This window comes from Pezoporus occidentalis, unplaced genomic scaffold, assembly GCF_034315485.1.
Source record: "Pezoporus occidentalis ecotype Australia unplaced genomic scaffold, CSIRO_AGI_Poc_V1 ctg224, whole genome shotgun sequence".
Lineage (NCBI taxonomy): Eukaryota > Metazoa > Chordata > Aves > Psittaciformes > Psittacidae > Pezoporus > Pezoporus occidentalis.
The window spans coordinates 71,024-192,919 of record NW_026914117.1 but is presented as its reverse complement, the minus strand read 5'-3'; the positions used below and the strand labels follow the sequence as shown (position 1 = coordinate 192,919).

At 42.0% G+C, this 121,896-nt stretch overlaps 5 protein-coding genes and 3 long non-coding RNA genes across 13 annotated transcripts; 3 read left to right on the top strand and 5 right to left on the bottom strand.

Moving 5' to 3' along the window:
* Positions 1–2,131: 2,131 nt before the first annotated feature.
* Positions 2,132–30,415, bottom strand: LARP7 (La ribonucleoprotein 7, transcriptional regulator). 6 transcript variants are annotated; one of them, XM_062620848.1, is made up of 15 exons: positions 30,232–30,412; positions 27,978–28,068; positions 27,325–27,449; positions 23,836–24,051; positions 22,314–22,414; positions 22,134–22,217; positions 19,213–19,377; positions 18,447–18,555; positions 16,665–17,036; positions 15,757–15,886; positions 13,046–13,203; positions 12,088–12,206; positions 9,650–9,809; positions 7,253–7,344; positions 2,132–2,595 (listed from the first exon to the last, which is right to left on the bottom strand). In XM_062620848.1, exons 4-15 carry the CDS (start codon positions 24,041–24,043, stop codon positions 2,515–2,517), a joined length of 1,779 nt encoding a protein of 592 aa, XP_062476832.1. In that variant the 5' UTR covers positions 24,044–24,051; positions 27,325–27,449; positions 27,978–28,068; positions 30,232–30,412; the 3' UTR covers positions 2,132–2,514. The 6 variants fall into 6 exon arrangements, 5 of the variants coding, with proteins under 5 accessions (XP_062476832.1, XP_062476830.1, XP_062476833.1 ...); XM_062620846.1 differs by lacking the exon at positions 27,325–27,449; XM_062620849.1 differs by lacking the exon at positions 27,325–27,449 and having other exon boundaries at positions 27,978–28,063; positions 30,232–30,382.
* A 133-nt stretch (positions 30,416–30,548) lies between these two features.
* ZGRF1 (zinc finger GRF-type containing 1) lies at positions 30,549–54,280 on the top strand. The gene is made up of 29 exons (XM_062620851.1): positions 30,549–30,810; positions 31,951–32,031; positions 32,157–32,237; positions 32,361–32,417; positions 32,868–33,053; positions 33,417–35,607; positions 35,889–35,965; positions 36,631–36,726; positions 37,158–37,331; positions 38,039–38,141; positions 38,221–38,327; positions 39,139–39,289; positions 40,336–40,994; positions 42,567–42,705; positions 42,988–43,172; positions 43,613–43,800; positions 44,476–44,615; positions 45,264–45,410; positions 46,050–46,164; positions 46,947–47,203; positions 48,417–48,576; positions 49,220–49,297; positions 50,138–50,285; positions 51,002–51,129; positions 51,427–51,550; positions 51,967–52,143; positions 52,265–52,399; positions 52,696–52,957; positions 53,982–54,280. The coding sequence occupies exons 2-29, from the start codon at positions 32,011–32,013 to the stop codon at positions 54,092–54,094; spliced, it is 6,399 nt and encodes a 2,132-aa protein (XP_062476835.1). The 5' UTR covers positions 30,549–30,810; positions 31,951–32,010; the 3' UTR covers positions 54,095–54,280.
* On the bottom strand, positions 42,458–45,271 carry LOC134164755 (uncharacterized). Its single transcript, XR_009965235.1, has 2 exons — positions 43,610–45,271; positions 42,458–42,722 (listed from the first exon to the last, which is right to left on the bottom strand). It is a non-coding gene; the product is annotated as an uncharacterized LOC134164755 (long non-coding RNA).
* LOC134164757 (uncharacterized) lies at positions 47,198–52,798 on the bottom strand. The gene is made up of 3 exons (XR_009965237.1): positions 52,725–52,798; positions 50,744–50,849; positions 47,198–47,655 (listed from the first exon to the last, which is right to left on the bottom strand). It is a non-coding gene; the product is annotated as an uncharacterized LOC134164757 (long non-coding RNA).
* Positions 54,281–55,954: 1,674 nt separating the features above from the next.
* LOC134164756 (uncharacterized) lies at positions 55,955–58,265 on the bottom strand. Its single transcript, XR_009965236.1, has 2 exons — positions 56,731–58,265; positions 55,955–56,246 (listed from the first exon to the last, which is right to left on the bottom strand). It is a non-coding gene; the product is annotated as an uncharacterized LOC134164756 (long non-coding RNA).
* A 590-nt stretch (positions 58,266–58,855) lies between these two features.
* On the top strand, positions 58,856–60,532 carry NEUROG2 (neurogenin 2). Its single transcript, XM_062620850.1, has one exon. The coding sequence runs from the start codon at positions 59,145–59,147 to the stop codon at positions 59,808–59,810; it is 666 nt and encodes a 221-aa protein (XP_062476834.1). The 5' UTR covers positions 58,856–59,144; the 3' UTR covers positions 59,811–60,532.
* Positions 60,533–69,370: 8,838 nt separating this feature from the next.
* Positions 69,371–98,160, bottom strand: ALPK1 (alpha kinase 1). Its single transcript, XM_062620844.1, is given in 17 exon segments — positions 69,371–69,981; positions 69,983–70,037; positions 70,491–70,677; positions 71,498–71,660; positions 72,716–72,869; positions 73,648–73,722; positions 73,725–73,787; positions 73,790–74,759; positions 75,154–75,258; positions 75,363–75,458; positions 77,125–77,201; positions 77,624–77,710; positions 79,368–79,427; positions 81,156–81,202; positions 81,204–81,352; positions 92,628–92,782; positions 97,380–98,160. Coding segments are annotated over 17 exon segments (2,703 nt in total). The 5' UTR covers positions 97,501–98,160; the 3' UTR covers positions 69,371–69,842.
* A 16,805-nt stretch (positions 98,161–114,965) lies between these two features.
* On the top strand, positions 114,966–119,994 carry TIFA (TRAF interacting protein with forkhead associated domain). The gene is given in 4 exon segments (XM_062620843.1): positions 114,966–116,680; positions 117,670–117,843; positions 118,929–119,185; positions 119,188–119,994. Coding segments are annotated over 4 exon segments (633 nt in total). The 5' UTR covers positions 114,966–116,618; the 3' UTR covers positions 119,328–119,994.
* The last annotated feature ends 1,902 nt before the right edge of the window (positions 119,995–121,896 follow it).

The following is a 121,896-nucleotide window of genomic DNA, read 5'->3' as shown; positions in this document are numbered from 1 at the left end:
CATTCTGGCATACTTAAGAATCGAAGCTTACTTTGTAAGAGGACACAAACCATGCCCTCCATATATGACCTCTGAATTAAGTGGCAAAAATACTATTATTAACTTCTTCAGAAAGTACTAAACACCACCCTTTCGTCCTGAAGCCAATTTCTGCACTGGTTTGGAAATGGAGAGGAAAAAAAAAAAGTGATGTTTAATTGTAAAGACTTAACCTATATAAATATGGAAAGGAACAGAAGGGTGACTTCTCCTGCTGTGTGTTCAAGTCAGGAATTCTTAACAGAAGAGCAAAACTCTACAACTTACGCTTTTGCAATTCTGCTCCACTCTCCACAAAATATACAGACTGAATCATTCATGATCTGAATTATTTCCAACATTGATGTAATTTGACTTAAATGAACTTCAGCTGAGAAATCCAAAGCATTTTATCCCGAATAGGCTGTTTGTTTTTTTTTTTCTTCTATCCATCACAGAAGTGGCAAATAGAATAACCTCCTGTCTTTCAGGCAGGAGGCCCAAGAGACTTTCACTGACCAAATCTTTTTCCTAGCTAGATATATCAGTACTCCCCAATGGTTCATCAATTATCTTACCCACATAGTGTAAGAGAAAAAGTGAATATTAAACAGTAATAATGAAAATCCTGCAATTGGACTAAGCATCTGAATGCTGCTTAAGTGCATTCAGGACACAGGAGCTCCTGGCACAGGGGTCAGTACCCAGCCTTCCTTCCATAGCCCCCTGGGGGAACTGTCCATATGCAGTTTCCAAGAACCATTAGCAAGCTCTTCCCCTCCACCCTGAAACTTCGTCTCTTATCTTGCACTTTTCCCCTCCATATTTCTGCTATCTTTATCCTGATCACCACTATACCCTCCCCATTGACTCCTGCTAATCCTCTCCATTCCTCCATCAGCACCCCAGGAGAGGGAAGCAGTCTGTTGTCTGCTGGTGGCTTGGATCCTGATCCCAGTCTTGTGGGCGACTTGGTGCTACCTGAGCTTATGGACCATCCAAAGAATCAGTCCCCAGCACTTGCTAAATCACAAGTACCAGCACATAAATGGTGCTCCGTGAATACTCCTCCATTCTCACTGTGCTGCTTCTCCCCATTATTTATAGCTCGGATAGTTTCATTACAATTCATATGCTTTGGTATCATCTCTTGAAATATAGTTTTTCCCATTTTTTTAACTCCTTTGCTTCCTGTTATCCCCAACTTTAAAACCACTGTACCTATTACATCCACACTGCTTTCAAGAATTCAGGAGAAACAGCGCAGATTCTTAGCAAAAACACCAGGGTCACCAAACTTTATTATAACACACATCATTAAAATACCTCCACTGCTGCAGTAATTTGATAGCAAAGAATTAAAAAATGTCAGCCTACCTTACTAGCAAAAGCTACAGCTGCAAAACCACCTACAGTGTCATGTGAGTTTCCTTCAAGAGCTTCTGATGGAAACCTAGAAGTACATTCCTAAGATACCAAGTAACTTGCTCATCTTTCTATTTATAAGGAAGTTTCACACTTTCATAAACCAACGTGTTAGCATCTCATTTGCCCTGAATTAAGGACAATCTCACAAATATACATGTGAACTTATCCTTACATTAATGGAGAGATCGCTAACAGCACACATATACATTAGGTTTTAACCTTTGCTATTAATCTATCTTTAGGTTTTTTTTTTTATTTGGCTTTTTGTTTTTTAAATACTGCCAATCTAAAATGAAATACTTCAAGGCACATTGAGGTCACCAGCTTAACTTGTACACTGCACAACTTCCACACTTATCTGTAAGTCAGAATTACTTCTGGATCTACAGTTACCAGATGTAACAAACAAAAGTTTTCTTATTTCCTCCCCTGAAGAGTCTTCTAAAAAGAAAAGTTTAGTGCACACTTCACACAAGTACTTTCTTCCAGACCTCTCAATGACAGATTTTCTGATAGTCCTAGCCACTGAAAAATACATGGAAGGTTACATAATCATTCCACTGTAATTCTCAACAGCGCGATGGACTAAACAGAGACCCGAGGGGGAGGTTTATATTTGGCATTAACCACGTTTGTTACTTATAGTGTCATAAAGCAGAGCACAGAATTAAGAGATACACAACTCAAAATTTCTCAAGCATTTTATTTCATAACCTAGTGCATAAAACTTCAACATACAACAAAAAAAGCAAACAACAACAGGAAAAAAAGCACAAAACCCAGAAAACAAAAACCAAAACACCCCAAAACCAAAACCAGAAGTGAACTAAAGCAACATCTCATAATACATTTTTTTTCCCCCAGAAAGCTCAGAAGCAGTAAACATTCAGCCTACTTCCAAATGGGATTCAGAATAATCTTCATACTTGCAGCCTGCAGAATTATGAATCAAACAGATCAGGTTTTTATGCCTTCTTAGAAAAGGTTTAGTTGCTGTAAGCAGTGGGGCTTGTGGAATTCGGGGTCTTTAAATAAGTAGGTCACTTTGAACAGCACAGTCAGTTTTGGTCAGTTATCTTCAGTGAAGCGAATATGTTTACTTGTTTGTTGAGTCTTTTCAAGTCTCATTCTTTCAGCTTTAGCAATTAACTGCAAACAGAAAAAACATTGTAGAAAAGGTTAGAGGAAAATTATCTTACAACCATGAATATGTTATTCCTGAATTTACCCAACTTCATCAGAAAAAGCTATTCTGTGAAGAGCTGAAATAACCCATACATCTGACAAAAAAAAAAAAAGAAATAAAAAAGGTTAAAGCAGCCCTTTCAGTATTGCCTTCAGAACTATCACAAATAGTAAGGCATCTCTTCAATCTGCACAGTGCAGCATCTTTCATTCAATCCTTTCTTCCTCTTAATGTCGTTGAAGATAAAAAACTGATTTCAAGAGAATAAATTAATTTCAACTTCAAAAGTCCCAAAATGCAGTTTCACACAGTAAGTTAAAACTCTCCCCTTTTACTGCATTTATGGTGTTACTGATTTAAGAAAAACAAGGTCACACCATCAATAAGGAGCCTTAGGAATACTGTGTCATTTTCTACACTCAGCAAAGAAACAAATCCATGGAAATCCAGATGAAGACCATCCTTCAGGCTGGGAAAACAGCACAGCACATGTCACAACCCTGCTGAGAATTCATCTTGAGAAATAATGGTGCACTTTGGAAGAACACTGATGCTGGAATCCCTCACTCAAACCTGTCTGACCAGGGATGCATGTGTTTTTAGTTGTATTTTAGGGAGACTGCCGGAGTTACCAGGGTACCTGGCTAGCTGCTTTCAGTGCTGAGGTAAAAGAAGTGCTCTTGTGGGATGTAACACGCCCATTTCCAAACTCTGTGTCCTCAGGCACAAAAAAAAAAAACCCTCTGAGAACATTAAAAGCATTATTGTTTTTAAAGCATCCATACTAGAACACTTTGTTTAACCACAGTATTGCAGCAAAGTCATCCTAATAAGCTTTGTTACTGTGATGCTCCATTAAGACTCCTCAAGCATAAGCCAGAGCTCATGAAGTAACTGTTATATGAATGAGAAAAAAACCCAAAACACACCACAGGCTGCCTCATCTGAATAAATGTGAGAAAGCAGGAAACTCCTGTGAATCTAGGCACATGCATAAGGCACCAGCATAAATTCACGTTAACTTATCTGAGGGAGCCTACTAAAACATATTAGCTAGTGCTGAGGTAAAGGGGCATCTGCTTACCAGGCAGTCCAGTAAAGTCGGCTAGATCTGAAAAGTTTTCACCTATAAATCAAATTATTTACTATTTATCCATGATAAATGCTAAGTCCTGCAAACACTGCATCTTGCACACAGCACAGGAGTGCAAGGTGTGTTGCTGCACTGACCCTGGTAGTCAGGAATGACACTCTACACATACGCTGCATGGATGTGATTTGCTGTGCTGTAATACAGTTACACTCCCACAATTTTACTGGTATGTCTCCCTGGGTCCCCAGCATTTAACTTGATTTGCAATCCTTAACACGTTCTTAACGGCATCAGACAGTAAGTTCTGGTAGAGGACTTTCTCATTCTCCAGAGGCAAAGCTGATGTAAATATGTAAGTAGGAGCTACTTTTACTCTCTGGTATCTGAGAAATGGAATAAGAGTTAAACTCTAAATAGAAGTGAGGAGTAAACTGGCTCACTCATTTAACATATGCGATGCAGAATCAGAAACACTGGAAGGAAGGCTTTGGGATGTGAACTGGCCAGTTTGTATCAGTGTTTCTATACCTACACCTCAAAATTTGAAGAGGCCTTAAGGATGCCCATTTTGAGATCATCAGTTCAGTATCAGCACCTCTTTCTAAGCACACCACTGTTCAGGTATCCAGACAGGTACCCAGCCCTTCCACAGATACCAACTTCGGAGAACCAGTGATAGGGGTTTATCTGTGCCTCTCTCCTCCCTCCTCCTTCCCCCCCTTAGCACAGACTGAGAACTGGTCCATCTTGCAAGGACACAGTCCCAGAGCCCCAGGCATAATCAGAAGAGAATAGGGTGGGCTCTGCCCAGGCATTCCCACTATCCTCCTTTCCCATATATTCTGCAAATTATTCCGCCCTTCACAAACACCCAATTCTCACTTGCCCACCAAATGCCTTTCACTTCTACCACCACTCCCACCCTCTTAAATTTCCTCCTTTCCTTCTGGTAAGAGGGTATCCAAGGTGTAAACTGGGTTTAGCAGCACCTCCCTCAGCGGACAAACACCCAAGTAGAACGCTTACAGCCACTCAGGCCTTTGCTTTGTGCATAGGAGACTTCCGTCTGGAGAGTTTAAGGCTACAGGCAGATAAACTGCTTGAGCTCTGCATAAAACTGGCACTACCCTGAAGGAATTGCTCTGGCAAGAAGTTTTTTTATCCCTATCACTGAATCAATACAATTGTTTTATCCCAGGGTTGAATAACAGAGTAAAGAGAACATGCATTCGGAAGGGACAAGAGAAAGGAGCATAGAGATGATGACAAGTGACAAAGGCCTGGGAGAAAAGCCAGACACTGAACACCTTTTTAACTGCAGAGAATAGCTAGGCACTAGTCAGAAGTTCTGGGGAACCCTGGAATGTCTGATCCCTTTTGGACATTTAGTTTATCACAAGAACTATGCCAGAGAAAGTAAAATCTATACCACTTTTTATTATGGTGGTGAGGTGTAACACCAAAAACCTTCTGTTGAAATGATCAGTAACCCTGTCATGATAGCTTATGATATATCTTTTAGGCCCAAATTTAACCACACTAACTGAATTAAAGTATAAAGTGCAGCCTTTATTGTAAGTATAGATCAGACAATAGGCAAATGCTCATCTTCAAAGAGAGATCCTGTAAGGGATTTTAAAACAGAATCTTTGAAAGAAAGATCCACTAATGGCATACACAGACGTATGTGTTTACGAATCATTACTTTCTTCCTTCGTTTTACTGTGACTTTCAAAATACGTCAACTTGTGATCACTTTGTGAAGAATTTTCAAATAAAAGATTGAAATGAAATAAACGATTAAAAGATAATAAAATTAGCGAACAGAAAGAAACACTTTTTCCTATTCTCTCCCTGTATTTCCGGCATACAGATTGCCAAAAAGTAAGTAAAGCATTAAGACTATAGCAAGCCATTCTTTTCTGGATGTTTTACTTAACAGTGTTAGCATTTAAACAGTATTCACTAAGCTTTGAAGTTAACACCTCCCAGCCTTGCAAGGTGATGGGTAAGGGGGAGGAGCAGGAGTTTGAACCCTCACTACTATGGTTAAGCAGAGCTCAAACAGTTGATATTTGCAAGCCTCAATGAGGTACGTTACTGGCAAATTTACACCAGTTTGGTCAACAAATACCAAATCTTCAGAAGATGAAGAACAGAAATTTGAGAGCAGGGCACCTACAATCCAAATTGCACTTTTGTTCAAAGAAGTAAAAGTACATTAAAAAGAGAAAATAATTATAATTATAAAATAATTATAAAAAAAAAGTCACAAAAAAGCTGGCACACTCAGTAAAAGGCTCCGAAGCTGCACATTTCACATCACTTACTGCTTTTATTAAAGAATGGCTAAAGTAAATGCCATTTTTATGTCTTTAAGAAAATTAAATTAGTCACACGGGGAAAATCTTTATTTACACCTTGAAAAGAACGAGACTCATTTACCTATGAGATCTCTGAAAGAATGTTTAAACCAAAAAGGTAATACACGCAAAATATGCCTTGTGCAAGACAAGGTTTTGACCTGTACAACTGCTGCTCTTTTAGGTCAATGTAGTATTTCTTCTCAATTATATATAGAGCAACAAGGGATTTTTAATTGTTTGCATCAATGGAGCACTTCGAAAACAAAAAGCCTCCAAAGCCAGGAGCCAATAATAAGGTCAGATGATTCTGAAGTTTTGCAAGCTCCAGCATAAAGACTACGCTCAAATCCAACTCAGAAGCCTTATCTGCAAGTTGTGTGAAGTAAACCTAGCAATAAAGTGTCTGCAAAATACTCTTTGGCTCCTCTCTGTCAGCTAAGGGATCTGTCTAGCTTAATCAAGAGTCCTTCATTCCCGAAAGGTTTTTCAGGGGCAGGAGTGGAGACAGCAGCCTGCAAGTTCATTGCGACTCTCCCTCCACACTGCAGCCTGACAGACACATCAAGGTCAGGCTGGATGGAAATGTCACTAGTTATGGTCTGGAAGCTGCTCAGCTATGGACGCTCACAGCAGCATTTGGATCTGCTGGACCAGAGCAGATACAGTGGGATATAGACTCCTCGACTGCAGTAGGAAAACACTACTGTTCAGAATGGCACAGAACAGTACACTAAAATATTTGTGTAAATTGTAAGAGATTAATTCCTAAGAAAACAATTTTCTTTATCACACCTGAGAGTTAAGACTATACCACTAGATCTTATTACACTAGAGCAAATCAGGACTAATTAACTTTGTTAAAAGCACACCAGACACGATTTTAGAGGAAATCCATCTTACAAATTAACTTCATGCCTTTAGTCACAGACTGAACTTGCTCTGGTCGTCTCTATAAAGACAAGCCATGCATTTGGCGGCTGGACCAGGACAGCCACATATTCTCTACTCTGTTAAAATCCTGCAGCAAAATCAGTAGGAAGTCATTTAACTGAATTAAAGACAGCACCAAAGCTTTAAGTACCAAGAAATGCTTATCTACACAGAAACTGTCACATTTTCAACCATGGCTGTACAAGAAAAATAAACTGTCTTGCAGATTACCTTCTCAGTACCCCGCTTCTTTTCTCGAGGCTGGTTAAGTTTAGCTTGTCTGTCCACTAGAATCTTCTGCCAGTAACGTTGTTCGTGATCACCTTGAAAAACAAATTAACATTACATGACATGAACAAAAGTATTCAATACCAATGGATGCAGTATTTTCAGCTGTGATGAGAATGAATGTTTCCTAAAGTAAATAAATACATATTAAAATACCTGTTAGGGAAACTCGACAAGTATTTCCCCATCAGTCTTAAATTTCAGAATCAGAAGTCACACAGCATTGCAACATCCAACTGCCACACACCAATGTGAACAGAATCAAAATTTTGTTCAAAAGAGCCAAGTTTTCCTACACAAGTAGTTTTACAAACTGAAGAAAACCAACTCAGGGAATATGCTACCACCACTCTACATGTGGTTAGCAGAAGGAGCTCAGTTTTGTCTGAAGTCTCACCACAGCACTAAGAGGCCCTTTGATTTACTGATGTACTCAATCTCTAATGAATTCTGAACATCTATCAAACAGAAAAAAAAAATTACTGCAAGAACGCCTGAGATAATTTTGTTTCATCAAAACCACTGTTAGAAGCAAGCTCTGGGGACTTCATGGGCAATTAGAAATATTTGAACATGGGGGGGCAATAATTATGCAGCTTTTCTCAGCAGCTGTGTTGCAGTAAGAAGTGGTCTGTGACTGTTTCCTATGGTTTCTGCTGTAGGAGAATTCTGTGATGTTGTATGGTTTTGTGGGAAATCTTCAGTTGCAGGGAATTTCCCAAGTGATCTTTGAAAAGATTCACACAAAAGTGATAAAATTAACAATTCTGAGAACAAATTTAGCACACATTTTAACAGCATTATGTATCTATTCAATCACAATAACATCTACATGTCACCATAGCTGCTTCTTACTATCTTGTCAGGTGAAAAACTGATGTTTACTCAAGTCCTAAAAAGTGAAATATTACTAGGAAAGCTTTAGTCCCTGCAGCAGGGAGCATTTAAGATTCTTTCCTTACTCTCACCTCATGCCACCAAGAAAAGCTGAAATGCTTGCTGTGAGTCCTTTCCGCATTCCTCAGAAGCCTTTCCATTCTCATTTCAATGAACCATTTGAAAAAAAAAACAAAACAAAACCCCCTAAAACTATGAATGGAAGGTTCCTATAACGTAGTACTTACTCCTAATCTACTGCAATACTCTTTCACATAAGGTTACAAAACCGGAGGCAAATACACAGAGCACGCCACTGGAAAATAATGTATTTCAAGTTGTTCCTGGATCTCTGAAGCACAGAATAATGCATACAAATGTTTCTCAAAATGACATTAGCAACATTCAGTGAGTCTTCAGCTTTAATTAACTTTGATATTCTCATGAAGGTTAATGCTTCCATTAAGCTCTTCCTTCTGCAGTACTTAACTGACAATTACAGGGGTTTATATCACTGAATGGGTGGAATTTGGACCCTATGTGAGGATCTGTGCAAGAGTGGGGTAAAATATTTAAATACACAGACAAGAAAATTTCATCTGGACTGCTTTACCTGTTGGGGTTTTCTTGTTGTGTGTTTTTTTTTTTTTTAGGCTTCTTAGTGCATATCTAGAAGGCAAAAATTATCTGAATACAGTAACAAAGTTTGAAACGTCTCCCTCCTTCCTCCTTATTCTACTCCTCACTTCCAGAAAGAGATTTATCTACCCTAGGAAGACTAGTCCTACAGCAATTTCAGGAAAAAAACCCAATATGCACTCAGCTGAAGTTCCAAAGGAAGTCTGTAACCTTTTCTTTTTTTTGTAAATACAATTTAAAAAAGGCATTCCTCTGACTAAAGTTACTGAAATTCCTGAGGGGGGAAAACAAAAAAGAAAGAAAGAAGACAGATTAATTCGAAGGCAAGTGCTAAAACCACTCTAAGTGTATCCATACTCCTAAATCCTTGTCCTGTTATTTCACCTAGAAGTTCAGTATGTTCAAGAAAATCTTCATGTAAAGTTCTTCAGCAATGTCAGAATTTTATATTCATAAAGCTGAAATAGGAATTAAGTTTGATAGTACACTGCCACTAAAAGTGATGTAAATAAATCAATAGCAAAAGAACAGAATTAAGTGCTAAAGGCAAGAAAAACATTCTTATTTTGCTCTGGATGGTGGCATAAAACCCTTTTAACCAATTTCACTATAACTGCAAAATGGGAAGACTCACAGGAAAAAAATGCCCTTTGCTCTGACCGAGTTATCTCAGTATATCCACAGAACTACCACGGAATACTTTTTTATCATACTTAAGTTGCCTCCTGGAGTACCACTAAACAAAAATCCAAAACAAAAAACAAAAACAAAAAAACAACCCAAAACCAAAACCAACCAAAAATACCAAACCGAGAAAAGTCTTACCAGTGAGAACTTCAAATTTCCAGTTGTTTTTGATCTGTATTTCTTTGTATGACTTCATGATAACCTGTGCATCCGCAGGAGTTTTAAAACGGACGTGACATTCTGTGTCTCCCTCCAGCATGTCAACATAAGCAACATCAGCCAGTGCTGCCAAAGCATCCTATCCACGCACAGAAGAGAACAGGCTTCATAACACTAATCTAAAAAGAGTGACTCTTTGGGTATTCAATCTGTAGGTCAGTGACATTTTCAGAAAGATGATGAAGTAAAAGGCAGTAACTGAACTTTTCCATTTAGTCAATGAACCTCTTATCAAATAGTTTTGATTTAATGTATTTTCCTAAGAAGGTTATTACTTGTGATTTATGAGCCTAAACATCCATTTATCTCTCATCCTGCCCTTCAACAGCAACTTAAAACAGGAATTTCTGAAGATGTTTTTTGGTGTTTTTTTTTTTTGGCTTTTTTGTTTTGTTTTGATCTGATTTTTTTTTGCATGGGTAATCTTACTGAAGGAGCACCAGTAATTATCCATTTATTTCAATACTTTATCTGTATGGACTTTTTTTTTAAGAGAAAAATTATTTGTGTACCATAACATATATATATGTTATGGTACACAATATCTGCCTTCATTGTAAGCATGAACTATAAGAAAAGCAAGCTCATTCATTGCAGATGATTTGAGAATTGAATAGTAGTAAACCAGCCTTCGCTATCTTTATGAACTGACCTCTGGCTGAAAGCTGAAGGAAGAAGAATCACACATGTTTTTTCAGATAAAGTACTTCACTTGGAATACCTGCTGTTAGGAAAATTAAGCACCACTACACATACCATGTCAATTTTGTTCACAGGAGGCAGCTCAAGTAAGATGCTTCAATTCATGAATTACACACAGCTTTTAACCCTCCACTACCAACGGCAGCCTTGAAACAAAACAAAATTCAGTGCCATTTGGAGAGGCAACCAAAGACACTTCCCACTTTAAATTCTGGTATCCCAAAGTCATGCTTTAATGGAAAACTACAAAGACCCGAACAGCTTGCTGGAGTTGCCAAATGCATGAGGCAGAGACACACCTTAATAGCAAGATATGGAAGTAGTGAATTAAAAAATTAAAACATCAAAATAACACTAGAACTACTCTGCAAAGACCATTCATGTTCATGGAAGCAATGAAGCCTGTCTACCACAGTAAGAAACAGGTCAATTGAATACAGTCTGCAGCTCTTCCACTGCTGACCCAAAAAAAGAGCTGGTGGACCCTAAATATTACTTCTTCCCCCTACAGTTGTATCCTGCAATTATGTCTCTCCAAAACCCCAGTCTTATTTAGGTTGTGAAAACTGTGGGAAATATTTTGCCTATCTACTTAATATGGAAACCAAAGACATGACTAATAACAGCAAGGGCCATCCCAATCTGAATTCCCCACCCCTTGCCTTTGCTTTCATAAATAATTACTTTTCCTTGAAACACTTGCCTAATATTAAACCAAAGGAGTAATTGGAAATACCAAATCAGGTTTGTTTTCAGTTATTGTGGAGGAGTAAGCTTACCTCCTGACCACAGTATGTTAAGCTGGGACACCAACTTCACACAGTAAGGTGTATATCTTATGTCAAAGGGGCCCTCAAACCTTACAGTGACAACTACTATTCTTTCAGTGTCTCCAGCACTCAGACAGCTGCCTACAAATATACCTGGGCAGACAAGACTGATGACACTGAACCCTTGTCATCAGTTTGCTTTCATGGTAATTTCTCTCATGTTGCTTAGGTTTATGCACACACTAAACTTTACTTGCAAGCAGCCAGTGACTTCAGGTTGACTACTCAGTCATAAATACAGGTAGTTTGATAAGACACATCATGGCGGGGGGGGGGGGGAAGGAATATAGAAATGGGTGAATGAATTACTGGCTTAGATCTACTGCTGTCACTCTCACTCAATTTGTTACTAAGAAAGACAAAAGTTTTCTCACACAGAGACTATTTTCTTGCCCCCAAATTCCTGTTAATGGTAAAAACGCTGACCTATTGTTACTAATTTATTGACCTGAATTGTGCCAGAATGACTGGCACAATGACCAATATAGAACACTGGGCCCACTTTGTCTTCAGCTCCAATTTTTAAACATTGAAGAATTACTCATCCTCTAGAGCATTATGTCTTCCTAGTATTTTAATTTTAAACTTGACATTGCTTGAAGCAGGCTAATTTGCTTTGAAACATCCTCTCTACCCCTTTTTACCTTTGTAAAATCTGCCATTAACAGGTACTAGAGAAGAATCTGAACACAGCTTCTGGCCAAACAAATAGGAAACAAAAACCAAAACAGTCAGACTTGTTTAAATAGTATTCCATATTCAAGTATTTGGGGGGCACTGTAAAAGGAAAGGCTAACAGCTACCCTGAGGTTACAAAGGCATTACCTTGATCTGCTTCCTGCCTGGCAGGGGCTCAGTGCTAATGATCTTCACAATTACTCCACTCAGGAACTGAGGTCCCATTGTGCTGGCCTTGGCAGAAGGGGCAGAGTCTCCACTGGCAGCTGCTCCGTTTAAAAATGGGGGGGGAGGGGGAAAAAAAAAAAAAAGGCATTTTTTTTCATGTATTAGTTTGACAAGATGATATGAAAGCACGTAAGCAAAGTGGTAGACACAAGTTTCATAACTGCAGATTAACTGCTGGCTGTTTTTTTCTTCGTCTAGGATCAAGACTGTTCACAAGTTAAAGTCAATGCGAAAAGAGGGGGGAGAGAGAGAAGGAAAAATAGCTCCAAAAAAAGTTTTAGAGAATTTTTTTCAGCCTACAGGGTTATCTTATAAGAATATTTTACATTTTATTGATTACAGTTACTAGTTGAACGCTGAGTTCTGGAATGATTAAAAATAAGCACACTGGCATTGGAATGTTAAAGTACAGACGATCCAGAGCAAAAAAAGAACAAGTCTCACTTGCCGAAAAATGCAGAAATCTAACTACAAGAACATAATTACAAAGCTACTTTCAAACATAATGCTGATAAAACCCAACTGCAAGCCATTTTCAAATACCTTACTTAAATTGTTGTCTAAATTTCTGTATAGTCAAGCCTAAGTTACATCACCATACATAAAAAGATCCATAAGCTTAAGAAGTGCTACTGGAATATGCTGAAATTACTTGTTTAGTCTTTCTTTACACTATTCCTTAGTTCCAAATCTATGTATAAAAAAGGGGGGGGGGGGTGCTGCTGTTAATTATATCTGACATTCAGAGAAAGCACCAGTATTATAGAAAATACAATCATATTGCAGTGCTTCTAGGTGACCTATGTCTTAAATCTCTTCTGTTTGTGTACTAGAATGATGAAGAAAACAAGACAAAAAACATAGCAAACAGGATTACATTTGCCATTTTCAGACTGGGGCTTTTTCTGGGCACAAGATTCCGTTTCCATCTCTCCCACAGGCTCAGGTTTGATCTGAGACATCGTTTTCTTTAATGAGGCCATGCTGGCTTTTTGAAGGGCCAAATATTCTTGCTTCAAATCCATCCATTCTGTCCTGTAAGTGGTAATAGAGGCATAGGATGTCAGTTGTAAAAAAGAAAACATTAAAACCTCGATGATAGTCTAAGACAACAGAGTTTATACACAGCTTAAGCTAAACTTGGTGAGCAGTGCAGGTCCTTCTTACCATCAGAGGCTTCCCTGTGCTTAGGTCAAATTAAACCTCATCACTATCTGCCTTATTATTTTGCTTTAGCTTTTACTATTCCAGGCAAGATCTAACAAGATCAACCTGTCATTCAGAGACTCCCAAATTTGATTTACATATTCAGAAAGCATACACAACAGTTTGGTAAAGTGTTTTCTACTGGTACTAGGCATTCTACTGGTACTAGGCAGAGTTAATTCAGAGACGGTGAACTCTGAATTCACTGAATTAGTTCAGTGAACCCCTTACTGTGTTACTATATTAAGAATAAGTCCTTTATTTTCTATAAAAATCACTGATGGAAAACCAACAACTGTTCAAACTAAAAATAAAAAATAATAATAAAGACACCCCCCCCCCCAATAAAAAAAAAAAACAAAAAACCAAAAAAAAACCACTAAAACCTACTGAGATAAGAACATTCCTTACCATTCAAATGCATTTTGGTTAAAAAATACCACCACATGGAAGCAATTTATACATTTACATACATTTAGCATGGAGATGTTTCTGCAAACAGCTAGAGCTTTGCTCCCCAGAAACACAATGCCTGCAGTGCCACTGTGAGAACGACTCATTGTTACCTTAATCTGTGCTATCAAACAAGCTGATAGAGGATTTTTAAAGAGGAGAATATCTTGTGGTAATGGTTTTAGCTCTTAACATTGACAACTGTATACTTCAAAAAAAGCATCCAGACTCACCCAGGATCATACATTCTCAATAGAGCAAAGACATTAAAATAACAAAAGACCCACGTAAGGATTCTTGGAGATAAAAAGGCAACACCATTCCCTAGCAAGGTATGGTATAAATACAAGCTCAAGGAGGTACTTGCTGTAGACTTGAAGATAGAGAAGACCACCGGAATGTCAGGCAAGTATGAGCTATGCCTGTGCTCTTTTTAAACTTTTTTTCCTCTTTTTAACCTCTGCTATAGTTAACTAAACTGAAAACTTTCTTTGACAGTAGCTTCAGTATTTCAGTGGAAGAGGACCAGCATCGTTGATAATTATATGCTTTTTGGTTTTGGTGTGGTTTTTTTTTGTGGACCCCTTTTACTTTAACATGGAGGTGCTTTCTGTGACTTGAAAAAAAGTAAGTGCTTCCATGTTTTAGTAGAGGTGAATCCTGATCGCAATCCTGAACCACCATCGAGGATAATGTCTTCACTTAAACTGCAAGATTCTAACCAGGAAAAGGAAGAATTTTGGCCCAAGAACTAAAAGATTAAATCTAAGTGCTCCAGGGCTCTGTATGTTCCAGATTTTTTTTTTTGTTTAATTTTAAAGGACTCCCTTCGCTTTAACATGGAGGTACCTGCTGCCTAAAAAAGTAAGTGCTTCCATGTTTCAGTGGCGGTGGATCCTAATGTTCTTGAAATGAGATACAGCTTTAAGTGTACTTGCCACAATGAACATGTACGTTCTACTGCATCATAACTTTTATTTCTAAGTTGCTATTTAGTCTTTTCCCTGAAGGACCCCCACTACTTAAATGTGGATGTACTTGCTTTGCTCCTGAGTAGTAAGTGCTTCCATGTTTTAGTGATGGTGAATCCTTTGTTTTCTCAGCTGAAAACACTTCCCTCTTCCTAGAAAATGTATCTAAACAGATATTGAAACAAGCTGTATTTGCACTGTACATATGGTTGTTCTGTTAAGCACTAAGGCATAAAAAACGCAAAAAGCATGATTTTGCATCGATATATAGCACAAGATTGCAAGGACCCCCTCGACTTTAACATGGAGGTACTTGCTGGATGCCTAAAAAGTAAGTGCTTCCATGTTTTAGTTGTGGTGACTCCAAACAGCCCAAGAGTTAAAAGCATGAGGAATGGCATGACTTGATTCATGTAAACTTAATTTTTTTTTTCCATCTACAGTCTAATACTGTTGCTAATATGCAACTCTGTTGTGTAAAAATTGGAATTGCACTTTAGCAATGGTGATGGACTGTCAAGACATGCAAAGGATTTAAGTCTGAAATGTTGTGAAATCACACTGTATATTTGCCTGTTAAATTAATAAAAATTCAATAATAAAGCAGTCAATAATTTTCTGTAGTTGACAATTCATACATACAACAAACCTGCATGTTCCAGGTAAACACTTGCAATGAAAGCTCACTATTCCAAATGCCTGAGAAAGGGGGCAGTTACAAAGTGTATGTAAGCAAACACTATGACTTCCATCACATCATTTGTGAACAAACAAGATGTCCTCACGCAGCAAGGTGGGTGGTGGTGGTGTTCTTCCCCTTCAAGTCAGAAACCAGCCCACCACTAAAGCCAATTGCCATTACCAGTTAAGTTCAGTAAAACCATGGAAAACGGAACAATAAAGGCTTCCTGTCCACCATGTATTGTAAGCTAGTCACTTTGTACTGTTTGGAACCTACTTGGAGAGCACTCTGAGTGGAATGACTTCTTCACCCATTTTGTGCCTTTCTTTGTGCTTTTTCTTGTGTTTCCTTTTAGATTTTGAAAGGGATGTGTCTTTTTTATCTTTGCCATCTTCTGCAGAAACATCTATATTAAAAAGCCGAAAGAAAAATGTTTAGTACTAATATTGACTGACACTTTCATATAATCCAGCCTAAATGAATTTCATCAATAGCTTTAACACTACTTTGATTTCCGTCTCAACTACCTGAGTTTAGCCTCTAATGGACTGCAGTTTTAAATCCCATTTAGTGCCTCTTTTTTCCTCTCTTGTTTAGAATCTTGATTCACAAGTTGCCTAGGATGACTTCAATTTCAGTGGAGTTCTATTAACTTCTGACGAGATTTAGCTGCTTCAGTGTGTTCTTCCCTATTCTGTAAGCAGCTTATCTCCTTGGAATGACTCATTACCTGGTTTCAATTTAACTGCAGGGACCACCTAACCTGGCTTTGAGTAGGTCTCCACCACATCTGAGCCACCATTTTACCACAACCACTTTTTGCCAGTTAACTTTCAAGGAGAGAAATTCAGTGTCTGAATATTTCACCAACGCTTTTCCTCAATCTTTCAAGACTCCAAAAATCTAATTCATTTATATTATGCAGGTAACACGTTCCTTGTTGCTTTTCAGCTTTGTCCTCTGCATTCCCCCCCCCCCCCCCCCCTCACTTGCTGGTTACCCTCTAGCATAGAAAGAATCATGTTAATTTAAGGCCACTACAAATACAATTACAATTGCAAAGAATGTGTTTAACTGGAGCTTTTCTCCTTATCTAGACTTTTCCCCTCATGAAACCTACCATTTGTCATCTGTAAAAAGATAATTTATATGAACATACTAAAAAGAGATGCAACAAACTTTACCACTGGAGTCTTTTGGAGCTTCTGTTTCTTGCTTTACAGGAACAACTTCATCCTTTTGGACAGTTTTCTTCACTTTTGGAGTTGAGGTCTCACAACCCCCAGAACTGGTTCTTTTTCTCTTCCCTGGCCTGCTTTCCCAAGGTGCCTCGGAGCTTTCTGTTTTGTCCCATTTTCTTTTCTCTCTCTTTGAGGAATGCCTGTGAGTCTCGGTCACCTCCCCTTCTGAACATTCGGATGAAGTTCTGTGCCTTTTTGACTTTGGTACTTGCTCTGTTGCAGCATTCGTGTTCAATTCCTTTGTCTCTACAGCAGCCTGCACATTGCTCTCTTTCTTGATTTTGGATTTCTTTTTCTTCTTCTTTTTCTTCTCTTCTGTATTAAAAAACACAATATTTAAAACTGCCAATGATTAAAAACTAGATTAACTGACCTAAGCAAACAATCACAATATCGCATGTCATTCTAATCTGGGATGTTAAATGAAATGCCTGTCTCCGATATCTCTTAACTACAGGAGAGATGCAGTAACGCTGTCCCAGAGTTCTTCCTAGGCATTTTAAGCAGAAGAGAAAAAAACATACAGATAAGCGTCTCAGTTTCACAAAGCAAGAAAGGCCTTTGGGTCACAAGGATAGCAAAAAGAGTAAAGTACTCAAATTAAAAAGAAAGGAGACAGGCTTCTTTGCTTCTCCTTAACAAATGCACATTTTGTTATGTCATTCATGGCTTTAGGAAGGGATACCTTCCTCCTTCCAGCTCAAAAAACTAAAAGACTGCTGCTGATTTGTACAACCAATCTAAAAAATAAATTTATTTTCAATATTGTATGCTTGTCTCAAAGGGCAGGAAGCATGTGAAGCAGTAGAGGGCATCCTAACTGGGTTTAAAACATGTTTTAAACGTTTCTTGACACACCCGCCCCAGCAGTTACAGATGTAACAAAGAATGAGTGATGCTAGTGAGGAATGTAATGTATGATTCGTCATTGCGTGCATGGAAAAGATGGGAACATACCTAAGGCTGGGAAATTGCATTACATTAGAAACAAGGAAAAACATTTTTCCAATCAAAGTTGCAATACAAGCCTGCGATGCTGCTTTGTAAGTTTCAGTAGATAGTATTTGGAAACATGAGCAACTCTGCATTCAGGATTCTCAGCAATATCCTCTTTTTTTTTTTTTTTTCACAAGCAATTATGAATCCTGTAAAGTGGAACTGTAAATACACTGTAACAAGTTCATTCTGCTATAGACTGCTGTGCTCAAAGAGCAAGAGTTCCAAAGAAAGGCAAGAATCCACTGGTTTTGTAGTTCTCTCAGCAGAGAGACCACCACAAGCATTGCACTGCAATGTCAGATGATCACAAAATCATCTGAACAGCACTAATGTTTAATTTTACTCTTATGACTGAATCTGTCCCTTCAATACTAAATATTTTTAGAACGATCTGAGACAAACTTATGTTTTGCTCAATGTGTACATAACAATTTGTTGTACAGCCTGAAAGCTGGCTGCCAGCATAACAATGACTAATGATAGCTGGCATAGAAGAATAAAGAAATTTTAAGTTTTTTAAGCAGGAAAATAAATGGAAGAAATTTATTGAATTTTAATTTGACACTTTCACTCTTAGTCTTCATTGGCAAACAAACAGCAATATGAATTTTAACCTTGTAAAGTTTTAAGAAGCATGAGACTAGACTGCAGTCAACACAGCAGTTCAAACTCTTCAGAAGCGGAGGCACGAAACAGTTCTTGATTCAGTAACTTAGTAACACTTACCTACTACGCTGCTGTTACTTGTATTCAACGCAGGAACAGGCTTATTCTTTACTGTTTTGGGGAAAATCCCAGGTTTCCGAGGTGCTTCTTCTGGTGGGTTATTCAAAAACTTAAAAAAAAAAAAAAATCACAAACCATTCTTATTTTTTTTTTTTTTTTGTAAGACTCTATCCCAGTCACAACCAGCAACCCTAGATTCATGCAAGATAGATGCAGTCTTTCATGACTACAGCGGGAGTCACGTTCTCATGTTCTTTCAGTGGTGGGGTGCATTTTGCAGGTTGTTTTTCTTGCTCTGGTTTGCTTTTTAAGTGCAGAGCTTCCTTACATTCAACAGCATGATACCTTTATGTATGTTACCATTGTGTTATTAAAGCATAAATGTTTTTAAACTTTAAAATCACATAAGTACAGAAAATGAAGTACGACCATGCTTGCCTGATATCAATAGCCATTATACTGTTACACTGAAATCTTTATTTCACTAAAAGATGCCAAGAGTGGTCAACCAAATTATTCCAAAAAATACTTACTATGCTTCACCAAGTCTCCAGGTTATGAAGAGAATTACGCTTTTAAGAAAGAGTGGAACTGATCTGAGGTCTGGGGTTAGGAGACAGGAACTGAACTCCTGGTAAGTTTTTAAATTATGTTATTTTAGGAATTTCTCCAAAATCCAGTAGGTAGACCTGTAAAAACTACTCCATTCATAGCACAAAGTGACAACTGGGAAGAATGTGAGCAGACCAGAGGCACTACTACTCACCTCAATAGCTTTCTCCGCTTGCTCTTTAGTTTCAAATTCAACAAAAGCAAATCCCTTTGGATCGCCACTAGTTTTATACCTGGGTATACTGACATAAACTACATTACCACACTTCCCAAACACACGCTCAATCCAACTGTGATTGACATTTTTGGGAAGCAGCTCCTAAAAAACACAAAGGGAAAGAATTATCATTTTCTCACTACCATATTACCATTGCATCAGATTGTTTACATCTTCTAATTAAGAAGTTGTCACAACAAAATACATTTAAATATGAAATGACAATGTGGACAAACTTTTATTTCAGTAATTTTTTTGTTTTGAGAGATTACAGTATTCAGGTAAGTAAAACCAGTGATCTGAAAACCCATCTCTAATCATTCATACACCTATAACAATTAGATTATATGCTTAATTCAGATGTTTCTCTTTCCTGTGACAGATACTAAGACCTCACCTGCAACTGTATATCTGCACCATGCAAAAGTGAGACCTTTGAGCAAATATAATTCCATAACAGATAATTCTAGTAGGTCAGCAAAGAGCGAGCTCTCAAGCTGATAAATTCCTGGTAGTAGCTGAAATTTTAAAGTTTAGCAATTAGTACTAACAGCCTGCATGATCAGATGCAGCAGAAACTTCCAGTCAGCTTCTTGGATGATAGAACTGTCTGATTTTATTTCTATCAACTCAATACAGCAACAATTTTAGCAGCTTGCAGACATCATGTCTCAGTTCCTAAACTTTCCCTTCACCAATCAAAGAGAAATGCTGTTATACAAATTTCTAAGTAGATCCAACTGAAAACTCTGTACCTCTAATCTCAACTCTATGCCTAAACAATGGGGACTCAGCAATTCTTCATTGCAATACTTTTTTTTTTCATGGTGAGTTACTGCTCTAAAAGGTTTTCCTTGTAGGAAAACATTCTTTATCACACTCAGGTAGAAAACTATTTTTGCATGAAACTTGCCTGCCTATGAAACTTATAATGAAAAAAATAATTCATTATAATATAAAGTTGAAAACCCAGTTGCTTGAAGCTTTAACCATGAGATTATTTCAGAGAAATTTAATGAAAACTTCCCCCAATTAAATGAGACTGTAAAACCCAAAGTAATGAAGCTACTGTTCCTTAAAGAAACACATGTTTAAGTCTCAGTTCTTAATTCAGAAATGAAGCTTCGGCTTCCTGCATAAATTCAGAAAACTAACTACTGTTGAAGACAGTCCTTCACAATGGAGGCTTTAACTTTATTACAACACTCTCTGTGTTTCTGCTCCCCCCAATGTTAACATGGCTTAACATTTCTATAACTCCACTATAAAGAGCAGATTCCTCATCCTCTAGAAATTCAGTAATTTACAAAACACACCAGTTACCTATTCTGGTGTTACAGAAAAGCTTAAAATTAAAAAACTATTTAGCTATGTACTTATGCTATGCATAGACTACGCACCTCATTAAATTTAGCAATCATATTAATCATATTGCCCTGTAATCGTATTAGGGCAATACTATGAGTAGCACATAATATTTAAAGAACTAATAACCTTTTCTGGGCTTTTGTTAAAGAACATAATGATCAGAGCAATCCAGCTTCTCTTTATCTGGATGGACTGGCATTTTGGCCATGATTATGTGTTTCCATCACGGAAAGCATGATGTCTGCTTCAAAGTACTAGTTCAGCTGCTAACCGCTACAGGTATACCCATAAATTAACTTCAGTCATCAAAAGGTTTCTTTAGAGGCACAGGGATGCTTTTTCTTTTTTTTTTTAAAGCCTGCTAGTTTCAACTCTATTAAAATAAATTGCACAGATTTTAAGTCAGTGACAGTTCAACCATCAGCTCTCTTTCCATGCTGCCACTGAAATGGCTCAACAATACTATAACGGCCATTTCACTCTGACATATCTGAACTACCATGTTGAGATGTGCAGGTTTTCCAGCAACACAAACTTTTTTCATATAAATTAATATACTGTTTCAGTATCAAGGTAGCCACAGGATTAAAAAAAAAAAAACAAAAAAAAGCCTCTTAAAAATATGACTAGGTCGTTGAGGCACATTCTGAAGATGCTTGTGTTAGAAAACCAGCCGCACTTGTAGTAACAGACTTCATAAGCACATCATACTTTCTAAAGTGCCCCTGATTATCTTGAAAACTCAGCCATATCCTGTTTGATAAAATTGACAGTTTTAACTATAAAGCTTCAACTACATCAACCTCATTTGTAAATATTTCTTCTTACCAGTGTTGTTCCTCTAATGAAATGAACTGGAAAAGCCTGGTGAAAGCAGTAATGGCTAAACTGAAATGCATCTTTCCTCACTAGCATGTGAAGCAGCTCTCTGCTCAGCATTTAAAATTATTTAAGCTGGTACAACAATTGGTGTACCAAACTAACCACTTTCTCAACACAGTCACTGCCAGCACTCACTTGCCTTTGCTTAATTTATTTCCCTTCCACACACCATACAAGCCACAGCAGTCAGGTCAGACCCATGCAGACAAGAACACCAATACACAGAACATTTCTAATATAAAAATATTTACTACATTAAACTTGTACATTAACCCAACTCTGTAAGCCTTAACAAGTTCAGTACACCTATATTTCCCTTCCTCACAAATCAAATGCTACTATATTTTCTATTATATTTATATATTTATATTTTCTATCATATTTTCTATTATATTTACTTTTGGTAAAGGTTTCTTGTACTATATCCAAGATGTTCCCCCAAAAAAAACTACCTTCTAATTCTGGTAAAACTATGGCTGCTTTATGTTGTTTTTCTTTTGGCTTTTGATACAGTAAATGCTACTATGCGATTAGATTGTCACAGACAACACACAGTGGGGTTTGCAGTCTTCATGAATTAAGAGCAAGACAGTTTAGTGCAGCCTTACCACATAGACTGTACGACTATCCACATCCTTTGGTTGCTCACCCAGTGGTTGGCGTCTTCTGATCCTTGTTCCTTCTAAATCCAACTAAAAGTAACAAAAAATGAACAATTTCCATCAGACTATTGTCTTCTTTACATTACAGCAACATCAGCAGATGTTGAAGAATGAAATATGAAATACCTCTACAACAGATGAACTTTTAACTGCTCGGGCTATCAATTTTCCATCAGTCGTCAACTTTTTCATTTTGTTGAAAGAAACAAGAAGCGATATGTCGACATCTACACATAATATAAGGTACAATGATGAACTCAGGGTAATCTGACATTAAGATTCCACTACTAAAAACAATCTGCAAATACTTAGTGCAGTCTATAACCTTGCTGCTGAGGATTTGGAGAAAATTTTCACCATCAAAATTAAAGTTTCAAGTAAACCCATCATTTGATTTTCTTTTGTGCCAACCTTTATCAAAGGGATTTTGTTCTTTTATTACCTCCCCACTGATAACTATTGTCTTCAAAAAGAAAGGAAGAAAACCCCCTTTCTGATGTAGCTTTGCAATACTAAACCAATTTGCATTGAAAACATGCCTCTCCTTCAAGTACTCAATTAAGGGTTTAACCCGGGCTTCTAAAAGAAGCCCCTGCTTGCACTTCAATAGCAATGAGACATGCTGCTAAAACCTTGACAGAAAATTATGCAGTACTAGTCTTATTAATAAGGAAAAAAAAAAAAAGGTAAAGACACCCAAGCTCTAATATCTCTAGAAAATGTAGGCTAAGTTTTTTTTCTCTGAGGGCCCTTTACTTTAAAGTTGCCTTGAAGTTCAACACAATGGCAGACTACAGCAAGCAGTTTGAAGGCTACACTTCACACACAATGCAACTGGACTCATGATTCACGCTTCAAATATCCTTAAGAAAACAAAAATAAGTAAACACGTCTGGAAACTTTTGTTTGTTTGTTTGTTCTGATGGAGAAGGACTGCCTCTTTTTAGAGAGGTATCATGCTCTAGTCCATTTGGCAGAATTCAGTTAATAGAACAATCAGACTTGATAGACTGTATTTACCACACATACTGTTTTTTTAAAGCAAAAGCTGCTAGTCACTGCAGCAAAAGTGTAAATTACTTCCTTCAGAAACTGCCAGTTTCAGAACTGAACTAATTCTGAAGTCAAATTAGCCACATCAAAAATTGTCTAAAGGAAAGAAATCCCACAGTAGCCTTACATGTAAACACACAATTGCTCACATCAAAAATTTGTGCAGAAAACATGACAAGTATCTATATCTAACCAAAAATCCAAATTGCATTTTAGTTTCTAAATATATCTACCCTACAAGTCAAGTACTGCACCTCCAACGGTATTTGTTTGTTTACTCTTAGAATTGCACAAACTCACATGAGGTGGGGGAAAAAAAAAAAAAGGAATTGTGTATCCCAAACAGTCATTTTTACCTTCGCCTATGCCTGTAACTTAGGTCTGGTAGTAAAGGAACAGGAAAGACAAACACTAAATACAATTTCTAAAAACTGGTACCAAGCTTTGCCTCCCAAGCCACTAATCCTACTGCTGGTTTCCAGCATGGAACTACTGCTTTCACCAGGAGCAGATGTCAACCTCAAAATAACTTGTAACTGTCATCAGGAATACAGTTGAGAATCTGTTCACTGAAATATAGTGAATATAAACTTACAGCCATCTCTGGACTTCTCTATTTGCTCTCGGAGAAACCTGTCTTTGTGGAGATTGACATCCCCAAACCAGAAATCCACTTGTTTCGCTATATCTGCGAGCACCTGTTTAACCCTTGATCTCTTCCTTTTCTCTCTCTCCTTCTTCTGTTCAGTGCTTTCTTCCTCCACAGCTTTGTTTCTCGCTGTTTCAGTCTCCATTCCTGTCATTCTGCCAACTGGAAGTTAAATGTGACCTTTGAGAAACATCAAAATAGTCTTATTTCAAGCAGGAAACATCCTTGGTTTAGCTGGCATGAAAAACTTCACGCATCCCCTGTGAGACTATCTGCCATTCATTATTTGCACCGTACAAAAATACAAAGCATACAAGAAGATGAGGAAAATTAGGTTCACAATAAATATGAGGTGAAGAATAAGCTAGAACTCATGTCTCATGGAAGCTAGTAGTGCCCTTTAGCACAGAGATCCACTGGAGGCAAGTTGGTACCAAACTGCAGGTTTTTAATTTATGATTTGTTTCTGAACGCCTTAGGAACAGCCTGCCCTCACCATCAAATTGCCAACAGCAGGTTTTGAATGCCAGCACCAGTCATGGGATTCACAGTTCCAAATGATGTTGCAAGTTACAGACAAACAGCACTCTTAAATATTATATATATATAAGCATAACCCCTTGCTATGGCCAGGGATGCCTCGCACTAGACCCTGTCACCGAAGACTCTGTCCAACCTGGCCTTGAATATTGCCAGGGACAGAGCACTGTCATGCTCTATCAGCCCATAACTCAGAACCATGCAGCTGCTCATTCACTCCTCCCCCTTCTTCCTCCCCCCACACTCCCAGAGGAGAATCGAAAGAACATAAAGAGGTTGTGATAAGAACAGTCCAGTAACTAAGGTATAATACAAAACTACTACTGCTACTACCAATAATGATAATATAAATAAAAGGGGAGAGAATACAATTGCTCACCACATGCTAATCAATACCCAGCCCGACCTGAGCAGCGATCTGGGCCTTCCGGATGACTCCCCCCAGTTTATATACTGGGCATGACATGCTGTGGTAGTGAATAAACCTTTGGCTAGTTTGAGTCAGGTGTCCTGTCTCTGCTTCCTCCTGGCTTCCCCTCCTCCCTGGCAGAGCATGAGACTCAGAAAGTCCTTGATCGGAGTAAGCATCACTTAGGCAACTAAAATCATTTGTGTGTTATCAGCATCGTTCCAAGACTAAAGTCGAAAACACAGCACTGCACCAGCTACTAAGAAGGAGAAAAATGATTGCTACTGCTGAACCCAGGACAAGCATTCACCACTTCTTTGGGCAACCTGCACCAGTGTCTCACCACCCTCACAGGGAAGAACTTCCCCTGTTTCGGTTTGAACCCATCAACCCTTCTCCAATCACTACAGTCCCTGATGGAGAGTCCCTCTCCAGCACCCTTGTAGGCCCCCTTCACATACTGGAAGGCTGCTATGAGATCTCCACACAGCTTCTCTTCTCCAGGCTGAACAGCTCAAATTTTCTGTCTTCATACAGGAGGTGCTCCAGCCTCTGATCATCCTTGTGGCCTCCTCTGGACTTACTCCAACAGCTCCATGTCCTTCTTATCTTGAGGACACCAGAATTGCACACAGTGCTCCAAGTGGGGTCTCATGGGAGCAGAGGGGCAGGATCACCTCCTTCAACCTGCTGGTCACGCTCCTTTTGATGCAGCCCAGTATATGGTTAGCTTTCTGGCGTGCAAGCACACACAGCTGACTCATGCATATATTATGTATATATACATACACAAATAGAACCATAGAATAGTTAGGGTTGGAAAGGACCTTAAGATCATCTAGTTCCAAGCCCCCTGCCATGGGCAGGGACACCTCACACTAAACCATATCACCCAAAGCCTCGTTCAAGCTGGTCTTGAACACTGCCAGGGATGGAGCATTCACAACCTCCCTGGGCAACCTATTCCAGTGCCTCACCACCCTAACAGGAAAGAATTTCCTCCTTATATCCAATCCAAACTTACCCTGTTTAAGTTTTAACCCGTTACCCCTTGTCCTATCACTACAGTCCCGAATGAAGAGTCCCTCCCCAGCATCCCTATAGGCCCCCTTCAGATACTGGAAGGCTGCTATGAGGTCTCCACACAGCCTTCTCTTCTCCAGGCTGAACAGTCCCAACTTTCTCAGCCTATCTTCATATGGGAGGTGTTCCAGTCCCCTGATCATCCTCATGGCCCTTCTCTGGACTTGTTCCAACAGTTCCATGTCCTTTTTACGTTGAGGACACCAGAACTGCACACAATATTCCAGGTGAGGTCTCACAAGAGCAGAGTAAATGAGTTACTTCTTTAAAGTACTCATGCAGGTCACAAGGTGTGTTTGTGTTTTAATATATAACTTCCCTGTTACAAGAAAAGCAAGCTTCTTGCTAAACAGAGCTTACAAAAAGTAAATCCAAGCAGCACAACATTTCCCTCATAATAAACATGATTTTATTAGACTTGAAAAGAAGACAGAAATAATTTGTTCTCTGCTCCCTGTACAGACCATTAGAAAGAACACAAAAAGCCCCAGAGCACTACACACTTCAGAAATTTCTGTAGAAGGCGAAAAAGGAAAGAAAAATAAAAGGTGGATTATATAGAAGACTCCTGAAAAGGCTGACCCAAGGACCATGCTCAGTGCACATGTATCATAAATCCAGTGGTTACAAATAGGTTACACTGACATGCATACAGCAGCTGAACAGCTTGCTACAAAAACTGATGGTACAACCTCCAAATGAGAAACATCTATTAATCCTTCTAAATAAATACAAGATAAATTATATATAATTTACATAATGCAATATATGAACACATGGCAGGGCTGGTAATAAAAAGGTTTGGGTTTAAAAACTGTCTTTGTTATGCCAACACTGTAAACCACTCACTGCCAGCTGCCAAGGCCTAACAAAGAGCAGGAATTAAAACATCATCCAGTCCTGTCTGTGAATATGTTCTAACACATTCCTACTTGCAAGTCCCCATGGCAATCAGTATGTGCTACACTTAGACATTTCCCCTTTCTTTGGTCAGGGTTTTTTTACCAGCTAACACTGATTCTAATAGCAAAACAAGTTCTGACACAACCTCAGAATCAGGCCCCTAGAAATTAGGGATTAACTAGAGGGAAGCAACTTAAATGTAGAGATTTACCTTGAAAAATATAAGATCTTTTTAATGCATCTAATGATTTTTTTTGTTCACATTTCAGTTCGCTGTAGCTAGCCCTCTCTCCTTGAAAACTGTCAGTCATCACAAGGCACCATTTTACACCAGCAAAACAAAGCGTCACTGCCAAAAGCAGACAGCTTTTTGAAAATCAAATTAACACCAAAATTAAAGTAATTAATGTAGCAATCACCATACGAAAGCCTTCTCAGCTCTCTGCCAAACAGTCCTTCCTGTAGAAGGAAAGGTGAGTAGAGTCAGAGAGGAAGCCCACCTCTACAACAGGATGACAAAAATGGAAATAGTCTTCAAATTATTGTGCAAATGAGGCTACCTTAGCCGGCTATCAGTTTCTCCCCCTGCAGTGACCACTCCAGATAGCCAAAGGTTAACAATCACCTTGGAAAGATAAACCAAGTAAAAATCCCAACTGAAGTACAAGTTCGAGCTCCACCCAAGCCCTTGAGCAAGGCATTTCTATTAATAATCATCAGAACAATATACTACTTAGCTGAGGGGTATAGTAAGTTGCAACATTAACAGTAAAACATAATTATGAGATACTTTTAGTGTCTGAACAGTATTAAATGACTTCAGTGACACATAATGAACGTGGCCTATGTACAGCAAAACTTGATTTTAAGAAGGCATCTGAGTGTTTTGAGTCCCTCAGCCTTGGGTCTTCATTCCCAGGAGGGAGGTTCTCATTCAAGCTTAAAAACAAATTGCTGCAAGCTGCGTTCTGTGCTCCCTCCTCTCTCTCTTCCCCTCCCCCCCTCTGTTTTGTGCTAATCGCTTTAGGAATGTAGCTTAGAGAAAATCACTTTGGAGGAGTTTGGAAATAAGAGTCAGAGCAAATGTCACCCATGAACCTGTAATTAGAATCTGTACACAACCTTACATGTAGTAGTGCAAACTTCAACTCACCAGTGAAAGCTGCAATGCCAAGGCATGAGAAAGCCTGCCGTTTGGACTTGTCAGCTCTTACGCTACTGGCCTCACAGCTGCAAGCACTGTTCTGATAAATAATTATAATCAGCAGCAAGCAAAAGCAGGGTCCAAATATTTCCCTGTTAAAGCAAGCCAACTACTACCTCTTATCTTCCCTCAAATGAAATAGAATCACACTGCCTCTACATGCAAAAGCGAAACCAGGAAAAAAGAGGACAATTAATCTGGGGGGACTCTAAGAAAGGAAAGATAATGTAAATCAAAGTAATATACGGACACAGAGATCCATAGTAACTTATCTATACTCTCTAAAAGGCAAATATATATGTTGGTGCTAACCTGTACACAGCCAAGTTCCCAAGCAAACTGCTGTTGTTATAAAAATATAGAAAAACATAATCAAATTGATTGTAACCCAGGGTCTGGAATAAACAGGGGTCCAGTTATAAAATATCCTTTATTCTTTTATATTAAGCACTGATGCAAATGCTTGCTTGCTTTGGGAATTTTAAATAGCAAAATAGGGGGAAGGGGAGGAAAAAGAACCATTCAAGATGTTTTCTGTACTATGAAAGTGTTTCCATACAGGCAGTATGCTTGCTCCTCTGACCATTCACTCCAAAATAAATGCAAATGTTCAGCAAACCTAAAATTACTTGCAGACACAATCTGTAATCCATGTGGGGTATTCTTACTCTAACATACACACAGCTAGACCTGCAGCAGTTTGAAATTCCTACCCTGCCTTGTAACCTCACTCTACAGAAAGCAAGCTGAAAAAGGGAAATTCATGGAGACCAAAGCAATTTTCTCAACCTAAAAACAAAGAACCTCCTGCTCCTGTGCCAGTCCTGCTGTGCTTACTCCTTCCTCTGTCATCACAAATGGATTTTTAATAAGATGCAGGCCTGCAGCACAGAACTATGGTTACATGGATTCAGCTACATGAACAGCTCACTGACACTCAAAAAGCAGCACAGCTCTCATTCGAGTTGCTACAGAGTCCTCCCTCAGATGATCTCACCCTCTGGTACAGCCAGTTCAATGCAGAGCTGAGAAGCTGCTACTTTTTGGTCCTTCCCTGCTGGGTGAGGGGGTAAATCAACTCATAAAGGAGCTGAATAAACTGCAGAGCTGATGAAAGGAAGCAGCGGGAATAAGCACTTGGGAGCAGGACAGAGGCGGCTACAGAAGCAAGACATTGTGCTGCCCTGTTAGGAGCTGCACAGTCACGGGAAAATATCTAATCTGTCATTCAAACAAAGGGGCAACACACAATGTGAAACAGATTTTTCTAGCCTCAAACTTCATCTTTGCCAGCCTAACAACTGCCTAAATCCCGGTTCTGAGGCGGCCAGCTGCACGGATACTGACCTCTGCAGGTTTCAGCCCTGCTACTGCAACCGCTCATGGACCTAGCGTGCATAAGAGTGAAGCAAGCACACACATCACAGAATGGTTTGGGTTGGAAGGGACCTTAAAGATCATCCAGTTCCAATCCCCTGCCATGGGCAGGGACACCTTCTACTAGATCGAGCTGCTCCGAGCCCCATCCAACCTAGCCTTGAACACTGTCAGGGATAGGGCAGCCACAGCTTCTCTGGGCAACCTGTGCCAGGGCCTCACCACCCTCACAGGGAAGAACTTCTTCCTTATATCTAACCTGAACTTTCCCCGTTTCAGTTTGAACCCATCACCCCTTGTCCTACCACTACAGTCCCTGATGAAGAGTCCCACTCCAGCACCTTATCTCAAAGTCATCCATTCACCATGTGACACGGGACATGTCCCTCTCCCCAACACAAGGTACCAGGTCTTGACCCCGTGTGAATGCACCCCAGCCACCACCTTCACCTGAAGGCAAAGTCACCACAGATCCCCAGGGTGACGCTAAGGGACAGCAGCCCTTAAAACCCCGCCGGGAAGTGGCCACACACGTCGGCACCAGGACGGAAAGAGGCTCAAGGAGATGGGCACAGGGAACAGGATGTGGAGAACCGTTGCAAGAGAGGCCGAAGCAGGGCAATAAGGGGCACGAATGGCGGTTACCCGTTTGGGATGCTGCCCTGACAGGATGTGCACTCCCCTCAGCCCAACGGCTGCATGAAGCATGCGCGCAACGGCGAAGAGAGAGAGGGACAAGGGAGGGCAGCAGCGCCCCCTGCCCGCGCCGCTATCACACACCGCCGCCGCCGCGACCGGTTGCCCCCCCTCGCCGCCCACCACCTACCTGTCGCCAAGCCAGGCCGACGTCACCGCAGAGGACACCGAGCTGCCGCTGAATGCTCCGGGCCCTGCCCTGTCACCGTCAGTCCCAATACGACACACCAATACCCCGCAGCGAGGAAATGCCCCTCGGCAGCGCTCACCGTGCGTTCGACGTCACGTGGTTTCCTTCTCCCTTCTGGTCGCGTGGTGACGTTACGCGGCGGCGGCGGGAAGTTTCGAACGCGGGAAGGAGAGAGCGGTGGCTTTGGCGGGGTTCATGGGCCCGGTCCAGCGTGCTCGCCCGGCATAGGTGGGTAGGAGGGTGGCGACAGGCCCCCCCGGGGATTAGTAACGGGGCGGATGTCCCGGAGAGGCGATCTTTGATGGCTGGGCCCGCCCCTCCGTAGGACACCCCCCCCTTGGATCCAAAACCTCTGTACTGAGGGAAATGTTGATGGCTGGTGGTTTAAAAGAGGCTTATCGGTCTTGTCCGGTGTGGTGAAAGTGGTCTCAGCAGGGCTTTATGAAGGAGTGATGGCAGCTGTCCTGTTCATCCCTGTTCCCACAGTATTCCATATTGAATTACAGTAAACAATTAAAGGTTAGCAATTAAAGGTCTGCCTTTAGAAGCTAAAAGAGTTATTATATATCCTTTAAGGGTGTTAATTTCAAGGTTTTGCACCCTAGTAAACACCTGGGCACTGCTAAGAAGGTGGCAGCTATAAGAAACAGCATGAATCTGTCCCCATCTTAATATAGAATCCCAGGCTGGTTTGGGTTGGAAGGGACCTTAAAGATCATGCAGTTCCAACCCCCTGCCACAGACAGGGACACCTTCCACTACAGCAGGTTGCTCCAATCCCCGCCCAACCTGGCCTTGAACACTGCCTTACCACCCTCACAGGGAAGAACTTCCTAAGGTCTTATCTAAATCTCCCCTCTGTCAGCTTAAAGACATGTCCCTTCAAATATTATTAAAAGTCGTCCATACAGTACTTTTAATTATTTCCTCTGCTATTTCACAGTATGAGCAGCTGCCAATCTCATCCTGTCTCTTGTGATTATTTCCATTGCAGTGATGCTAACAGATTGAACTAAGGTCCCAAGCGCGGACACAAATCTCATCACTGATCAAATGTTATAAGCCAGCACATGCAACAGTAATTCACAGCCTGTGGAGATGAGTGGCTAAATAATGATTTGCTCCTGGTTTCATTGTCAGTTTGAAAATTTACTGTGATCTAAGTTTAAATATGACTTCATGGTTAACTGGTTTTGAGAGTTGGTTATCTTTGCCATGAATTAAGCATGCATGACCAAGTCCAGAGTCAATAAACTGGCAACAAAATTATTCTAATAGCTTGTATGGTTTTGGGTTTTGTTTTTTTTTCTTCATGTAAGCATGTTTAGGATGATTTGTTAATTCTGAATAACAGAAAGATCACTGGATTTTTCAAAGCTGCCAGCCACTCATTTAAACAAATAAATTTCCCTGAAAGTTAGAAAATATGTTGGCATCTATGAAAAAAAAGAAAGCAATTTTTTTTTTACCTGTAGTCATTCTGTTAGATTATTTTCTAGGTTTCTCTTTAAAATGCCTACATTATACCCCATTGTTTTGATGTTGTCTTGCATATAGCTCTTCCTTTGAGGAAAAAAAAAAATGAAATGACATCTATTTTTCTGTTAACACATTTTCTTTACAACTCTGGCAGATTCTGAACATTTCCTTGTCTCTTAGACCACGTGAAGATGTAAATATTTGTGAAATAAGCTGTTGGATAACTGTTCTGCCAAAGCCATGCCTTCTCAAGAATTTACTGTAAGTTATTTTTAACACTATGTATGATTTAGGTAGAAATAAGTTCAGAAGACCCTGTTGCTGCTGTATTATCTAAACATTTTTCTTACTTATCATTATGTCATCATTTTCTGTGTTTCAAACAGGTATTATACACTCACCAAAAAATGAAAAAATCAAAAACATGGCAAGATGGAATTCTGAAGATTAGAAATGGCAGTAATAAGGTGAGTAACTCAGATTTGATACCCCTGGGTTTAATATTGTCTGCTACTGCTGGACTGCCAGTGGCAATCCAGTTGATCTGCGAAACAAAATTAGTTATTTAAAATGCTATTTTTCCATTTCAGGCTGTCTTGTTTGACGATAAAGGACAATGTTTGGAGAGTATTTTCATAAAATCACAGGTATATTTTATTTGGGGGTGGTTTTTTTAATAATTTTTATGCTTGACTGTGATTTGTGTTTCAGGAAGCATTTAAAATTCTTGTTAACTGAGGTAGTACTTTTTCTTATAGTGGATATGAAAGTCTGACACAATGCAAGTAATGCAAAGCAAAACCAGCTTCTAATTATCGATAAGTCATACTGTTTTTCCAGAACCTGTGTAGAGGTTTTACGTTATTTTATTCCTTTTGGGTAAAAGCAGTGTATTATACTGATACATTAAATAAGCATAACTTGAAGCTAAGTGATATATATATATATAAAACTACATATTTATCAGGCAGCTGTGCTATACTAGTTGTAAATTTCTGAAATATTTACATGAAAGTATTTCGAAGTCTATAACTACTTATAAGACTGTAATTGTTTGTTACATAGCACTCATATATACTGCTGTTTCTCTCTCCTAGGTGAATGCTGGAGATGATTTAGAAAGTGAACGCTATTTGATCACAGTTGAAGCAGTAAAAGTGAATGAAAATTCTTTTGAAGACCAGCCAAGAGAAGCAGAAACTCCAGCAGTGGATAGAAATGGTGTAAAACCTGGTGTCCCACCTCCAAGGCATCTGTCTGTTGGCTTGAAAAGGATGTTTACGGTATGTCTTGGTTTCAAAAGCCATGTCTGATGTGAACATGCATTTTAAAACACAAAGGGCACATCTTTTAATGAATGGTAAATACATAAATGATGTCTTCCTGTTTGGTTTTTGAGTTGTAAGCCAGAATGTGTTACAGGTAGCTATTTTTTCCAGAGTTTACTAAATCTGGTTTAGCAGGATTGCTATTGCTAAGGCTACATTGAATATCACAAGGGCTTGAGATTACGTCCGTACACATGTGGAATTGTCATGTGTTACTTGAGCAGAATACATTTTATGGATCATGCCCTACTTTCAACAGTTGATTACAAAATATGAAGTTGATTTCTGAGCAGAATTAATTTAACATTTCTCCCCTAGAGTTTCCGAGGGCCACGTCAAGTTGAAAAGATAAGATCAACAATGGAAGAGGGAGAAAAAACAACGTTGCCTTTATCCAAGCAGAGTGAGGGAGCTTTTCCATCAAATGTTTATGGTACCTCTCCGTTATTTTGTACGATTTGCCAGAAGGATGCAGAAACAAGTGGGTCTGCAGACTTTCATGAAGATACATGTATAGGGAATAACAGCAAACACATGTCTCTCCCATCACTGCTTTCAGCTCCATTTCTTGATAGATGTGAGGAAGCAGAGAAGCAAAACCCTGATCGATCCATTATGAGGCCTGAATCTCCTGTAATTACTGGGCACACCAAATCTAGTAGTCAGAGAGGTGCGCATGAGGCAGTGTCACATAGCATCAGGAGCACAGCACAGATTCTGGCTCTTCTGAAGTCTAAACCAGCCCAAGGATGCAGACAGCAAACAACATCTCAAGGCACAGAATGTCTTTCTAGGTTTCAGGCATCGGAAAACACAGATAGCTTATACAAAAGAAAAAACACAATCCTATCTACCTTTTCAGGCAAGCCTGCCAAAAGACTCATGGAAAATATTCAGCATCTGCCTTGTACGAAGGGAACTGCATATGATAACAAGGAATGTAATGCTGACATGCTTCTAAATTTAGCTGGACAACCTTGTGATAAAGATGTCACAGGACAGAGACTTGACAAAAAGACAAATTATTTAAGTCAAGATTTACAAGATTCCTGCAGTACCAATAGTTGTTTCCTACCTGAATCCACCATAAGTAGAGTGAGTGACAGTCAGTTTGCCTCATCCCCAGGTGACATTTTGTGTTCAGCAAGTCGAATCACCTTGGGAAAAAATCTCTCCAGATACAAGGAGCATTTAGGAAGTAACAATCTTGAAGAGAATTCATCTATGAAGTTGCAAAGTGCGTTTCAGCCAAAACAAGCTTCAGAAAGAAGTTTGGAGCTCTCTGCAGACCTAATATTGACTGGAATTGGAACTGTAAAGGAGGAATTAAGTATGCACAGTGAAGGCTGTCCAGATGAACTGGTGATGGAAGCTAACTTTAATCTACTGGAGGCTTTTGATTTTAATGACACAGACAATGAAGACCTGTGTGAAAGAGCTCAGAATACACTCACTGAAGGAGACAACCTTTCACAAAGTCCTGACTGCTTAAGGGGAGGAGATGTAGCACAAAATGCTGCACTGAGACTTCATTCTTGCTGTGAAGTAGCGACACACAGTAAAAACGAAGAACTCACATGTTCAGCATTTAACAGACAGAATGATGGAAATCACTACACTGGGGGTATAACATCTCAGCTTTGTGACAGCGATGTCATAGACACAGGTAGAATTGCAGAAGACTCTGAAAACCAAACCAGAATTGCAGTGGAACTTTTGGGTGATGGACATGACATAAAAGAGATTAATGAAAGAGAATTAAGTATTGAAGCCACAATTGATAAGAAGGATCCTGATGGCTGTGCAGTGCATACCATTAATGGCACATCATGGATGAAAAGCAAGCAGCCTGATCTTTCACTCGGTGACACAAATGTTAATGAATGTCACCCTAAAACCAGTATGTTTGAAAAAGCTGAAAGTATTTCATGTGTTTCTACCAGCAGAATAATTTCTGCAATGGACAAAAATACTGAAAAAGATGTTATACAGCCTGGATGTCTGAAATGCCCAGATGTTGATCTAGAACATTTCTGTGGTACTGAGAGTGATGACGTTAAAGCAGACAGTCCTTTGCTGGCTTTGCCACAAAAAACAGATCCTAGCTGTGCCTCATTCCAATACATTGCAGAAAACCCTCAAAAGGTATTTGTCATTCCATATAAGGAAGATAGTCTCATTTCCAGAAGTTCTACCTGTCCTTTAGAAAAAAGCCATTCATCTCCAGAGGAAACGGCAATATCTGAAACTGAGTTGGAAAATGTAGAGAGCATAAATGCCTTTCATGAAGCTTGCAAAGGTGAACAGTTAGGAATGGATTGCAGGAAATGCCCAGCAATGGCTGACAATTCATCAGTTCTTCATTTGGTGAACAACATCACTCTTCTAGGAGCTCTGACTCAACATAGCACAGCATTAGAAAGCTTAGAAAAGATGGCGGAAAGTAACAGCATGTTATATGAAGTGGAGACTTCTAAAGAGATATTTGAACCCCTTGTGAAAGATGAAGGTCTGCTTTTATTTTAAAGTGAATTCTGTGTGACTGTAACTGACTTCTGTACTATTGCTGGACAGTCCATATTCAGAAATCATATTTTTGGAGTGATGTTTTATAAAGATTCCCTCATGCAATATGTGGCCTCCAAAGCCGTGTCTCTGCTTTAGTTTGGTTAAATCCTATCTGTGCAATTATTTGCATGGGTAAGGTTTGCAAGCCCTGTAAAATGCAGATGTTTTCATGTAAAAAGAATACCATAATTGTAACTTACTATGCTTTTCCATCTCTTGTAGCTATAAAACAGTTTACAGAAATGCCTTACTCAGAAAGTATAAAGGCATCTTCACACTTGGATTCTTCTGGCCTTACGGTAACCAATTTTTGACTATGCGTATCTATCTGTACAAGATATATTCATTTTCCACTTCTAGAAAATAAAATTCTTGGTTTGTGAAACTAGAAGTTGAGCTAGAAATTGCTGGGTAACATCAAGTAAGAAGCTGATAGTGGACACCAGATCTCCTCCTGCAGACCCTATTGCCAATAAATGTTCAGGAAGCCTAATGTATGACAAGAAACAATGCAAATTGTAATATTTACTTATGTTTAATGTAATGTTAGTTGTCTGGTACTTCTTCCTACCCCATTTTCTTTTACCAGCTATTTTTTCTTTTCTTTCATTATCTTTTTGGATGCATGGCCTTCCTAGAATTTTAGCTCTTGGATTGAAATATGTTTGTACATCTGTTTTTGCTTCATGCTTCATATTGATTTTTATCTAATGCTCTCAATAGTCTTTTTATTTCAATCCATCCAAAGTGAAAGAAAGATTTTAGTTTAAATTACTGTATTTTCCTGTCCCATTTGAAAAATAAACATACATTTCTTATCCTATTATGGATTGTTTTGGCTTCCACATTAAAAGGCTGTAATTTAAAATGCTCTCTTGTATAAATGTAAGAGATTTCTTAACTTTTCACATTAAATGGTTATTAAATTGTTAGACTTATGAGCTTTTGATACTTTTTTGTGCAGCCCAACCATGTGCTCAATCTATTACAGAAAAAAGCATCTATTCTACCAACATCTTCCTACCAAAGAGAACCTGAGACACCTGACTGCCAGGCAAAGGTACGACTTGAGTGGAACTGAAGTATCATGAATAGTGCCTCTTAAATTTCAATTCAGTGGTTTACTATTTGTTATATATCACAATTAGTCCTTATAAAAATGTATTCAGTCTTGTAATGGGCTTTTGTTTTTTAGTACATTTGTCTATGGGAAGTTTTCCATTGAGAGTCTTAAACTTGACTTTTTCAATACAAAAAGAAGACTTAAACACACTAGATCAAAATATCAGTTTTCTGTTGACACAGATTTGTTCAAAAACTTTATTGCTGCTTAGTTGCAGGAGTGCAAAGGAAAAAGAAATACATGGATTTTTTTTTTTCTCTTCCTTATTTTACAACATATTATTTTTGTGGTATGTCTGACAAGTACCTTTACTGACTGTAGATCCAGAACTTATTTTCATTTAATGATAACTCCAATATACCACATAGGCTGTTGTGTTTCAAGGGCACCAAGTAAGAGGATCAGCAGCTAGTGAGATAATGTCAAGAGCTTCCTGCTCACAGCTGGGAGGGCAGCACTACCCAGGTAATATGGAGTTTGCAGCTGAGAGATTTTTGTCACCCCTGTTTTCAAGCAATGATGTCCTTTCTGACTTCAGACAGGTAAAACAATTTTTTTCTGAAGTTATTCTTATTAACCTTAGGGCAAGAAAGTCTGTAAATGTAGGATAAAAGACAGTTCAACTTTACAATACTACAGTTATGTCAAGATCACCAAGAGCCAAACATAGTGCTTTGTGGTTAAAACCTTGCAGTTAGACGATTATTTGTACTCTTACTTTACTTACCTTTGTCATAGGACTATGCATTTGTACAATGTAACGTGGTGGGTTTTTTTTTCTCTGATGAGTTTCACTTTGAAAAACAGAGAGAATTCATAATGTGTGATATTAAACAAAGAAGTTTCTTCTAGAGAAAAGTGGCAGAGGGCTTTTATAATTATCGTTTCCCCCTGGTGGTAGTAAAATATTCACCCCAGCTAGATTTGAAATTTGGTGCTGAATTAAGAAAGTTCTAAAGCAAGGGTTAAAACTTTCTTTCCTGGGTAATGATTCTGTTCCTCCTGGACGCAAAGAAACATTGCATGCAACATTAAACAAAGTATGTTTTTCTAATGCAGTATATATTTCAGTATTTAAAATAATTTAAGAGAAATGATATTTCATTTTTTATTTCCAGAATGGGCTGGAGATACTGAAGAATTCTGTCTAGAAATAAGATTTAGAAACAAGCATAGAAAGATAATATTTATATAAAGAAGATAAACAGTTTCATTTCTGACAAGTTTTTGCTTATACTTTTTGGTAAAGTCTCCAGGTTCAGGAAGTCTCCATGGGAATACCAACTTTACTGGAGAAGAGGATTTTCAGAAGAAGCCTAACATTACTGAAGAGTCAAAACCAGATCAGTTCTGTAAGTGAAAGCAGAAGTAGAATGGCAGTAATTGAACAATTCATCTGCATGACTTCTGGCTTTGGTGTGTTTTCCCTAGCATTGGCATTGAACATGTGTTCTGAACTTCCAACATGGACAGTGTCAGGCTCACCATCGCTTTCTGACTTGAGACAAACAGAACAGACTTCATGGAAACCCAGTAAGGTGTGAATTGACTGTCTCTTCTAGATCTTTTGGGCTTTATTTCTGTCGTGGTTTAAACCCAGTCAGGCAACTTGTTCACTCACTCCCAGTGAGTGGTGCCGGGCTGACAACAATCGAGCCCCCCCCACCCCCCCCCCACCCCGGGGCTCTCCCCTTCCCCACTCCCGGAGGAACGGGGAGGAGGATCGAAAGGGTGAAACTTCTACGGGTTGAGACAAGAACAGTCCAGCAACCAATGTACAACACAAATCACCACCGCTACCACCAACGACAACAATGATAAGGGAAAATAACAAGGGAAGAGAATACGATACCACCGGCCAAGAAACGAGGCCCACCCGGAAGCCCGTGTCCTTCTGGGTAACTCCCAGTTACCCCCTACCCCGGGCATGACGTGCTGTGGTATGGAATACCTCCCTGGCTAGCCTGGGTCAGGCACCCCGTCTCTGCTTCCTCACAGCTTCCCCTCCTCCCTGGCAGAGCATGAGCCTCACAAAGTCCTTGGTCAGGATAAACATCACTTAGCAACAACCGAAAACATTGGTTTCACCGACACTGCTCCCAGGCTGGAAGTCAAAACACAGCACTGCACCAGCTACCACAAAGGAGAAACATGACTGCTACTGCTGAACCCAGGACAATTTCCTACATGTTCATGGTAGCAGTTTCTAATTTTTGAAAACTGCTTTACGTCAACACTCAGAATAATTTCAATTTTCTATGAGAAAGAAACAGTAAGAAAGAGAATAGTGACAAAGCTAGAATGGTTTATTCCAGTCATTCACTTGACATGTTAATTCTTCATCTGTAGATGATTTCATCAGTACAAATGACTTCCTCACTTGATCCAGACCCCCCAGTTTCTCCAGCTTCAGGAAGTGAGGAATCCATTGGAGGCATTCAGGAGCCCCTGAGACACAGGATCTTGCCAAGTGGACTGGAACTTTCAGATTTTATTTTCAGTAAGAAATTACAGTTTATAATTGCACTTTGCAATATTTCTGCTGGAAAATCTCTGAGGAGTTTTGAAGCACAGTGAGTTGCACTATAATAGACAGTTACCCTGGGTGCTGAAACAAGACTGAGATATGTCTGGGCAACTACAGAATTTAGATCTGTGTTCATCACACGTCTTTCGTAGGGGTGTGTGTTACATTTTTAAGCACAATTTTAAACAGCATTTTCCAAATCAGCTGAGTTAGCCTTGAATTTCATGCCTCCTCCCCCAGTTATATTCTGAATATAATTATCAAGGCCGGGTTGGACAGGGCTTGGAGCAACGTGGACGAGTGGAAGGTGTCCCTGCCCATGGCAGGGGGCTGGAACTGGATGAACTTTAAGGTCCCTTCCAACCCAAACTGTTCCATGATTCTCTGAAAGAGACTTCAGTAGAGTGATTTAATTTTATAAAGAAAAATGAGCTTCTGGTTTTGGGGGAAAAAAGGCTGTAAGCTAAGCTTCCAATTCCTATTACTGTTTTCATTTATTGCCCTGATTTAAATTTTCTTCCATATTCAGCTGCCCTCTGACCCACTTCCAGTTGGCACCTATCAATGACTGCCATTACTTACTGATAGTGAATTTAGTTCAAAAGGATGCTTGTGGAACTAGATAGAAGCCTCTTTATCTACACTGGGTAACATTAATGTACACAGTTGTGGGTATCCGTTTGGAAAAAGGAGCAAATTTAAGGTGGCTGTTTTCCAGTTGGCAGCTGCAACTTACTACCAAGATTATCAGATTAATGACCTCCAAACCACAATAATGTTTAAATAATTTCTACCAGAGGTTTTCTTTTATACAAGTAAGAGTGCCTACAGAAATGTGTTCTAAATATTGGGGTTTAAGTATTAAAAGAATCAGTGGAAATCACATTGTATGGAAATGTAGTGTGGTACTGCACAGGAAGAACTTAGAATTCTTTCCATATCTTATTTTTGCACATCTGAAGTTACTGTCCCATCCGTAAGTGCTTCAAAGTTGCTTGTAAGATATATCTGCCCTACAGCACAGGAGAAATCCAGCCACCCAGAGGAATGCAACCTCTCAAGAGTCAAACCCCCAGTTGAAAGACGAACTCCATTTGTCACTCTTCCTGCCACTGAGAAGATTCTTGACACAGTTTATTCAACTGACAGCGAGGAGGCCCTGCAACCTTTTGGCTCTTCAGTAGTCAATTTATGCAGCAAGTCAGAGGTATTTCCTATCAGTGCTTTTGGCCCTGAGGACAGAAATTATGAAACCTCTGTGTTTGGAGAGTATAAGGAAAAGAGACAAAGGGAATGTGTTCAACCAGTGTCCCCTAATGTCACTTCACAATATAAAAAAAGCAAGTGGCTAAAATATCAAAACAGTGCTCAGTGTGACTTGACAACTGTAAACAGTGATGGTAGGGAAGTGACTGATGACATATGTGCGGAGAACCTCCTTGGAATGCTGCCGAGTGACACAGGAGAGTGCAGCACTGTGAATGAAAGCGCTCCCCACTCTGCAGCTCTACTGACAGCAAAGAGCGCCCTTGGTAAATGCTCTGCAAATACCAGCCACCGAGATCTGATTTCAGAGAGGAAGTTACTTTCTCCACACTTCAGTCAGACACCTTTGACTGAAGCAACACAAAAGGTGTTAAGTCATCTGAGCTGCCACACTGCAACAGGAGCCAGCCAGGTGTGTAAGCATTCAAGCAGGTAAGAGTTAGAAGCACAGAAAAACATTTTTTCTGGACAAAGAAACTGCATTGATCTGATTTCCTGCAAGACATTATCAGTATGATTAAATGAAAAGTTTTTACATATGTAATAGCACAGAAGCCTCAGCTGCAGAACAGCAGCTTCTGATGTATTTTTTTAAGTGCCATGACTAATCTTTTGCAAAGGTAATTTCTTAGCACACGCGCTGCCAGGTTTAGATTCTTCATCTGAATGTTGATGGCAGCAAGATGAAATAAAAGCTGTTGGGCTATTTTGTCATCTGTAATTAGTAAGAACATGTTTTCAAGAAATGTTTCTCCTTAATTGCAAAATCAGCATTGTTTTAATGAGCACCCATATACTGCTTCAAAGCACAGTCTCTGATTTTTAACCAACCCCAAGCCAAGATTTAGAAGTTGCCAGATCACTGTGTTTGAGAGTTAATGAAAATGTTTGTTAGATGGTTTCCCCCCCCCCCTTTTTATTTTTTTTTGGCACAAACTAAGTATGCTGTGTTTTCTAGTTCTTTAAAATCATAAATGTGAAGTAGACATGTGGAAATTACTACTATATTTCACACACACACTGGTATACATGTTGTGTGGGGTTTTGATTCGGAGAAAACTCCAGGGACAAACTTGCCAACAAAGTTTTCAAGCTGACAAGCAGGTATTCTTTATTGCGGTGCCGGGAGACATGGGGGATAGCTCCTCCTAACGTGTGACTCCCCACTGCCACACAAGCCGTCCTTTCATAGTCACTGGGCAAACATACATATTCACGAGGATTACATAATTTTCCAGAAAGTTCCCCGCATGCATACAGAATTGTGGTGGTGGTCTCCGAGGGTCGTTAACTTCTTCCAACAATCTTCATCACTTCTGGCAGCCTTTGAAGCATGCACAGTAGATGCTCATACCAGTTTAATTGGTTCGTTAGCACCAGAGACATAATAATCCTCCTATCCTCCTACTTATCAGTTAGTTTAACTGTAGCCCATCCTGGACACCAGCGGTTCCCAGATACTCCTTATCCCTGTGTCCTGTTCTTCTAGACTGTTTTTCTTAAACTATGTCAACTGTAACGATTTATCTTGTGAGAATTCTCAGTATGTTCTCTAGCTGTACTCTTATTTTTTTTTCTCTATGTATCATGCACCTCAGTAATTTTCCATTGCTACTGTTACAAAGCCATCAAACTTAACACTACTTATAACTAATTCTAAAGGTTTCTATATTCCATTTTGTGATTTTGTGTCCCCTTGTTTCAGTTTATACACATATATACATATATATATACACACATATATCTATATATGGAATTATGGGTTTTAAAAAGCTTTCAGAGTCTTCATAGTGAAACTTCCAGGGGGAGTTCTGAATGTTTTCTATTTAGTTGTACTTATTACTGTGAGCACAATACATAAAAGCAAAAAAGGAAAAAGAGGAGAAATATGGATAGGTTTTGGCACATCTGCAAAGTAGCCATTTATCAACGTTTATCTCATTCAGGGTTTTGCAAGTTGTAATGGTATTTTTCTGGTTTTTAGGATATATCAATTTGTGAGTTGTCTTTTCCTCACGTGGATAAAGTAAAACATGCAAACCTTCCTAAAAGGAAGACTTTCATACCAGCCATGTTTCAGTCTCACGTTCAGTACAAACAGATTTTTAAAGCTGCTCTGACAGGTCGGTATAACACCATGCTATGGAAAATGCTGCTGGTTTTAAACAGCATATTTCTGCTGGTTCACAAAGCAGGATGACAGGGGGATAAATCATCAATATCACTTACTGGAACAACTTGGGTTTGGATATATACTGAAATATATTTGGTTTCTTTTAGTATGAGATTAAATATTTTGATTTAGATTTGGAAGTGTCAAATGAAAAGACATTTGTTTGAATGCTGTGTACTTGTGTAACCATTTTAAGGCCATACTAATATTTTCTTATCCTTTCTATGTCAAGAGCAATTGAATATAATGCTATTTGAGTTGTCCCAAAGATTCTACAATGCCCTTTCAAAAGTGGATATATCATTCTACACTTCATTGAAAGATGAGCAAACTGAGAGCAAGGAAAGTTGTGTTCCACTGTGCCATCACATGCATCCTGCCAAGCTTGTTATGGCTAAAAAAGAAGGTCAAAACAAGGTGCTGCTCATTTCTTGTTTACAGTTTAGGGTGTTTGTTTGGTGAATAGACCTTATTGTGTGAACAATTACAGGGCAACTGTGTATGATTTACAACTGCAGGTTAAAGTGGTGATCACTTTTAAGATCAGCTGTACTATCCGCTAGTGTCCAGAATTGTTGATGTAATAGTTTTCTCCATACAGAAACAGTTTTACCTATGTAGGAAGACCTGAATTCTTAATTTTCTTGGTTATATGGGATTTCAGTAAGCTGTGATTACACATACTGACTTCAGAAGCTAATAGTACTGAGAAGACACTTGTGGTTTTCAGCCAAAGACAGCAAAACCACAGCTATTTATTTGATAGCAGCAAGTACTGGTCGATTGTTTTACTTTCCCCCCCCTTGTTTTGATGTGCTAATGGTCTTTTTTTAATTTCCTTTCTTCTCTCTTACCAGAGTCATTTATTCTATACCTGTGATGCCCCCAAAGCTGAGCAGTGTTCATTTTTCAAGTGGATAGAAGACGTGAACCCCACACAGACAAAATCCAGACCTAGCATAGTGCTTCATGATATAAAAAGTATTGGGACATACCTCAGAAGTCAAAAGATTTCTCTCTATGAGGAATGCCAGCTTTTGGTGAGGTATTCTGAAATGCTATGCACTCTTCACTGCGTAGATGAGGTCCTCAGTGACATGGCCTTGGCAGTCCTGGTGTAACAGCTGAACTTGATCTTAAAGGTCTTTTCCAACCCAGCTGATTTTATGATTCTATGATTCACATATGCTTATGTGAATTGCAGGATTTATAAACATTCCAGTATATTCACTAGCATTTAACAGATACTTTTACTAGCTATGCTAAAAGAGGCATACAGTTGTGTGTAGAAATGTCAAAGCCAAATTAGTGAGGGAACTCAGCATTCAGGTCAGCACTCTTTTCAGCAAGAATCAAAACTTCCCAGCAATTGATCGATTGTTTAATGAAACCCCCAATGACTGCTGCATTTGAATTAGTTTGTTTCATCTTTCATAAGAGAATTTGGTTTATTCTCTTAGTGATTCTAATTTTAATGTTAGAAGTTGTATTGAAGGCTATTCTGTGCTACTTAACTATAAGGGAAACAATTTAATTCTGGCTGCATAAGAGAGAATTATTTTGCAGTCAAGACAAATGTCTTTAAAACTTGGTAATGTAAGATGATGGGCAGCTGCCAAGGTCTGCGCTGTGTAATTTGGTCCAACCTGTGGAGCTTATTTTTGGTGGTGAATCCAAAATGTGCTGATTGTGAACATACTCTAAAATTACAATTTAACAGGAAAGGCTTTGAAATTCAAACACAGCCATGTAAGAAGTTCAAGAAATTGATGAATACACCTGCCAGATTTGATGGTGATTCCAAAACCAAATTATACCTCAAACTAAGCAGAAAGGAGCATTATTCTCTCTACAGCAAAGGTGAGCAGATCTTAAGCATCAGAAGAACTGTCCCTGTCACATTGTGATTTTTAAAGTTTTGTCACCTAAAGAGAAAAAACATATCCTATTTTTAAACTCCTGACAAACATGACAATTCAATTCTCATTCTAGAAGGGCAATGAACTATCTCATGAATTCATCATTTTTGTTCAACTGCCTTTGAAGTGTATTAAATCTAAATCATTAAGTTTCAGGAAAGCCAATATTCAAATAGATGGTATTTAAGGAAAAACTTGATGTAAAAACTGGTGTTTCGCAGTTGTTGCATAGTTCTTCTCAATTATTAAAATCTCACGAAGTTGGAGGACATTCAGTGATATATTCTAAATACTTCTTAGACTGAGAATACTTCAGACCTGTCAGAAGGCAAACGCTGCTGAGTGCACCAGGAGAGAACTTCACAGTCATCATCAATTTCAGACAGTAACTACTAGAGGAATTGCAGATTATCTATTCACTCTTTCAGAACTGAACGAACACTTAGTTAGGACTTTCTAATGCCCCCTACTTTGGCGTTAGCAGGGGTTTAATTTTCAGTGTATTAAATGCTGAGCTACTTTGTCTAGCTATGTTTTCTTTAAAAGACAGCAGCAGAAGCTCTTGAGAACTCTGCATTTTTCTTGACAGATGATATTTGGGTTGTTTCCAAGACTCTCAACTTTGATCCCCTTGATACTTTCATTGCAACTAGTACTTTCTTTGGACCATCCTCCACCAACAAAATAGAACTGCTACCACTGAAAGGCTACTGTCCTTCAAACTGGAGATCAAATAGTGAGTGAGTTCTACACCAAATAATTCAGAATTGTGGCAAACAACTACTGGCCAGTGGTGAAGAATGAGATTGTAACATCTCAAATCTAATCTATTAATTTATTCACAGTATTTTTTTTCCTTGTATATTTGAGTATGTAATTTGAACACAGTACTTAGTGGAATTAAACCCGCAAAGTGGCTGGTAAGAAATTCTAAAGGGGGATGAAGAAACGGAGATAATATAAATAATGCAGTAAATAATATAATATAGAATGCAAATTGACTGTCAGGAATGCAGGTAACAGGAGCATGTTATCACTGTCCTTGAAGAACAAACCAACTGAAACCCCAAACAACTCACTATGGAGAATTTATATAAAAAGCCATGTATTAAACCTGTGATTTGGTTCTTCCATCCTTTCTTTCTGTACCTTTGTTGCTACAATGCAGAATGGCTAAAAAATGGGGGTTTCAAAATTCAGGAAAACCAAATCTGTCTCGTTTTAGTTATTTTCACCATCGTGTTTTAAAGTAACTTGGTTTGTATTACAGGAAGCTAATTCCTCTTTTGGCATTTTGTAATTCACTTATCTAGCTGATACAAAATTTTGCCTAATTTGACTTTTTCCTAATCTTATCTTTCTGTGGCCTTTTCAGTGTTTGTTCATGCCCTGCTGGTTTGTAATGCTAGTGGTGAGCTTGCATCTTTAAGAAATATGGAGGAGCACTTCAATCCATCTACATTACCACTAACACCATATCTACTAAAAATGTAAGTTAGTCTTTCAGTGATAATGTAGGCATACAGTGTGCAAACAGGTACAGAATAAACAAAATCACCATTGGGTCTGCCCTACTAAAAAGTGAAGGAGGAGAACTGAAAACAGAAAAACAGTGCAAGGAACTGTTGAGAATGCAATTTGCATTTACATGGAAAAGAAAATGTATTGGTTGCTTAATTCAAAATTATAATTTTGTAGGGTTCTTTTTTTTCTTAAAATTTACCTGCAGCCCCTGTTTTACAAACCTAGACATAAATATTAGGCATTATTATAACATTAGTCACTAACTGATCTGTATCAAGGTAATGAATATGCTTCACAGGGGTTCAGTGGAACTGTTTTTCCTTCCCATTGTTCAGCATCCCTTGACACAAAACCTAAATATGAAATATTTTCTTGGAGAATCAGAGCAACACAGGGATATTTCCAAAACTGCTTGTGATTCACTGTATAACACAAGTAATTAAATGAATCCCTGCTTCTTCTACCACTCTTAATTCTGTCAGGCTTGTGCCTTTGAAGCAAGTCAGATGGAAAGTGTTAACATAGAGCAAGAAAGGTAAAACCCAAAAGCCTATTTCATGTGATCCAGCTTTTGCCCAGGGAAGTAATAAGGGGCAGTGGCTGTTACTCACAAAGCCTCAGCATTTCAATGCCAGGTGAGTAAGAATATCAGAACCATGAATATCAGAACATAGAACACAAGAATATCAGAACTAATTATATATATGCAGTATTATAGCACAACTTTTGACCACTATATTTTCCTTAGGAATTTTGATTTTGAAAATGCTACTAATAGAGTCGAGAAAAGCAAATTTACTCCACCTGCCCTCAGCCTGAAACACACAATGAACGGACCGGTCAGCACTGAAGTGGCAATGGGCTTAGCTAAAAAGATTATCCAAACATTCTCGTTGAACCCAGATCAAGCTACATCACTGCTTCACATAGCTCAGATGATGACCTCCTGTGAAAACACCAAACCAATGCAAGAACGTCAGATCTTCCCTATCACACTCATTCGTGGTACACAGCAAATAATTGTGAAATTTGTTGCTATTGCATCTTTGCAGAAATGCTAATCCATATATACTGCCAGTGTTTGATAGAATTTAGGGATATTTCATTGTGATGAAACAGTAGTCTTGCTTCCTTAATCATATATGTACAATTCCAGGCAGACTTAAAGGAAGATTTTTGTATCTAGGTAAATGTTCACTTATTTTAAATGTAATGCAAAAGATGAGCTTGACTGAGCTGTCCCTGTGTACAGAATATCCTTTTAAACTCTTTTGTAATGCTGCTTTCCTCGCCTACTTCATGCATTTCCTGAAAATTCTTTTCCTGGATGAGGTCGCTCTGATAATGATGTTGACATTATAACATCGATTCCACCAGCATGGAGCTTCTGATCCTTGAATTTTCATTCCGCCTTTTGCAGAATTTCACATAAGTAGAGTTCTGTCCTAGAACAGAATCTATAAAAACAAACAAAAAAAAGTTATTGTCTTCAACTTATTTTTTCATATTAACCCACTTTTATGTCATCTATCACCTTTGCTAAATTGTAATATAATTTTTTTTCTATTATACAATGTCCCTTGTTGTTTTATACTTCCTTAAATCTTTATTTTATCCCTTTTCAAAACGTACAAAAAGGCAAGGCTAGGAACACCTTAGTTCAAAGATTATTTGTTTAGAATCAGTATTGAAAAGCAGTTACCATAAATGCAAGTTTTCAGATCCTTTCAAAGTAAATACATCGACAATAGTGACACTCTTAGTGCAGGTACCACTGCACTTAAATTGCCTGAGCTATTATTATTAGGCTGTCAGACACATTAATCTAGTTTAAATTATTAATCATTCCAGAATACTCATCTCTCAAACTCCTTATTTTGCACCTGGTATACGGGATGTGCATGCAGACACTTGTATTGTTTCAGTGTAATGATGAGACTCCTTACCAAGTAATACATGTATTCAAACAGAAAATTTAGAAAAAATACCATAGCTTCCCCTCTTCTGTAGGTTTTTACAAACTTACTTCATGCAGTAAATGGGAAGTGTAAGGCAACGGGTTGCCCCTGCATACCCAGAGCTGCTGAAGCAAGCATGTGCAATGTCTTTCCAGGAATCAGTATATTTCATATAAACTGAAGTTATAACAACTGATTAAAACTGTACCTTCTTGAAGAGTTTCACTCATAACTTTGGCTTTTTTCTCTTGAAATAACAGGTGGTTTTGGAGCTGGGAAGACCTATCTGCTGTCTGTTGTGATCTTGTTCCTAGTACAGCTCTTTGAAAGCAGTGAAGCTATGGAGAGTTCAAGGCTACCTCCATGGAAAGTTCTGATTGCTTCTTCTACCAACACTGCTGTTGACAGGATACTCCTGTGGTAGGTTACTGAGATTGTTCCAAAACCAATAATGCATGTAATAAAGATAATTGTGCTGATAATTGTGGTATAATTCCAGTATAACACCTCAAAAAGATGGCATTCTTTCCCTAGAAAGTGTCACACATGGGCTTTAAGTTTACCCTTGCTCCTTTGCACAGCATGTACATGCTAAAAGACTGTAAGGCTAGCTGCACAAAGACTAATACTGAGCTCTACTGTCAGTAAATGTACTAGTAAAATCCATCATGTCAGAAAGTAGTGCTCACAAATCTTTAGGAAATAGCAGTAGGGGAAAAGGGGATCGAGAGAGAGGAAGAGGCAGAGGCAGATTTGCGAAACACCAGCATGAAGCTAACATGAAATAAAACTCATAGTTTAGAAGGGTAAAGGAAGGGCGGGCACGTACAAATGGAAGACTGCCTATGAGAGGAAAATCATTAAGTCTTTAAGCATTTCTGATTCAAATCATGATGAGGTAATTTACTTTGATTTACATGAATTGTGGCCTGAGTTACTTCATCTGGGTAATCACAGAGGTTTGTGTTCTAAGGTGTCTGTTAGCCTTTTCAGAGCTACTTCTGTATTTTTCAAAATGTCTTTTTACATTTCTGTAACCTCTATCATCTCTTTTTCATCGAAGTCTACTCAGTCTTGGATTTGAGGATTTTATCAGAGTGGGAAGCGTTAGAAAAATCACTAAAGCAATTCTTCCCCACAGGTAAGAATCTTCATGAATCTAAGATTCACGATAACATGCATGCTGTAAAATTACTATTTTGAAACAGAAACAGTGGAAATACCATTCCAAATGTGTTAGAATATGCCTATCTCAGGGTTCAGGCCTCACACAGTGGAGAAATTTTACCTTGATTGGGAGTGCCACTTGTTGCTTAACAGAGCTGATGCTTTTGAAGGGGAATTAGTAGGGGAGAACAAAATAGTGGCAGTTACAGATTTGGGAGTTTACACAAGGAGAAAATGCAAAATAGACCGACTTGAAATAGGTATCTAGTGCCGTAGTGCTAAGACCTAGAAGGAAGTCACCATAAATTTCATGTCCAGTGAATTAATGGTAACAACTCATGAATTCCACACTACTTATCCAAATTATCTTTGCTATAGTGTTCTGGTGTTTGTCCTTTAACTATTTAAAAATAAGCAATCTACATAGCACTTTCAACACAATTTCAAAGAACAAAGTAAAGTTCAAGACAAATAAAGATTAAATTTCTCTTCCTTGGTGTCAGCAGCATAGCAAGGGTATAAAATGAATGAAAAACTTCTCAGTCTTACTCCACTCTGAATCCAACTGCGTACTTGGAGGAGTCATGTACTACATGTCTGTCTCTGGTTGGGGTGGAAGGGTCTGAGCTGGTGGGATAAAGGTCTGTTTTAAAAAAGGTATTATAGTAGTCTATCTCAGCTGGATTTGGGATAGTTTAGTGCATTGAGCTGTTATGTATAAAGTACGATTATTTCCTCATATTAAGTGTTCACCCAAACTGAAAACACTGTTATTTTCAATCACTGTAATGCATGTTATAAAATCTTTTTGAAGTTTACATGTTGGCTCAATCAATGAAAATGATCAGCTAAAAGAACTGCTTGCTCTCATGAAAGAAGATTTAACTCCAGCTGAAAAAATATATGTAAGGAAGAGTATTGAGCAACACAAACTGGGGACCAATAAAACCATACTGCAACAGGTACAGTCAAAGTGAGGGGATGGAAAAGGGAGGATTCACTCTGTCTTATCCATAAGGTCCAGCAAATGAGAACTGGGAATCACCTCTCACACCTGCCAAACTCCTAGTTTTGAACAATAAAATGAATGTTAGGACTAAGACAGGCTGGATTCCACAGGTTGAGCTTACCGTCTTGCCTGTGTATAACTTCTCTTAGTCAATCTTGCAGTTTCTATTTAGTGATATGAGACAGAAACCCCTTTTGAGCTTGACTGCAATCTGATTTAGTATTGCCGATCTAGTTTACAAGGTGGGGAGAGAAAAATCTCTCAGCACAGCTAGTCTGTGCTGCCATCTTGAAACTAAAATGCATATAGTCATAAAGGTGAAAGATAAGCTCCGAGTTAAATCTATCCTAGTACATCAACTGCCAAGAAGATTTCAAATGTATTTGAAGTAACTTTTCATGAAAGTATTACCTCTTAAGATTACTGCTACTTCTTGTAGAAACATCTCAATGTCTGAATACCCCAAGCATAAGAAATGGTCCTTGGATCCATCTCCATGTATACATAGTGCCTTTTACTGGAAGTTAGTTAGAACATAATTTTTTGAGACACGAGTACAACACAGCATGCAACAAAACTGCCAAAGCTATAGCTATGTGCTGCGCAGAGCTTAACTATTAAATGATCTTAACTTCTGGTCTACCTGTTTTCCCCTCACTACTAACCAAGGTGAAAGTGGTTGGAGTGACCTGTGCTGCCTGCCCGTTCCCTTGTCTGAATTCTCTTCAGTTTCCTGTTGTGATTCTAGATGAGTGCAGTCAGATGACTGAACCTGCTTCCCTCCTTCCTATTGCAAGGTACAGCCTTCCTTTTGTGTTTCAGCAGAGAAATAACTTCAAGTCAGCAGTGACACAACCTCAAATAATTGTCAGACTTACCAGACTTGCACATCTTTTGAAGAACACGAACTCCAAGGTCTCACCTCAAGGATTTTAAATTGAGACCTGCTCTTCAGTGCCTTGAGTTATTTTCATGTGGACAGAGGGCAATGGAGAAGGGAGCCTGATGGAAAGCAACCTGTGATATATAAACACAGCACATGACTAGTCTGGCATCCTTTTCTAGATTTTTTATTTTTTAACATTCTTATTTAGGTTTCAGTGTGAAAAGCTAGTCATTGTTGGAGACCCTAAGCAGTTACCACCACCTATTCAGGGATCTGAGAGTGCTCATGAGAAGGGACTGGAGCAGACTCTCTTTGACCGGCTTTGTCTAATGGTATGTACCAATAACCAGAGATGGAGGGTGAACTGCAGGTCCACTGATGCCACTGAAAGAGTTTGGTTGTGAGAGGATGAGTGTTTCAGACTGGTTTTTAATGAAAGAGATTCCACCCTATGGCACTGCTCCATAAAGGTTATTTTTACAATGCTTGGAAATTTCTAAGCATAACAAATGTAAAACAAGAAGAACTGAAAAATGACAGATTCTCCCTCCTTTTTGTGCAGTTTTCCATCCAGGTAGAAGAACTGGGGGCCATAGTATTTGTTCTGACTTTAGTTGAAGTGAATATACAAAGATTAAGCCAGCTTACTGCAGGAATTGCTTCCTCTTACACCTTATTCACCCGAGCCGGCATTGCAAAACATTTAGTAATTCTTTTTCCTTGTCACACTTCCTGTATAATTCTTTAGGGACATAAAGCAATAGTTCTTCGGACACAGTACCGATGCCACCCTGCCATCAGTGCCATAGCCAATGACCTGTTCTATGATGGAAGTCTGACAGATGGCATTTCTGAGGAAGACAGGAGTCCTTTACTGGATTGGCTTCCAACACTGTGCTTTTATAATGTCAATGGGGTAGAGCAAGTAAGTTTTTAAACTTTTCTTATATAAAATCTCAATACTGTAGGTTTTCCTCCTTTTTTTTTTTTTTTTTAATTCTGCTGTCTGTGAAAGCTAAATTTGAAGTGTTCTTCCCCACTTCCAGATTGAAAGAGACAACAGCTTTTATAACATGCCAGAAGCTCATTTCACAGTCAAGCTCATCCAGGCTCTAATTGCCAGTGGAATAGAAGGATCTGCAGTCGGTGTGATTACTCTTTATAAGTCACAGATGTGTAAGGTTTGTGGAACATATAATCAATAAAATAGTTTTCTTCAATATATTTGTTTAGAATACACTTAAAACTCTAGTTTAACTAGGAAGAGTCAGCTGGAAGTCAGAAAGAAACACTGGACAGGTAAATGAATCAGAGGCTTTTACAAACTGGTACATGTGATAAGGATGGGTAACAGTCATCTGCTTAGTAAAGCTGGAGTTGTTCCTCACCCAGTCAGCTACAGCATAAGGGCTGCTGTGATTAGTAAGTTAACTCATTAGAAACTCATTCATCACCTTCCACATTTATTTGTCTACAGATTCAGAACTTGCTCTGTGGAGTACGTACTGAGCTTTCCAAAATTAAAGCTGTCCAGGTGTCCACTGTAGATGCATTCCAAGGATCTGAGAAGGAGATCATTGTTTTGTCTTGTGTAAGAACAAGGCAAATTGGGTTCATAGACTCGGAAAAGCGAATGAATGTTGCGCTGACGAGAGCAAGGAGACATCTGTTGATCATTGGGAATCTGCCCTGCTTAAGTAGGAACAGACTGTGGGGAAGAGTAATTCATCACTGCAAAGGTAATAGCTTCTTTTTTGTCTATTTCTGAAACCATGCAGCTCATCCTCTGTAATTATATGTAAGAGACTTTATAGTTTCTGTACATACTATATAATATAGAAAGCATAAAGTATGCATACTATATAAACCAGTATATTTACTACATATAAAATATATGTCAGGAAAATGCAACTATTTGCAAGCTGCATGTTTGCAGTTTTACCTGCAAACTGTTTTTAGACTTGAAGGGCATTTGTTATCTGGTAATGCGACTTCTTTTTCTTCCATCTGCCATCAGACAGTGACACAAAGAGCACACTAGTAAGGGACAGCTGAAACCCAACACTGCATTTCTAGTCCTTTCCTTGCTTGTTTTACATAGCAGACCCAGACAGAAACAAGTTATAAACAAATTCTTCTACACAGCACTATTTCTGCATAGATGGTATTAAATAAAGAAAAATGTGTAGTATCTTTCTGTAAGTAGAGACTCATTGGTTTTGGAAGATAAATTTTGAGTTGCTAATAAAATCCATTGCTATTGGCAATGAGCTAATGCTACCAGGTAATTTCCAATTACTTTGCTTACAGGTCACTGTCTTCTGAATGCATGTGGCTGTTTTATTAGACCACAGAGGGAAAAGACAGGTTTTGAAAATCGTTTGTTGTTTTTTTTTACAGTTGCCACAGAATTTGCTGTGAACTTTAACTGTAATTATTTATGCATTTGAAAGCTAATCCTGCTGTAAAAAAAAAAACAACCAACCAACAAATGTGCCTGCCACCATCTAAATTCTTCTGTGGTAACTTTCTTTGAACTAGAAAAGCAAGAGTACCAGAAGTACCAAAATAATAATTTACTTACTTGGTTGGTATCAAGTGAAGCATCTCTTTAATGGCTGAACTCTTAACAATTTTCGAAGTAGAAATGTTACAGCAATGTGATAGGTGTGGGTAAAGTAGATGTTTGCATCACCACAGGCTGACTTAGATGATGGATGCTGCAAAGTAAGATGTAATTATCCTGTTTATCCCTGCTTTTAGAATGGGAAAATGGATTGCAGCATGTAAGCCAGTGTGAGCAGTGGCTAAATGACATTCTTAAGTCTTACTGGGAGAATCAGAAGGAAGAGAAGCAGAGTAAGAAGGAAAAATAAAAGGTGCACCTGTCTGATGAAGAAAAGATGAACTGCGTGTCTATAAAAATGATCACAACAATTGCACACCTAATATTTATATTTAATGGGGGAAACTTTTGTTTGGTTCTCAGTGGTCTGATACTTCTGGTTTGACCCCCTTTCTATGTCTATAAAAATTAATAAAGTGACTCATTTACTTGATAACTGAAATCCTTGTATGCTTACAAGGTACCTAATGTGTTGTTAGTGTTTCATTACGCTTCAGAGTAGTTATATACATATAACATTGTATCTTAGAACAATTCTGTCACCTTGCACATTTAGGAATTGGGGAAGACCCCATTCAGAGCCTTCATCCTAACGAGGCCGGGTCCGGATGTCTCTTCCCGCCGCCACGAGGTGGCGCTGCCCGCCCGTGAGGCCGGTTGATAGACCCGGAACCGAGACAAACTCGGCAGAGCCCCGGGTCCCCATTAGGGACCCCAGGATAGACCCCGTCCTTCATCACTATCGCTCCTGGCTCCAGGGAATGCCGGGATCTCGAGTGTGGAGAAGGGCAGAAGAAGGAGAAGCGGCGGGTTGAATAGCACCTTTAAATTCCGGCTGACACCTCTGTCCCAGCTCCCTAAAATCTCAATCAACAAGCCATTAGAACTCGACAGGAGTAAAACTAAATCCTCGTTTAAGTGTATTTATCCACTCCCTTTTCTCTCTTTCAAATGCTAAATCCATTTCAGCATATGCCCCTTCTTTCTCTCGCCTTTAAAGACCAGCAGCCTGGACCACTCTTGTAAATATGAAAGATGCTAATCATATGACATATCACGTCTCAGTTGGAGCCTGGAATAAAGCCGTGAGATTTGGGATCATTGCCTCCAGACAACAGCTTCATCAGCCGTAAAGTTGGTTTTTTTTCTCCTTTCCTTCAACTCTCAATTCCCTCTTTGTCTGGGGGAAAATGCAGCCAACTTGAGCCACCCCAGCCATATGGTTCACTCTGTGTTTTTTTAGTTGAAGCCTGAATTGTTTGTGACTTGCGAAGGGGTTCTTTTTTTTTTTTTCTTTCCTCCTTTTTTTTGGGGGGGTGGGGTGGGGGAGAAGTGTGTGTGTATAAAGACAGAGAAGAGGTTGCCCTGTACTGGGGCGGCTTTGCAGGTCTATGAGCTGTTCCTCATGTGTTGGTTTCAAACACTCCTGCAGCCACTTCACTGCTCTGCCTAAGAGCCACGAAATTGAACCCTCAGCCACAATAACAACCCCAGTCCCAGGGATCTTACTCTCCCTTTGGTTATTTTTCCATTTGATGGATGGAAACACCTTCTTAAAATGTGATTTGTTTCGTTCAGACTCATCTGCGCCCCCAGTTTGCGTTTGTCTATGAAATAAGAGAATCCACCTCCCAGCAAATCCCTCCTAGAAATGCCTTGACTAAGAGAATCCCTCAAGTATTTTGAGTAAAGAAGAGCAGCTTTTAAGATCCATATAAAGGAGGAGCTGAATGAGTTTGGTGCACTCCATTTTAGACAGACCCTGCTTGCTAGCAGCCTGACAAATTTTCTTTCTCTCCTTCCTCACACAACCCCCTTCCACCCCAGCCCCCAAAAAATAATAAGAAAAAAAAGCCCTTTCATCAAATCATTAAATACTACAGAGGTGGTCAAGCTAGTCCTGCTTTTCAGGCATCCAAGAAAGAAAAGGGTCCTTGAAGTTCAGAAGATGCCCAAGGAAAACTCATTGAATGACATCAAAAGAATGAGTTTCCATAGCTGTTGAAGCACGAGAGCCGTGTAGCTGCACAAAGGCGGGTTGGGGCAGTGGGACTGTCCCACTGCTCTATCCCAGCACAATTGGGTCACTGAAATAGGGAATTAATTACCATTGGAGAGTGGGCAGCCCATTCACTGCTGGCTGAGTTTTATTAAACGCCAATATAAATAACAAAACAACTCTTGTGGCTGCACTATTCCTACACGCCAAAGGAAGGATTATGTTGGGGATTAACATCTTAAAGTCTATGAGACTTTCTGACTCAAGGCTCAGAGCTGGTAATCGTATTTGTCTCCTGGTTCAGCGATTAGTGCTCTCCCTTGCGCACCTTCGCCTGGACAGCCAGTGTCCCTTTTTGCAGGCACTGGGGTTTTCACACAATCGGCTGTTCTTTTCCCCACATCTATAGAAAAGAATAAGAAAACTGAAGCGTGTTCACACCATCCTCAAGCTTCTCTTCTTCATGGGAAAGGAAGGACCAGCGGCCTTTTTTCACAAGGGGGGGAGGCAAGCCCTCGTTGGGGGGGCCCAGGGTGGCAAAATCGCTCTGCAGGCTTGCACCTGCCATGCAAATCCATTGGGAACAATCAGCCCCTGACGAGGGGCTCAGCTGGGTGGGGGTGGGGGGGGTTAGGGACAGATTCTCCTTGCTTCGATCCCAAAATGAATGCTGAACTTGCTACTGCAGGTTGGGAATGGGGGGCTGCTCCCCATCCCTCTGGGAAGCACTTTTGGCTGCAACATTCCCTGGGTGGTGTCAGGATGGACCTGGATGGGGGGACCATGGCACCGCAGCAGCCTTCAATTTCTCCCTCTGCACCCCAATATCCTGCTGGGGGGGACACACATTTTTCCCCCCAGTTTAAAAGCAGAAGCATCACACTCACCAGGTTGTGGGTGCTATCCACAAGGATTGGGGGTGCCCTGGTCACCCAAACCCTCAGGAGACTCCCGGGGGGGCCTCAGGACACAGAGTTGGGAGGGGTGAGGCCAGGCAAGCCATTAATGCTGGCTCACGACTTGTGAGGTCGGAGTGTGGACAGACTGTATCCAAAGGTCTCTCAGCAACACAGACCCTAAACTTTTAGGGCTGTTGGGTCACCTCAGAGTTCAATCTTCTTACAGCAAACAAAGCCTCTCTGAAGGTTTCCCCCCACTGCCTCCCGCACACAAGCTCAGAGTCCTTTATTTCTGGGCTGTGTGATAAGCTTAAATCATTGTGCTCCCATTTCTTGATCGTTGCCTATTTTGTGCCTTTGTTCCCGTAAAGTAGGATTGAGTCTGGCAAAGGGGCTGAAGTTGAACAGTTTGACCCTTGGAAGACAGTTCAGGCAGTGGGCAGCACTCCCTCTCCCCCCACTGCTCCTAGGAGAGCACCTCTTGGCTGAGCAGCTCAGCCAGGGCTGCCACAGACCACACAAGCATCCCTTGGACCCCGACTCATCCTCAGTCAATTTCTGCTCAGCCCTGTGGAGAAAATCTCTTCATCGGGGAATTGGGGTGAACTCCAAAAGATGCCCTGATGCTCTCAACATCGACAGAAGAACATAAATCCCATCAACAGGGTGTGGGCAGCAGGATGGACCGGCCTGGTCACAGGCAATACTGCAACACACTTTAAGGTGCTGAAAAAAGAAGAAGGTCTCTTTGTGTCACTCCCTTGCGATGCCAAGGGGACCTACAGGTTTCCATTTTTCAGTAGGAGGGGAGAGTTAAAATCTCTTGGTAGAGCCTTTAGATTCTATACAATTAGAGATTTTTCTAACAGATCAGGTAAATCCCAGTGAGCAGGTGGTCCCTGATCCCAGAGCAGGATGTCTCCACACAACCTCCAGCAACATGCCCACTGAGACTTTACCTCTGACATCTATTTTCTGCTTTTTTACCACTGGCAGCAAATAAAAATCCATTTCAGAGTCCGACTCCCCAGAGTGCCTCAGTGATGGAGCTTCCATGTGGGGAGGATGCCACGCTACCCTTGACCTTTCACTTGCCCTGACCCATGTGGGTCCATCGGGTGCCAGGCCTGGCTTTCTGCCCTAGTGGGTGCTCTGAGGAAGAAGGGATGGCATCGGGAAGCTCTCCTGTTGGATTCTTCCAGTAGCAAACTACTCCAAGTCCTTTGTTTAAGCCATTATTTTTTATCAGATGAGGCACTGGTGTTACCCAAAAGTTAACAGGACGACTGTGTCTGTCTGACAAAACAAACACAGCCTGAACCCTACACTGGTTAATACCAGAAACAGTTCACTGTACAGTATGTGCCTGACACACATATCACAAAATGGTGTAGAAGCGTGTTACAGTGCTCTTCTTTTAATAGAAAAAAAAACCAACCCTCTATTATCTGACACTGTCTCTGTATCTCCAGGTTATTTTAGGAAATAAATGGAAGCTTCAGAAGACCTACTAACCTACACACACACACACACCCACCAGGAACAAAAAGCCAAACCAACATCCCCTTGACACAACAGCCTGTAAAGTGGTTGTGTGGGGGGGGTTAAGAAGTATTTTACAGCCCGTTTTGTACCCAAGGGTTGCGTCTGACAGCACCGAGCCCACACAGGACCCTGCTGCTTTCCAGATCCAGATTTCCCACCCCGATCTCCTCAGACTTTGATCTGCTCCGTGTCAAAACCAGCTGTAAGCAGAGGGGAGAAGACACAAAACCCGCACCAGCAACCCCCCATCCCCCAAAAATGGGTGGTATGTCCCTCAAACGTTTGTGTGCCCGTCCCCTCCAGCAAGCACCTCTACGCTCCGAACCCCCTTACTTCCCTCTATAAAATGGCGCCGCCCCTTAGTCAATGAAGTGGCCGTGAGGGAGCCGGCACGCGCAGGCCACGGCGATTGGACGGCGGCGGAGCCTCTCGACCACCCTCCCCCGCCCCCCCCCCCCTTCCCGCAGTTACCATTCATTAATAAATTAGCGGCACGCTCCAGCCGAGCGCGAGGTCTCCGTTCTGTTGGGGGGGGGGGGGGGGAGGAGGAGGGGACGATGCTGAAGGGATGAGGGATGAAGTGGGGGGAGGACGGGACACACGGACGGGAGCCCCCGCGGGCAGGTTTGATTGTTCCCCGCGGGATATATAAGGGGTGTTAAGGAGCGGTCGTGTGCCAGACACGCAGCCGAAGGGCCCCGGGGCGCGTGCCACCGTTGCCCCCCTTCTTTCTCCCCTCTCCACATCCACCCGACAACTCCCCCTTCACCTCACCCTTACACCGTCGCGCTTTCCACCGTGAGGCGAAGGGGAGTGTGCCCCGTGCGGTTCCGGTGCCGCCTGTGCTGTCGCGCAAGATGCCGGTGAAAGCGGAGGAGCTGTCGGGGCCCGCCGAGGACAAGCTGCTACTGCTGGGCCTGGCCTCGCCGGCCCCTTCTCCTTCGCTGTCGTCCAGCGCCGACGAGGAGGAGGAAGAGGAGGAGGAAGAGGAGGAGGAGCCGCGGCCGGTGGTGGAGGAGGAAGTGGCGGGCGGCCGCGGTGTTCGGCGGCTTGCGGAGGGCAAGCGGCGGCCGGGCCGGAGCCGCGGTACAACTCGTACGGCGGAAACGGCGCAAAGGCTGAAGCGGAGCCGGCGGCTGAAAGCCAACAACAGGGAGCGCAACCGGATGCACAACCTGAACGCGGCGCTGGACGCCCTCCGCGACGTACTGCCCACCTTTCCGGAGGACGCCAAGCTCACCAAGATCGAGACCCTCCGCTTCGCACACAACTACATCTGGGCGCTCACCGAGACGCTGCGGCTAGCGGGGGCCCCGCCGGTGCTCCCGGGGGTGGCGGTGGGGGGAGCGGGCAGCCCCTCCTGGAGCGCCGGCACCGCCAGCCCTGCGCCCTCCGCCTCTCCCCGCACTTGCACTTTATCGCCCGCCAGCCCCGGAGGATCCGCGTCGGATGCCGAGCACTGGCCGCCGCCACCGGGACGCTTCGCCCCCGCCACGGTGCCGCTGTCCCGCCGCTGCCTTTAGCCCGGTGTTCTCGTTCACACCATCGGGATGGCGGCATCTGCGCCGCTTCCCACGGCTCTGGACCCGTCAGCTGCCGAAACCAAACTTTGTGTTTTCTCCCTCCGATGTGCACTTTGTCCAGCTCCCAAGTCTGTGACCGCGGCTTTCCACACACCCCACACCCCCCCTTCATTCCGCTCTTCCCCTTCCACCATCTGTCCCGTAGGATTTGTCGGGGGGGGGGGGGGAGAGAAAGAGGCTTAAAACCCCCCCCCACCCCTAAAGTGCTTTTTGTTAGAGGTCCGGGTTAGAAGTCATTGTATAATTTGTAGGCTTTGTGAGGGCTGAATGCAAGCGTGGAAATTTAGGCAGAACTCTCTATCAAAAATTAAATAGAGACACACACCCACACACCCCCACCCCGGGTGGGGGGAATAGGAATAGGGATGGAGAACCTCCCCATGCATTATTTATTTTGACCTTTAAGGGGACAAGGAACTCCCCCCTTCTTTCAGGAGATGAAAAATAAATCAACAGACTGAAAACATCAACAGACACGGGACATTACAGTGATCAGCTGCACGTGTGTTCACCGTTTATTTATTATAAAGGAAGATTTCATGGAAAAGATGTATTTTTTTTCTATAATTTACAGAGTTTATTCCACTATGTATTTACAGCTGAAGAGCAAAGGGATTGTTTTTTGTGATAAAATATAAATAAAAGGCTCTAATTTTCATATATTTTGGGCTTGCTGCTTGTTTTGGGGTTCCATACTGGGAATTACAGGCTGGGGGGGCTGATTCCTGTCCTGGTTCTGGGTGTAAAAGCCCCAAAATTTCTGCCTTCATAGAAGAAACCCCTTTTTTTCTGCAGAATAGGAAGCTCTTGTAGGAGTCAGTTCAGCCCCAGTGTGGGGCCAAGAGGCCATTCTTTAGGGCTAAAGCTCCTTAGGGAAACATGGAGCCAAACCAAGGAAAAGTTCCCTATTTTTTTGCAGCCGAGCAAATCCTCAAATGGATTCTAGATGCTAAAACACATGCAGGACTTAGCCTCCACCTCTCATCATGGCATTTTGGTTCTAGGGTTCCTTGTGTAGCTCATAATGTGAAGGAAACCACACTAAGCACAGAGATAAATATATAAATTCAGTGGAAGTTTACTTATGGTTTAATTTTGCCTCTTGATACAGAAGATTCTGCGCAGTGAATGTGTTGCATGGATGGATGGATGGATGGATCCAACGCACCTGCCCAAGGATGTCACCATGGAGGAGGATGAGGGATGGATGCTGGAGGCCACCAATGCCCCTCAATCATCCCCCCCCATGTGTCTGGGAGCACTCTGACTTCTGGGTCCGAACACCTGGAAATCATTAAATCCCAGCGGAGGTGCCTGAATGTATTAATTAAATAAAAGATGCAGCCTCGTGCCTTCCCCCGATCCTGGGAGCGTGAAACCCAGTGCTGGGAGTGACAGCCTCAAAAGGGCAAGAAGGGATAAAAAAACAACCCCAAAATGTGTGAAAAGAGAATTAGTGAAATTAGGTTAGGCCAATAAAACATGTGGGGGTTCCCCGCAGCCTTGGGCGAGCAGCACGATGGAGCCTGAGCTATTGTTCCCCCCCCCCCCCAGCAGGGGGGTTATTGTGTGATAAATAATTCCTTCCAAAAAAGAAGAAGAAGAAAAAAAATTAAGTGGGAGCATTTGCATAATCACTGCTTTGATGTGGGCAGCACGATGAAGCTGTGTCACCCCAAATCTGCCATGGGCTAGGAGGAACAAAACAAGAGGGAGCCTTTCAATCCATTAGCAGTGTGCAGGGCAGCCTGTCATGAGAGGAGGCTTCACCCTCGATCACTTTTCACAACCCCCTTTCAATGATTAAACTCCAGTAATGCCCCCCAAAAAAGAAAGCCAGAAGCTCACTCAGCCTCTCTGTCTTTTCTGGCTGAGTCTCATTGTCCTTCCCAGTTTCTCTCTTGCTTTTAAGAGATCCTGGAGTAGGTGCCTTCAGCTCTTCAAAAGGTTGGGATGGGTGGGATGTGCTTCAGGTACATCTCAGGTGGCTCAGTACTCATATGCTCCCTCCAGCACTCTTTGGGAGGAATGCTGCTGCTTCCCAAGTTTGTCATCCTGGAGGTATTTCTTTCCATTCCAGGTACAGACTCTGTTACATCCACTGTCCGGCCGGACCATGGCAGTGGGAGCCACTATGGGAAAATGCACACGTAGCGTTGGAGAATGGATTGGGAGTGGGAGAGGAGTTTTCTGGAATTCGAGTTGGGTGCCATCACACAGACCAAACCCTGGTCCCTAGGATGGGCTTGGCTGGAGATGCCCTTGAAGAAGATTGGGAAGGGGCAGCAGTGCAGTGCTGGCAAAGGGAGATACAGAGACAGGACTTGTTACCTTCCCCATTAATCCACATCCTGATTTCTCTTCCAAATGTAGCCAAAAGAGCTTATTTCCCTCTTTCTTCCTCCTGAACTTGAAAGAGTTAATTTCCCTCTTCCCCTTGTTTTCCTTCAGTTTTCCTCTTTTCTCTCAGAAGACTGATTTTTGGAGGTGAAGATCAGGAGGCTGGATGGGGCTTGGAGCAACCTGGTCTGTGGAAGGTATCCCTGCCCATGGCAGGGAGCTGGAACTGGATGAGCTTTAAGGTCCCTTCCAACCCAAACCAACATGTGATTCTAGGATTCTATGAAATTGCAGTGAACCTGGATGCAGGATAGCAAATCGCCTCTTAGGAGGAAGTGGAAAACCTAGGAGCAGTTTCCAAGCAGCACCTTGCCCAAATAATGCATGTTTATGATCCTTTTGCACACTGTATTTTGGAACAGCATTCCTGACTCAGCCCCTCATCTGGCTGGTGGATTTTAAGATGTGGCAGAGAGCTTAGATGCCTCACTGCTGAGCCACTGGGTGTGAATCCAGACTAGAAGTGAAGGTAGAAGATGTGGCAGGATGATAAATGCAATTTAGGTTGCTTCCTAGGTAAATCTGAAGACCCCAGCATGAGGGATCTACCTCAAAGAAAAAACCAATTTCCTAAAGCCCTATTCAGGTGCCTCAGGTTGAGGTTCAGGGTCCACTGCTCCCCAGGTTTGACTATTTTATTGTCACAGCAGTTCCTTGGTTTCCTGATGGTGAAAATGTTGGGAAACAACTGGATGAGGGTTCACCTGCTACAGGCCATCCTGTGGTGCTCTCTGATGAGTTTGCTATTGAAACATGTATGACACTAAATTAAGTACACACACTAGCTGTCTTTTTGACACTGCATCCATTAGTTATTGCATAACACTGTTTTAATTGAAAAGACTGATCATCTGGGATATTAAAGTTACATATTTTCTTATCTCCATAATAAACTATGCATGGAGCGTCTGGAAATACAATGAAAGGCCACCCCACAATACTTGCAAAATGTATTTTTTGTGTATAAAACATGTTTCTCTGCAGATGATCCCACACAATCCTAGTGTTGCTGACATCTCTCTTGGGATGGGCACTTGGCTGGAGGGCTTCAGCTTCTGCCTCTGTCCCCTCTCTGTCCTTCACCTCCCTCTTGACTCCCTCATTTCCATTGCAGAGAAGGCAAGTTTTTCCTTTCATCATTTCAAGCAGGCGAAGGGTCTGCTGCACACACCTCCCCACAGCCTCAGGCTTCACTTTTCCCATTGGTTTTCTGCATTTCACTGTTTTCTCGTTTGGAAATCCACCTTTCAGTCATTTCATCTGCTGGTCCTCAAATTTCACACTCATACTTCTCAGATGGGAATTTTGCAGCCTTTTCTCCTTGAATGGATTTAATGCCATTAAATACAAGCTGATCTCTCCAAAAATCCCAGTTTTTTATTTTTATAGTGTTTTAGATGTACTTCAGAGCAGTGGCTAGGGGAAAGGCCATCACCACCCCAGTTCCCATCATCACTGAGATCCTCTGGCCTTGAGGAGCCTGTTGCCCATACTCTGGTTTGTTTTCACATCCACAACCACCTTGCAGTGTTCCAAGGAAGAACAATCCTAGGGAAAGGACCAAAAGCCTTGCACTGCTCTCTGCCTGGGGAAGACATTTGAAGCATTCACTGGCGATGTCAAGAAGCCTCAAGTAATCAGATAAACAGTACAGGGTTTGCTCTTGCAGGCCAGGGTTTGGTATAAGGCAGGTGTCCAAGTGAATATCAGATGGTTAACTTGTGATCTTGGGAATCTTCAAGTTGCATGTAGGGTGAAGAGGGGTTCTGCAGGGAGGGGGGGGGGGGTTTGCGATTTATCACTTGGGGTCATGAATAGTACACACTGTCCTGTAAATTTGATTTCTGTACCATACAGGCAAAAAAATCTCAGGCGCCCATCTTTTATATAGTTAATCACAGCACTGCAGTCCACTTGCATGAAGAGAAGTCCTGATGGAATTTATTCTTTTAAACCTGGTGCAGGTTGTTTTACTACAGGGCCAGATCTTGCATCTTAAGGTCTAAGACAGACTCTTTTGCTCTGACAAGCGTTTCCTTCAACTGTGCAGGTCCAGCAAACTTCTGGCCACCTCCTCATTCCCCTTGACTTCCTGTACTAAATTCAGGCTTCTGATTAATGAGAAGTAATATTGTCTTTAAAATAAAGCTGGCAGCATGCAGGGAGGGCATAGGGATGGTGCTAGGGTGACTGCGACATGCATCCATCCCTTTTCCCTCACTTTCCTTCCCCCCCTTGATTAAAAAGAAGAGAGACTGGACCAAAGCCGATGGCATATTTACCTTCATGAGTTTTAAAAAAAGTTAATTACTGCTGCTCAGAGCAAGTTGGGATAGCCGTTCTGAGCTGTCTTTTATTAGTAGTCGCCTTCATTAATTTCCCTCACTGGATTTGCTGATAATAGCTGCTTGGTCCTGAGCAGCACAAAGCAGCATCTGTGCCATTGAGCAGAAAAGCGGGAGTCAGGCAAAGGGGGGCACTAGAGAGGGGGGGGACACAACACTGTTTGCAAATCAACCTCTATTAATGTGATGGCCTACTCGAAGGGGACAGCAGCCCCAGTAGCCGACATGCTGGTTTGGGCTTCTGTCAAGGGAGAAACTGCTTTGAGCGAAGACAACGAAAAGATCCACTCCATCTTAAAAATAGCCTGGCAGAGAATTTTTCTGACTAAAGAATGGGATTAAGTTCTGTCTGGGGGGTCACCGTGGGCAGGCTGGGGAGGCTGCAGGAACTACAGATGGGCTCATGGAGCTGGGGCAGCAGCAGCAGCCCCATTTGCTCCTGCTCTGCAGAAGGATGTGGGAGATTATTTCATCCAAGTGGAAAAAAGGAGGAATGGTGTGTGTCATCCCCAGGAGAGGGGTGAGAGCAGCACACTGCTGCTGCAGGCTGCTGGCTTCCCTGCAGCAGGGCTGGGGAAGGCACCTGGGTGCTGGTGCAGCGAGTTCCCTCCCTTCCAACTCCCAGTGGCAGCTATTGGTCAATATCTCACTGCATATATCCCCATTCTGGTTATTTCAAGTTTATAACAGCACATCATACCACCTGTAAGTGCCTAGAGATACAGTTTTGTGTGCTTGGTTTCTTTCCCCTGAGAGACTCCCATGGCTCTGCTGGCTGGGGCGGGGAAAAGATGTGCTGGGAAAACTCCTATGCTGTGTAATGTTAGGTATTGCCAAAACAGTAAGAAAATTGTTCAGCCTGTGGTTAACAGGCTTTGGTTGCATCAAGTTTTTCCCTCTTGATATCAAATGTGCTAAATTTTATGCACAAGTACATGGCACACAGCAAACAAGATCTCTGCCTTTCACCTGGATGCCTGCAGAAAGGTAAGTGGGAAAAGCCTCTTTAATCAAATGTCTGCCCTAAAGTACAGGGAAGTGTCATCACCTTGCCAAGAGCGAGATATTTTAGTGCCAGCACTTACACTAATACTCAAGTCCTTGTGTTGGCTGCTTTAGCCAAGAAAAGGACATGTTTCTTCAGGCTTTATATCCCCACCCCCCCCACCCCCCAAAAAAAAAGAAAAAAAAAATTTAAGTATTCCTTAAATCTTGTTTGGTTCAAATTACTTTCTTCTGAAACCAGAGGAAACAGCAGAACAGAAATTGTAGCTCCAAGATGAAACTTCCAGCCAAAATATCAAATGATCCATCATCAGAGTCAACCACTTATTCTCTCCAATAATCACCTATTTATACCACAAATATGAAGCAATAACACAAGTTGTGTGTGTTTCAGGCCATTTATGCCTAAATTCTACAGAGCACGTTACAGAGCACATCTCCAGAGCACATTACAGAGCACATTAATCCAGGATTTCCAGTATCCAAGCCCTGGATGAAGACAGAGATCCTGCATTTGTGAAGGACTGATACCTCTGAATTTGTGCCCAAACTGTAAAGAGTAAGACCAGTACAAGCTATGGGGTTAAGTATGGTGATGTCTGGTTTTAACATGGAACTGGACCAGCTGATACTTAATCCTAACTTTTAACTGTGAGTAGCCATCGCTTTGTCTGAGATGGTAAAATATATGCTAGAAACCAACAGAAGAAATCAGCTGCTGAATGTAAATATTAGGAAGAAGTGAAAACACTAACACTTCCCACAGATGGATTAATTCAGGAACATAACTAAATCTGTATTTTTTCCTTTCCTTAACCAAGAGGCCTAGCTGGAACAGGCATTACTTTCCAGGGTCTTGAAGCAGCATGTGCTACCCCAACAGCCATTGCAGGGCTGGCTGCTGGCAGCATATTGGGACACTTTGTTCTGCAGAGATTGTCTGAGAGCTTTTGTTTTGCTTTTAATTGTCTCTATAGAGAAGGGAAAGCCTCTGCAGAGAGGCTTTAACACAGCATCTCTGCTGCTTATTAATTCCCCAGATCTTGCAAACAAGCTTTGTTTCCTCTTTAGAGCTCATTGCTCTCTTTTGCCAGAGCACGGAGCTATGTATGTGCAGCGTTTGTCACTTGGTTAAAGCCAGCATTTCCCTACTGCTGCAGACAAGGCTGTTCTTTATTGGCTGTGGAACAAGATAACGGGCTTAATCTTCCCAGTAACACGTGAGTCTTCATGTATCACTTTAATCTGTGAAACACTGGGGCCAAGTGTACCGTCACATGCCGATTTTACTTTTCTATGAGGCAGTGACTCTCTGGCTCAATGATGGATTGTTTGCTCACTTTTAACAACAGTCAAGATGGTGAATGGCCCGGGGTGATAGACAGTGTGCAGTGGGAACGGCAGCAAATCTCATGGCTCAGTTCAAGTTCACCTGACAAAGCTGAAGCAGTCTGCAAGCAGCATTAGAGAAAGGATTATTCACACTAGCATTATATTTTTGAATGCATTTTTCTTCTTGCGCAGCTGCCCAGCTCCCCAACACTGAAGGTTTATGCACCATAATAAAGAGATTTAATTTTTTTTCTTCGCTTGCTGCTCCCTCTTTACACCTAGTTCTAATCAGGCAGTGCAGTGATAGGGCATCTTTCCAAACAACTCAGCACAAACATCACGTAGAAAACAATAGCATTGTAAAAAGATGGAACAAAAGCCTAAAAAAATCTTTGCTGGCTGCAGAAACAAAAGAGAATGGTTTTGTTAAAGCCAACTCTCTGCTGGGGATCCATCTTTTTTGGAAGTTTGATGCCCTGTTTCCTTTCTCATCAAAAAAGTCTCCCCAAAGAAACGATCACAGCCTTTATGCTTGGGGGCAGTGGGACATCAGGGCTTTGGAGGAGGAGAATTTGAAATGACAGCAGCCTTTCACAGATGATGGAGGGGGAAAGCCAACTACCATTTCTCACACACATATTCTGGAGGTGCTGGTATGGTCTTGGAAGAGTAAAATCAAGGTCTCATCCCAGTTTCCTTCAGCTGGAGAAGCAGCAACAAATGTTAGCTCCAGTTCCATGTGTTGCTCCGGTCCTGTTGCTCCCATTTTATGTGTCACTGTTAAGGGGAATACATAAAACTGCTGCTTGAACTTTCCCAGAAGTAGCTTTTCCACCTGCCAGTTAAGCTAGTAACACCAGGAAAGGTGTGCTGGAAGAATATAAGATCACTTTTTGTCGTTGCTTCAGCCCAGCCACTCAGAAACCATGCAGCTGTTTGCTCACTCCCCACCCCTTCCTCCCTCCGCTCCTGGAGGGATGGGGAGGAGAATCGAAAGAATGTAAATCCCATGCGTTGAGATAAGAACAGTCCAGTAACTAAGGTATAAGACAAACCACTACTGCTACCACAAATAATAATAATGATAAGGGAAATAACAAGGGAAGAGAATACAACTGCTCACCACCTGCCAACCGATACCCAGCCCCACCAAACAGTGAACTAGCCCTTCTGAGTAACTGCCCCCAGTCTATATAATAGGCATGATGTGCTGTGGTATGGAATACCCCTTTGGCTAGTTTGAGTCAGGTGTCCTGTCTCTGCTTCCTCCCGGCTTCCCCTCTTCCCTGGCAGAGCATGAGACTCACAAAGTCCTTGGTCAGAGTAAATATTACTAAGCAGCAACTAAAAAGATTAGTGTTACCAGCGCTGTTCCCAGGCTGAAAGTCAAAAACACAGCATTGCACCAGCTACTAAGAAGGAGAAAAATGACTGCTACTGCTGAACCCAGGATACTTTCCTTCTCTTGTGGAACAGAAAATCAGCTGCAACCTGTAGATGCAAAGATATTCTCCCTGCTTTTAATCAAAATCTGCAATATGTCTTTGACAGAGGCTGAAAGAAGTGTCCCCCTGGAAGCCCACGAAGATTAATCACGCCTTGGAAATAAAGGTTGAAGGCCACTCATCCTGGCGTGGTAATGCATGAAAAATCTGTCAGCAGTAGATGCAAAGTGAGTAGTTGAACTTTTTAGGACTTACAAAAAAAGGCAGCCTAATTGATTTGAAAATGCTTCTTTCATCACAGCCTGAATTTGGGTAATACTGGGAATTGGTTTGTTTTGTTTTTTTTAACCAGACACTCCAGTTGGCTGAATTCAGCATTGAAAGGGAGCAGCATTTTGTGTAAGGAGCTCCTATCCCCTCTCTTTTTATGGCTGTTTTCTCTACAGCAGATGTATACATGATGTGACCATGCCAGCAGGTTTGACTCTTTTCAGCTAACCAGCCTGTGTGGGGAAAAAAGCCATAAAAGTTTTCAGCTGTTCAGCTGAAGTTCACCAAGTTGGAAGGGCATTGCTTCCTTCTACATTCTTCTGAAATTCACTATGACAGAGTGACTCTAGCAGTTGGGTCTCTTGGAGATGGGTGAGGCCTTATCAGTATGTGAATTGCTATAGGTGTTCAAGGAAGTCAGATGAACCAATTGCAAGCTTTAGTTAAAAAAAATCTAAAACACACCAAACAACAAAACAATTAAAGAACAAACCACAAAAGACTGTTTCATAAAAATTAAAAGGCTGCAGCTGCCTCTAACTTAGGCAGGCACTGCTGAAGCATGTGGCCAGAATGCATGCCACAGGCTGTTCAGTCCTGGTGTTAAAAATCAGGGGTAGCAGAGCTTTCTTGGCTGTTCCAGCTAAAACCATACTTCCAAATGCTTAGGTGTTCTGCGTTCACATATGTACGCAGGCATACACACCTCTGAAAGAAACTTTATTCTTTTAAGCAAACCAATACATCACCATTTGCTCCCCAGAGCATTTATACAACCTTTACAGAAGGTTGAAAGACAGCTCGCTGCTTCTGTCTCTCTCTGTTTCATATTCTATTTCCAAAGAGCAGATGGCACCTGTTGCCCTTACTAGGTCTGAGTGGATCAGAAGCTTATAGTCTGGTAGTACACCTCTAGCTGAATTTGGAAAGCTGTTTTCTTCCTCTTTCTATGTTCTTTTGTTAATTCTTACAGGCTACAACAACATGAGGTTCAGACGGTGCGCAGGATGGTAACATGGTGTTGCCAGCCTGGATGCAAAGAACAGAAATTGCCAAACTCATGCAGGTAATGTCTCAGTGACTCCATTTTCAAAGACAATATGCTCCCAAAGCCATGTAGGATAAAATACTGCCCAGCTTAGTGGTCATCCTTTGTGTGACTGTCTTGTGTGACTCTACATTGGCAGCTCTACTGAGGGTCTTGTTAAAGAAAGGCAGCAACAGATCTCATTGCACTCCATGTGTTGATTATTGAAGAAGTAATATATCCCTTTCTTCCCAAAGTTGGAGTGTGAAACATCTTTGATATTGAGAATGAATCTGGGGATCTGTGAGGTAGATGAGGCCTTTCCCATCACCTGTAATCCAGCCTGCGGAAGAAAGGTTACATTTTGGTATTGAACACCACAGCCTGTGTATTACTGTACTCAGGTCTGTCTGCTTTGGCACGGCCCACACTCTGTTAACGCCACTTCAGTGATTCCCAGTTGGCAACATGTCAGCAAAAGCAGATCCCTATGAATATTTAATAAAATGAATGTCCCAAAGATACCTACGTACTAAAGATTGAGCCTGAAAGGTTTTACCCTTGGCTCTCAAGCAAAGAGCTCAAGGAGACTTCATGCAGCTTACCTGCTCTTGCTGCAATGCAGTGGAGAACAAGAGCAAGGCAAAAACATACTTGCAAATACCTCCCTCACTTTACATAATTTAGCAACAGTACATATAGCATATATATATATACACATACACCTTTATATAGCACATTTCGCAAAATGAGAAATTAAGTCTTCACAAGAAATGAAGTTCACTGTAACACAAACCTTGCAGATCCACAACAATGTCTGTTCCATTGGAGAACTCATAGGTGAAATGGCCATAGGCCAGACCATACTCTGTGGCTTTGTACTCATTCTTTACTACCTTTGTGTTGTTGGACAGCTTCACAAACTCCCCAAGGATATAGGGCTCCACACTCACACATCCTTTTATAGTTCTATCTTCCAGTATCTGAAAAGAGAGGGATAATGACTGTCATGTGAGCAGAGGTGTGAAAACAAGGATGCTAAAGCTCCTCTAACTGAAGTCTTGTCTTCAAGAAAACAGAGGTGATGAGGGGATGCTATAGCTGCTTCTTCCTTAAATGTAGGCCTCAAAGAAGTTGTGAGAAAGACAATAAATATAAATTGACTAATTTTAGATTAGAAAATAGCAGAAAGTTTCCAGACATCAAGAGAGCAGCTCTGGAATGATTTCTTAGTGGAAGTGATAAAGGCTAAAACACAAAACACAAGGTCCTATGGCTGCTTTTAAGGTAAGACTTAATGAGTATAAAAAGGGATTGTGCAGTGTTTGTTGCCTGTGTTATCAGGGCACTGGACGTGATGAATCACAAAGAGAAACTTTCCAGTCCTGTGTTCCTGAAATTCAGCAAATCAACTTGTCTGCAAGAACCTTGCATGTTGGGTTCTAGTGAGGTTTTGACACTTTTTGTGGTGCTCAAGATGGGTCACTTTGCTGTTCAGATTTCCTAATTACCCCAGAAAAATAGATGTTCATATAGTGTTAGATGATATAAAAGGCTCGGTAACTCCTGAGCTTCATTTACAAGTGGGTTTCTAGCTTGTACAAGGCATCTTTTCTGTCAGTGCACCCATGAACTTGTAGCTCTGCAGGCAGGTGTCTTCTGCCCTGAAATGAGCAAATGCAGCTACTGGCTAAAATAGCATGTTATCTAGAGGTTGCCTAACTGCTACTATTTTAAAATCAAAATTGACTGAAGATACTCTTCCCATTGATTCCTTTGTATTGCTTAGAAGATAGCTCTTACCAAGAGTACTGCAGATGGGATGTAAAATATTTGGGTAGGGACTTTTTGCTCACACAGTCTTTTGTTGAATTCCGTCACATAGTACTGGGCAGTCATTTGCCGTTCCACATCACTGAAATGATGAAAAAGCCCCTTTTCTTCCTTATATTCTTTCCCAACACACCTAAACAACAAGAGGACTGGTTGTTGTAGCCAGATTTGCAGCAGACTGCACTTGGGAAACTCTGCTTATGGTAATGAAAAACCACTCCAAAGCAGAGCTTGGCTCTTCAGAAGCAAAGCCAAAGTCGGTAACACATTTAAAATGTCAGTGATTTAAGCTGTGGGGTTTTTATTTTATAGTTTTTGCAGGCATAAAATGCTGTGCTGGTCAATCCAACCTGACGGTCTAAAGTCAACTCTGCTTGACTCTGAAGGGAGGCCTGACTCAGAGGTATTTTAAATACTGTTCTTAACCCATAATAATTCATAAGCTACTTATAAAATCAATCAAAAATCTACAATTAGCAGAGTTCTCCTCATTCAGAGGCCTTTATGAGTTAGGTGATTCTAATCCTGCTTTTAGAGCAGACGCATCCACTGCATAAATCTGCTGTTAAAGAAAAGCAACTGAAACACCTTTCTGCCCTTAGGTATTGTGAGATATATATATAAAAAAATATACATAAAGATACAAAGCTATATATACTGCTAATTATCTAATGCAAAGCCAGAAGTCAAATAAAAAGGAAGCAAGATATAAGCTCCTATAAGATTATCCCAGTACAGGCAAAGCTAAAGTCAGGCCTTTGTCACAAGCAAATTAACACTAACATGGCTGTTAGAAGATGACAGTAAAGTAGCTTTGTCTTCCCAGAATTTAAAAAGTAGGGAGATACGTGGAGTGATGAGAAAGATTGCCAAAAGGACCAGGAGATTTGGGAAAGCCATAAAATGTTCTCGCTACAGAAGATTAGTCAAAATCTAACCAAATGTAAACTATGTTGAAACAGACTGAAGAAACAATCTTCTCCCACGGTGGCTATGATTTCTGTAGTTGTCCAACTAAAAACTTGTACTGTCTTCTTAAAATATGTGATAAAAGCTAATGTCTAACAAGGCAGGGGACTAGCTGAATCACAGGTATAAGACTTGTCTTACCAGATAGTTTTCCTGCATGTTTACACAGAAGTAGCATTGATAAATATTTTGTTTCAGAAATTGTTTTTTTTTCAGTACCTTCCCAGGCTTTCTTCCTGGTGCAGAAAGTGTATCCAAAATGCACTTCTCTGTTTGCCTTCCTTTGCCACCTTCCGGTAGTCCCCAGTGAATACAGGCATTTCTTGGCCTGTCCAGAGGCCTGATTTCTTTGAGTATTTTAAAAGAAGAGCAGCTACAAAAGGAAAAAAAACACAAGTAGAATGGACAATTTCACAGAACTGCTCTAAGCTTCTGCTGAGGGGTGAAATAACCAGCACCCAGGAGATAAGATATCCAGGCTTCTCTGGAAGCAAAGTACAGGGCTATAACATATATGCTAAGAGGTATCTAGGTGCAGAGTTGGATATTTTACAGTAAGAGCAAAAAAACCTGCTGAACAGGCTTGAGACATGCAAAATGAGACAAGCCCTGAGTGGGTTTTACTCAATTAGCTCAATGAGGCAGCCTAGCGTTGCTCCTAGCTTCTGTATTTCTTAGTGTATTGAGCAAGGACCTGCATATTAAGATATGGCTGTTATTTATGGTTAATTTAACAATCACTGTCTTCAATACACAGGAATAAAATGTGGAATTTAAATGGTCGACAAAACCAGAGACTCAAGTAATGGGGTGGAAAGGGCTTGATTAACTGGTACAGTGAGTTCAAGGAGGGTCTTGCATGAAGAGATTGAAGCAGGAGGGACTGTGTGGGGATGGAGATGGAGCCCGTTTCCATGAAGCTGTGACTGATGTGCAAATGGGTAAGAAGGAATAGGAGGAAAATGGTTCAAAGGAGTGTTTTGCTTTTGCCATTGTTAAAATTATTATACAAAACCTTGTAAAACAAAAACAACAAAAAATGTCTTAATAATGACGACTAAAACATTGTGTTGAAAAGCCGAAGTTGAGACTGTTCTCTATGGGAGTACCCATTGCTGCCAGTAAATGCCCATCACTGTGCAGAAACTTACGGTGTGCTTTACGAAGCTGTTTAGACTTAAAAATGCCAGTAGGCATCAATCTCTGGACAAGCCAATTATGTTCTACCCGTGCATGAAGACAAAACCACTTCCTCTTGGGTTCAGAAGTGGACCTCTAGGGGAACTCTTGGCATCTGTACTGGCTTGTACTGTGAACTCAGGAATGAACTGGACTGCCTTTTGCTGTTCACCCTGTTCTGAGACTTTCCTTCATCTTTTTCAGTAGTGGCATAGTAAAAGTGGTCAGTTATGGAGATCTTTCCCCTCGAGGGCAAAGCTGTCAGCACACAGGGAGTTGACTGATGCTTTGGAACAAATGCCATAGGATAATTGTTCACTGAATCTCCAATGCTGATGAAATCAAATTCAGTATCATCTATTGTTTCTGCTTGGGTGTCAACTTCAGGCACTTTGAGAGGTCCATTTCCCACTAGTGCAGATTTCCTCAGCAAATCGCACACAGAGGAGCCCCTGGCCTTTCTCATCTCAATGCTTGTTGGTAGTGCAGATGCACCCTCATTTATGGGGGGATGTGCCTCAAATGAGGGATCCTCTGTGCTATCTGCAGCTTCTCCTCCTGGGTGGACCCACACAAAATGTTTCCTGGGCTGGGGCAGGGGGGTGCTGCTGTCCTTGGTCTTGCAGCCCAGCTCCACCCACGTGAAAGACTTCTCTTCCTCCTCCTGCCCCTTGGTAGGAGCAGAGTTAGGGGTGGAAAGGGAAGGAACCACATTGTTCACCTGCCCGCCTTTCTCTTCTGAAAAACTCTTTCCATGGTGTCTTCCCTCCCGCAGCTCTTTTCCATAAAGAGACACCTTCTCTACCAGTCTCCCAGCTAGAGTCGTATCGACCTCCAGGGAAAGCTGAGCAGATCCTCCATGGCTATGTAGAGCCTCTGGAGGGGAAGAATGCCAGGCTCCGGGAGGCATCAAGTTCAAGCATGCAGCTTGACTATGCTCATCCGATTCTGTTCTGCAGCACTGCTCCTCTGCTGAGCCCTTTTCCTGCTGCTGTCCTTCCTTGGGAGACAAGTAGAACTTTCTCTTTTCTGGGGGACAGTCCTTGGAGTGACTATAGGACAGCAAACACACTCCACGGATGTTCTGGGGGGCAATGAAAGAGGAATGAAGGAATTAAAAACCTGGACCTCTGCTACATATAAATAAAGGGAGGAAAAAATACTTCTTTCTCTTACATGATTCGAAGCAAACATCAGCTCTGCCTGTCTGCTGCTGCGTTTCCTGGAGGAAATAATCTTGCTCTTTTTCCTCTGTAATACAGTTCTAGTTATAGGAGAATCAGTATTTCCACCCGTCTGCTTAGCTTCCAATTGGAGTCCAGAGCAAATGAATCATAGCCACAGCACAGCATCATACCCACAACAAGGACGGAATACCCTGTATGACGCAATGTTTGAAAGCCGAATTGAGCCAAATTGAACAGCCTGGACTCTTTTCTGACACAAAGAACACTTTCAGAATGAAGAGTAGTACTTACCACGGCGGAGAGGACAAACAGAGGGGTGTATTGGCTGTAGGCTGCTGCTAGTTTGCAGGCCTCGGCAGCTGATAGTAAGTGATGACTGAACTTCTGGAGAAGGCTCTAGTGAAATAGAAAAAAAACCCAAACAACCCAAGGGGGAAAACCTCATCTTAAAGGCTTTCCTTTCAAAGAAAAGAAAACACAAATACCAAAACAAGTCTTACCAGGTCCATGTCGGCTTTGGTTTTAAAACATACATAATCCTTCTCATTCATAGAAGCAAAGATGTCTGCAATAATACCCAAGGAAGTAGCAACTCCCTGAAAAAGAAATGGAAAGTTATCAGAGTGTTTCTCCCCCTGTATTTTGAATTTTACTGCTCACAACAAAGTAGGTTCTGGGTAGAACACCCCAGGAAAAAAAAACAACAACCCTAACAAACATGATCAAAAGAGAAGCACTGCTAAGAAATTCAGAGATGTCATCTTGATAGAGTTTTCTTCATTTCATCTTGCAGAAAGTGTAGCCTGGTGGATACTGGAAACTCTGGAAATTTTTTTTAATGAGCTTGGTGAACTTTTTATTTTGTCTTTGTTCTCTATCTGGTCATAGCAGATCTTTCAGATCCATGAGTGGCAGGTACCCCTATTACCACTAGCTGTAGGTTTCACTTTAAATAGCATTGTGTTTTCCTTAGTATTGCATTTTCCTAAGGTGCTTAATCTTGTGATGTCACCAAAAGCTGCATTAAGCCCTTGGCTAATCATGTCTGGAAAAAAAAAGGACTGTTTTACCACTGTTTTTCAGAAAAGACCACAGAAATCAAAAATTATGCTTAAGAACTTGTCAGCTGACCTTAGTCTTTCTAAAAAACCCAGGGTGAAGATGTCTGGAGAGATGGTAGAAGTAATAAATGTTCATCACACATAGCCTAAGAAACAAAGCGTCTTTTTTAACACACTTCCCTAGCTTACTGTACTGTTTAAGAAAACATAAATAAACAGAGTTGGAGGAAAGGCAAAGTTCTTGGTGTTGATATAATTAGGGGGGGTTTGTTGGTAATTTGTAATTGGTTCTACAGGACCCATTAAAAAATGAGGTATGAACATGTAACATATAGATTTATGAACTTGCTGATTCTCTCTCTGTCTCTGGAAGATTTGATCTGTACATGGTAGCTCAGGGTCTGCCTAGCTAAATAGTTAAGAATGCCTTAATCATTAAGTGTTTGCTTTCTGCAAAATTCCCTACACATCTTTGCTCCTTTAAAAAAGTTCTGAGGTTGAGGTTAAGCTTTAAGGTATGGCAGAGAAGAAGTGATGAGGTCTGGTTTTGTGGAACATCTTATGCTGGGGTACAATTACAAAACTTCTTCAAGCATCACCCTAGGACTTGTTAGGCATAGGTTCACATTCCTGCTTAGCTACGGATGCAAGGTATGACTGTTAGTTCACGTACAGTGGGAAGATTAGCATGGCCAAGCCTCAAAAAGGTGCTCAAGACAGGTATGGTAGCTGTTGCAAGGTGTTCAGATACTGCAGTGTTGGGGAACTGCCATCACCCACAAGAGACAGTGTAGTAGAGCTCAGCAAGCAGACATGCTTGGTTACCAGGAAAAAAAAATATTAACCTTAGTCCTAATAAATAAGTAAATTAATAAAATCTATGGCTGCATTCTGGGCTTAGTCTGTCCTTGCCAGAGGCACCTGTGACACCCTCAGTGATGGTTCACTTCAGATAATTCTGCTTAACGAAGACTATTACTTTTACTCCCCTGCAGGAAAAAAGGTGTCTGTAAATCTGTGTATGCATGCGGAAATAATGTGTAATACAGACTTCAGACAGAGTATTTGCCCTGCATATTAACTTTGTCTGAGGTGCCTAATTGAAACATTATTGCTAAAGGACTTTTCTGAAGTGAACAAAAACTAATCCGGAATGATTATTAGATTGGCAAGGATATCCAGAGTGAAAAGGAAATACTACCTTTTTATCTGGTTGAGGAAGTTTGAAATATCCCACAACTGAAGCCCAAATCAACTCCGCTGCCTCGTACCACATCCCTGAAATCAATCAGAAAAATAGTCACTAAGGAGATTACCACTACAGATGCCTTTCAATATTTATTTTTTACATCTCCTGGAGCCAGGAGCCCTCAAAACAGTGTAAAAGCATACCACAACATTTTTTAATTTGGTGACACTGAACATTTATTGGTAGCCTTTAGCTTTTGGCTGTGCATGAACACACATTTTATGCTCATAAAAGACTTCAGCTGAACAGTCATGGCAGATGAAAGGTCAACTACCAAGCCAGATAAGCCAAAAACTAGGAATTTTCTTGTCTTGAGAGATGAAATTGGTGTGATGTACTTGTGATAAACTATTGCATGCCTTTGGGAAGGAAGAGTGACTTTGGGACTGCAAATTAAAAAAAAAAAGAAAGAGGAAAACCTTAAGTAGATGTTTGTAGAAAAAAGCCTTACCAAGCTTTTGCAAAATCTGGCCTCCGATTTGTAAGCAGACTGACTGCACGTGAATCTTATCACTTTCCTTAGCATATCGCCAGGTACCTGCAGAAAGAGTGGGAAAACTCAGTAGAGAATTAAAAATGTTACAGTAATTTCAAGCCTCTGAGGCTAACCTAAATCCCAGCAAATTGCCAGGATTTTGCCCAATGAATTGAGCTGGTTTGAGCCAGGACTTAAATTCAGATAGATCAAAAAGTAACAGTACATTCAGGAATATAAGTTGAGAGCTCTATGGGTATGTAGCTTGAGTGACAGCTATGTACAGAATAAAAACAACCTAAAAAGTGAAAGGTACCTCTCTTCTGTAAAGTAACAAAAAATCCTTCTATAAAAAAAACATCAGTTTCACTAAAAACACTCAAAAGGATTAATATGGGATGTCTTTGTGGTCACCAATATATACAGCTCAGCAAAATACTTTTAATCATTGGCAAAACATGTTGGTTTTTTTAGATATCAGTACCTCATTAATATTAAAGCAAATGTTTTCATGTTAGCAAAGTGTGATTAGTTACACAAAGTCTTTTGTTATCAAATCTATACTGGATTTTGGAACAGAATATGAACTAAAATCACTAACCTTTCCTAAGTATTGTGAACATTGCACTGCAACTCCAAGCACAAAGTTGTGCTGAGCCTCAACAACACATCTTCAGTGTTAAACAAAAAGTGTTACAATTGAATATTATGGAAATAGTCTTTAAAAAAAGCACAGTCCTAAGAAATACTGCAAAAGTATTTTGCATAGCCAGTTCTATTGTAACAATGATAGCTGGCATTTTGCTTAAAACACTCTTGCATGAAGGCCCTTCTTATATGAGAATCTCAGTACCACATGAAAAACAAACCAACAAAGCCCAGAACAGGCTTCTTAAATTTTCCAAGTTTAATAGCTGTAGTGGAACCTGAATTTACTTATTAAATAACCCCTGCAGGAAAAGAAAATGGAGAACAGATATCAAACCCTAAAATGTATTGTCTCAAAACCAGAACTAAATCATAATTATGGATATGTTTCTATATCGGTCAGAATAAATTCTTCCCTTTAGAAATACTACACATCCCTCCAGATCTGAGACAAAACACACGACCAGCAGTGCAGTAATCTGATATAAAGGGGGAGAGAGTAATTTTAGCATTATCACACGTTAAGAAATAGTCCCATCTTTACAGTTTTGCATGTCTACTCACCAGTTGAAGTGCTGTAAGAACCAGGACTCACTCTCTTTTTTTCTTAACCTCCAAAGATACTAAATAATTGCACCACAGTCTGCTACAGGTCTAGAATTAAGTATTCATTTAATTCATAGGATCAGTGTGAATTTGGAGGATATGCATTACTCCAACAATCTGGATTTTTTTGAGCTGAGGGAGTTGTCTTTGTTTTCTAGATCAGGCAATTCCTTGAAATTGGTTCACATTTTAAATTTCTCTGGGCAGAGAAATTAGTAGGAAAGCAGTAAATACAGAATATTTTTCCACCTAAGTGAAGATATTCAAGGATAAATTATGGAAATTTCAAAACGAAGTTGCAGTTTCCACATTTTAGCAAAGAAGGGTGAAGAAAAGAGGGATGTGATGTAAAGAGTTGTTACTAGGGCCAGACTGGCTGTATTTGAAGCTCGTGTGACTGTTGAAATTAGTATCAAAATCCCATCAAAACAGCAACTATAAAATTGGAAAAGAATTATATATGTACCTGTTGCTCCATTGTCATTAATAAGGCTGCTTAGGATATATTCAGCTTTTAAAAGTTTACATGATAGAAGATAGAAAGATAGAAAATTAATATTAAAATGTATCGTGTGGCATGAAGTGAACAAAAATATTCATCAGTGAAAGCCTCTGCAAATTGTACTCTTCTTCAGTACAATTTCCACACTCAGACTAAATTTTTTTCATTAATTATGCACTGCAGGTGCTACCCCATGCTCAGGAATAGCTGACATGGCCAATTTCACATATACATATAAAGCAGAAAAGGCGGTTGAGGCAACTGCTTCAAGCCAGACACTTGCTTCAGAAAAGTTCATGGAGAAGCTCTGTGATAATTAACCTGGTAGATCCCAATATCATCTGCAAACAGATTTCTTGCCATCAACAATCTTGAATGTACATGCACTACATTATAAATATGTGACTGCAGAGCCTGGAGAAAACAAGGCTCAGAGGAGAACTCACAGCAGTCTTCCAATACCTAAAGAGGCCAACAAGAAATCTGGAGAGGGGCTTTTGACAAGGGCATGTAGGGAGAGGACAAAGGGAATGGGCTTTAAACTAACAGAGTTCAGGGAAAATCAGGAAAAAATTCTTCCCTGTGAGGGTGGTGAGTCCCTGGCACAGGTTACCCAGAGAAGCTGTGGCTGCCCCATCTCTGGCAGTGTTCAAGGCCAGGTTGGACAGTACTTGGAGCAACCTAGTCTAGCGGAAGGTGTCCCCAGGGACACCCAACTTCCAGGGGGTGGAACTGGATGAGATTTAAGGTTCCTTCCAACCCAAACCATTCTATAATTCTGTGATACATGGAGTTTGCCAGGACAGGAAGCTCAGATGCACTTCAAAGCCAGCTGACCTGACATCCCATCACACAAAGCATAGCCTCAAGCTATGCTGCCTCCCTGTGAACCTCTACCTAGCTTTGAAGAACCATCTTAAGCACTGAATATATAGCCTTAACATGTCTTAGAGGTCTAATTTGATCAGCCTGAATCATGTAGAACCTCGGGTTTTGTTGGGTCTGGCTGAAGTCAGTAACGCTGCTCCAGCCAGTGTAAATGTTGGCTGAACTAGCCCATCAACTGGTGTGTGCCAGTATCCGGACCGCATGGCAACAGGAGCATAAGAAGTCCACAGGCACAAATAAAAATGACTATGCAGAGAACTTACAGTTCTGTTTTCTGCAAATAAAATACTCCTCCACTGAGATTTTCAGAGCAGGATTGCCTGGCTTTGTTTTCTTCTCCCCAGTGTGACGGTGGGAGGATGCATTAAAAACCCTTCAGGTGTTGCCAACATTACAGGAATGATGGAATTTATTTTTTTCTTAAATCAGTTTATCCTTGAGGGGTTGTAAGCAGCATTGTTTGCATAGTCAAGTGGCCCCACTGAAGCAAAAAAAGCAGCTGGGACAGTGCAGAGAAAATGCCAGGATTCTAATTTACTTTTTAAAGGCCCTTGGTCAGCAGTATAGCAATTCAGATATCCCTGTTTGAAACCAGCAGGGAAGATTTGTTAAGGAACAAAAGCTCCAATTAGTATTTTCCACACCCTTTCACAATTTTCTCTCCTGCTTTTGGCTCTGAAACCCTTTATACTAGCCCCTTTGTGCGAGTGAGAGGAGCTGGGAGAGCTCAAGGAGGCTGGGAGTAGGCTGTGCGTTCAAAGATATGGCACTGGGCCTGTAAGCATGTCACCTCTAGCACAGGACAGTGTCTTCAAAGTCAAATAGTTCCTAATTGAGCTTGAGCTGAAAGAAGGGAGCGGTAACCTGTGTTGACGGAGAGGCGAGCCTGGCAGATGAGCACCTGAGGACTCAGGTGTGGTGGGCTGCAGCCTGTGCAGACCCTTGGCAGTTTGAAGAAGCTGGCTGGAGGCATCAGTCCAGTACAGGAACCGGTCAATCAGGAACACAATAGCAGTGGCTGTCATGCAGTCCTTGACCATGACGGAGGCCTTCAAATAAACCTGAAAAGAACACCAGTGGCAGGGGCAGCCTTGGAGAAACTCACCTTGCAGAGGCTCAGTGAACTGTCTACAGACAAAAGAAACAGAATCCCAGACTGGTTTGGGTTGGAAAGGGCCTTAAAGCTTATCCAGTTCCAAGCCCCTGCCACAGGCAGAGACACCTTCCGCTAGAGCAGGTCTCTCCAAATCCCATCCAACCTGGCCTTAAACACTGCCAGGGATGGGGCAGCCACAGCTTCTCTGGGCAACCTGTGCCAGGGCCTCACCACCCTCACAGGAGAGAACTTCCTTTATCTAGCCTGAACTTCCCTTGTTTAAGTTTGAAATTCTTGATCATATTTCCTTTTTCAAGACAGGAAGGTTGCAGCTGTTTATTTTATTTGAGCTGTGGTATCATTCCTGATTATTTTTTCTCTTTCGAATTGTTGTTTAGTGTTTGGAATCACATAATTTGGTGCTCTGTTAATTAATTTAAATGATGCCCAACAGATCGCTAGAAGTAATAGCAATTAGTTTAAAAGGGGGACGTGAGTCTGGAAAGACTGGAAAATAGTCCCTATGGCCAGTATCCTAGATGAAGCTCAAGCCATGCACTCCTTTGTACACCACAAACAAGCAAACAGGCCAGGAGCCTGATGTTTTTCCCTTGCAGGTCATCTTTAATGACTATCGAGTCTATATGAACTGGCTTGGGTTCATACAGCTGTTGATCAATCACACTGACATGAGGAATCAGCCACAGCTCCTGAGATAGCATGTTATTAAGAGAACAGGAAGCCAGCAAAGACAGCAATGAGGAGGCACACAGCCTCATCATGGTTGCAGAAGTCCACATGAACATGGGGACGTCTACCAAAAAACGAGCCCTTCTCATGGTGGGCAGCGGTTGGTTCTCCTGCCCCATGAAGAAAGGAGGTGCTTCACATGCTGATATCCAGGTGATGCCCTTTTTGCCCTGAGAAGCCATGGCTGCCCCATTCCTGGCAGCGTTCATGGCCAGTTTGGATGGTGCTTGGAGCAACACGGTCTAGTGGGATGTGTCCTTGCCCATGGCAGGGGTTTGGAACTGGATGAGCTTTAAGGTCCCTTCCAACCCAAACCATTTTATGATACTATCATTCTATGATTACAGGTTTGTCACACAGGATGGGCAGAATGGCATCCAGTCATTGTTTCACTGGAACATCTGCCCAAAATACAGACATGCAAAGAAAGACCCATCTTTTCAGCTATAGAGTCCCGCAGGTGCCCTGACCTGTTTGGTCTTCGTGGCCACCAGCTATTCAGCAGCCTCACACTGCCTATGGAGAGCCTGGCCTGGCTCAAACGTCTCAGAGCTGGCAGTGGCTGATTACTGCTTTGCAGTATGGTCAACCACCAGAGGAAACCACAAACAGAAAACACCTTCAACCATACAAAGCCTCCTCAGAAAAAGGATGTGTTTCTCATATCATTCATCTCAGTGAGCTACTCAACTCATGACAGAGTAAAGGCAACACAGGGGAGGTAGAATCAGGCCCACAGCACCACTAGAAGCTGACAGAATGCAAGAAAACTTTGTCCAAATCCCCACTGAAACATAAAGATTGGCAGCTATATCCCATTTTTGTTTCAGCATCGGCCTCCTTCCCTTGCCTTCCTAGAGTAAACACACGGCAGAGCCAGCAACATCCAAGAACTGCTTTGGGCATCGCTCAGGCTTCTTGGACTCCTCCCCAGCCTCATTTCTCTCCTCTTTGCTTTTAGCTCAAAGTCCCACAATCTGGCAGCAAGACTCATTCTTGATTTTGAGCAGCACAACTACCATCTGAGGTGTGCAGGAGAAAGCCCACCTCAAACCACCTGAATAGCCTGCAGTACACGGCAAGAAAGCACAGATCTGTTGCAAGCATTTGCTTGTTTGCACTTCAGCGAGGTGGATTTGTACGAATTTCCTTCCCCAGCCTCCCACTGAGCCTGAGTTGGATTTTCGAAGAGCATGGCACTTGAAAAAGATTCCTGGAGGCTGGCACACACAACTCCGCTTGTGCCGGACAACAATGGAGGAGTCCCCCTCTCCAAGCACCTGTAAACTGACACTGCAAACCAGCCATTTGAAATGCTCATCAACAGGCCATATATTTAAGCACAGATCATCGCCTAATCTATTTTTTTTTTTCTCCCCTTTTTCCTTTAATAGATTGAAGCACAAAAGCCTGAGAGAGGGTGACCTACCAAACAAAAGAGCTTTTGAGTTCCTAGGAAAAGTAGACTTGGAGGAAGATGGAAGGAATCCAAGTGGCCCTATTATTTCCACTTGCACTAATTAGACATTTTTCTGTCAGCTATTGAGCACTGCTGAGAGGCCAAACTCACTGAATTCATTTCTAAAGTGTTTACAGAAGTTTGCATCTGTTTGTGTCTCTTCAGGAGGAAAATAAGCACTTCAATAGCATTGTGGAAAATCTAAACGAAGCATCCTATTCTGAAGGGCCTGGCAGTCTTGCAGCTGCATAATTTAACTCTCTGCTCAATGCTGAAACCTCTTGTGTCCCTCTCCAAACCCAAATGGACACAAAATGTAGAAAAGTCAAACTAGGGAGAGAAACTTGGCTTTTCCTATTTTTTTTTTTTTTTTTTTTTTTTTTACAAGGCAGGGCTGCATGCTGTGTGGCACACAGAAATACAGTCTGGTGTCCAGCTTTGCACTGACCATTCCCCCTATCCTGAGCAGCACACCAAGAAATTAATACCCACTCCTTTCATTTCCTATCAACTCCTGCGGCTGGAAAATTCCTTAGCACCTACCACTCATGCACCCATGGGCAAAGACTCTGAAATGGAAGAGGGGGAGCGACTCCCCATCATCCAGCCCTGGGTGGGGAAACCAAGGGGACTTCCAAAACGTCATAGCATACCCCAGACGCTCACCACAGCCGGGCACTTCATTCTGCGTGTCAGGCTAGTGCCCTAAATAGATTTACTCACTTTATCACTTTAAAGCCAAAGGGTGGTGGCGTATCTACAGAGAGAGAAAGAACAAGGTCGTGCGCACTTTGTTTTCACATCTGTGCCCATGATGTGAAATGCATATGTCTAATTGAGTTTATGACACAAAGGGAACCTCGTGGCTGGGAAGTGGAATCAGGTGGTGAGAGAATTAAATTCGCACCAGATTTCTATACATGGACCATTGGGGAAAATGCAAAACAGCCTTCAGTGAAGGGGGGTTTATTTCTTTCCTTAATGGCGATGAGTGGGAGGGTGTGCTGTTTGAATGTTTTCCTGCATTAGTGGGTTAGCTCCTCCTCACACCAGGGCTGAAGTTTGGGTCCCAGCTTTGGGTTCAAAGCCACGACGCTTCCTTTTCACTGACAATAGGGGCTGCTCCCAAGAGAGGGGAGAAGCTCAGAACCAGGGCCATCTGGCACTAGGACTGGCAGGAAAGCGTCAAAGGGAAATTATTGGTGCATAGTAAATGAGGACGAGGAGGAGGGGAAGAAAATAGGGGAAAATCTTTATGTGGCAGATGATGTAAGAGGAATTACAAGCCCAAATAAATGAAATATTGGTTTAATCCGCTCTCTCTGCCCTCTTTATAAAGCAAAGATCCCAGAGGAACTCACCACACACCCCTCTCAGCCCGTGCGCTTTGGAGGGTTCCCTTTGGAAAAACACTTCTGTAAGGGTGAGGTTAGAAAGCAGGGGCAGGAATCATTCCATTTTCAGAGTGTGCCCACAGTTTTGCAGACACTCGGGATTTCAGTCTTTGCTTATATCCATTTGTCTCTGACTGCCCCGGTCTTTGTTTCATTTGAAACTGCAGCGGAGGTTTAAAACCTTAAAAACCACAACAAACAAAACCATGAGCAGTCCTCAAAGAATTCCTAATTCTGTGCATAAAACAGGAACGGCAGTGGCATGCACATCCAGGTGCTTTAGTTCTCTCCCAAGAGCAGCTCCTAGTTAGCACTTCACTGAACCCTAACAAATTGCCCCATTTTCTTTCCCCCTGCATTCGTCCCGTCAGATTAAACACAGAGTCACAACACCAATGGATTTGGCTGAAGGCTTTCACCCCTTTCTACCCCACGCACTGTTAGCAAAGCCTGTCTTTCCAAGAGACCAAAGCTGCTGTCACAGCACGGGACTGCTCTATCAATCTCTCCCTTTCAGCTGGCAATCAGAGCCCACTTGACAAATAACAAGGAATTAAGCCTCCCACCACCTCTGTGATGGGCAGAAGAAAGCATGTCCAGGAGGTGCAGACACGCTTGAAACACAAGGGACAGTAAAGTAAAATAGCTGAAGGGTGAGGAACAAGAAGCTCCTGAACACTTTGCTCTCTGCAGAGCCTTAACATTTAACATTTTAACATTTAACATTAACCATTTAACAACTTGAGCTGCTGAAGCTGTTAATTAGCTCATTATTCGTCCTGAAGGCAAGGGAGACTTGGGTATTTATTCAATGGGAGCAGCATCAGGTCCATTATTAGCAGTTCAAAACACCACAGAATTTTTTTACAACCGACCACATCATGCCTTGCCAACTGAGAAAGTACCAGAGCGAGAATAATACCCACTTTTCTCAAGAGCCCCGATTTTTTTTTGCAATTTATCTTGCCACTAGTTGCATTTAACTGCTATGGGATGTTCCACACACTGCTCTCAGCTCCCCAGTTGAGAGCCATTGCTGTTTGCAGGAAGCAGGGCTCCAGCAGAGCAGTGCCTCGACAGTCCTGTCCCACCAGCTCTGCCCCTTGCAGGATGGACAGAGCTTCCCACAGCCCATCAGAATGAAGCCGAAATGGCACCATCCCTGATCAAGCTGCTCTTGGCATGTAACTTTCAATGCTGGATAATGAAGGGAGTGCACGTACTCATGGGGACGAGTGGGAGAACCATCTGTGTGATGAACTGGAGTGGCCTCAGGAGGGAGAAGAGCAGCAGGCAGCGCAGGGTTCTCCTGCTGTCCTTGCCTCAAATTGCAGCAACAATCATTTGTGGCCCCGATTTGTCCTGCTGTGTTCTAGCTCCAGACTATTTTAAAACTACTGTGGTAATTCCCTGTGGTACATTAAAATACTATGTTGAAGGGGAAATTTAATACTTAATAATAGCTGAGGGCCAGTGACAGAGCCCCTGCAGGAAGGTGTCATCAAGACCATTATGAGCAGCTAAAAATCCAAGCGTCTCTTTCCTAAATCTGTGTCCTCAAACCATCAATCCATAGTTTAATTTGGAAGGAAAACACAACATAGGAATCTCAGTAATATAACATTCACAGTCTTTTCCAGAGAGGGAATACTCCACAAGTACCTGCATCTGAGAAGAGGCAAGCCTACCCATGAGCAAAGTGAACTGGCAGGTACCCAGGATCCGACTTCCTGCTTTTATTTGGTGCTTCACAGGAATTCTGCAGCAGTTTTCCCACATAGACAGGGGAAGACTGCTTTGCAGGATTGCACACTGGCACGATCAGGGCAGTCATCCTGCACCTGATTTCTGACACATCTCATTTACAAAGCATCAGGGATTATGCAGTGTAGGGCAGCCTGAGATGCCATGGATTCCTCTCAGGCCGAATTCAACCCACAACCATAGCTCTCCCTTATATCACTTTCTGGTTTCACTGGGATCACCCACAAAGAGCTTTTATGAGGCAGGTAGCAAAAGGCCAGCCTGAACAACCAAGATCCCATGGCTAGGGGATCTTGGCTTTAATTCTACTGTTACCACACCAACAGTTAGAAGGAGGAGAAAACTAAATTCTCAGCCCCCACTTTCTTTTCAAAAGCTCACAGATCTTAAGTGCCACATACACCCCTAAGGGTAGTTAGGGCATGTCCCTCAGAATGGTTTCCCTAATGGCAATTCATCAGTACCTATCCCAGCAGATACTGCTCCATGGCTGAATGCCTGGATGCAGGAACTATTGATACTTACGATAAAAAAAGAAGTAAAATCTCACATCGTTACAATGGGTTTGCAAAGCTCTGATCTCACAAAAAAAAAAAAGTTAAAATATTAATGTAGCATGAAACATCCCACAAGAGAAATACTTGTGTGAAGAGCTGTCCCCCAGTGAAACCCGCCACAGGGTTTGTGGGATCAAAGCATGTGTACATGGGCATGTTGCCCTCTATTGGCTGGTCACTGAGTGTTAAGGCTCCTTCTAATCCTTGGGATAGAGAAGATCTGCAGAAAGGGTAACTGCTAGCAGCCTCCCTTTTGAATCTGCAGCCCCAGTCAGAACCCCACAGTGCACATGGTATTTAGAGAGAAAAAGTAATCCCTCCTTATTTCTACTTTGTCAGCAAGGATGCTGTTACAATTCTGATTTTGTTTTGATTTGCTGAAAAATCCCAGTACTCTCCAGTTTTTGTCTTTGTATACAGATGTTGGTGTCACCCTTCAAGCGCAGATTCCCAGCAAAGGGTGTTCAGGTGGAGCTGGAGGCTGCAGGATAGGCTTGGTTTGCTGACAGGGGAGTCTCTTAAAACCTGCTAAGAAAACATGAAAAACAGTATGCTGAGTTTGCTGAAGTGTGTGTGTGGGCTTTGTATTGGTTGGTGAATCTCTGGCAGGAAAAAGAAAGGGAAAAAAACTCAACACATAACAACACCACCACCCCCCTCCCCCCCCAAAAAAAAAACTACCTATAAGATGCAAACATTTTGTAAAACCAGAAGTGCTGGTTTGCCTCAAGGATTATAGTAAATCTGTTACCTTAAAATCCCTAGGAGGTTCAGTCATTTCATATAATGGAGAGGGAGGGGCAAAACCCTCAGGGAAGTGTGCCCACGTTGCCAAAATGTACCCTGAGCCCTGCTCTGGCAGCAGTGAACCCAGTGAACCCAGGCTGCACTGAGACAGTGCCGAAGAAAGCCTGGCTTGCCACTACCCTACTTCCCCCGCTGGTTTTGCCATGTTTTCCTACTGCTCCAGCGTGCAGAAGCAAAGTGCATCCCACAGCAAAAGGGAAGAAGAGCACTGGAAAAGGCTGTAGGTGTAGGTGATGTGTCCAATCCCACTTTTTAAAGTGCAACACTAAGGCAAACCCTTGAAGGCAAAGCCTAATCCACTTACCCACTGTGCTGGTCTTATGGAGTTTTTCAGCCTACTCCCAGAGAAAAACATGCTCATGGTGAAGGTGGGTAGCCAGCTCTGCCTCCGTGGAACACCACCAGTATGTTATGGTAATGAAGTGCCTTTCATTCATGGATCTCAAAGCACTTTTTAAATGCAATGAATTACGGTTTAAGAGCTTATTCAAAGCATGGCAAATTAAAATAAACAGAGGTGGGAATTTTTAAAGGGTATTTTTCCTGAACAATAAATCCACAAAGACACTTTTTTTTCCTCCAGGGAATTAAGTTGTCCTTCTGGGGCTCATGCCAAAGAAGAAAAAAGTTGCTCACACTTTTATCTTTCCTCATCACACTATAATCACTTCTCTTCAGCCTCATTTCCCTCCCCCCTCCCCTAGCTCTTTATTCAGAGAACTGAAGCAGCCTTTGCTCTGCCTTGAAATTTTATTAAAATAAAAAAAGGGGAGGGGGGACTAATGGATGAAGGGAAAAGAAAAAAATCCCTTTTCCTGACTAATACTAATAATACAGGTCAAAATGTCAGTCTATCTACAATGAAATGAAAAACAAAAAAGGTTTTCCCTTTTTCCCATGGTACAATGGCACTGGAATATAAATTACCGATGAAGATGAAATAACACTTCAAAGCACATGGGGAAAGGTAGCACAACATTGTCATGGGTTTAGCAGTAGCAGTCATTTTTCTCCTTTTTAGTAGCTGGTGCAGTGCTGTGTTTTGACTTTCAGCCTGGGAACGGTGCTGACAGCACCGATGTTTTTAGTTGTTGCTAAGTCATGTTTACTCTGACCAAGGACTTTGTGAGTCTCATGCTCTGCCAGGGAGGAGGGGAGGCCAGGAGGAAGCAGAGACAGGACACCAGACCCAAACTGGCTGAAAAAGTATTCCATACCACAGCACGTCATGCCCAGGGTGTAACTGAGAGTTACCCGGAAGGGCTAGGACTGCGGGGTTGGACTAGGTATTGGTCGGTGCTGGGTCAGGCTTGGGTGGGGGGGGGGGGCGAGTTAATGGTCGGCTGGTGATGAGGTGTTGTATTCTCTTCCCTTATTATTTCCTTTATCATTATTATTATTGGTGGTAGCAGTAGTGATTTATGTTATACCTTAGGTACTAAACTGTTCTTATCTCAGCCTGTGGGAGTTGCATTCTTTTGATTCTCCTTCCCATCCCTCTGGGAGCAGGGGGAGGGCAAAAAGGGGGGGGGAGTGAGTGAACGAGCTGTCTGGCTGGGTTTAAACCACAACAAACATTTACAAAGTATTTTCAACCTCAGGATGAAACACTGGAGACAACGGTAACCCATGGGTTTCAGGGGGTGTCAGTGAACAGTCTGAAACTAGCATGCAGTAGGATTTTAGGTCCCTATAGTCTATGACACCATGATATGCTTTGTTTAACAAGGGCAGCTGCAGTTATCCACAGATGTTTCAGCAATAAATAATAGAATCATACAATCATAAAGTAGTTAGGGTTGGAAAGGACCTTAAGATCATCCAGTTCCAACCCCCCTGCTGTGAGCAGGAGCATCTCACACTAAACCATGTCACCCAAAGCTCTGCCCAACCTGGCCTTGAACACCACCAGGGATGGAGCATTCACAACATCCCTGGGCAACCCATTCCAGTGCCTCACCACCCTTACAGTAAAGAACTTCCTTATATCCAATCTAAACTTCCCCTGATAATGGGTATCATCATCGTAAATAACTGGACCCATCTACCTGGGGAGACGGCATAATGCTGCGAATGCTGCTCCACTATTACAGCCACATTAATCTCCCATCTAGCCAGGTCTCTCAGGGAGTTTACTGCAGGTGTTTTCCTGGGAGAGAGCAGACAAATGCTCCCAAGTTAGAGAGCCACACAGGGGTTGTAAAGGAGGTCAACCTCTGCCATAAATTTCTGTCTAAGGCCACACACACCAAAGAGAAAAAGAAAACAAATACCCAAGAAGCAGCCACTCTCCACCCTACCCAAGCAAACCCAGGATCCCTGCAATGTGGGATGCTGGCAAGGCAGTGCTGGGGCTGACACTTCCCAACCCTCTGCCTGGATTTTCTGAGCTTCAGTTTGCTCAGTGCTACTCAAAGTCACTGTCATCCTCAAATTTGCTGGCCTTATATTTTCAAGGGCTCTCTCTCAAGCAGGTGAAATCTCTCGACCTCCTTGGAGTTAACAGCAGTTTTGCAGCAAGTGTTCCTTGCCCTAAACCCCAGATTTTCAGGCTGCACTCCCCCTTCCCACAAGAAATGAGACATGGCTTCAGTCATGCACCACAAGAAGTTAAAAAAAAAACACCCAAACCTCACAAACTTCATCTTTACTTTATGTCTGTCCTATCAAAGGGATACTCATTAGCCTAGATACTACATTTACCATTGAAAAGGGGGTCCTAAAGGGGATGACAAGAAAGCTGGAGAGGGACTTCTAAGAAGGGCAGGTAGTGGCAGGACAAGGGGGAATGGTTTTAACCTGACAGAAGGGAGATTGAGATGAGACCTTAGGAAGAAGTTCTTCCCTGTAAGGCTGGTGAAGCCCTGGCACAGGTTGCCCAGAGCAACTGTGGCTGCCCCATCCCTGGCAGTGCTCACGACCAGGTTGGACAGGACTTGGAGCAACCTGCTGTAGTGGAATGTGTCCCTGCCTATGGCAGGGGGTTGGAACTGGATGAGCTTTAAGGTTCCTTCCAGCCCAAACCAGTCTGTGATTCTGTGAAAATCAAAAAAGCAAGAAACAATCCACATTTCTTGCTGCTTTCTAATCTTTAAGCTCAAACCCACCACCTTGCAGGATGGGATCCCCAAGCACCTGCATCTCCTTACCCAGTCAAGTATCCTTTTACTCACAGCACAAGCCACATTAAATTCTTCCCTTTCCTTCCTACATTTTGGGCAGCTTTGGTTCTCAAAGGAGTCCTGTCAAGTAATTTTCTTGAAAAAAAATAAAAGAATGTGATGAATCGTGCAAGTCCTACTAGATGAATTGTGCAAGCCCTACCAAAGGAAGTAATCCTCATTGCCCCCTAGCAGTGCTGAATTAAACAAGGCACAGCATTCTTTTCAGACTCTAAGGTTTTGTAAAAACTGTATATGAACACTTGGCATTTTAGTTTTATAATAATGACAGTTCTTCAGGGAAGAGGTAAACATGACCTTAGTGGAAACAGAAATAGAACTGCCCTGTCAAATCAGAGGAACAGACAAAGCAAGTGCCAAACTAGCATGGGATAAGCATGAAAGTGAGCAGAAATACAGCATAGTCACCACTGCATGTTTCAATGAATGAGGTTGTTGCTCTGCAAGGTGCTCAATGCATGGACAATCCCTATATGCCCCTGCGTTCGCTTCTACACAAGGCAGAGCCAGTGGCCTCTGCTCTGCTGTGTCTTTGGCATTATTTTCTAGGCACTTCTTGCACAGCTTTAGCCAAACACCTGGACACACTCAAAACTTTTATCACGCAAATCCATTTTATCTTCCCTGCAGTGAGAACCAGCAGAGGTACCATCAAGACCTCAAACCAACAGCCTCATTTGGCACTGCACAGCCATCCATGCAGCCAACAGACCAGATGCCTAACCCTGGGGCAGAGAAGTCACTGATCTCACATCCTCAGCTTGATTGCAGTGGCAGAAAGGACAGGACCTTCCTTCCCTTGGAAGATGCAGTGGTGACAAGGAGACGAGCTGACTCACAAGGAGGAGGACACCCTAATTCACACATGTTGCTTCATAGTGTTCTAGTGTTCTCAAAGTGTGTAAATGAGGCCCTCAGTGACAAGGTCTAGTGGTGGTCCTGGCAGTGCTGGGGTAATGGCTGGACTTGATGATCTTAAAGATCTTTTCCAACCCAGCTGATTCTATGATTAGCAACCTTAATAAAAAAATAAAAAAAAAAAAAAAAGAAAAGAAGGAAACTATATGTAGCTTCTGGGTACCTCTCTTGTCTGAGGACAAAACCAAATAGAAGTCACACTTCTGTTTTGGCTCTATGGCCTTGGTGAACAGCCCATCTCAACACAGCCTCGTTCACCTCTGCTTGCCAAGCAGTTCCTCGCATGCTGCTGCCACTGTGCATAAAACCAAGCCCTTGAACCCAGAGGTGATACTAGCTACGAGGGCTCTGTGTACCCTCAAGATCCTCAGCAGGACGTTTTACACAACAGATGCGTTCATCTTCATACCAGCAGATCAGAGAGCCTCACACCGATCAGATCTTGCAGGTTTGTTTTGTCTTCTGGGCAGAGGTCTTGTTTGTATTGCCATTTCTCTGGTACAAAGGGCCACTTCATTTCCTTTGCCTCTTCCAGAAGGGTCCTCAAGTCTTCGGAAAGCAAAGCTGAAAAGGTCAAAGAGCAGGTAAAGACACTGCAGCTATCTTAAGGCAGAGCACCAATCCTGCAGAAAGCATTCCTCCCCTCCCCTCTTGTACCTTCTCTCTTAGCTCTTGTCACCAACCTCAGGAGGAGGGAAGGGGAGCTGCCTATTAGTTTCCCTTGGCTGCTCTGCCCTCCAGGTAAATGGGAGCCATCAGCTATTAAAAAGGCTTTCAAGAGGAAGTCAAGCTTCCTTTGGTGGCTGGCTGGGTGTGAAGAGCTACTCCCAGAGGGACAGAAAGCAACCTGTTCCCATGTGTGTTCCATGTGTGAGGACTCCTGGCAGAGCAAATGGGGACAACAGCAGGGAATACCCTTGCTCAAGGCTTGCTGGTGACAGTGGCGGGGTCAGAACTGGCAGATAAAACTGGACTGTATAAAGCAATAAATCAAAGATCTAAAGGCATGTAATGAAAAGCAAGCAGATGTTCCTGAGAATAATTATTTACCTGCTAATTTTTGGACCAGCAGTCAAAGGAAAAGTTGTTGGCCAGAGTTACTCAATCTCCTCTCAAAGCCATAGCTGTAGGCTACCCCGACACATTTTCCCTCAGCACAAGAGAACTCCCTGCTAAAGCAAGACAAAATGGTTTAAGCCATGTGCCTGGGGACCACTCTATTAACAGAGCAGTCTGAGTCCTTAGAATCATTGAATCAACGAGGTTGGAAAAGACGTGTAAGATCATCAAGTCCAACTGTTACCCCAGCACTGACAAGGCCATTACTAACCCACATCACTGAGGAACTCGAGTGCATGGTTTGTGAACACTTTCAGGGATGGTGATTCCAAAGCTGAAGCCTTGCTATGAGATTGCCTGATCGAAGCTAATGCATCTTCTTAGACAAATAATTCACTTGCTAGCTGAGGAGCTGGCCTGAGCTTCTGCATTTCTTTTGCAGTTTGCCACAGAAATTAGAAAGAATTTAAGAGGAGAAAGTGCCCTTGGTCAAAACCAAACCCTACCCAAAGCACAGCTTCCCTCCCAGCTGGAAAGGCCAAGCACAAAGGAATCAAAAGACAGATTTGGGGAGATTTTGGATGAAGGCAAAATGTTCCCAGCTCCCATGAATGTCCATCCTGTGATATGCCAGAGCTCACAAGGCAAAGTGCAGTTTCATTCATATGCCTTGCTCCCTCCCTTCACCTCCTGCATAGCCACCAGCTCTGACTGGATCTCCAATCTGACCCAACTAAGGATGTAAATGTTAGTACGAGCACACAGGTAGGGATCTGGGCTTGGACTTGTCCCCTCCTTTCAGCTGCAGCCTACATTTTAATTTCCCTTGAAAAGGGTGAAGCTGCAGCCTGAGTGTGCTGTGTTGTGCTAACCACTTGGCTGGCCAGACTCTCTGGCTAATAAAAGTGGATTAAGAAGGATTATTGACCAGATGGGGCTAATGGTGATCATCAGATGCAGATCTAGCCCCTTCTAGCCATTAATCCCCAGGAAAAAACCTGCTCAGAGACTATCATTGCTTTAACGAGGCAACGGAATAAATATATCCCTACATATTTTTTAATCAACTGTTTGTGGAGGACTGTAGAAAATAAACTACATGAAAACTCTATTTCACCCTCATACTACAGTGCATTCATTGGTATGTTTTTCCTAAGAAAAAGTGGGAAATTGTGTATTTAGGGGCCTTTTTCCAGAAAGTCACCTTTAGAAAGATACCACTTTTTCCAACCTACATTTTCTCACTTGTTGCAGCAGCTCTGGACATGCTTCCCATTACAGATCCCAGCTTCCCAAGCAACCACATTTCCCTGCCCTTCTGAAGCAGTGCCTGCAGGGGCTCAGCCCTCCACATTGTGTCAAGGTGGCCAAGTAGCAGATCTAGAGGGGAGAGGTCATGCGCCCACCCTCACACCTCTCGCTGCAAGATCAGCACAGAGTACCTATCTCATCACAACAATCACAAAATGATGGACAGAGCAGTTTATCCCAAAATCTTTCCCAGAGGAAGATGGGGGGGCCTTCAGGTGGTCACAACAAACGTGTTTACCCACATGATCCCATAGGACTGACATTCTGGCAAGGGATCAATCTACAGAAAGAGATGCTTATACTGCAAGCCTTCTTCTCTACTTTTTTCTGTCTTTTCCACATGAACTCACACTTCCTTGAATAACAGTAAATCAGGCAAAAATAACAGTGTCAGCAGCTATGAAAATAATTAGTGAGATAACGTGGATGTTGGTATGCTCTTTTAAAGCATAAAGGTATTAATGCTGTCCTTTTGTTCCTGTTTTCCATGTTAGTCAAACCTTAACCCCCCTCCTACCTGATGTGCTAAAGAGCAAAGAATCTGGCCAAATTCCTTAATATCAAACTTTAAAGGGGCATCCTCAGCAGTCACTACAGCCAAGCTGGTTAGAAAAGGAAACCAGGGTAACATTTTCACCAGGATTTGGCAACCCAGAAGCCTTCGGTCATCTTTGGGGTTTGACATGTGTGTAAGCCCAGCAGGATACTGCTTCCAGACTTGCTGTGAGGTTAGCTGTCACCCCATGAAAACAAGCATGATTAGTGTGTCCATGACAGTAAAACAACGGTGTATCACAACAGCACCTACTACCACACCAACCAGTGGGGACCTTGTGTGAACGGCTAAAATCCAACTCCCAGGACAAGAGTTCACTCTTGTAACCAATAGTTGTTATCACAGGCAATATAAATTCATTCATTAGCAATAAATTTATTAATGAATGTTATGCTGGTGCAGAAGTAGATTGGACTGATTTCTAGCCTAAAAAGAAAGAGAAAAGCTATCCAGACCCACCTAAAATCCCTTCCTCCCCCTCAACCAAAGGAAGGTAAGGACATGCTCCTCCTCTTCCTTCTGCCTCCCATTTTTATGTATTTGGCTTTAAGTTCCTCCTGCCAGAGAAGGAGGAAGCCAAAGTAAACAAAGGGGGAGAGGGGGGCCAAGAAACCCCTCACCTCTGTGCTGGGAGGGTCCCTCTGAAGCCTTCCCCAGGCAGACAGCCCCAGCAGTTGATGTCGATGTCACCACCCCACAGCTGGGTATTTTTCTTTCAGCTGATGGGAACATGGTCCTTGGAAAAGCCCAAGCAACACTTCAGGCCCTGACTGCCCATTTCCTGAAGCAGTTTACCTGAAGGACCATGTCTAATTGAGTGATTATAAGGGTGCTAATTTACCTTATCTGGAACTAAACTGATTATTTCTTATACTTTGTGGTAATTAATAGGAGAAAAGGAGGGAGAAGGATGAGGGGGGAAAAGTGCTAGCTGATTAGGAGCTCAAGAGCCTATTCTAAGGAGCCACAATAAAATTTAAAGAATTCATGATGAGGAAACAAAGTACCCTTTGTTGAAAACAAAGAGAAGAGAAAAATCTTCCAGTATCCATAACAGGAACCCACAAGCCACCCTGCCACCCTCCATCGAAAACAGACTTAGGTGCTTCAGAAGAAGGCAGCTGACCTCCCAGCAAGAACAAGGCCGGACAGAAAAACATATTCCCAACGGCTCTGTGCTCCGAGACACACAAAGGATTTTGAAGATCAAATTAATGTTATGGCCGAGTCACTCATGCACAGCAAAACTAAACATTATTAACACTGAACTGGAAAACGGACAGTGCTGCAGATGTGTCATGCAAAGGAAAACCTACACATCAATAGACTTTTTGTTGGTGGGTTTTTTTGCTAATGCCTTTGTGCCCCCCTCCACCCGCCCCGTGTGACAGAAATCTCCCTACCCTGTACTGATAGGTGTAATTCAAACAAGTTCAGCAATTCAAACGTGGCTTTTATATGAAGAGTAAAGAAGCTGTGGCAATGAAGTTATGTAGCCCTCTGAAAGTCTGAACCTAGAGAATACAGAACTGAGTGTATTACAACCTTTCATGGTCAGGATTTCCACTGGATTAAGAAATAATAAATTTCTTTTTACAAACCACTCTCAAAGCACCCTGACAATACAAAAACAAATGCTGGTTTCCAGCAGGTATTGCCAGCATTAAAACAAATGAAGAACCCTTCTATTACAGCACTTGCTTCCTTTTCTGGTTATTTTACCCGGCCATTAGCCAGCTTGGATTTTCCTTTCAAGAAGCATATTGCAAGCTTCTTTTTTCCTTGGACACCACTTATAGAGGTCACACAGATAAAGATTCAAGCAATAAGCTCTTTAATATATTAGGAGAAGCTGACAAACAGAAAAGGCCATATGAAAGGAGAGGAAACGTGCCCTTATTCAGAAGTTGCATCCTTTCTTTTTTTTCCTTTCTTTTCCTTTTTTTTTTTTTAATAACTAAAATTCATGTGCATCAGCAAACTTTTGGGCATTGTTCTAACCAAAATAAACTGTTCCTTACAGCCTCATGTGTACTGAAGCCTAAAATTAGAACTGACAGCAATTCACTGCAACAAAGTGGACTTCTTTCCCTGCCTGCCTGTAGCTCACGCCCCATTCATAGCTTCGAAGTCCAGGCATCTCTTGACACTCATCTGCCAGGAGAAGAAAATTAGGGCAGGGCTGAGGATGGGTGGCTGCTGCCATGGTGCTGCTGCCTCTCCTGGGGACCTCACATTGGCACCGGTGGTATCCTCTCTCATCTTCCTCGCCCGTGTCAGCCTGTGCTGACAGGAGCATGTCCAGAGCTCGTTTGCACTCCTGCAGCAACACGGCCACAGCGTTTTGATTTTTCATGAAGGCTGATCCCACCGGGCTGTGAATTGGGTGTCCGCAGGTGCACAGTGATCAACTACTCAAGAGAAGACACAGATTCTAAATGAAAAGGATCCCTTCAAGGCTGAGGTACCTGGCAAACAAAGGAAAGGAAAAATTATTAACTGAAGTATCATCAATTATCTGAAAGGCTCAAGCAGGGAGAAACAATAGGGGAAATACATGAAAATACATGACAGCCTCAGAGGACTTTATTAAAGGAGTGTGTGAAATTACAGCAGGGTCTTGGTGACAAACTGTGAGAGGCAAACATCTCCGAGGTACCAGGGAGAAAGGACAGGCTCTCCAGTTTTGAAGCTGTGAAGCCCCAAGCACGGAAGTGACCAACGAGGCTGCACCAAAGCCCTTTGTACTTGGGAGGCTCAGGCTGTTGCACACAGTCAGGACTGAATGGCAGAGCTCTAAGCTCGGGGAGGATGCTGCATGTTTAGCAGACAGTGGGATGTCTCTTTTACTCTGGGACATGGGAGCACATTGCTTTTGCAACTCCTCTCAGACTAGCCCCACTCCTGCCACATAACACAGTGTTCTACCACACAAAGGGCTTTTGACCATCTTGTTTGGGTCTCCTACAATCCACGCAGCTCTCAGGAGCCTTTCCAAACCTGCCAGTGTCTGTTTGAACTGCTCTTATCCAAGGATGGCTCTCCAACATTCACCAAGATGTATGCCCTGATAAATTTTTCCACTGGAAGTCCTTCAAGTGCTTAGGACATTAAGTTTTAGATGCTTCAGGTTACATATAAGGAATAAGTTCTTGACTGTGAAGGTGGTGAGGCACTGGAACAGGTTGCCCAAAGAAGTGGTGAATGCTCCATCCCTGGCAGTGCTCAAGGCCAGGTTGGACACAGCCTTGGATGATGTGGTCTAGTATGAGGTGCCCCTGCCCATGGCAGGGGGTTGGAACTGGATGATCTTAAGGTCCTTTCCAAACTAAACCATTATATGATTCTATGACATAGCAGTGCCAACCCCCCATCCCAGTTATCTGGCTGAGCATCTGCCAAAACAGCCAAGCAGCTTTCAATAGCTAAGTATGAAATAAATACTTTGGCGGTCGTTTTTTGTTCTTTTTTTTTTTTTTTTTTTGTTTTCATCAATTTGGTGGCAGTTTCACTTAGAATAACTGCTCCACAGTTTGAAGCAATGTAGTTAGAAAGAACCTGTGCGAAAACACTTCTAAAATTGGGGAAACAGTACAGCTATGAAGGAGGAAGGGGGGTGCAAAAGAACACACACAGAGGCACAGTTTGCTCTGCTGACTTGAAACGACTTCTTACATTTTAGCAACTAAATTTCCAGACTGTTTCTTTTCCTAACTTTCTAGTGCAGCTCTGTGTTGGCTGACTCCTGGAGGTGGTGGCAGATAGCCTGTGTTATCAAGGGCACCAAGTAAGAGCAAGCTGTCAGATTGAAAAGCAGCCAGAAAAAGAGATTCACTCATGCGAAAGCAGACAGGATCAGAAAGCCTGCTGTAGAAGGGCAGGTGGAGCAGGGCAAAAGATGGGATTCATCAGCAAAAGCCTGGAGGCAGGAGCCAGTCAGTGGGGCTGTGACTGATTCTGTAGGCAAACGTCAGAGAAAGAAGACATTTAAAAAATAGACATAAAAGGAGGCTGAGGGCAGGAGCACAGGCACGTAAGAGTAACTGGAGAGTGGTGTGGACCAGCAGAAGATAAGCTAGGAGAAACATGGATAAAAACTGAGGCAGGACTAACAGTGTTAAATGTTCAATCATACAAATGCAGTCTTCCACCAGATGCAAAAGCCGACTCTAGTCTCCATGATCTGAAGGGTACACAGCATCCTCTAGTAAGAATCAGAGTCACAGAATAGACTCATAGAATATCTTGAGCAGGAAGGGAGCCCTAAGGATCAGCAAGTTCAACTCCCTATGTAGGGCATCTCAAAAGTACAGCATTGGACTGAGATATGGAGGAGCCAGGTCCAGTTCTTAGGTCTGCTGTTGATGTCCCGGTGATGTCAAGTCACATATCCATGCTGTATTTTGCCTTGTCATATAGCAGAGACACAGAGATGCCATCTGAGATCAAGCTGGTTTGCTGGGCCCCTGAATGGACAGCTAGAAACCTGGGTGTTGGGAAGTCGTTTGTCAGGATATGCGAGATTTGGGATCCCCCCACACATAGCTAGGAATAGACCAGGCACAGGGCCCATTTAGGGGCTCTCATCAGGAGTAAAAAGAGACATGACCAGAGACAGGACTCGAGACACAGCTACAGCCTGGTTCAATGTCCACCCAGGAAATGGAGCTGAACTATCTGTCAGTGCCAAAGATGAGTCTGAAAGAAGGTCACCACACTGATGGAATTTGCTCACAGCACAAGGTCCCAGTTCACATCCTAGATCACAAAGGTCCCCTTTCCTTAAGCACCTCCAAGTCGGCAAGGACAGACAGCTGAACTTGGTGACAGTGCCTGGAAAGCAGATTCAGGAAAAGCAGAGCCCTCTCCTACCTAGACCTCTCCAGGTCTAGGAAGACTGATCCAGTTGCTGGGGAAATAAAGAGCAGAAGAGCAGGCCCCTCTGCTAGAATCACAGTAACACACCTATGCTAGTGTTGCTTGCTCTGTAAACTGCACTGACTAATTGATTTAGCTGATTACCCAGCCCTGTGGCAACAAGCATGAGGCTGTCCCAGGAGTCCTTCCCAGGTTGGGACGCAGCATCCTGGCCATCTGGCGCTGAATCCATTCCTTTGTGTAACTGATTTCTCAAAACATTCTCGTTTTCTAGGGAGTCATCTCTAGTAACATATGTACAACTATCTCAAATCCACTGTGAACATCAGTCGCACTGAGCAGAGGGGACTGCTTCAAGAGCATGCCAGAGAAAGCCTGCATTAAACTGCCACCTCCCAGCCCTGGAAAACACATGTTCCTAAACACAATTTGCTATTGTGAATGCTCCATCCCTGGCAGTGTTCAAGGCCAGGTTGGACAGAGCCTTGGGTGGCATGGTTTAGTGTGAGGTGTCCCTGCCCATGGCAGGGGGGTTGGAACTAGATGATCTCAAGGTCCTTTCCAACCCTAACTATTCTATGATTCTATGATTCTATGAAGATGCACTAAAGCAAACAAGCGCTGGTATCTTTGCCTTTACAAAATAAAATGTGGCATTAAGAGCATCCAAGGGAGCTTACAGATGTGCTTAACATGTATCTATGTTGCAGTCCAGAGCCCATGACTTCTAAAGTCATGGAAAGGCTGGAGGTCTGCAATGGAAGACACCATTGGGTCTTTACTTAAAGCAGGAGCTCATGGGCTTTATGAACCACGCGGGCTACCAGGCTCACAAAGAAGTGATGGGGCTTAGTGATGAAGCTTAAATTAGTGTAGAAGTACAGCTCTTGGCTTCCTAGGATTGTCAGGGTTTCACTCACCAGGAAACTGTCAGATCTCTCACAGTGATACATGACTGTCAGCAAGCCAGAAATTTTTCTTCAAGTCCATTTTTCCACAGAGCTGAATAAGCAGCAAGGACACTTAAAGTAATAAATGCTGATTTACAACAGCAGGGACAACAAAGTGCTGGAACCGTGTAGAAAAAGTGCAATAAATTGTACATTAGTGCTAAGAAGGAAGACACAGCTTTTTGAGACCCATCACTAGGGGCAGTGCCTCGCATCATAAAATCAGCTTAAAAAGCACTGAAGAGCTGTAAGCTATAGCAGCATCCTTTATACAGACACCACTTTGTAAGTTGTGTTTTATGACAGCTGTGGCATTGAATGACAGCTGGGATGTAAAAAACCCAAGCATGCAGCTCCCAGACCTGGGGCAAATGCAGGTCCAAAGACTAAAATCAAACAGCAGAACCAGCAAAACCTTCTAGAGGCCTTTAGAAGCCCCTCAATGTTCAACGCTTGCTAATTAGTTTCCTTAAAGTCCTGTTTAATCCTAACAACATTGTAAGGAGACTACAGTTGTGAAGTGAGAAAAACTGCAGCTTGATACACTGCAAAACTAGATAAAAATGCTTTCTAAGGACACACTAACAAATGCTGTAGCTTTCAGAACACATAATAAAAAGTATTTTGCATCAGATTGAGTACAGGGGCATTTTTTTTTTGGTGACAAGAAAGCTCCTTGACTCCCGGTTTTGGGCACAGAGTGGTTTTAAACAGTTGATGCAATTGGTAGATGCTTTAAAACAGAAACAATGAAAAAAAAAAATCTGTGCCATTCCTGGTTGGAGCCTGGATTGAAATAACTTTTTGCATCAAATATGATAAAATAAATGAATTTTAAGGGTCTCAGGGGCTGAAAAAGTTTATTTCGGTGGCGGCCCTCTAATCAGTGCTGAGACTCAGAACAAGAGGGAGGGAGGAAATGGGTGGGCTACAGAGAAATGATCTCTTTAATAATAAATGGGCCATACTGTGACATTTCAGAACCCTTGGGCTAGAAGACTAAAAGATCTGTCAAGAGAATTTTAAGTTCTGCTGTGGATAGAAGGGAGCCTGGGAGTCAACCTATCTACTTTCACACTGCAGTTAGCTTTTGGAGGTTTTAAGGAGAAGATATAATTGCCACATTCAAATTTCACATGCGGTGAGCATAACAAGCATTGGTTTCTTAGACATCATTTGGGGAATTTTCCACAGCATTATGGTCCTGAAACACAAATTAGAGACCACCAGACCTTTTTTCTCTGAAAATATATTATCCTAATTTTCATCTTATTCAGGCTATCCTCCTGTTCCAGGGAGACTAATGAAGAGGAAGCAAAGACCTGATGACTTCCATGTGGAGACTACATTTATGGATTAATCCCAACAGGGAGCAAATAAACCTTATTCCCAGAGCTCTCAGTTGGGACTCAACACAGTCAATCGATAGTTATTTATGACTGAGGCTGTTTTGACTTTCAAATAAACATTTTAATTATTTTAAGTGCTACACTGGAACTTGGGATCTCAGCCCTGTTTTCATTTTGACACCTTGCTTTCCTCCCTCCTAATCCCTAACCATTATGATACTGTTCAAATGATTTTCATGCCTGTAACATTGGGAAGTGTTTGCCAAGGTAAAATCCACCGGGTAGACAAACAAGGGAAAAGGAAGGAGGAAAAGGGAGCACTTCTATCTTTTCCCTCCAATCTAACTCTATAGGGCTTGCTTGTACACTTTAGTCATTCTGACATAGGGCAGGAGGGCATTTTCCGTGCATGCTGGGGTAGGAACCCTTGCTTCCAACTCTGTGAAATCCAGTTTCCTTGTTCATATTGAGTAATGAAATGCCCAACATGAAGATGCACATGGCAGCTTGTGGTGTATTGTGGCCTATCTACACAGAGCTTCACTAAGGCAAATGAAGCCACACTGATTTTTAGGACAGCTTTTTAAGCTGGTTCAGTCTTTTCTTAAATGAGGAGGATGGGGTGAAACCATGACACAGAGGCAGTGCTGGAAAATAAAGAACCCCACAAAGAAAACATGCTACAATAAATTAGCAAAGGTTTCGGTCATGGAGTTAACATCATCTTCCACAAAAAGCAAATTCAGTTTCCTGATCATTTCAGTGCACACATGCCTGTGTTTCCCTAGAGCATTTACCTTTCTTTTCTCTTTGCTGCATGAAAAAGATGGTTTACAAAAACAAAATAAAATGGATTTGTTAGGAGTTTCATTTATTTATCTATTCCTCCAGTTTACTTCTCTGGCTGAAAGATTAGATGTTTTCTTTCTGTAAAGCTGGAGATACCAACTGGCATTGGCTATATTAAAATAAGGAAGAACCTCAATAAAAAGCCTCTCCTAAGGCAAGCTTTCTTGTTAATATGCACCAACATGAAAGGCTTTCTTTTCATCCTATATAACCAGTGTGTGTAAATTGCAGGGGGCTCATTGGCATAAATCTTGGCTGTGACCTCTGAGGTAAACTGGATTTACATTACTTTCTGACAAGAATTAAATGAAGGCCTTGTGGATATATGAACAGCCTCCTAGACTGCAACAGATGGGCATGAATGTGCTCCCTAGGCAAACTATCAGTGACATCTGTGTCCTCCAAATTCTGGTGGTCTCAGCCAATTAGCAGGCAAAAGGGGGGGGGACGGGGACGGGGGGGGACGGGGGGGACGGACAGAGACAGCCTCTGCAGAGCTACCCCAGTCAGAGCTGAAGCAGAAGTGCTTCTGTTTCGAAATGGGATCAAGAACAGCCTCCAGCAGCAAGGAGGTGCTTAGCCAGCTGGGCATAATGCAGAGGTAACATTACAGAGAGAGCTGAAGTAATTAGGTAGAGAAGATATTTATACAGAACAAATCCCAGCCACAGCTAAGCTTTGTGTAATGGACTACTGTGATGGATTTACACTGCTGGAGCAAAGAACAAGGTTCTGTCAGTCCTAAAAAGCAGAGGAGGGGCCAAAGTGAAGCCCGGGGCCTGATACAGCTAAGGCAGGCATTGCAAAAGCCCAGCTCACGATCCATTTTCAAACCTCCACCACACCCCAGGCTGGACAGGGCTTGGAGCAAACTGGTCTAATGGAAAGTATCCCTACCTGTGGCAGGGGCTAGAACTGGATGAGATTTAAGGTCCCTTCCAACCTAAACCAGTCTGGGATTTCATGGTATTCCATTTTGCAGCAGCGTGTACTAAGTACGGAGAAAAAACACCTATGTATACCTGCACGTTGGAATGATAGAATATCTCAGATTGTAAGAGATCCATAAGGATCATCCTGAGAGCACCTCTTTGGGTGAATTGGGTCAGATAAGCAATGTACTCGACAGACATGACACCTGCCTGCTCCAAAGCTGAGCTCAATGCTTTGTGGAAGAGCATTTAAGTTATAAAGAGAGATCTGTGGGTTTAGGCCCTTCAATTATACCAGAGGAGTGACCCAGACAAATACAAAATGTGTAATAAGCCATTCTTTATGAAACACATTCCCTGTCTACCAGTTTTTAACCCACTCACACATCCCTCCAACAGCAGGGGTGGGAAGGACATCTGGCTAAAACCAAATCTGTGTCAGAGCCAACACTGGATGCTGAACAAAAGCACCTGTGTTTTGCCCTGGTCATGACTTTTGAGAGAGGCCATTTGGGTTCCTTCCCCTCACCATTGCTATGTCATGTACTACCAGGGGGTGCAAAAAAGGGAATAATTGAGGGGCAGATCAATAGACTAAAAAGATCTGAAAAAAAAGAAAAAAGATATAATTTGGTACAGCACATATTTTTAAATCAAAGATGCCTTTGAAGTGACAAACTCTTAATCCATAACTATTGAAGCACTTCCTTTCTCTCCCAAACTACTTGCTGTCAAATAAAATGGAAGTTAAGGAAATTATCTTTATCTGAAAATGGCCAAAAGAAGCCATCACCTAATGACAGCCTTGTTAAAATGACAATTGGGGAAATTGTTAAGAAGAGGAGGCCTGATGACTGGAGGAATAAGCTTGCTGTTTGCTCTAATCTGGTCAGGCAGGTCCTACACAATTCCAGTCAGCTTGCTGTGTGAAACAGCTAAGTCTTTGTCAATGTGAGCAGGGGCTAGAAAGACTTGGGCTGGTAAGACTTCTCTTTCATGAATATGAATCACCACCCTCCACATCTACAGAAAAAACCCTTCCAAATGGCAAAATAAAAAACAACTATCCACGACCACAGAAAATAAATTCCTGAGGAACAAAATTCGAAGACAGAGAGCTATGTGGAGAGACAAAATGATTAAGTAAAGAAAGCACGTGTTTTGGAAACAGAGCCAGAAGTATCTTCTTCCCAAAGGCTTTCTTCAGAATTTTATTCCCCAGCAGACTGGGATGAGGCACTTCAGTTCACCAGTTGTGAGGACAAAAAAGCAGAATGGCCCATGGGGATATATAATGTCTATCATTGTATTTTATATCTAACGTTGGTCTGAATGTGCTGCATGGGCACCAAACCCCAGGCTAGGAATTCACAGTGCTGGGCTCATAAGACAGATCTTCTACGGGTAAAGGTTTCAAGTCCAGGCACCGAGTCAGCTTCACATTGGGGTAAAAAATTTCCTGTGAAGCTTAGAAATGAAAATTAACAACATGAAAATTAAAAAAAATTCTAAGCTTAACAAACTGCATACAGTGCATCCATACAGTAAGAATGGGTTCCTTTACATGCTATAACACAACTGAGGCTTTCAGAAGTGGCCAGTGCTCCCACTAAAACAATTTCTAGACAGCCTTATGCAAATTAAGTCCTTCACAAGATCTCAAGTCAGGCAGTTTGAATCATGCCCTTGAAGCATGGGTTGGTTGTTTGTTTTTTTTTTCATTTATAGACTATTAAACATCAAGCATTCACAAAAACTAGCATAAAATTGAAATAGGAGAGCCGAATCAAGCCTACTGGACTGCTAGTTGAGGCTGATGTACAGACAGAAAGAAATGAAATGGCTGAGAACCACATCAGAAATATTCTATCTCTGAAACACTGATGCTGAAATTCTTGTAAGCCCTAACGTGGAATTTAAAGCAACAAGGAGGGAATGCAGAATCCAACCAAGCCTATTCCTGTTGCAGAAAACCCAAATAAAGATACTTTACAGTGTGGTGGATTTTGTCTTTGTTGGAGAGCTACGACTTCACTAAAGCATTCAACAGCATTTGAAAAGTTACCTTCAAATGTTTACTAGCTTTTTAACTTTGCTATCTTTTCAACTTTGCTTGCAAAACTGTGAACTAAATCTTAATTTACTACAGAGGGCTTGTGGTGATTATTACAAACTTCAGCTTTTCTCCAAGTAACAAACAGAACATGAAAGTTTGACTTCCAACAGAAATATCATGACACAATGCTCAATTTTGAGGTTTACAATATTATGCAATGTTTGCTATAGACATTTCCATTTCATTAGCATATCCTGCTTTACATGAAATCCAGCAATGAATGCTGTCCCTGATCTAAGGCTAATCCTCTTTGAAGAGCTACAGGCTATATTACATGTGGCCACAGTCACAGTTGTGCCATGGCTGAATTACTTTGAAGCCTATTGAATAGTGTTCCCTTGTGAGACTCTACACAGAGCCATAAACCAATGCTCCCGTGCTGTGAAATCCTACTGTTCTCATCTCCAAGAGTTTTTGTAGGGACAGACCCCACCCTAGTCCCAGGCAAGGGGCTGCACGAGAAGGAAGAGACCCATGGCTGCCTTCACCACTTCTCAATGCCACTTTACAACCAGAGCCTGTTTGCCAACAGTAATACAAACACCTTGTTTCCAAGCATCATCAGACAGCAACTGCTCCAAGGAAGGGTTACCAGAACAATAAAAGATGAACCAGGCACCTGCTTCCTTGGGGAGATCCCCTCCCTCACAGCCCAGCAATTCTGAAATACAGCAGGTTACAGTGGCTCAATCTGAAAGGGTGACAGCCAATATAACCCAGAGTGAGACAGAAGATGTCAAAGTGAGAATATTTATCTGTTTCTACCCCTATTCCACCTTAGATCCCTTTCTGTGGAAAGGCTCGCATTTATTTCAGCAAGGCTCACATCTATGTCAGGTCTATTTTTTGGTCACTTAGTTTTTAGGATGCCAGCTAGAAAGCAAGAATTCATAATTTTTACATTCTTAACTGATTCACTAGAAACTACAATTAAAGCCTACATTTGAGGAAAACCAGATAGTGTTGTATTGTGCCAGCAAGTTCCACAACATAAAGACATAGCAGGTACAGCAGTTCAGGACAGGATCACATATATCTTTAAAGAAAACAAAAAGAAAAGGGTCATATACCTCCAAGGCAGGTTGCCACAGCTGGGTGTCCTTAAACGCTATAAACTCAGATAATGGAACAGAGTTCTTATTGCCACACAGAATGTGGCATATTTAACACCTTAACATCTATACATATTCAAAGGGAAACTAAAAACCAACACAAAACTGCCTCCTATGTTCTCTTATCCTGCTATGTATGAGCAAAAGACATTTATTTTGTGCTTATCTTTAATTTTTCAAAATAATATTCTTTGTTCAATCTCTGCTTCTGAAGGGAGCTGGAAAGGTCGGTTCTGTCCATTCCGTGTTGTGTACATGAAATTATCTCCATCTAAATGGACAAAGTGAGCAAATTCAGTCTCTACAGTAAAACCTTGCTCCCGGTGAAGCCAATGTGTAAGCTCCTTGCTACCAAACCCATATCTCATCCAAAATGTTGCTAATCCGACACATTTAGAATTGCTACTATATACCTAGGAGACAAGAGCACATTGTCCCTTGTGTAGCGAATGTGAAGAAGTACAGGGATGATGTGTTGGAGGCTATTCCACAGCATGCTGAAGTTAGGGAGCTTCTGCTTTCAGCCAAACTATTTCAAGGGAGTCTGTATCAGTTGTCACAGTTTTTATACTCCAATGGATCTGCCTCAGAGCAAGGAGAAACAGATTTTTCTTTTTAAACGCAGCAAATAGATTTTATCATTGTTACAACCTTATACATCCCCAATAGAACATTTTAAATACTTGCTGCTAGCCAAACTGTATTGTGATGCCTTTGATTACTGCTAGTATCTGGGCACTTCCTCAAAGTGCAACTTCCTCAGTTTGGTTCTGTAGATGAGGAAATAGCTAAGAGCAGAGAACATCAAACTGAAATGCAAGGGTTATGACATAGGAAGAACACACTCCCCTTTACTGTAATCTCTGTAGAAAAGCTGGACTGTCGCTCCAGTTCTTGCAAATTGGGTTAAGTTGGTGTCTTACTGGTCACAGTCTGTCACTGACACTACAAATATTGATAAACACTCACTCAATGGTTTTAATACACCAGATCAGGTCTTCTCTCTTCTCTCTGCAGATCTACAGTGTGAGATTTGATATGAAAGATGGAGCTTCCACTTCCTGGCATGTACTCTGTCAGAAAGAACTCAAGCCAAGGTGTCACTCTGCATGCTGGGCTAACCACAGCAACACAGACCTCTTGGTAAGGTCCAGCCTCAGCTTGTGAATCTAAGGTCAAAAACTGAGATATCATGAAGATACCATAGGCCATATGTAGGAAGCTCACAGGGTATCTACAGGGGCAGAAATTTCACACGTGAACAGCATACTTCTTGAAAGCAGTTATGGAAGGATGTGTATGTCAGCTACAACTGTAGTGACATACAACTAGGGGAGAAAAACTTCACCAGGTAAATCATCTCCACATGCAGAGCCAGGAGACGACCACCAAATAAACAACTGAAAGCTGTGCTCAGGGTTATTGGGAAACAAAGAGAACTCCAGCAGGGCTCACCAGCAAAACTCCTCCCAGCTTTCTAACTATTATAGGAAGACACAGGGGAATTCTGCAAGCACAGCTACCATTAGCAGCTGTGCACAGACTACTCTTCCCTGGCAAGTTTCTAAGTTGCACAAATCATTTGTTCATTTTCAGCTGTACTGAAACTGATTATGACACTCTTCTCTGAGAAACATGATGCTTCAACACACTTAAACCTCTAGGCTTTGTTCCAACTTCAAAAAAAAAAAAAAACAGAAAAAAGACAACTGGGAAGAGCTGACAATTTTTCTTTTATATCAGGGCTTAAGGATGATTTATGTTTCATTTTAAGCAAGAAGCAAACACCTGCTATATGGCACTGAATTTTCTTCACTCTTCTTTCCTGCTTCTTGTCCCACAAAAGCCAGAATTACAGGAGCTTCTCTCCCACCAAGCTGCATGAACCTTCCTTCAAGGACATAGCTGTTAGGAGGAAGGGGCTCCAAGTCACAAGGAACAACTTTTTTCATCTTTTTCCACAGTGTCCCTGATGTGCTTTCTAACATCTTTTTCTGTGCTTTTCTTTTTCTGGATCTCTACCAGTTACTTACAGAGAAGGCAGCCATTTCCTTACAGGAAAATGCTGAGGCAACAGAATAAGGAGGGAAATGCTGAGGACCCACTATGGGGCCTTGCTGCGCCATGACAACAGATAGATCAGTCTGTTCCACCTCCCATTCTATTCCCTGCGTTTTGTTTCCTTGCTGCCCTGTGACTGCATGGTTTCACTTGTCCCTTAAGTCACTCCAGAGGTGCCTAGTCCTGAGCAGCAAAAGCAGACTGGAAAGATAGAGGAAATAAGGGCAGTGGGATGGACGGATGAAAGCAAGAGAATTCAGATGGTGGGAGAAAGGTCCCTGAGAAAAAACAAAGGATGGAGGAAGTGACAGGGGGGATAGGAAAAACAATCAGGAGGATGGTGAGAGGGAAGAACAACAGACAAGAAGAGGGGCAGGAAGATGGGAGAGCAACTGAGATGGCAGACAGCAAAGGGGAGAAGACAGAGGGGTTCAGAAAGAGGAGCAAGGGCAGACCATGTAGAAAGAGAAAGAAAATAAGAACTTGGAGAGTGAGATGAAGAAAGTCCATCTTGTTGGAAATATTTCTCTTCAGTAGTCAAAGTGAGCTTCCTCATGATGGTTCATTCAGGTCAGATGGCAAATGGAAGTTATTTTTCCTGAGTAAACAAGGAACAAAGAAGTAAATAAATACAGAAGGAACTGTACTCTGCCTTCTTCCTTTAGAAGATCTCCTCTCTGCTTTATGGAGTGGAGCTGTTCTTGGCACTGGGATCTCAAAGTTCAGTGAATGTACCTCCTTCCCATGCACCCCTCCTCCCTTTCATGCTGAGATCCAGATGAGTACCTTGCTATCTTTGGAATACATACGACTTTAAGAAGGGCCCATTTCTTTTCTGTTTGAACATAAGGCGCTTGATTGCTGTACAGTAATAATAACTCATTGCAGAACCTGGCTATAGGTCATTGCATACTCTGTTATACCTTTCCCAAATGAACTCTTGGAAGTTACCACTGCCATTATTGCCATTAACTTACAAGTATCACAACAGCTCTTGCAATATCAAAACAAAGTTTCTGACATACATTAGAAAAAAAAAACACAAACCCACCACAAAAAAAAAACAAACCCAATCAAACAAAAACACAAAAAAAACCCCTCAGACCCAAAACCCCAAATGAGATGGTGGCTCCCCATGTCTGGTCACACATTGCCACCTACCGGCTCTTCCCCAGGTACCCTCAATAGTACTAAGGTGGTTTGGATCAAGAGATCGGCTATGAAGCAAAGCTAAAGAGCAACAGGAGTGCGAGGGTTGGTATTTGACCCCAGCACATGTTACAGGTGTAGGCAGTGAATATTCTTATAGCCTTGCATTACTTACTCACACACAAACACATCCACCAGGCTGGATTTTATGGCTCTAAAGCAGCAGCCAACTCTTACCAACCTCCTCCTCTGTGTACATCCCCAAACAAGTGAAGGATGTTTTCAGTCCACCTCTGTGCCACCCCAGGAGAACAAGCCCTGGGACAAGGGAGGTACAATGGCAGCATAGCCCCTGCCACCCAGCACGCCCAGGACCACAAGACAGGCACCTGCCACTGCAGGACAAGAGCAAAACATTTGAAAGAATTTAGAATGGAGATTGAGATGAGATCTCAGGGAGAAGATGTGAGGGTGGTGAGGCTCTGGCACAGGTTGTCAGAGAAGCTGTGCCTGCCCCATCCCTGGCAGTGTTCAAGGCCAGGTTGGACTGGCCTTGGAGCAACCCGCTCTAGTGGAAGGTGTCCCTGCCAGTGATAGAGGGTAGAAACTGGACAAACTTTATGACCCTTTCCAATCCAAAACAGTCTGGGATTCTATGATTTAATGCTGGGGAAAGTCAGCAAACAGAGGAACATCCCTTGGGAGCCATGCCCACGGGGCTGTGCAGACAAAGGGAATATGGAGAGGAACTGAGGGGGGCAACTTGCAGGCTGCACTTCACATCTTCCACTTCACATCTTCCACTTGCATGACATCAAATCAAAACACTAGCGCACCGCTTATGTTCCCTTGTTGGAAGAGGCCAGCCCTGCAGTAAAACAGCATCTCTACATATTTATCTTAAAAGCAAACCCTAATGCAATCAAATCCACTGCATGTATTTCTATTGCGAAGTTTAGCATCAGAGGTCTCCCTAGGTCATGGCATCTGCTTCACTGTTCACATGATGACACTGCTGATAAGCTGGACCTGTGAGTGGGAAAGCAAAAAAAAAGAAAAGCTACCATACCAGAAAACCACAGAAGTCATATTTACGCATTTACATGTGCAGTCAACCCTTCAGACCTGCATGCGTCCTGTCACCCAGATGACAAATGTAAGCACTACTTCATCAGTTGTGATAATATCTGGCCTTAGGAGGGAAGAATAGCGAGTGGTGAAACCTCAGCACCACTGAAATCAGGCAAGACCAACAGGATAAAAATACTTTCATCATGTTAATTTAAAAGCAGAGAGAAATAGAAAGCTTCAGACTGGCCCAGGCTACTTCTGGTCTTCTATCTTGCCTCAAATGTCTACAGAACGGCTTTTATGCAATAGGAGAGACAGAACTATCAAGGACATGATTCCCAAGCATCTGAGAAATGTTGTCACAGGGTTCCCAACTTGTGACTAGACAGGCAGACCACTAGCAGCCAAGCCAACTGCACCATGTGCCAGAGCACTCAAAAAAAGCCAACCCAGGGATGTTCTGGTAAAGTTTCTTATGGTGTGTTAAAGCACGGGGAGGAACCTCGGGAAGGAAGGTTTCACAATGGGTCATTCAGGAAGAATTAGCTGAAATACAGATATCCATAAACAGCTCTTCCACTCAATAACCCAGAATACATTTTCTATAACTCTTCTAACCTACCATGAACTTCCCAGAAAGAGAAATTAACATATTTGCCCTCACTGACCATCAGATATGCAAAACTAATCATGACCAAAAGCAGTATCAGAGTTCTTAGTATTTTTCCATTTCCCAGATTTGCCTATTTAGGTTCCGAAGTTATCCGGATCAGTTGTTAGGAAAACTTCATCGCCACAGTCAAGCCAAAACCACCTCAGTCGTTCAGCCTACACATTACAAATACTTCATTAGCCCAAATGGCATCAAGAATGTGCCACTGATAATCACACAGAAAAGCCATACCATGGAAAGATCCATTTAAAGTAACAAGCATGACTTTTCCTAGGCCTTCCTCTTCTCTAGGGATTGGCAACATATCAAGTAAAGGTGTCTGAGAGCCAGCCAGCTGGAAGGCAACTTGAAAGGGGACCGTGGTTCTGCTCCACCTTTATTGTCATATTCCACAGTGTCTTTGCAATCCAGGGAAATGCCTTGTGCCACAGGCATGGAAAGGATCCAACTTCCATCACCTACATTATCCAGTGGATAATTCCAGGGACATGAGCATAGACTCATGCTGTGGAAAGATTCATACGTGGGGAAAATCACAACCCAAGAAAAGGGCAACACAAAATAGGATGGCAGCAAGAGTAACATGGTTAAAGTTGACATCAGCTTCCCTGGCCCAAATCACAGCAACATTCTTACCACGCAGGGCAGCTCAGCCCAGCAAAGCTTTACACATCCATTTGCAGTTTCACTTTTGACCAGAGAGATTTCAATTTAAAAAGTAACTGTAATACAGCCATGAACTCTAGTAAACTCTGGTGGCCTGGGAAGCTGGCTGTTTCCAGACCCAAAATGCTGACAGGAATGAGTCATCAACAGATGTAATAAATAGCAGGGTTGCACAACTCTGGCTTTTCCAGCAGGCTTCTGTGTGAGCACACAGGCCCAGCCCTGCCTGCTGCAAGAAAGTCATTCTGTAAGAAAGAAACTTGGAAGAATCTGTGTCCTTCTCTGTTTTTCCATGTGACTTCTTGCAAAGCACAGTTAGCCCCCTTTTTTTAGATGTAAGGGAAGATGAGCATAGGCAGCAGACCCATTAGTGTGTGTGCAGATAAATTCTATTCTACAAGAACTACGACCCCACGAGTAATTCACCTGTTTACTAAATAAAAAAGAACCCACAAATGAAGAATAGTTTATCTGAACTAACACAGTATCTTACTGCCCGTATCAAAGCAATCAAACCTCTGGTCCTTATCAAAGCAGAACACCTCGCTGGTCACAGCACTGCACAAGCACAAAGGAGGGAGGACTCCGAATATGCCAAATATCTCAGATTCAGACCGGGATGAAACAGGGTTTTTCTGGCATTCTGTTCTTGTTCTGTGCTTGGAAGTAATCCTGCTTTACAAGAAAAAGAAGCAGCTGGATGAGTGCCGCAGAAAATACATGGACTCAGTCAGAGATAAATATGATCAGACAAAAGCCATTTATTACAAAGCCTTAACCCCTTAAATACTATTTCTTACATGCACTTACAGTGATTTGGCATATTATGATTGGATACATGTCCTGAAGACCCTTTGCAACTAGCATATAATTGGTTAAGCACAGCTGTGGGAACTTGACCTCGAAAGCTTGCCAACACTCCACAGTTCTCATTAACTCGGTGAAATCCAGCTTCTTCTTATCTTGCTTGTTTAGGCTTCCTCAGGCCTCTCATGGCCTTGCTGTATCTTTCAGGATTTTCAGAGTTTATGTACCAATTATCCATTCTCCTGTGAGAACACTGTCTCCACAGATGAGAGAGAGAATTACTCTGGTTTTCTTACCAGACTGGTGCTCACAGGAAGCAAGATGGAAGGACTACCTAGTAAAATGGGAAATTTTCAGCTCAGCTTAGATCACCAGCCACGGAACACCTATATTTTTCTTTCCCCAAAGCAGCACAATGAAGATGAACCACTTGGAGCAAATAACCAAGTATTTTAAAATACATCTAAGAACATCACCAGTCAACTGCTACACTTACAATGTGCTGCTTATGTTTTAGTATTCAAAACACCACAGAGTTTTACTTTTCAAAGTGTTCATTTGGGGGTGAAACTAAGTATTTTTGGTCTGGAACCTGAGCCCACAAACTCCACATCTTATCTTTAACATCGCTGTCACCACTGGTTCCTCATGAGTGCAACGTTTCTAGACACCCGTGTTAAACCCCAGGCAGAGCTGAGAGGATTTTTTTTTTTTGTTTTAAATTATTATTATTTTTCCGGTTTACTCACCATAATCACAGACGAGCCCCGAATACTTCTTGAAAACCACCCCCAACCCTCTCCCGGGCCTCTGGACACCTCTCGCCTCTCCCACCTTCCCTCGCAGCCCACCCCCGTCCCGCTGGCGAGAGGGCGCTGCCGGGAGGGCGCTGCTGGACACCGCTTCCCGCCTTCCCCACCTTCGAGTTCTGAGGTACCGGGCTGTGAGGGAGCAGCTGCGGGCCCGAGGGGACCCTCCGATACCCACCTGAGAATCATTTCTCGCCGGACCCTCAGCTTTAAAAGAGCTTTTTAAACAGGGAAGCTCGGAGTGCTCCCACAGGAAGGTGAAGAGGAAGCCAGGCCTTGCTGAGGTACGGGGGAAGGGGGCGTGCCGGGTGGGGAGGGGCTGGATCTTCGTGTAAGGGCACAGGGGAGGCCGGGAATTCCTCAGGAAGTGTCGACACAGGCAGTGGCGTTGGTGGAGTGCGCTGTTTGGAGTTGAGGCAGCCAGCAGCATCCTGGCCTGTAGCAGCACCAGGGGCCAGCAGGGCCAAGGCAGTGATCATCCCCCTGCAATGGGCACTCCTGAGAGGATAACGATGCACTGTGGAGGAGATGATGTTGATAGACAGGAAAATGGCTGGGTATGATTTGCTTGACTCAAGGTACAGACAACAGCAGTGTAGCAGGCTACTTTATAGCTGCAGAAGTCTGGATTTGACTATAGAAAACTTGCCTTCTCCAAGTGCAGTTCTCAAATCTTTCTCTTGTTCAATACAGTCTAGGTAAATAGACTGTCCTACAAGTATATGCATGACAGTATGCTCAGTCCAACCTCAAACCTTTAATGCAGAACTCTGCAGCTGAGTTTGGGATGCCTGAGGTGGCACACAAGTAGATTTAGATTAGATATTCAGATAAAATTCTTCATTACAAGGGTGGTGAGGTACTGGAACAGGTTGTCCCGAGATGTTGTGGCTGCCCCACCCCTAGAAGTGTTTAAGGCCAGGTTGGATGGCGCTTGGAGCAGCCTGGTCTAGTGGAAGATGTCCCTGCCCATGGCAGGGGATTGGAACTGGATGAGCTTTAAGATCCTTTCTTATTCAAACCATTTTGTGATTCTATCTGTGTGCTGCTTAAGCAATCAGTGGACATTCTTCCCCTTCCCTGATTAGTAAAGGAACCATTTGTAAAATCCATAAACGTGAATAAATCCAACATTTTGTTACGATCTGATACATATTGCAGATTTCTTAAAATATCTTTCTTTCTAGTCCTGTGTTTTGCCCTGTCCTGATGCATTTCAGAAACCAATTAAGGAAGCCACTAATGGAAGCAAAGCATGCTTTTAAGTTGATATCAAAGGCCCCAGACAAAACTGTCTCCATAGGTCAGTCCACAAACTAAGTTAAATGACTTGGTTTTGCCCTTTAACCAATGCTGACCTCATGTAACATCTCACATCCTCACACTGGTACAAAACAGTGAAGGGCAGAACTAAGCACAGAAAAAGATAGGCCATCCTCCTGCTCACAGAGCTGCTTCCAGCTCCCTGGAGTTCAGGCATACTAGTAGGAGAAGGGATGGACACAGGTGCCACTGCAGCTTGTCTGGCAGGTGCCAAAAGAATAACTTGCTGTAAGAGCACCTCTATACTTCTGTCAAAAGCACAGGTGGTATTTCCTAGTTTGTTTTGAAGTAAGCTCCCAGAGCTACTTGACATTTTCTATTTCTCTAATCATTTAAGCTAGGTAGAAGCACTGTTGTAGCCTACTTCAGTCATCAAGATGAGGTTGCTGCACTCCTGCGTCAGAACTGTTGCTGTTACTCTGTTAAAGGTATAAGAAGGATTTTGAGGTTTCACACAGAAAGTGATGCACTGATATGTCACTATTCACTGTGCTTTGAGGTCATGGACAGTGGTATAATTTAGCCTTGAAAAAACCCACAAGTCAGAAGACTTAACTGCAGTGATGACTCAGCTACCCACAAATAAAAGATTAAAGTGGGAGCTGCTGTTCAGCATCATTCACTCAATAGAGCTAGTGGGAAAGCTCAGGATCTGTGTGACACACGTCAGAAACATGCAAACTAGAAGGAGAAACGCAACAAACATTTCCACTGTATTATTTCAGTTAAATGGCTGTTGACATGCTGCTTTGGTGGATAACTGAGAACTCCTTCCCTCGTTCCTACTTTAAGTACGTAGCTTTTTCTTTAGATCAAGTTTCAGTGCAGGAAAATACTTGCTTATATAGGAAACACTGTGATCTGTCCTCTCAGATTTTATTAGGATACACTGCAAATACTCAGACTTTAGAATTTAGTTCATAAGCACCTCTGTGCTGCATGGGAGAAGCTTACACAAGGAAAAAAACAAAAACTCAAAAAACACCACCACCAAATCCCAAAAGTTACTTTTTATTTTCACTGCCTAGCTAAGTACTTCTGTAGCAAATAGCTGGGATGTAACAATAGGCAGCAGGAAAATAGCTGGAGTTGGTGACAATTCCTCCTTTATGTCTTGACGATTCCATCTTTTGCTTTCAGTTTACATATTATCACATTAGTCACTTCTAAACACTGTATTTTGTTTCATACAAGAGGCAAATTATGACTAAAGAGCAAAAATGATGCTTTATATGTATTTGAAATATTACTGCCTACAGCCAGACTCTCTCTGTAGAAGTCACTTGTCTGATACCTTCTAGTCAAAGGACTACAGCATAAAACAGAGTGTGCAGGCCCAGACAATACTACTTAGTACTCCATTTTAAGTCCATAATGTAAACACTACTGTCACTGCCAAGTGACATATTTCTTCCAAAGATAAACCTACCTGTGCAAGCCTTATGACATAAGTCATCACCAGTTGACAGTAGTGGGTGTTTTACGGAGTGTGTTTCTGAAGTGCTACGCAGCCATTGCAGGAGGTTCACAATCAAATGATGTGAGGAGTTCAGCACAGAGTTGGGGTCGCCAAACGAGTCCCTGGCAAAGTGGTGAGAAGTGAGGGTTATCATGGAGTTGGTAGGCTCAATTCTCACTTCTTCATTCCAGTGGTTTCATTACATTCAGAGTCAGCAGTAAATTACATATAGTCACTATACAGTAGTATTTTAATGCCACTGTGAAGCCAGTTCTTTTGGTACTACAGTGATTTCATGCTGTGATTTTACTTTGTTTTGAGGATTCGTTTCATCATGACCTCTTTTGAAGAAGTTGAAACTGAAGAAACAGTAACATGTCTCCACATGACCTTTTACCATCCTTGTCAAGAGGACAAAATGATGTTTCGTTGCTTGAATTTCTGTAAGTGAGAACAGGTCAGGGCAGGTGAAATGGCCAAGTTTGGCCGGGATTCTAATGTAGAATCATAGAATCATAGAATAGTTAGGGTTGGAAAGGACCTCAAGATCATCTAGTTCCAACCCCTCTGCTGTGGGCAGGGACACCTTACGCTAAACCATATCACCCAAGGCCTCGTCCAACCTGGTCTTGAACAGTGCCAGGGATGGAGCATTCACAACCTCCCTGGGCAACCCATTCCAGTGCCTCACCACCCTAACAGGAAGGAATTTCCTTCTTATATCCAATCTAAACTTTCCCTGTTTAAGTTTTAACCTGTTACTCCTTGTCCTATCACTACAGTCTCTAATGAAGAGTCCCTCTCCAGCATCCCTATAGGCCACCTTCAGATACTGGAAGGCTGCTATGATGTCTCCACACAGCTTTCTCTTCTCCAGGCTGAACAGCCCCAACTTCCTCAGCCTGTCTTCATACGGGAGGTGCTCCAGTCCCCTGATCATCCCTGTGGCCCTTCTCTGGACTTGTTCCAATAGTTCCATGTCCTTTTTATGTTGAGGACACCAGAACTGCACACAATGCTCCAGGTGAGGTCTCACAAGAGCAGAGTAGAGGGGCAGGATCACTTCCTTCAACCTGCTGGTCACACTCCTCTTGATACAGCTCAGGATACGGTTGCCTTTCTGAGCTGCAAGTGCACACTGCCGGCCCATGTTCATTTTCTCATCAACCAACACCCCCAAGTCCTTCTCCGCAGGCTGCTCTGAATCTCTTCTTTGCCCAGCCTGTAGCTGTGCCTGGGATTGCTCTGACCCAGGTGTAGGACCTTGCACTTGTCATGGTTAAACTTCATGAGGTTGCCATCGGCCCACCTCACAAGCGTGTCGAGGTCCCTCTGGATGGCATTCCTTCCCTCCAGGGTATCAACCGAACCACACAGCTTGGTGTCATCGGCAAACTTGCTGAGCACGCACTCAATCCCACTGTCCATGTCAGCGACAAAGATGTTAAAACAAGACCGGTCCCAACACTGATCCCTGAGGGACGCCACTCATTACTGGTCTCCAGCTGGACATTGAGCCATTGACCACAACTCTTTGTGTGCGGCCATCTAGCCAGTTCTATATCCACCGATAATGTCTATAATGTCTGCCATTACAACTTCATGGATGCTCGAGTTTCTCGAATTCAGTTCTCCTCGCAATTGTACAGGAAACTGAAGAGCGCAGAACTTTGTTTTGAGATAAAGAACATGAGCAAGAAAACTAAACTGATCGTGGACCAAACAGAACTGGGTTACTTAAACAAAATTGACCTGCCATGGAAGTGCATCATTTGTTTTGGGGACTACCAGATTTTAGCAGAGCCTGAAGAAGGGGAGTCCATGGATTATTTTGAGACTCACACTTGGCTCAGGCACCCATCTAACAAGAAAGATGCCTGCCATCACTGCAACCTGTACTAGAAAATGGCATTTCTTCTTCTATGTTTCCTTCACACAGCAAAAGCACCATAGAGATTGATGAAAATGAGTCATGCTAGTGGGGAGATAGAGGCTGGATCAGACTGTCATCCTTTGAAGCCTGCACAGCTTCTAAAACTGAAGGCTGTCATCTCAGTCCACTGTTCAGGACAGTTCTCACCACTACGTATCAGTCTTCTTATGTGTTGCTTTCAGCATAGGCATACTAGAACGTACCAGGTTCCTGCTGCTGTCTTCCCCAAAATGTATCTGCTGTCCGATCACCACTGTCTGCCGCAAATGTAGGGGAGACATAGAAGGCCACTCAAATCCAATACAGCAGGATCAGTTGGAGAGCTGTGATGGCATGCCTTGAAGGTATAGTTAGCAGGCATTAACACAAAGCACGCAGAACAGTGTTTCAGTGGTTAGCTAAGTAGGGTCACAGTGTCTCACTGCATTTGTTATACTTCGTGCTTTTGCTTTTGACAGAAAATTCCAAACTGTATTTTCAAGCCTAACATGTAACTCCTCAGATTCTGCAACTTAGAAACACTTTGTCAGCATAGTCCTTTTAAGTTAATATTTTTATGATCTTTGCAGCAAGATTTTTGTTCTCTTTTTAAAATGATTTTTTTGTTTGTTTTGCAAATTAACTACTTTTGCTTGTGAATGTCAATAAAAATGCAATGTGAGTGGTATGTAAAAATCCAGTTAAATTTTGCAATACAACCATTTGGTTGTCTAGTAAGGATTTGCTGTCTTCTAAAACTCCAACCTAAAAGCACTTATTGTGAACAAACTCATATCCAGAACAATCCAGTGAGACATTTTGACTGCACTATTCTAGGCTTTCTACAAATGGCATTGCTCTTAAGGTTTAAATTGCTGGCTAAAATACATTTCAACACGTTTTCTACCTCTCTGCCTCCCACCCCAAGCTCTCTTAACAATTTTCATTTCAGTATTTCTCAGTTTGTTTCAATTCAGTTTTCCTTTGCTAGGTGCTCAGCTTTCCATGGGCAGAAAACATCAGGACAAAGCATACATACTCATGTGATCATCCCTAAACGTTGGGCTGCATTTCAGCATTAATCACGACAAGCAAACCAGAATTGTAACTGAGGCAGAACAGCCAAATTGCACAATATAACCTGAGATTAAGGCAAAGAACTACAAGCGAGAGAAAGTGAGGAGAGGCAACGAAATTCAAACACAGGCTTATGTAGGATTTCATTTGTCTATTCATCTTATCCTTGCCAAAAATACCTTGTTCCTGCATTTTCTACTCTTTCAACTAGGCTCTAGTGCTTACTCTTTACAGTCTTTGGCCTAGATTCAGCCTTTATGTATGCACGAAGGCCTGTCACACACCCAGCTCCTCAGCTTAACACACCAAACCTTTGCAAGTATCACAGTCTCATCAGGCATGGTGCTACTGGTTGCAGATTTCCAGTAGCTATTATGCTTTTGACCTGACTCATCCTCCTCTTTAATTACAGAGGATGGCCAATACCTGCAAATGCAAGCTGCCTAAAGAGAGCAAGATACAAATACAATCTGAACCAAGCACTTTGATTTAAAAGTTTTCACATTAGCCTTGTATAAAATGCATAGAGTTTCTTATGTTCACTGATTGTGCTCATGTGTGAGGGAGGAAGGAGCATTAATTTTGCATTCCCCCTAAACAGCTCTCTTCCTATTAGTGCTCTTAAATTATTGTGGACTACATTCAAGTTGCTGTTTCATGCTGCTTTGGGCTTTAAAACCAGATTGCTAATACAATCCCTGTCCAGAATCGTCATTCAATTCCTGTTCACTGGCCCTGTTGTGTAGGCTATTGTTGCGGTTTAAGTGCAGTCAGTAACTCAGACTCACGCAGCCTGCTTGCTCACTCCCCCCACCTTTCTCCCCAGCCCTGCTTCCGGAGGGATGGGGAGGAGAATTGAAAGAATGTAACTCCCACAGGTTGAGATAAGAACAGTCCAGTAACTAAGGCATAACACAAACCACTACTGATACCACCAATAATAATAATGATAAAGGAAATAACAAGGGAAGAAAATACAATGCCACCTGCCAACAGATACCCAGCCTGACCAAACAGTGAACTAGCTCTTCCGGGTACCTCCCAGTTTTCATCCTGGGCATGACATGCGGTGGTATGGAATACCTCTTTGGCTAGTTTGGGTCAGGTGTCCTGTCTCTGCTTCTCCTGGCTTCCCGTCCTCCCTGGCAGAGCATGAGACTCAGAAAGTCCTTGGTCAGACTAAACATTTGAGCAGTAACTAAAACCATCTGTGTTATCAGCACTGTTCTCAGGCTGAAAGTCAAAAACACAGCACTGCATCAGCTACTAAGGAGAAAAAATGACTGCTACTGCTGAACCCAGGACAGTCATTAAACTGTGGCACTGGTCATACAAAATGCTTATGCTTTTCTGAGCTATTATCTGAAGAAAAAGTGACACCTCAATCTCAAATTTTCAACTTCCATGTATCAAAAGAAACATCTACACACAATACCTACTTAAGAAAGATCTTCCATCTGGTCTAGAGTTCAGTGTTACGTCTCAGCATTAGCTCTGCACAGAGAAGTTCATGGATAACTAGAGATCTAGAGTGAAACGTTTCTTGGGCACATCCCCAG

Bases quoted from the DNA above. Each gene is read 5' to 3' on its own strand.
- LARP7 (XM_062620848.1), bottom strand. From the start codon at position 24,043: ATGACAGGAATGGAGACTGAAACAGCGAGAAACAAAGCTGTGGAGGAA. The intron at 13,204-15,756 runs GTAGGTTCCAAA...TACCACTTACAG, and splicing joins CCACTCAGAGTGCTCTCCAA to GACAGAATGGATGGATTTGA. The intron at 12,207-13,045 runs GTAATCCTGTTT...TAAACGGAGCAG, and splicing joins CCAGTCTGAAAATGGCAAAT to CTGCCAGTGGAGACTCTGCC.
- ZGRF1 (XM_062620851.1), top strand. From the start codon at position 32,011: ATGCCTTCTCAAGAATTTACT. The intron at 38,328-39,138 runs GTGTGAATTGAC...CTTCATCTGTAG, and splicing joins CTTCATGGAAACCCAGTAAG to ATGATTTCATCAGTACAAAT. The intron at 51,551-51,966 runs GTATGTACCAAT...ATAATTCTTTAG, and splicing joins TTGACCGGCTTTGTCTAATG to GGACATAAAGCAATAGTTCT.
- NEUROG2 (XM_062620850.1), top strand. From the start codon at position 59,145: ATGCCGGTGAAAGCGGAGGAGCTGTCGGGGCCCGCCGAGGACAAGCTG.